Source organism: Scomber japonicus, chromosome 19 (genome assembly GCF_027409825.1).
Source record: "Scomber japonicus isolate fScoJap1 chromosome 19, fScoJap1.pri, whole genome shotgun sequence".
NCBI classification, from domain to species: Eukaryota; Metazoa; Chordata; class Actinopteri; order Scombriformes; family Scombridae; genus Scomber; species Scomber japonicus.
This window is the reverse complement of record NC_070596.1, coordinates 12,346,968-12,487,420: the sequence shown is the minus strand read 5'-3', so window position 1 is coordinate 12,487,420 and position 140,453 is coordinate 12,346,968. Positions and strand designations below refer to the sequence as shown.

At 38.5% G+C, this 140,453-nt stretch overlaps 1 protein-coding gene across 1 annotated transcript; it reads left to right on the top strand.

The window, feature by feature from the left end:
• The first annotated feature begins 54,029 nt into the window (after nt 1-54,029).
• On the top strand, nt 54,030-139,984 carry mmp17a (matrix metallopeptidase 17a). Its single transcript, XM_053339929.1, has 10 exons — nt 54,030-54,164; nt 99,947-100,079; nt 101,978-102,113; nt 117,701-117,987; nt 127,560-127,736; nt 128,266-128,368; nt 129,809-129,891; nt 132,630-132,782; nt 132,998-133,255; nt 139,659-139,984. The coding sequence occupies exons 1-10, from the start codon at nt 54,030-54,032 to the stop codon at nt 139,982-139,984; spliced, it is 1,791 nt and encodes a 596-aa protein (XP_053195904.1).
• The last annotated feature ends 469 nt before the right edge of the window (nt 139,985-140,453 follow it).

The following is a 140,453-nucleotide window of genomic DNA, read 5'->3' as shown; positions in this document are numbered from 1 at the left end:
TGCTGTGTGTGATTTTATGTGGCTTGACTCACAGACGGATAATTTTAGCACATTTGGCCAGGACCATGAACAACAAAGTTTCTTATCATTCCTCGGCATGATATACAGATAAAATTACATTAACAGCTCTATAAATGACAAAAAGGGGAATTAAGCAAGTACATAAGAAATCTACAGTATGTGCCATTATTAGATTAATTTATCTGTCAAACTTCTTCCACACTGAAGTGAGTTTTACAGCAGATGTTCAAATCAAGCCTGAGCTGCACAGCTTGGGGAGGGTGGACAGACAAATGGACAGGATGTATGCAAATTACAAGAATATTCAGAATTATTCGACATCATGGTGTAAATTTGCCTGGGAGAGGAAATGATGAAGTACTTTGCATGCAAGTTTTATTTCGACTTGACGTGGTGCTACATGGATGGCTGAGATTAATCTATACATGTTTCTCCACATAATTAAACATTTGCAACAGATAGTCAAAGCCGTTTTATAAAATAATCCATCTTTTGGTATATGAGTACACAAATTGTTAGATGAGGTACTTCCGTAGTATGTTCATGAGTTAATAAATAAAATTAACCAGATCTTTCACATTCCCTTTTTTTTATTAGCAAGTGTCTTGCTTCAATGGTGTATGACATATCTAGGCAAGACCCATGTGCACGAGACATGGGTCAAAAATTTAGTAAGCAGTTCATCTGGCTTACCCAGTGTGTATGGAATTTTTTATTATTTTTTTTTGCCCTTTATCTGCCTGTACAGCTGCACTGGCTTTGATAAGGCAGGCGAGTGATGCCTTATGCAGCATTTTTCAAATGGGTAATTGTGCGCTACCACTGAGGAATAGATAAGTATGAGTCAAACAGAGTCTAGTGAGGAAGATTTATATGCGGGATGAGCCCATATCCCTTTATTACCAAAGAGATACTCTAATACTCTCTCTAAGCATCTATGAAGTTTGTATAACATTCAGCACTTTTGGCCCATATTCCAGATGTCAAAAGGAAGCAAGAGAAAGGTCGTTAGTACAGTGGATTGGTGTATGCCCCAGCATGTCATTACCTTACTCGTTTACTCATTTGACATCTTTAGCATCACTGTTGGCAAATAACACGGTACTGATTATTCTGTTGTAGCTGTCACTACAAATCAGGGGATAATGGCCTACAAGGTTAAGGCATGCTTGAGTTAATTGCCGTATGCTGGCAAAAGGCTGTAGAAATTGAAGAGAGTAGATTTTTAGCAAGGCACAAACAAGGTCAGCCTGACCTGTTCCCACTTTTAAGACTTTTAATATAATTTTAGGTCTTTTTAGCACTTCTAATTAAAGTATTCAACAGAGAAGAATTGAATGCTTTGTTTCGGTCTAAAATGAGGTAGCTGAAGATGATTGTTTGGTTTTGTTGCTGGATGAGTTGAGCCGCACGCTGCAGATAATACAAAGTAGTGGTAAGACCAGGGGAACAGATGAACAATGGTGGTCGTTGGAAAACAGAGCAGGTCACAGCATCCCAGATGAAGCTGCCCATCATGCTAATTGGTCTGGAAGGGATGATGTAAAGTTGAATTTCTTCAGAGAATGATGTGGAAAGCTTTCTGATATAATAGCTCTTTGTAAGACAAGTGGAAGTTGATAGGCGAGGATGACGGCCGGATGAGCGAGCCTCGGCTTTCAGATAAAACTGCCTATCAAGACAGTGGGGCATACTTTAGCCTAAGCAGATACAGTGTAGACATCAGGTTGGGTCAAATATTGATTATCTGCTCTTTGCTTGAACAAGAGCGGGATTCAAAGGCAGCAAGCAGTTGATCATGCTCTAAAAACCCACTAAATGCGACATGACCAGCACCTAATGGCAGAAAGACAAATTCAGTTACTAGCTGGTGAACATATGAAGCATTTAGCCATTAAAGAGTCTGTCATGTCCCTCAGGAGGATGCGACCACCAAAATAGAACTATAAGGTGAGTGAATATTGGACTTACATTCATCAGGTAGCAAAAATATAACTCCTAACGAATGCTTAAATTGCCGGATGTGTAATAAGAAATAAGAAATATAATAAGAAACTGTTACAATGTGATGTTTTAAGTACATCTTCTTTGTTTTTCGTTTGGCAAGTGGCACAATCCTATCAGAAAAAAAGATCAGAATTAACTCCTTAACCCCTACTTTTAAAAAAACACTGAAATTATACATAAAATGATCCAAACCAATTACTGCAATCAGGTCGCTGATACCCACAGAAATTTGGGGAAACGGGGAAAGCTAAAATAAATTCTTTTTTTTTGTGCATTATCTGACAAATTTAGAAGAGAATAACAGTTCAGAAAGCTTTTAGACTATAAAGATCTTTAAAGATCTCAGACTCACAATAGTGTAAATGCTATACTCGTATTACCCTGACACATTATGGCAGTAATCCATCAAACAAACAGATAAGTCACATGAATAGGTAACCCGTCTTGCCTGTTCATTCCCCCCATGAGTGGTGACTATAACCACAAGGCCCCAGCTGAACATTAAATCAAAATTGTATATGTAATCAAATCAAGCTCATCACATCTGCACTGATTGATTTTAGACTAAATTGCTGCCTGGCATTTGCAATTTCATTAACTCATACTGGCAGAGAGAGATTGTGTGTGCGTGTGAGTAAGACAGTGAAAGCATAACGGAAGAACGGGCAGCGCACGGGAAAGTGACTCAGGAAAGTAGTTAGAGAGAAGCATGGGGGCAAGGGGGGTGATTTGTTTGTTTTACGGGACCTGAATGCATCGTAATTCAGTGCGACAGCAGAGGAGATGCAGTGGGAATAAAAGAAGTTCACGGTGAAGAAGAAAAGGTCCCATTGCAAAGTGCATTCACTGTTTATTAAATATATTAATACTCTATATTTATGACTTTATAGCCAAACATTATGATGATTCAAACCTCAGTCTAATCTTTTTTCTGGGGAACTACTGAGTTTATACTGCTGATTTAATTTTAAATGACACAACCATGATAGGATCCGACATGACGCTGATCTACCATATGATTTCCACTGCATGGCTATTTGATGTTTCATTTCAAAGACATATTGCTGTACCGTAGTGTAATCGTGGTTCACGGCTCCAACATATTTCAAGGGTTGCTGAAGTGGCTTTAACAGATGTGGTCTGACCACCGACCGGAGCAGCTACCGCACATGGAGTGAGGACTCAGGGCACCTTGGCCACAGACCCAGACAGAGACACAGTGGTCTAATTAAGACATATGGCAAGAAGAAAGAGAGGAGACTGGCAAAAGTCCCAGTAGTAAACAGAGTCTAGGGTGATTATATCTATCTATCTATCCATCTATCTACCTATCTATCTATCTATCTATCTATCTATCTATCTATCTATCTATCTATCTATCTATCTATCTATCTATCTATCTATCTCATAAACACTGCTCTGCGTGATCCTACGCTCTGTTTACTACAGTCTCACCCATACAACTTATTTTAGATTCCCCTCTGCCTTATTGCCACTGGTCTTAATTAAACCACCATCTCTTTGTCTGGGACAAAGGTGCCCTCAGTCTTCACTTCATGTAGCTGCTATAGTTGGTAGCTGCTTAGTCTGTCCAACTCACTCTGAAAGGAGGAGACGATCTGCTTCATGGCCCCCGTCAGACCCAGTTAATGTGATTACTGCCCTTAATGCTTTCCCTGCATTCAGCGCTGCGCCCTGGATAGTCTTCTGCATGATAGGTTGAGCTGAAAGGGCCGCTTTATTTTAATATGCATTGACCTGCTGTGTGGTGTCAATGTTCTGTCATCATAAAGGTTTATTAAAACTCCACCCGACCTTTGCTTAAATCACATTGGCCATTTGAAAAAAAAAAAGTGTTAGGAGGTTAGAGGTGTCTGGAACACTTCAGAGAGTCTGGATTTTGATTCATTTCTTCATAATTTGTCTTTTGATACCAAGAAGTTCATTTTTAATTTTTGTCTGTTTTTTGTTTTTTGTTGCTTGCACAAGGTCATAGAAGCAGAGAACATACTGGTCTTTTCTCTCTCTCTCTCTCTCTCTCTCTCTCTCTCTCTCTCTCTCTCTCTCTCTCTCTCTCTCTCTCTCTCTCTCTCTTTCTCTCTCTTTCTCTCTCTCACTCTGTATTTTTCCTTTTTTTTTCAGCTTTGCAGTCTCCAACCTACATGGTTTAAGATTGATGGAGTGGCACAGCTGACAGCATGTCAAAGCACACGCGGTGAGGCAGAGCAATTTTGGCATCTGTTTTGGCAAGAAATTTCATGTTTCACACCATATTCTTTATGCTTGCATAGCATGTATTGCTTCACTTTGGCATCAGTGTCACCAATGATATTTGTCACTCTTTGCTAGAGATTTGGTGGCTGGCATTCCTCAGCTTTTGTTTGTTTGCTCACCTTTTTATTCTTTCTAGCTCTCTATTTTTCTTCTCTTCATTTTTCAACTTGTTATCAGTTCCAAAACAAGCACGTTTTTTAACAAGCGTGTGGAGCTGAAAATGAACTGCATCTACCCAAGGATTTCAGTCATTCCTGTCTGCTGTTTGTCACCTGTCTGATTTTTTTTTTCCAGTGTTGATTTTGATGCCTAGCTTACCTGCTGATACTCTGAGTTTGACAAAGATTCTACGTTTAAATCTCAATTCAAAACATGTCCTGCAAGACGTCAGCTCATCATTCAATATTATACCTTCACAACACATGACTGCTGCCAGGACTACACCTCTGTGGGAGCTATTGAAAGAGAAGGGCTCAGGAGTAAATGGTGTATTGTTGTGATGGATAGGGTGTGCATTTTGCTTTCCCCAGTCAGATTTTCTGGCCCACTGCTACTACTAGAGTTTAGCTTTGCTTTGGGACTTTAAAGAAAATAGGCCTATCTTCAGTCTGAACGGTAGATTGTGGCACTTGTAGGCTATTTCTGTTTCTGTGAAAGGTATTGGACAAAAAAATATATAAATGTAAATTTCTGATAATCATATCTGCAGGAAATTTATCAAATACACTTTAAATTTGGATGATCAAGCTAACATGCAAAACTCTCATTGACCACTTTGTACTGTATTTGTCGGAAATACTGTATTTTAAACTGAAATATTTTAAACATTTGTTAGAAATCAAAGATGTGTACAGACACTGACCTTTGTGCAGAATATGTATTTCACACATCGGCATAGTGACAGACAGTGGAACACATCCACCTACACACACACACCTGTTGTTATTCCATGTATATTTAGTCACATCACATCCCTGTCTCCCGGGATAATAGCCTATGGGATCTAAAAGTCAACAGATATTTTCCTTTTTTTCAGAGCCTGAAAAATATAGAGGAAACCACAATGTAGAAAAAAAGAGTGTGTGCCAAGAATCTCAGTCAAAACTATTCTTATCTTTGAATAGGGGATTTGGAGGACTGTCATCACTGACATACTTGATTGTGCATGGTAATTACTTTAACTTGAGTCGTGTCGTGAATCTTGTGATCTAATCTTGGCTCCATTGATGCTGTACAGTTAGCAGCTATTGTCAGCTGTGACAACTGTTATCATTACAACTCACTTGTCTGTTTTGTCAATGGACTGAATGCAAACTGGAACTGTACCCAAAAACAAGTCATCAACCAGTTTTATGCTAGTAGCTCAAATGATTATTTACTGGTTTGATATCATCTGTGTCATGGTAAATAGGTCTGTAGTATTGAGCTAGATGTTACAGATCGATACTGTATACAACGTAAATGAAGATAAATCCTCTTCATCCTCTATTTTCTTTATTTGTCCAATTTATTTACCTGATGATATCCAAAATTAAAACTGCAAGCAGCAATGAATGGGTTTCAGGCACCAATCACACACCTGTTTCATCATAATAAAGCCTGCAACATTTCAATAACTGTTCACTCAAAGTTTTGCTGTTTATAAATTCTTTTAGTTGGCCTTCTCCCAAACAAGGACTAAAGATATGTACCAAGATTAATGCTGATTGGACAAATAGTTAATGAGTTAACTAGTAAATGGACTGTACTTATATGGCGCTTTTCTAGTCTTTTTGACCACTCAAAGCATTTTTACACTACATGTCACACACACATTCATACACTGATGAGAGGAGCTACAACACAGGGTGCCAACCTGCTCAAGCTAACCATTCACACACATTCACCGTTGGCGCAGCCGTTGGAAGCAATTTGGCTGTCCTTGGGCAAGTATCCTTATCAAGGACACATCACCATGTGGACTGGAGGAGCTGGGAATGGAATCTTCCAATTGGTGGATGACCACTCTACCTCCCGAGCCAAAGCCACCCCTATGGCCAATATTCCCTAAACCCCCTTTGCAAAGATATTTTGGTTGATAGCAGCCATGTTTTTCGGTGGATCTTGCTCATTTATAGTAGAATTGTGTATCAGTGCCCGGAGGCTGTATACCAAACTTGGTGTTTTATGTAAATTATGGTAAAAGAGGCTTTTTTGTAGAGCACAATGACCTGGACTTGTGTGTGAAGTTTCAGGTCATTCAGGCTTAGGGGTGTGAGGGGTGTGGCCTTTCCAAAACTGAATATTTAGGCCTTAATTACAATACCACAATCTGGCCGATTGGGCTTGTATGTCTTGGGAAGCACATGATTGCATCATTCCCAATTAATAGGCCAAGTTTCATGATTTTAGCTCATTAAAGCTGAAGGCAATTTGAGCCATGGTAAAATAAAACAAATAATATTCACTTCAAACTTTTATTAGGGTTAAAACCCTAAAGGAAAACATTTAAATCAAAAGCCAGTTTAGTCAGTTTATGTTCAAAGAAAATACAAAACATTTTTTTGCAAACATTTCTCATATAGTGACATATTTCTTTTTATACCAGTGTTCTGATATTAATTGAATTCATTTCAACATTCATCCCGTGTTTGACCTATTCACACCAGACTGCTGTAGCAGGCTGATTAACAGAGGCCAACATTAAAGGAACAACTTGACATTTCAAGACATTGATTGTTTTGTCTCATACTGTGTCCAAGGTCAAAAATGAACTTTCAATCTGTCTCTGAAAAATGAAAACTGAAACTTGTCTGACAACTGTAAAAAATTCAATTTGCTGAGGAAGATTGTGTGTTACAAATGATATTGCCAGAACAGTTTCTATTGAGTTTTTAGTTACCCAAAAAATCCCCAGTCTTCATCTGCAGTTATAAGAGAAACATCTGTTGTACATTTCAAACCAAAGTAGAGTAGATCTGTATAAAATCACAGCTTTTAGGAGCATGAAAAGAACTGTGGTCTGGGTCATTCTGTGAGTCCTAATGACAGAAGAGAGTAATGAAAAATGTGACTTTTAGTCAACTGAATTTTCGAAATGACCTAGACGGTCAACAGCTTTTGTTTTCAGGGCCTAATTTACATCTCAATGGGTTTGGCAGAGGTCCTAGTTTCAGAAAGGTGAGACACTGTTCAGAGTTGATGAGCAGAAGGCACACTGGAGATTAGCTTCTTCTGGTTTTTGCCTACATTTTATTGACAGTGAGCAAGAAACCCATTTCAGGATTTATTTTGTTACCACTGTTTGACCTTTTTGTGATTTTATTGAAGTTGGCAATGAAGTATCCTCGTCAGATACAATTGCCTGTCTAGGTATCTATATGTGAGACAATTCAAATATACAAAGCAAACAGTTTCTCTCTGCTGACTGACACTCACGCCCCACCTGCCACAGACAAATCTTTTTTTTTAAAAATACCATGGAACTGGAAGAGAGATAGTAAAGAGAATTTCAGTCCCACTTATTGCTGAAAGACGCTGGCATAGAAGTCAAAGAGAATAGTACTGTAGTGTTTACCATGGAGAATTTTTGATGTTTGTAATATTGCTTGTAGCAAGAAGATGAAGGGAATTCTTGTCTATCCTTCATTGCTGAGAGCTGCTGTTGTTTAAAGCTGTCAATGAATATATAGTAGCCTCATATTTGGAAGCTGAGGATAGCACAATAAAGGAACGTTTGAAGTTGGCCGGTTTCTTATTTTCTTGCTGTTACTTGCTGGAATTACTATATGGATTTTTGTCATGAAATACCATCATTTTTTGTCAGTGCTTTCTTTGAAAGTCAGTGCAAGTATTGACAATAAGATTACCATCAAATAGACTCACATTCTTCCCTTCCTTTTGAACTGTCCTCTGATTTAGGTCATGTCCACACTGTGGATAGAGTTCAAAACACCATTGTCAAAGGTTTTCCAGCCCACCAGATATTTCAGACTGTTTTTTGAAACTCTGTCTACTAATACTAAACTAATACCACCCAGCACCGTCTGTTATGGAGTTGATTGACAGACCCTTTTGAAAACAATGCTGATTACTGTAGAGTATGTACTTGGTCTGTGTATGACAGCATTTTCAAAAAAGGTTAATTTTCCACATCAGTGTTGCTGGGAGTTTGCACACTTGAGGCTCAGTTTTCTACTGCATTGTGATATCAAAAATATGTAGGAATAATGCTATACAATTTTCTGTAATATATATAATTACAGAAGGTAGAAATATCTAATATAATCTGTACATCCCATCTTTCTCAGTCCCTCATGCAGACACATACACACATTCCGATGCATACTATGTGCAGAAAACAATCATTTTAAACAACATTGAGTAGGCATTTGAGCAAGCAGCATCCCCTTGCCAATTTTAGCCCTGATTTCAGAAAGGTCCACTGAGAATGCATACTGTAGCATTGTGTTTTGGTCTTGATTTTCCTCATCAGCAAAGACAGAGAAATGCAATAGAAAGAATAGGAGAAGGTATACAAGTAATAAGGGGGGCGGGGGTGGGGGGGGGGGTGTTACATTTTCAAGATATGGGAGGGAGAAAGACATAAAGACAATATATATCTCACCAATGCTACATTAACCTTATACGCATTAGTCAGAATCAGTGTAATGCCCAGCAGGTATAATAGGAATAGGAGTTTTTCATTTTGATGTCACCAGTGCCGTTATACCAACCATAATGCCAGTGCTGCAATAGGCTGTCTGGGAGAAAAATCAAGGCCATATAGTATATAGCCTACAGAAATAACATGAACACCTTACAATATAATGTAATCCCAAACAGCAACACTACAAATACAGCCTCAAAAATGACCAGAATAGACTTCTCTCTGACAAGCAAATACTGTGAGTTTACATTTTTATTGCATTACATGGACATATAATCTACAGTACTTACATAAATATTTAAACTCCAATTGAAACCACATTCAATCATCCCATTTTGCAGTAACAAAATTATGTCAACATGCTTTAAAAATGTATTGTTAACAGTTTTATTTTATAGAATGAAGAAAAACGTCTTTAGAAAAATATCTGAAATGCTCCTTTTTGTCTCCACAGTTGTCGTAGGTTTGTTTAACTGGCATTTGCTGGCAGGCTACTGGTGTTACATCATATGGAAAACAGACACAGTAACCTGTTGTTGCCACAGTACAAGTAGCAGGACAGCCTATGTGGGTTGTAGTTCAGACCTTGTGTAGCAGGATGCTATCAGGCTCAGTGTGACCATCTGCTCTGCTTAATCAAACACCGTTATGGCTGTATTCAAAATTGTATTTGCTGCAATGAGGAAGGACCCACAGCTGGATTAACAAGATCACAAAATCACGAGATCACACGAGACTCCATCTTTTCAGGATTCAAGTGATGTGCTTGTCCAATGAGGATTCTCATGACGTCATGATAACATGATGTCACAAATCAGCTGCCTTGCAAGATAAGACAGTGATAGGTATTGATAGACAGATGGTTTAACTGGTATTTTTTGAAAGTGCCTGCCTTTTTCAAAAAGTTTCCGAGTGTGACTTCTGAGATGGTTCTGTTTAACAAACCATCTGGCTTGCTGGCTGTAGCTTCATGTACAGCATACAGATATGACAGTGGTGTTGATCTATCCAATGCTTGACAAGAGAGCAAATTAGCACATTTTCCATTACTTTAAAAAATCACCAATGTTTTACCCTTTCTTTACACGTCAGTTTTGGCAGCTGTGAAAATACTGACTGTCAATTTCTAGCTGTAAAGTTGTAAAGGAGGAAGTAGCTTCAGGTTGTTCTACCGCTTAAACCCCCTTTTGGGCAGCAACAGCTGGGCTTACAAAGTGTGACTTACAGAAGTGTGAAACACAATAGATTACAGTTTGTGTTCTGTTTTCTATCTATAGCCCATATGGGTATCTTTTAACCATGAAGGTAATCTTTTCCTGTCATTATTCAAATGTAATTTACATGCTCTTTCCAATGACTCATTTTTGGAAAGGTCACCAGATTTGATTTTTTTTTCATAAGGCAACAACAAAGAACTATTTCATGTGTTGGTTGATATTTCAGATCTATCCTATTTCAAACTGTCTCTAGCAGTTTTAAGCTAAGGAGACGTGTACAGCTGCCAGGACATCTGCCTCACCTGCTTTTCTCTTTGACTACACTTTTGCCAAGGCTTGACATCTTTACCTGCCCCCCGTCTGAAACACCTCGGCTCACTTCCCACTCTTGGACACTTAGTCAAATATTTACCACTGAGAAATCCCAGCTAACATATTGACGTCAGAAAAGTGTTGACACAGCTGCCAGCAGAAAAAACTAGACTTCTGTGTAAATATACTGTTAAAATCAGTTTTAAATCAGTTTTAGAGTTTTGTGTCTACTCCAAATATTTATCCCAATTTATTTTAATATGACTTTGTAATCTGTGTAATCATGTCTTGAAACATTGTTCAGGCCTTGTCTGGATATCATATAAACCTACACTGTTGGGCTTTTGGCTGATTCGTGCTGTTCACTGCGTATCAAATCTTCGTGGGTAAAATGCACTGCCAACACTCACACACTGAGATGCTGTCATCAAATGTACTAAACATAGATACACACACTCACTCTGCTGCACATGTGGACCCTGATACACGTATTCATGTAAGCACAGCTAGTGCTGAGCTTTATTGTCTTTTTTTTTTTAACTTTGCCTTTCTATTTCTTCAGTATCTATTTTACAGCCAGCCTGAACATGTCTGAGTGCCTTTAAGTGCATGCTTCAATTGTTTGATTCCTCTTAGTGGTGCAACACAGCAGAGAGATGTCTTTGCTGATGCTTTTAAAACCTCTTACCAACTCGTGCACTCTACACATGAGTGTAGAACTTTGATAGCCATTAGTTTTAGTCAGCATTTAGTTCGTACAGCTCTCATTATGAATGAACGTCTCTGTCTTATCATCTTTTGTCTTCTTTTATTGGTTTCTTTTTGTCTTTCTCATTATTTGTTCCTCTGTGGCACTTCCTTATTTTCTCTTGTCACTCACTCTATGTGTCTGCCTGTCTCTCTTTACTCCTTTTGTATTCCAAAGGAAGATGCAGCCCAATCCATCTATGTGATTCTCTTTAGCTGCAGTGTTTGTTTGTTCGCTGACAGCAGTCTCAGCTAGATGTAATCCTGCTATGTATCCCCTTTTTGGAGGATTGTTGTTCCCCATCTCTTTTTTCCCTTTCCATGGTGCAAATGAGACGGCCATTCAGACTATGGGAGATCACAAGGGGAACACTTTGGCTTTTGCCTGAGTGACAGAACAACAGCAGCAGCAGCAACAACAACAGCGGTGTTGTTCCTGTTTTTAGCCCACTTCTATCCTCTCCTAGTGTCTGTTGCTGTCTCTTGGCCTGTTCTCACAGACAAACAGCCCTGATTCTCTGGACCCCACTCAGTGTAGGACAGCCATTGTTACTATAAAAACATAAACTCCTTCATATCCATTCTCTCAGGCACCAAACTCTGGAACATGGGCAGAGCTCTTTAAACAATAGCCCCTGAATAACTGTGACGCTGGAAATGCAGACGGCTTGACTGTAATTGAAAAAGACCTCTAATGAGTGAGGCTGAATGCTTGACTGTGGGCCACCAAGCCTGAAGCCTGGGAGTTTGCATTGTCTTTGGGTGGGACCATTTTGGCATTGACTGTGCATGCCTGCTTGCATGTGAGGATTTTCAGTGAGAATATTCATTTGGGAGAGCAGGTCATTCCCACACTGCACATCCTATCCTTTGGTCTTGCCTGATTTGCATTCACACTAAAGGCTCTACTCCTATTCAATGATCTGATCACTAGTCTCTATGTGAATCCTAACTACCTTTCTGGGATTTCACATGCTAATCCTTTTTTTAAAAAACATTTTATCAAAGACTTTTTATTTTCCCCCTTCGCGAATAGATGTGGTTAAGGACAGCTTGCTGAGGTAATGCAGTTTTTTTGATAATGAGCTTCCAGTCAGCTGAACAGGCCAGTCACATCTAATATCTCCTCGGGAAAGGTGAGTAGTTGCTTCCCTCTGCAGCGAGTGCTATTCAGCTCAAACTTGTTGGAGTGGTGGGAGAGGAATGCCTGTTAATTAGGGGCATTATTGCTCCAGGGGGAACATTAATGAGCCTATGGGTGCCATATTGTATGTCCATGTTTCCTGTTGACCTCTGACCCTTAATATTGTATTATACCATAGACTTTTGATTGGCTGCCAAAGGATTACGGTGAAACACCAACCTGTTCTCCTCCTTGAAACAGAATTTCATCGTCTGTCCAAGCTTCTTTCTTTCACAGCAGAGTAGTAGTGGTGTCCTGCTTGCGCCAATATTACACGCCAGCCTCTCCACATTCAACAAAGAGTGAGGTCACAACCTGTCTGAGCCTCATTCTGACTGGCAGGCATGATGGCCCCACTGGGCTTTGTCTTAATAGTAGTAGCATGCATTTGATCTGGCTTTTGACCAACCAGCCATGTGTGTATCTATAACAACATAACCCCTACCACCTACATAGCAGCAAAGCAATAACAGAGCTGTGACACTGAACCCCTGGGTGCTTTCTACAGAGAGTAAGTATTTTGTGTTTTTCTTGTCAATGTGATGACAGCAGTATTGACCTGTTCTTTCACTGCACTACCCTTATATTATTATTGTATAAATATCTCATGTTTTCCACTGTTTGACAATTATGGTTGTAATAACTTGTTTTGTTACAAATCCTCAGCAAGTGAAATTAACTAAAATCAGAGCAAGAGAAATCTTTCTGCGACCAGCTGTGGTCTCCGGCAGGCAGGACCACTGAGAGTTTAACAGCCGTGTCAGTGCTTAATTAGAGAGCCAGACCAAAGGAAACAGCTCATGTTCCTTGTTAAACATGCTGGAGGCCATAAGCTCAGTGCTCAGACTGTCTGGGGGTCAGTGGGTCAGACTGGGATGATGAAGTTTCCTGTACGTCTTTCCTGAGTTGGACTGAGGTAAGAGTCTGTAGAATGTGTTATCATTCACTCAGTGAGATTACTGTATGTCTGCATAAACTGTGTTGAGGATCAGTGAGACAAAATCATCATGGCCACTTGAGTTGTACCTTTGGCGGGTCAGTTGACCACTTTGGTCCAGGCTGGAATAATTACAATACAATATAAATATCCTTTGGTTTGAAATTAAATGTACTGACATTACCGACTTCAGCTATCACATCAAAGTTTTCACATATCCTGAGACTTATTGTAACATCTCTCAGATAGATTGATACAAAACTGGTACAGATATTCATGTCCCCCTCAGGATGAACTGTGATCACTGTAGTTATCTCTTTATTTTCCTCTTTGGCCCCCATCAGCCCAAAATCTCAATTTGTGCAATACTTTGGTTCATGACCAACTACCTGTTTACTGCTAATCATCTAATGTACTTACTAAATGTAAGAATGTGAGCATTGTTACTGCAAGAATGTTGCCATGGTAGCATTAGCATTTAGCTCAAAGTAGACAGACACTTTTTAAATTCAATATACAGTATATGTTGTTTTTTTTAAAAATCTGATGAAACAAGTCTGACATAGTCCTAATTTTGTTAATTTATGAATTAAACTTTGAAACATGTTTGTGCCGAAATCAAATTTGTATGGATAGATGGATATATGAATAATTACAGAAAATTCATATAAATATGTGCAAGTCATTAAAAGTAAAACCAATTCAAAGTTAAAAAGCTTTATTTTTATTGCCTAATTTCGCCCCCATATTTATTTTTCGGCTTTTGGCAAGGTGCTTGTTATTTAAATATTATTATACTTGAGGTGAAAGTACAAAACTCATGGTTTCAATTTAACTTTGTATACAATCTGGAATACATGGAAACACAGCAAATTTATTTATACGTTTTTTTACCTTCATATACGCTTAATATAAGTGCTCACACTCAATGATATATTTTTAACTTCAAATCAAAAATATCAGACAGGTTTAAACTTAAACTTTTCATATGTATCTCATGTTGGATTTTGAACTATACATGCCAATGTTATCTGCATAAAGCATTTGCAGTAACTTTGGTTGAAGTTTCATTATTTATTCAAAGCCACAGGATTAAGTTTAGCAAGACATCAGGGTTATAAATAATACAAGTGTCTGTATTGACTATGTAGTGACTATAAGACTGTCATGGTTAGTGTCAAAGGCAAAGTGCTTGTATCCAGTGTGCCGACTTCCATGCACTTACTTTTCACTGTGTTATATGAACATCAAACTACTTTTTATGGTGCCAAAAAACAAGGATAAATTAGCTCACAAAGTGTGTTTACAGTGGCCATTTATTCAGGAGAGACATTCATATTTCAGTTTCAACTGCATTTAGTTAGCAGCACAGTTTGAACCAATAGTAGAGTTCATGCAGAGTTCATTAAGTTTGGGAAATGACAAAGAAACATGTGCCAACAGGCGATTATGATGCACATATTTTGCTAAAAAAGTAACCACGCTTCATACACTGCCACGCACTCATTTACCTTTTCAATAACACTCCCCCATTGCAGCTCCATGGCCCACGAGACAATTGTTGTGTGTAATGACCCGCTGTTCTGTTACTCTTGGCTGATCCCTTTCTACCATCCCTGGGGTGTTTTATTTTGCCAGCCTGATCAAGCCTGTGCAGTCACTTGGATCCACCAGACAAACCCAGACAAAGAATCATGAAACTTGGATGAACTGCCATCTTGATTCTTTTCCAAAACCAGTTTTAAAGTTGGTATTGATAAATGATATTCACCTGCTAAACAAAGAAAGGTTTTTAAATTATGTCACCTATCTATCTATCTATCTATCTATCTATCTATCTATCTATCTATCTATCTATCTATCTATCTATCTATCTATCTATCTATCTATCTATATATCTATCTATCTATCTATCTATCTAGATTGTCTTTTAGTATAATCAGTGTCAGTTCTGCCCTAAAATCTGATGTTCCTAATTTGTTTCGAACTCCTAAGGGACATTTTGTCTGCTAAACATTCCCTTAATTATTTAATTCCCAAATGACAAATTACCTAAATCACATTCCTCATAGGATTTAGCACAAATACCCTCCAAACAGTAATGATGGATGGCTCTTAGCTGTTTTAATTCATTTTGGGTTCTTGATGGACAGGTGGGCATTTCAAAATGTAATTGCTGTGCAGCTGTGCTGCAGACTACACATGCACTACATACTCGTAAAGTACACATTTGCAAATCTTTAGCATCCAGGAGATTCTCTTTGCTAAAGCAAATTTAAATGAAACAATAGAATAGGCTAAAACTGATAGAATACCAGTTTCAGTTCACAATCATAGAATGATCATCTTCAGTGTAAATCAATTATAGAGCGATGTTGAGGGAAGTTTTACAGCAATTAGATTTAAATTGATTCTGTAGCTAAAGAGGTATGCATTGACTCTAATGAAAAATGTTTTCAGTTTATCAAAAAACATGAGGAGTGTAATGTGTTGTGAATAGAGTGAAAAGGTCACTTTTCTAGTGGCGAGTCAGGAGGGAGAACAACCACGGTCAAATGATCAGTTCATCGCAGGGAAAGAACAGTCAAGAGACTGAAAACAGCACAGTGTTGCTTTTTGAAGACTCGGCAGTAGCTTGGAGTTTTGGGAATGAACTTGACACACAGGCAGCCATTGGGGAGGGGGTGTAGTCATAATACATATGAGAGGGTACAAGAGGCTGACACGCTACAGTGTTTGTGAGGAATGGAAGGGGCTGATAGGAGTTCAAGAAGTCAGTTAGGAGAGGGTTTTCAGTACAAATGGGAGATTACTCAATGAGGCATCACCCCCCCTGAGTAAGGATGTTATTTAATCTGTGTCACAGAGTGCAAATTCACAGTAATGGATCAGATTGTAGCTGAAATATGGGGCTGACATTATGCTTCAACTTCTAGAATCATACTGAGAGGATATTTAGGGTGTTTTCAGATTGAATATGAGATCTTTACATTTGTTATTGTCAACAAATCCCATGAATGTACCAAAACCAACAATGCATTAGTCCATCTTTTAAAACTTCCCTGTCTATGGCACTCAGCCCTAAGCCCATTTGTTCTACTGAAATCTCTAAATCTTTAAAATGGGTTGCAAACGTATAACTCCAACTAAAACAGCTTATCACCAGCACATAATATCACCAGCCTTATCTTTTACAGTAATATACCACTGACATAATGAAAGCACAAAGTTTAGATGAGAATGGTTAGTGTAGTTACCTAACTCAAGGTGTACATACAGCAGTAAAGAAAAGGCTTGACATATACACACAAATGTACATGAAAGCACAGGTATCTACTGTACAACATTTTGGGAAATCTGCTCGATTGGCTTTGCAACAACTGCAGCATATTTAAAATAGGAAGTTGTAAAACCTGGAATAAATCTGAGTAACTGAACTGAATGTATACCATAGTTTTTATATTTTGAACAGGTTTTCTAACTTGATTTTCACAGAACTTTATTCCAGTGCCGAGTTGAGGGTGAGGTAAAACCAAGTAATAGACATTTGAGAGATGATACATATTTATAGTAAGCTGAATGTTGGATTTACAAAACTTCCACACAATAAATGGTTCTTTTTTTGTGGTTTGTGAGGTAGAGGAGGGGAGAGTTCAGCATGGAGGAGTTGTGTCTTAAAAGACAAAGTCACTTGACTTTTTTCATCAAGTCAAGTGAGGTCAAGTTTCTGGCACAAAGATGCCTGAATCAAAATGTTATGTCCATAAAACCGTACTACTGCTCACCATAACTTTACTCAACCTGTGTGAAAAGGATAAAGAAAACATAATTTATTGTAACTTGGTGTATTAGAAATACATAAATTAAGATAATACATTTGAGACATCAAGTTATTGGATTTTTATCATGAACTGACAGGATGAGAAGATTGTCATTATCAGTTGGTTGCAACCTGCAATCTCACCACTAGACTGCCACTAAATCTTATATACTGGACATTTAAAAACTTGTCAAAGATTTCAAGCAATAATCTTTTCACTTCATAAAATGTGGGGTTAATCCTTTTACATATCAGCCATACATACTTACATATCAAATCTCCCATTTTCCACTCTTTATTATGTCTCTATGTCTTCTTTTCATGCCCCTTTTCTTTTATCCTTGCCCTCCTCCCCACTCTTGTTCTCCTTGTGCAGGAGCCTAAGGCGACCCTGTTGGAGTTTTAAGACTCAAAAGATGGTGTTCCCCTTGGGATCCTTGATCCTTTTTTCAATGGTTCAAGCCACTGACTTCCATACTCCACAGCCATCTCAGTAAATAACTGAGCAAGCATTTCCTATCTGAATAGTGGTCTTTGTAATTTTCCAGCCAAGCTAGTGACTCTGTACTGCTGTATTAGCTGTGTTTTGAGCTAAATGCTAATGTTAGCATGACATTGTTTTACCATCATATTATAGCATGTTAGCATGCTAATATTTGTTAGCACTAGCTGAGGATGAAAATGTGATTCATCTATTTCATAAGTTTTGAACAAATTATGATGATGACGCCAATTAAGTGAGTGGCTAATATTACTAATTTTAAATCTCTAAAGTCAAGGGCTCACTGAAGTAATAAGACACATACATTGTCAGTGAAACATGAATATCTCCATAAAATGTGGTGCCAATCCATTATATGTAGAGATATTTCACTTGATATATGAAAATGTTAGATGAAAAGTAAAGGGATCAAAGTAATCCGGATTCATCCTCTGTGGATCAGGAGTGGCTGTACAAAATGTCATCAATCCCAGGGTTATTGAGATATTTTAGTTTTTACAGTTAGGGAAACACTTACATTTGTCCCACTTAGCCATCCTGTAACCAAACGTGTACTGTCTATCTCATTTGATGTCCTCATTCAAACACAAAGAACAAAATGTTTGGTACAGAAACTGAAAGTGCATTACCAGTATCCAAGGAACAGTCTGCATTATGTTGCTTGGCTTGAGGGAACTACCCCAGATCTGGCTTTTGTTGTGGCTGCTGGCAGGCAGGAGGGTATAATCATTTTTAACTCTAAATGGAAATGTAATCAAAAGATAATGAAAGCATCACAAGTCTTTGTATGAATCAATCTGCATTTCAATCCTGCATTCATGGTGCAGTGGTTTAACAGCACGCTGAGAATAAAAAAATGTTGTTTTTGTAATTCAACTTGACTTATAAACAGGTTTTTATGAGAACAGGAAGCTATTTGCCCTAAGAACTGTGCCTCAATTAAAGCATTCTCAGTCTATTAAATAGTTGTTTCAGAATGTTAAGTGCAAAGCCTAGGGCAGAGATGAATACCTTGGTTTTAATGCTGACAGATAAGTGCATCTTTACACAGGATAGCCCTTGAAATGTCCTTGCAGATGCATGAGACCAAGGAATAGCCTTTACCACAATGGCTCTTATCTGCTATGTGAAACAGAGCTGCATGCAGAAGTTGGCTGCTTCAAGAACATCCCAAATGAACGGAGGGAAGGGAGAAGAGCCGTCAAATCCTCTCCTCTGATCCCATTGATGTCTGAGCTTAACTCTAATTGAAGAGGTGCTCACTTGACAGAGCATGAGTCCCTCCTAAATTACTCACTTAAGCAGTTCTCCTTGAGCTGAAAAAGATGTCCTTTACTCCCTGGTGTCTCGCAGTTAACTTTTAAAAGATCAATTGTAATTTGGGCTGAATAACCTCAATGATTTCTGATGGATTGCTCACATAGGCTCATGGGGATCAAGGAATCAATACATTTTACAAAATGAAATAGGTGAATGAGTGTTCTATGTTTATTGGGCTACTATCAGAATGAAACACATACTCTATTTAGCTAGATCCCTACTGAGGCTGGCTTTCAGTTACAGACGAATGAGTTCACTAATAACATGTTGGTGTAGCAGCACGACTGTCTGATGTGGGGCAGTGGGAGTTTGTGGTGCTATTTTTTGATTTGGAGGAGCTGTTTGTTGACATTCATGGTGATTTGGTTCAATCGGTAGCAGAGGAGCAGAGTGTGTGGAGATTGACAGTGTTTTGTTGCTGTTTTGAGTTTTCTAATGCTTGTACGTTTAAATTTATGATGGATTGATGCCGAGCTGAATAGAGCAAGAAAGATGTTTTTCCATGTAAAAGGCTTGTGAGACAGAATAAAATGATTGGTTAAACAGATGGGCTGAGTCATAGCAAAAGATTCAAGACTGTGTACGTGAAGGTTCTGTTAATAATTCTCCATTGGCCTATACCATGAGTTATACCACCAACAACAACCAACACTGGTTTTGTTTGACAATGACAACAATAATTCATTTAAACCTGCAATATATTTGGAGACCTTGCAACAAGCCTCTGTCTGGTACAACCATACAGTTGTAAACACCAATGGTAAAGGCATACTATGCAGGATTATTCAGTTGGTGTTTCTACACAATAGCACACAGCATTCAAAGTTTCCCCCTCCTCCCAAGCTCAATGAGATAAAGAGAGAGAGAGAGACCAGCAGTAGTTGAGCGAGTGAATGAAGGGAGCAGCGCTGGCAAGAACAAAGCCAATCAGAGAAGTAAAGTTATTTTCTTATTGTTTCATGGTGGTTATGCTCTAAAGCACAAATAAACATGCCCACACCTCTGCAAAACCCTGCAGGAAGGTTCCGCTTTGTCGTATTCTGTGTGAATATAATCGAAGCGCAGCTTCATCCTGTAAGCTGTGGTGTCTGCTCTGTGAGTGTGTGTGTGTGTGTGTGTGTGTGTGTGTGTGTGTGTGTAGCTCAACCCCACTCTCGGCCAAACAGACATTTGCAGGTCTTTATACATCCATGACACAGAGACAGAGGGCAGAGTAGAGCAGAGGAGAAACATAGTGACAGTGATGTAACCTGGTCACTACACGTCCTGACCTACGAGCCCTGACCTCACAACCTGTACGCTGCTGTTGACTCGGGGCTATAGAACCACAGCCCACCGCTCAGAAGCATCCCAAACCAGCAAACTAATATAAGAGAGTAAGAAAATACAGGCAGAGTCTGGCTTGGCTGGTATGACATGGATTGAGAGATCCTTTTCAGTGTAGCCAGGTTCCTCCTGATGTTCCTGGGCTTCTAGGTTTGAGATGGTACACTGCCTCATTTCTCTCAGTAGAATAAACACACACACACACACACACACACACACACACACACACACACACAAGAGAGAGACAGAGGGGGAGAGTAGGAGAGAATACATATGTTTAATACCTTTAATTAATAATCCATCATATATTGTGTCTCTTTTGTAAAGCCAGAGTGTGGTAGCTAAATAATATTTTTGTTAATTTGTCTTTAAGTTTTAATTAAATCTTTACCACTATGATTACAATATTAGTAGAGCAGTCACATTTCTTAAGTAGGTTAGAATACATTCCACCATTATTATTTACATTTTTGTTTACCTGAAAGATTCTAACCTCAGCAACCACTCTGGCATAAGTTTTACTGTCTCTCCTCTGTGGACAGAAACAGCAGGGTTTTAAATCTGGGTTCAATGGTTGATGATGTGTAGAGGTTGTTCTTTTCTACTGCACAGAAAAGAATATATCTTCTTAAGATTTGGACTGATGCTTTGTCTGATGTCTCTGAGCAGCACTGTATCACCAGTGTTGTCTTCTGTGTTGTGCGACAGCTGTGCGAGCACCGGTGCTATGAGTGAAAGAGTGGTATTCTTTTCCTCAGACATCACAATGGTTGCCACCATAGGCTGTAAAAAAAGAAGGAAAAAAAAGATGACGTCACCTAATGCTTTGTGGACTCCCATTTTGAAGGCTCCAGTTTGCATTTTGGCTCTCGCTGTCTTGGATTTTTGGAGCCAGTAGTATTTGGATGATAGTCACTAGTACTTTATAACATTGCTTTGAACAGTGTTATATTACGGAAGCATATTACAACCACGCCACAAATAGAAAAAATAAATTAGCATCAGTTATAATATGAAAAGTTTCATGTTATAAAAACAGGCTTAAAACCATTAAAACAAAATATAATTACAGGAAAAACTGAACATAGAAGGTCTTTTAGTAAAACCAAATGCTGAACAAGACCTTTTTAGGAGACCAAAATGTTACAATTAACTTTGATGAACTGAAAACATTCTGGAAAAGCGAAAGCTATGGCTATGTCTATACTCTGAGTCAACATAGACAACAGCGCTGGTGTTCAAAGACCTGCTGGTTTATTTCTTAAGCACTGTTCCATCTCGTGCCGATATCAGTCTCCAGCTGTAACCTTTTTCTGTTTCTCCTCACACATTTCCACACTCTCCCCATGAGCCTGGCTACTGCTGGCAGATTTAGCCCCCGTTGTGAGGCTGGATTTAACTTGTGAGCAAAACACTTCACACACAGGTAGCTCACTAACTGACCAGTTTGTGGTCATATGGGTCATTAAGGAATGAGGACCTGTTCCCACGTACATATTTTATTTAGAGACCCATTCTGGTTCAAATAATATTATAAAGCCAGGCCCAATCAAAATGATCTGAACTTGTAATTATTTCTTGTCATTTCATTAACTTTATACTACTCAACATGACACCAATTGCCTGGAAAATAGATACAAACAAAATAAAAAATAAAAATTGTCTAGCCAAATCAGTGTGACAGCTCAAAACAGGAGAACATTTCAACAACTTTTTCACACATACTTTGAAAAATGACACATTGACAAAACAACCGACAGTTGGAGTATCCCTCTGTTCACTCATTTGAACGTGAATGTGTGCAACACAAGAACACTTAATTCTCCCCACATGAGCCAGTTATTTCAAAGAAATATATTTTGCTCCACAGGTACATAATAGAGTGAGCTTCATTTAACAACATCTTACCGGTAAGAGATTTTCATTGTTACCTTCAGCTGGAAAAAGAACTCTTGTACACAGTGTACAAAAAGACACTTAATCACAGGGACTAGATTAGTGGATATGAAGTGACTGTGTGTGCTGCCAGTAGAGCCAGCAATGGGAAAATGGGATAAAGGATGATGTATTCCTCTTACACCCTGTAAGCAAGTGATCTTTCCACGAGGAAAGTACAGATGCAATCATGAGTTTGCTTATTTCCAGATAAAGTCACAGTTATAGGCTACACATGCACTCAAACACAACATGACACACGCTACAAATGAAGGAGCTTGTACAGTGAACCAGACTACAACTCATCTCAGGATTAAAGGATTAAGGGATCAAAAGTTGTGTGTGCACATGTGAGATAGCATGATCTCTGTATGTCTCTACACACTATGTGTATGTGGAAGCGTCACACTTCTCAAACCTGACTTAATATTTCACCACCACAGAATAAGAGCAAATAGGAGTGGACTCTTCCTCTCTAGTTTAACTCTCTGAACCTGCACCATGTAGTTATTATTGTATATCTGATCTATTCAATACATGGCCACTGATGCTAGACTAGTGGTGGAGCCACCAGCCCATCACATCTATTATTCAAAAAACCATGTGTTAGCAGCTGTTTCCAGCCTCATTAGACAGAGATCATACCGAGACTGATGATACAATTTTAGTTGTGATCTGACTTTTGCTTTCTGTCAGGCTGTAAGCATTTCACAGAGCTCATCAATGACACCATAAAACAGGGACTGAGAGGAAAGGATATAAACAGATGTAGCCATTTGCAGACATTGTCACATGCCAGAATAATCATATTCAATTGTTCATGAAACTCCTTTGTTGTTTTTTCATCAGAGAAACGTTTTAATTTAAAATCATCTCACGAATGAAGGATGATCAGCATCTGCAGTATTTGCACAATGAAAGTTTTATTTGTTACATTCTGGCTTATGATTCAATCCAGAGGTGAGCTAGTACTACAGGAGTATAAGACTTTTGTTGCAAGTTATTTTGTTAATTTGGAGTGCAGTGCCTGAGAACCGCTGCTAAAATTTCACACCATCATTAATATCAATGGGCTTCTAATGATTTTCACTCACACACTGTGTAAGCACAATAACATCTGAGTCAAAGGTACTGTTAAAAGAGTAGCCTTGCTCCATTAAGGAACTAGGCTGTGCATAATGTGTGTACGTAGCAAGTGTTTGGTTAAGCAAGCATGAAAGGGTGAAAGACTGAAATTTGACAGAGGAAAAGGTAGGCAGTAAGTTATTAATCTAGCAGTAAATGTACATTACAGACTACAGTGTGTCAATTAATAAATGCTGCAACCCCCAACTGCTGGAAAAATGAAGGGGGGTTGGCCCCAAATTTAGTGACAACGGGTTAGACTAACCTGCAGGCTCACTTAAAGTACTCTGACCTTTAAGGTGGACTAGCTACTGTCATTTTAGTGTCAATCTCAGCTGTCAAACAGAGAAGTATTGAACTTTTGAGTCTCTCCTGAGTTTTGCTCAGCCCCCCGCCTTGGCCCAAAGCAGTCAAACTTGGCGATAAACGGGAGTGGGTTATGATAAATAAGATTATCCTTTGTTTTTCTGCATGCATGATCTTACATGAGGATGTTAGAGGATATTCAGATTTAAATCTACCACAAATATTTATTATTGTCATGTAAGTATATACAGTAAATGTTTGCAGGCCTTAGTTTGCATATCTGCCGTTTTATTAATGCTTACCTAAGCTTAAACTCTGCTGGCTGGATTATGCTGTATACAGTTAATGGGGAAGTATCCTGCACATTTCCAGGTCTATGTTTATATTCAGGGGCGCTACAGGAATATCTTTGCAGGATCTACAGTTCTCAATATTAAAAGCTCAATATTTGTCTTATACTTCCTCTTTATGCAAAACCCTCAGTTCAGCCTCTGTCTGAAACTGGCCGTTTTATCATCCATCTCCTTAAAGGATAAGTTCACAGTTTTTCAATCCTGTCTTCTAACAAAAGTCACATGCCCATGTTAACACCGTAAGAGGTTTTCTTTGCTAGAATAATGTTTCCTATTCATACTGACTATTATAAGATCCACTTCAAATCTAGATTGGAACCAGATGGCTAATGAAGTCTGAACAGTCATAAATCACATGAAATCCGATATTTGCAAACCAGATCGAAACCACCTTTGGGAGGTAGTTTCAAATCACATTTGGACAGATGTGTCTGAGTCTGAACAGCTCCAAAGCTCGAGGGTTTGTTGTTGCTGTCGCTGTCGCAATTATATGACATCACACAATACACACAAGATTACGCCTCCGCTCTGACGACGTTGCCACAGCAACCTGTCAGATTGGTTATTAATGTGGCTCAGTTTAAAAGAGCCAAATCCGATTTGGACTCTTGCTAAAAACAGCTAAAAATTGGATTTGCCTGCAGTGTGAACGCAGCCTTAGAGTGTAAGTGCTTATGAAGGGATCTTGTAACAGTCAGTATCATAAGGATGTATACTATTGTTCATTTTTTATTTATATTTTGTGATAATTTAATTACTTTGTGGCACATCATGCATCACAAGGTAGATAAATATCTCACTGGTAGACCGTCTAAAAATCCTACAACTATTGTTTATTTATTCCTTTTTCCTCCTGTTCATACAAAAAGATTGTGAACAAGTTGTCAACAAAAAGTTGGTTGACATCCTGGGTGAGAATCCCCTTTGGGTAGTTTCAGCATAAAGTTTGAGGATTTAAATTCTATAAGGGTATAGCGTGGCATGGTGCTAATTTTTCATGTTTGTTTTACTTTCTGTGACTGTGGACAGGGTTATGAAGGGGATTCCCACGCATCACACTCAGGTTCTTTTATTGATTTGAATAACAAACAACATCCAAATGTCAAAGTTGAAGCCTCTGGATGTTTGGCTGTGAATATTCAACACATCTAGGTTGCATATTTAATGTTGTTTCAACAGAATTCTGCTAAAATGATTGAGTTAATAATATAATGTATGAAACCTTGCCCCTATCCTGTATGAAGTTATTTTATGCATACATATTTTACTGAAAAACCTACTGCTCATAAAATTGAATGCATTGAATAGAACACTATTTTCTTGCACAAAGTCATTTAGTTTTCATACTGAATAATACTTAACTAATAATACTTGTGTACTTTTACTTAGAATAACATTTTGAATTCAGAATTTTTGCAATTTATTTCAAAAAGTGGCTTTATTACTTTCACTCACCCACTTCTAGTTAAATAAGGCAAAAATGTGGCCCACTTCCATATGTCGAAATAACATGTGTAAGCTAGACTTTCACTCTTCTGCCAAATATAGTTTTAACGAAAATCAATAAGAGAATGCTTTCATGTTAGAAAATCCATGCTCACTGTGTGTTGAGCTTTTCTGGGGCATCCTCCAGTACATTCAATCCAGCATTCTGGCAGACACAGCGTCTTCCCTGGAGGTATCCCCAGCTTCTCAGGGCCTCTGCTAACTGTGGGTGGTTGGACAGTGGGGAAGACTCAGTCCCAAACTAAAACGAGAAGGTCGATGGTGCTGCTTCAGTAGCTGCTGATGGCTGAGTGTGATGCTGACAAGCCAGTCTCTGTGCTTCTAGGAAGCAAACTCACCTGCTCCACTTCTTCTCTGCATATTTGAAAAGCCTTATTTGTGTTTTTAAAAGTTCAATAATCACAATTGAGTCCATTTGCAAATTGAAAGTCTCAAATAAAATCCTAAATGGGTCTTACTGTATAGTTTTAAATAATTAATGATGGTACTTAATCATGATTCTCCATGATTTTGGACAGGTCTGAGTCTACGCTTTTACCGGAGTTCTAAGCAGAAGGAAACACAAGTGACCATAACCTATGGAAAACATGTAGGCTGCTTCTGCCTCTGCAACCTGTGCTGAAGGGTCAGTATTGTTTGGTTTTATCATTTATTTCCCCAGACATTATATACACCTGTACTCCTTGATTACAGGTCAGGTCAGGTCTTAATACAACACATTATTACTGTAATGGGTCAAATCAGGTTCATACTAGAGTTCTTGACGTGTATGGGTGGGAGAACAGGCTGAAGTTAGTAAACTGGACCTGTGCAGAGGTCTGGTCAGATGAAAATAACACATGCTTGAACTCTGAAAGTGTTATATGACATATGTGATGGATAATAGTGTGTTAGAGTCTTGAAGTGTATGGTTGATGTAAGTACAGTATATATAGGTTGAAAGTACCATACACGGCACAGGAGAGCACACACAGTAAACATCATGCCATCAAGTGACTTTCCTTCTATCTATCTATTGGCAGGGTTGGGAAGGTTACTTTGAAAATGTAACAGGTTACAGAGTTACCCTATTTAAAATGTTATGAGTAATGTGACTTACTTTTTGATTACTTTTTTAAATTTCAAATGAATGTTTTAGATGTTAAGGTAAGTGTACACATTAAGCATTAAGATACTGACATGATGAGATTTCTTATAAAGCAAGATTTTTCTCTAATTTGAAAATGTATTCATTAGTTCATGTAGATTTTGGAATATAAAATAAAGATATTTGATGAAAAAAGTCGAAAGTCTGGCATGAGCTTAATTGGTACTGTGACATCATTTAAGCTCATATATACTTCATATATATATACTACTTCATTTATATGCTCAAATGAACGTATGTTTATATATATGTAAAAAAAAATATTGATTTCAAAGAATTTATAACAGAAATATATGTATTCAATAACATGTTAAATATTAATAAATGAGGAAAAAACCCTCCTGAGCAAAATCTTAAAGATCTGACTTCAGATGTAACCCCTCATCAACACTTTCATAACTGACATTTTTTCCTCAGTAACTGTAACGGATTACAGTTACATTTATTTTGTAATTAAATTATGTAATGCCTTTACATGTAACTATAGTTACTCCCCAACAATGTCTATTGGTAGGGAGGGGATGTCTCTTCCCTACTTTTTTTTCTCTCTTCTTTCGCTCTGAGCAGTCCTGTAGGACCTTGGTTTTTTCCTCATTTACCCAAAAATGATTGCTGTAGGCACATTCATTGCAAGTGTGTAGTGGCTCACATTGAATGAAAAACAGGAGAAATAAAATGAAAGACTCAAAAAGGCTTAGGCACATAATAAAATAAATTATTTTCATTTTGGACTGTGTTAAGGCACAGAAGCATTTGTTACACAGCTGAGAGATACAAAAGCTGCAGAAGAGATACAAATGATGAATAAATCCTTTTTATGGACTTTATTACACATGCATGCTCTTTGATGCATCTCCTGTCTCCTCAGACACCATAGTTTGTGGGATAATTAAGGGAAAAGCCCTAAACCCCCCACTAGTCCTGGTACGCTCCGCCCTGCCACTTACTTGTATCCAACTACTAATTAATGAAGTGCTATGAAAGGGTTACCCAATCAAATCAGTAGACAAATAAATCAAGGACTTTTTCTTCTCCAGCAGTATCATCAGAGCTACTATTTAGTGAAGAGATAAATCATGTTGAATACATGTTCTCATGGGTTTGAATGTTTCTGGAAGTATGCATTCATACAAGAATATTTTGATTTGCTGAGCATGCATGCATATGGTAGTGCAAAGGTGTAGGTTTGTGCATGTTTTTGTTTGCAGGGCGGTACATACACATCTTTGTTGCAATTGCTCTGCTCTGTTGCACAAAGTCTGGGTCCATTAACCAGATTAATTTGAGAAATTGGATGAACGTGAAAGGATGGATGAAGGGAGAGGGGACAGAAACAATGACAGCAAAGAGGGAGAGGGAGGATGAGACAGGAAAGCGAGAATGATAGACAGCTGTGTGGGACAGCAAAGAGGCCCAAGAGGAAGAGACAATCAGAAAAAGAGAAAAATAAAGAGATGGAGAGGAACAGCAAGAGAAGAGGGCATGTTTGATGGGAGAAGGAAACAGGAAAGAGAGAACAAAATCGAGTAGGTGGCAGAGTGAGATTAAAAAGTGAGACAAAAGGAAGGAAGCAGATATGGATGTGGGATCTTCTTGTGGAGGATAATGGCTCCCCTCTCCTCTCTCCTCTATTGCTCACTGAAGGGCACATAAGTGTCTGTGGGCAAATGTGTATCAGAGTCTGGGTAGCTTAGGCAATTTCATGGAGCTAAAGAAGATGATGATAATCCAGTTAAATTGAAAAATGAGAATGTCTATGGATCCTCGTTCATCCTGTAATTAATCCTTTCTTACATTCATACACCCTGATAGTTTATATGATTAGGATTGACTGGAGATAATACCTCCCTTAGTGCTGCCCTGCTCAAATACTCCTCACTGCCCTGCCGTGATGTACAAGTGAACATTTAGTTCAAACTGTACATTTAACAACATAAACCTGTATTTGTATAGCAGGGTTTTAAGTGTGCTTCAATGATGCTTGTCCATAAATAAATCACTACATTTTGTGGGCCCTCTAGTGTTTAATGGAATAGTTAAATGGAGTGTCACTGGGTCTGACAGGAGAGTACTGAAGTTTCACCCTGTGTGTGTGTGTGTGTGTGTGTGTGTGTGCATGTGTGTGTGTGTGTGTGTGTGTGTGTGTGTGTGTGTGTATTTTGTCTGTTCTGGGTCATATTTAGGAACCAATTTTGCACCTGTTCTGGCAATATTTATTATCAAGAAGCACAAAATCGTTCCTTGTCTTAGTTTATTCAGTCATCTGCAGACGGACTCCTTGCTGTCTTAAGCGTGAGTTGGCACAGCGAGCCCAGAGCAGAGGAAATAGTCAGATTATATACAATACAGTATCTTGTGAAAGGATGACCTTGTTCTACCATCAGAACAATGTAAGCACAATAGTCACGTCATAATGTGTGTACAATCAGAACAATGGTTAGTCAGTAGATTATAACATACATGATGTTCACTCAATGTTCGATGATGTTCACTCAATCAGCATTTCATGTAACATAAGTGGTGTCGTGGTCAGCAGATTGTGACACACACATACACCTAATCATATGACATAGTTGCTCATTTGTATCAGAGAAGATGAATAATAAGAATTCCCATTACACACCCTAAACCAGTTGACAGGGGAAAGTATAATTAGGGAGTAAAACCATTTCGCTTCCATTCACTTGTATTCAGCATACAGTCAGCTAAAATGCTTTGTGTCTTCACTGAGGTAAAGATAAGGTAAAGAGAAATGCAAAAGTAGCCAAAGTAAAAGTGCTTGTAGTTAATATGTTGTTATCCGAGCTTAACGGAGTTGCTTTTGTAAACAAATGTACCACGCTTCATTTGTAACCTTGTGGGAATTGATTATCAGCAATTTTACCTTTTTGCTTGTTGACTTCTCCCTTTGTCTCACACACACACACACACACACACACACACACACACACACACACACACACACACACACACTAACATTAGCATTGCGCTCTCGTGTAGTCAACCATTATTTTGAAATGCCTGTGATAATAACAAATAAAGTACTACTACTACATAATTATCTACAGACCTTCAACCCTGTCAAATAAGGAAGTCGATTTAAAGAAACATGTTGAGAAATATGCTTAAAAGCCTCTCTAAATTTCCAGCACTTAACACTTTCACGATTCCTGTTGTTTGCAGTTTCTACCCTGTAAAGCACCTTGTAAACCATGTATTGGAAAGGTCTTTATAACTATTTCAATCAGGAGAGACAAGCAAATGGAGCAAAAACAAAGGAAAAAGTTGAATATACAGATGATATTGATGATTAAGTGTTGTCACATGTGTTCGGGGTGCGTAGACTCCACAGGGAGATTTTGTAATTGAGGGATATCAGTCCTGAGCACCAGCATGATAAATCCCCCCATGGAGTCTAGACACTGGTAGTGGTGGCTGATGACTTCTGCTGAGGGTGATGAGGCTGATGTGGTTGATGAAGTGATGCACTGATGAATCTGCAAAGACCGGGTAGTAATGGGGAGGTGGTGGGGCGCACAAAATGAATGCACCATGAAAGGCAGAGAGGGAGAAAACATATTTAACAGTAGTGAACAGCTGATGTCTTAATTGATGCCCAGGGGAATGACAGCAAGGAAATTATGAGTGAGCATGCGTGAAGGATGGGAACGACAGATGGTTTGAGAAATAAAACTACAAACCTGAGCATGCAAAAGATGGTCTTCCTGACTGCACTTTCACTAAAGAGCCACTCATTTATTATTATTTTACAAGACAGTGATTTGGAAAGTCTATTCTCATGTGCCTTTGAGATGAGTTTTCTGATTGAAGCATTCAGGTTTGTGGTTTATGCGATTTGGTTTGCTAGTTTCTATTGTAAGCTTGTGTTCAGGATGAATGTGAAGCAAAGTTTAGCGGTGGTGGTGCTAGCAAAAGGAAAACTTTGGATCTCAAAAGCTGCTAGTTTACAAGACAAATTTGGGCCAATCCCAAACCTGTAGGACTCAAATTTATTAAAACCCACACAAAAGAGAATAACAGAGCACATCTGGAGGAAATAATTCAGGATGGGAGTCTCTACAGAGATACGTCTGTCAGTATTATGCTAACTAGGGCCTAGCTACATATTAGCTGTAATTAGCTAAGGCCAGGGTCTTTGGCTTTTTATGGCGTATAAACATGAACCATGAAAGCTCTCCAAGGTTCAAATTCCCAACGATAAATTCTACTTTTAATAGACTTTTAATTACCATATATAATATGCATTTTTCAACTGATTAAATGTACATATCTTCTTTCCTGGCAATGCTGGCATAGAGACCTTGGCAGCATAATGGATATACCAAACAAACAAACAAACACAAAAAAGGCTGATAAGCATTATATAAAGTCCTTATGGATTATCTTCATGAATGAGTTGATTCATCATCTCAAGAGGGAAAATACTATTTAATGCCCAGTTCCTCTAAATGATGTATTGATGCACCATTAAGACAGCTCCCTTTCACTGGTGTTTCAGCAAAAGTACCTGAAGGTGATGAGCTGAACAGAAACTTTTGCCTTAGTCTGGCTACACTCATTTGTGCCTCAAAGAAAGGACAGAGGACATTTTCTAGATTTATGAGGAACAACGACTTCTTAGAGAAGCAACTTAAAGATTGCTAGTGGGTTATGCTTTACTAAATCTAACTGACATTTTGAAGGTCTGACCCTTTTGAAGGGTACATTTATCTTTACAAGAACATCAGATACTGTTGTGGGGTCACTCTGCCTTCAAACAATAATAATTGGACTCCCTTGAAACTGTATGTGTTTCAGACCCCAAAAAAAGGCCACTCAATTTGAGTGATTTATAATTTATACTGTATATAGTGACTCCAGATACCACCCAGAATTTACTGTAATTTGTACATAATTTGATATGTTTTAGACTTGATCAAAATTTGCTCCTCTAAAGCACAGGGAGTAAGTAAATTCATTAAACAGTAAAAGTTCTCAGGAGCAAAGCAGACTTGATTATTGTAATTGTATTAATCATGGAAAAAGTATGAAACCAACAAAACTCTTTGCCAGAGCTGGCTGTGTATCTCCAACAAGAAGAGTGCTGGTCAGAGAAGAGCTCAGCAGTCTAACAGGGCATCAGGGCCCCTCGGAAACACTGCAACAATCAAGAAATTGTGCTAGAGTGGCAAGGTTTTGACTTTAAATGGCAACTGAGAGCACAACTGGGATTTGTAAGGCACTTCAGGATTTGAAGCATGAGCAAAATGATTTCTGGCTTGAATGCAAGGTTCTACGTGTGGGGAATGTCACGGACCATGCATCATTGAATTTTACAATCCCTATGGTGGCTGTACTGTAACATCATGTAACAGAAGTGGGCGATTACATGTTATGGATGATCCAGAGTCTGCTGGTTTGAGTTCATTTGAGCAAAATCAACAGAAATGAGTACCTTCACAGTTAATCAGCACATGGAGTACCTTTTATTGCTACAACAACAGCACTGGAGTGGCTCAGGGACAGGTCTGTGATAGTCGTTGAGTGAGACTGTTAAAGTCTGGACTACCACATAGTTATAAAGTTGTTTGAGGCAGACTGGTGGAGTGTTTCAGTTGCTGAAACATTGTTGCTGATTGTACTTACTGAATTATCAAAATATCCAAATATTATAAAAACAACATTTCATTATTGAAGGTTTCTTTTAAAGGCGCAAAAAGCACAACATCGCTATTTTAGTTTCTTTCCTGTTTTCTAAGAACATTGTGTTGTTTGAAGGATTTTAAAAACATCTGTGTAAACACAACATGATACAGAAAAAGGTAAAAGGATCGGAATTTTTTCAGAAGCAGCTGTGAATGTGCTTGATGCACAAAGCAGTTTTTTCTAGGCTCCAGGATAATTTCTCTCTTGCGAAAATTGACTGAAACAGCTAAAATATTACTTTTTTACCCATCTCATTTATTCCCCTGAGCAGCCTGAAACAAACACTTGCATCTATTGAACATGCATACAAACACATAAACAAGCAGAATTTATAAGGTAGACTGGAGAGAGATGAGGATGGGGGTGAGGAATAACATTATTTATTTATCAATCCGAATGGAAATTCAAAATGAGGAGCTGATGACTGGTCAGTACTCCCCATGTCGAAAAATCTAATGAAATCATAAACTCACATCAAATAAAGTTAGTTCTTTAGCTTAAAAACACCCTGGACAGTAAGATGATGGATAAACAGCAGAAAGAATGGGAACAGAGCCATGTTCACTTGAGCATCACAGAAACGCTGCACTCTGTTTATTTGCACTCTGATGATTCCATTAATGTTAATTTAAGGGAGGAATCAAAAGAGGAAATGGAATATTTTAGAAAGCCCAGAGCTGGGCACATTTATCCGAACTGTGTTCATATGAATACATAATCAGGGAAAAGGTTAAGACAGGTTATTATTGTTTGCATGGTATGAATGTCTAACAACAGAATGACAGAGTTTGAAACTATCATATCAATGACAGGAACCACTGTTGTTGGGAGAGTGTCTTGGATGTCCAATGAGCACACCTTTTTATAAATATCTGTAACTTTACTTTTTCTTATAAACAAGCAAGAAGAAACAAGGTTAAAACAAGATTTTAATTCATTCATGGGCTGCCTCTTAAACTCCAGATTGACATACTGAATAATGATCATTGTGCAGATTCTGACAACTTATCTAAATCCCACTGCTGCCAGACAAATCTATAAAGGATGTTATTATGCAGAATGATGTTCAACTTACTTTTTATGAACCAGTAATTATTAATACAATTGTTAAATAATAAAGGAAATATTGTTTAAGTACAGCTACCAGTGAGCAAGGAACTGCACCATTTTCTGACTCAAATGAGCTTCTAAATCAAAAGCAGGGTGTAATTACGTGCATAATGAATTCATTTTCTGGAGTTCGAATGTTTCTTCTCACGCCTGCATGGGTTCTCTCCGGGGGCTCTGGCTTCCTCTTACAGATCAACAACATACGTATGATTGTGAATGGTTGTCTGTCTCTATGCGTCAGCCCTGTGGATGACTGGTAACCTGTCAAGAGTCCACCTCTCGCCCCAATGTCAACTGAGATCGGCTCCAGCTCCCCCTTTAGGGCAGTGATTCTAAACTAGGAGGTAGATCCCCCCCCCCCAGCAGTGGGTGCTTGCCAGCAGTGGGTGTTGGCAAGCGTAGGTGTTTTGTTAAGCTGTTTCATTCCTGTGAATGCCCACTTACTGTGCCTAAGAAAATAATGGCACAGTTTAAGAAAAAGTGATGCCAGTACAATGTGGATTATTTTCGCTTCGCTAATCTGAAGTTAACATCCCTCTGTCCATCCATAAAGAAATTAGCAGCAAATCAGGCACATGGCTCCCAGTGTGTAGTAAGCCTACACACTGAATGCTCTCCTCTGGATAATATTAATCCTGGCAGGCATTGATTTGCCCTTTTTTTTAAAGTATTCATTTTGAGTGTTATATTTGTCCAAAATGATGATTTTCATTTCATGTATGTATGTTTTTTTCTGAAATAAAGTTATTTATTAATTGATGTTTAAGGTTGAAAAAATATATTTCAAAGCAACGCTTCACAGTTGTCTATAGTGCAGGTTTTTGATGTAGTAACATGTACATTATTTGGCAATGATTGCTCCACATAACAAATGTTAATCCGATTAAATGACGGCCTTAGTGGCAGAAAACATATAGCTTGTGTGAGTAGAAGTGGGGGTTGAGATGGCAAGAAGGGGCTTTCACCCAAAATAGGCTGATCACTGCTATACAGGATAAGAAGTATAGAAAATTGAAGGATTAATTCATTTTCTTATTTTCAAAGTGGAAAAGATAGCTAACTAAAACAGTGTCCAAATAGAATATTGTGTAGATAATATATCACATTGTTGCTGACCAGTGGCTCCAGCATTTCAGACCATGCTTCATTACAGGGATTTTGCGCCACATTGTCTAGAAGTTAATGGAGAATGTTGTACAAAAATACTAACAATACAATGAGAAATACTGTAAATGCACTAATGTTCATTTACATACCGTAAAGGAATACTAATTCTGTTTCCTGTCTGGATTATGGTCACTGAACATTTTGTAGGAAGCTAAAACATTTTGTAGCACTTGCAAAGTCGGGGTGGAGGATGGACATAGAAAGCTCAGGACTTTAAAACCAGACTGGGGTTTGAATCCTGAATCCTGCTTTTGGTTAGGTAACAAAACCACTTTGGTTATGATTTGGAATTAATTGTGGTTTTAGTTAAATGTTAGTAAAGTAATATTCAGCATCAACATTTTTTCAGTTTGACAGATACCATTAAGAATGTTTAATGAATGTATTGACTCAGTTATCAATTTCAGCCTCACTCAGTCTGTCAGCATGGTCTTTACCTTGAATGATGCATCATCGACCTACTCTTATCAACAGAGTTATGTAACTGACTTTAGGAGACTCGGCTAAATGCCCAAAAGAGCACCCAGGTGAGCATGTCTCCTCTCTATTTAACTTGCCTCAGGTAAGCACCTTTAGGTAAAATGTGTATGTGTGGGACTCCACTATCAACAATCTGCCACTGTGTCGCAGGTGCCTTGTGTCCCTGAGGATCGTTTTGTTCCCCTTTCTATGTTCCATTATTATTAATAACAATTCATTAGTGAGCCTTTAGCGGTTTTCACTGCTTGTGTTAACCTCTTCTTTTCATTTCAGGCAGCTTAATTTGTTGCACATGTTGCTAAGCAATTAGCTTGTAGATTGCAGCTTTGGGTAAGTGCTGTTTGTCTTATACTGATTGTTGCATACAGTTTTTCCCTCATAAGTAAGTGAAAAAAAAGTTTGGGCATGATCACAAAGTAATCTCTTAATATATTTGTTGGAGCTAGCATTCAGACACAGTAAGTGAGGAATGGGAGTTTTGATAAACTGTTCTTTTATATTTGATTCGCTCTTCCAAATTTCCCTTATTACCTCTGTGAACAGTGGGTGGGATTGGTTACTTTCTTCTCCCTGTATATAAAACATATTTGGATGTAAATTGGTTATTATTATTTTTGTTGCCCCTGTACACAGTAGGTGGGCTTATGATTGCTTCCCTCTATACCATTGCATATTACATTTATTTCACCTTTTATTTTATTGTAAGTGATTGTGGCCAGCTGTGTAAGTGGGCTGATTATTGGTTCCCCTTTTCAGCTATAGCATAGCTGTTGGGCACTGCTGTTTATTTTCAGTTCACATAAAAATGTTTTTGTAAAAATTACAAACACAAAAAAAGGCCTCACAGTGGTGTCATTTTGATGCAGTGTCTTGTACCTCCATAATAGCCACAGTGTACGCCCTTCTTGTTTGGACTTGGCACATTTATTGGAGGATACTGAGTACCCATGTGGTGCAGCATTTGAACTGCCTGTGACCAAGCACATTTGAAGACCCAGGTGGGTGGATCAGTCTATTTGTGCTGGGACAGTACAGCCTCCAGCCAACCAGCTAAGCAAAGGGGGACACATTTCTAAGAAACATTCACAAAAATCTAGACTTGAATACACTCCTGATCATAAGCAAGGGTGGGGACCAGGAAAAAAAAGTAAAAAAAAAAACATGTTACCCAGTCTTGGCATAGCTGGTGGTCTGGTAGACCAGGGTCAGCAAGATGAATCTCAACTACAAATCCTAGCTGCCATAAGTGGTCTTTCAGAGAGATTTGGTAGAGTTGAGGCCTAGTGTCCTGCTACAAGAAAACCAGGTCAGATCCTAAAATACTTGGAGGGATCCTCCTCTGACAGGTTACCCTCTTATCAGGAAGGGAATATTGATCAAACAGATGTTCTCTACCCTCTGATGGACTGGGATCAAACAAAGGCCCTATCATTTACAACAGACAGGTCCTATTTTCAAACCCAACACCAACACCACCCAAATGGTAACATAAAAACCTTGAGATACTACCATAAAGATTGACTAGCATACAGAAATTCACAACACATAAAACACACTCCAAATGACATACACCGCTATAATCACTGCACTCGTTGAGGTATTCCAACAACGATTTAACACAACCTGAGAGCGGCAGAGTGCTAAGTGTCACAACATGATGCTCCACTAAAGGCACATTCACCACAAATATATAGTAGGTGTGACATAAAAATACAAAAGCTCCAACAAAACATGAAAAGAGCAATAAAAAGCCACACAATATATAATTGTGTCTCACTTTCATAAATGAAGAAATTTGCTTTTGTCTACAACCTTATCAATCATATTGTCAGGCCTGCAACGTGTCCTGTGACATTTTGCTCCTGAGGCGATGCTTGATAAAATTGAATGTGGAGAAACTTCTTTCACATGCCACTTGTGTGCAGGAGAGAGTAAACAAGAATTTGTTGGGCAAGCCTATTATGTGATACGCATGAGTGAACAAGTTCAGCTGCTACAGGAGCAAATAGCAGCACAGTGTAGTACTTGTACATTGCACATCTTTTGCTCACCAGATCAATTTCGTCTTGATCTATCTCCATCTGACTGTCCTCATCATCCATTTCTGAGGCAGCAAGCTGTGACAACCCAACTGTGTTGTATTCAATCAGTAGAGACTTTTTCAGAGAGTCCTGCTGTGTGGCGAAATTTGAGATCTCGGACTGTAAGTTCTGAAGTGTGGGTGAAACTTAAAAAACAATTCCAGTGTATTGGAATTTGGGCCCCTGAAAAAATTGTATTGAGCATCCTTGAAGCCATGCTTGGACCTGCAACTCCACATCTCCCTCCACCCTATTTGATTGTTTGGTAAATTTCATACCCGCTCATATTCCAGTTTCTGCTCTCACATGATATTTGCACTTGCTACATTGAGAGAACCAAAATTATTATTATTATTTTTGTTTTTTATTAATATTATTTTATCAATGACCAATTCTGAGTGGCCTATGTGACCAATAGGTCGCCCTTCTGGAACTTGCCCAATTTCCAAATGGCCAATCCATCACTGTCTCTCTCTCTATGTAAAAATTCCCCTCTTGGAAAAGATTAGCAATCTGATGGCGCTGCTGGGTCAGAACAGCTCAAATCCTTGCAATTTCAATGGGCGCCCAACCTTAGCCACACAGGTGACAGTGAGCCTTCACCCATGGACATCATGTCAAATGTTATAAGTGCAGCAAAAATGTGGGGCTCAATGTTCCAATTGAGGCTCCTGTCCCAGCGGATGGAGTTTGCGCAGGCAATCAAGTTCTGTTCCTGTGACTGGAGATTATTTGCTGATGCTCAAGAAGGTGTGGAATGTCACTACAGGGGTGCCTCAATTCAATGCAGGCTGCTGGAGACTGACCAAGGTCCAGTATGCTGCTGCTACTGGAGTGACGAATATGCCTCCAGTTGAGCGGGAGATGGCAACCTTAACATCTCAGAGCGTCCAATGGTTAATCTTTGCTGTCCTCTGAAAGTGTGATAAGACGGGCTGACTGGTATGTTGGACTCACAATTCAGCCACATGAGCAGCCTGGTCAGGCAATGCACTTGCCATTTTATTGGCAGCTCTCAGAAGAATGGCCGATCCAGAGGACCAGGACACCATGACCCTAATAGAGCCCTTGTCACTTGTGTCCAGTTTACAAGGGACAATGATGCAGCTATGTCATCTGCCATGATGTCACGAAGGCTGATTTGGTAAGCTGAGACATCTTTGCCCAAAAATATTAAGAAAAAGCTTAACCACATGCTGATTGTGCCAGCACAAGTGTGTCTCTCTGACTCCAAGGGTGTGTTGGATAAGGCTGAACAGTCTCAGCATAGAAGAGATTCTGTTCAGTGCACATTCAGCAGGGCCACGGTTGCTGGGTATACCTTCTCTGGACCTTATCTCCCAAGAAGAGGGTCAGATAATATGGCACCAGCCGTTCTGCAGCTCTAGGCTTGGCCCCTTCTCAGTCCCTCTCTCAAGGGTCAGATAAGGCTGTGGTGAGCTATGCCAGGGCTTCCTCCACTCGTGCTTAGTAAGATCACAAGGGGAGGGTGTTCTCTGCGAGGTGTCACAATAGGCAAGAAGATCCAGTCACTTGCCCCATCTGGAGCTCCACTTTCTTTAGTCACTCTTGGACTCAGACTCAGGTGACTACCACTTAGGTGTACACTACCTCTATATCTCTATTCCCCCCATGAGTGGGGTTTGTTACAGCGGGAAGACATCTCTTCGTGTCTCAGTTCATTAAAGGAGCATACCATCTTTCTCCATTGTGGGTGCTAAGATCCCTGACCCAAGTTCCTTATGAACCTACACAAGACTCCAATCTTGTGTTTCTGTCTCACAAAACAGTTTTCCATGAGGCTGTTTGTTCTACCAAGAGAGTGAGTGAGTTATATGCTCTGTCTGTCAGTGAGGAATGTTAAAGATGAAAGGCTGAAAACACAGGCATGTTTCTCTGGATGAATCCCTCATTTTTGCCTCAAGGGGTAAATCCTCAAAAAGTAAACTAAGTGGTTGAAATCAGTGCATTTCAACCCAATCCTGCTCTTTCACAGGGGGAAGTAGGCATGCTTATATTTTTGGTCAGTGAGGACACTGAGGGCTTATATTGAATACACAAGTTCACACTCTCATCTACTTGTTTCAATGGAAAAACTATCTCAGAGGCCTATTCTGGGCACAACCTCCCAGTCCCAGGTAATCTGGTAGGTCACTCCACCAGAAGTGTGGCCACTTCCTATTGCAGTTTTTAGTATGTCGCCATATTCAGTGTTTAACAGTTTTATTACTCAAGTGTTTAACATTTCAGTACTTTCTGGCTTCATTATAACTCACATAGTTTTTCTTCACTTCTTTTTATGCCCTGAAGATAACATCACACGCTCTACAGTTTCATCCAAATTATCCATATTAAAGTTGACTCTGAGACCATGTTAAACTGAAATGTACTTTCAAACAGCACATCTATCGCTGAAAATAGTTGATGCCATATTGCGTCACCTGGCCTGAATACTGTGTGCTGATTCGCTTAATGGATTTATCAGGATCTGTTCAAGAAGAACACTGTATTTAACATTCTCTACTCTAAAACCTGAACTTGCAATGCATTAACAATGGACAATATTATTGTTTTCTTGACAAACATATTGAGGGTTCAGTGTGTGCTATGTGTATTTTTTTAAAGGATGGCATTTGTCCATTTTTGTCAATTAACTTTTCATTCACAGTTGCAAATGACATCAAGTTCTAGGAGACAGGGTTGCTGTGCAACAGTGGTGTGTATAAAGTCATATCTGAATGCATAACTCAATGAAATTTTAAGTGGATATGCTGCATCAGGAAGAAAAACTACACCCCACTCTTGGCAGCTAAGAACCTTGCCTAAAAATGTCACATTCTGTAGGTTTAGAATATGTTGTGAACAACATGAATCCATCCAGCTTTGTGATGGTGTGGGAGGGTTTCTTGGAATAAGGGACTCTTTAACACCTGGTGAAGATCATTTGAATGCCACAGCTTACCTCAGCATTGTAGACCAGGTTTATCCCTCCATGGTCACAGTGTTTCTTTTGAATGCTTCTAGCCGAGTGATGCACCATGTCGCATTCATCATTTCAAGGTGCTGCAGCGGCATGCACAAGCTCGAGGTTTCAACTAAGACAGCAGTTTGAGATATATAGTTGGTATAAAAAGTTTGTACTGTAGCATGAGAAACATGAAATATATGCAGATACTTTATAATGCTATGAGACAGCATAGAACAAACATCAAGTACAGTAAACTGTTGTACCATTTTGAATCCAATTCTTAACAATTTTGCCTTTTTGCACATTTCATCTCAGCCCAGTATGTATGCCAGTTTGTAGGCATTACTTCATAGAATGTCTCAATCTTTTCTCCCATATTTTGTATCAAAGCCAAGAAATCTTATCATGCAAATGTTTAATTGTGATGACCGCATTGTGAATCAGTGGCTGTCTTTCAGTTAATAATTAGCTGATATTAAGGTAGGGGCATGTAACCGCACATGTAATATTTATTAGCTTTGTTTAACATTTCACTATACTCCAAATAACGTCAAATGACCTTAAAACTTAGAAGAGATACTTAAATGTGTATTCTCACTGAATGCTTGTCATCTTTATTTATTTAAATCATATAACATTACTGTAAACTAATTGGAGGGGTGTGGGCTAATCAATTATTTCCCTGTTTAATAAATACTCAGGGGTCCTGCCTGTGATTTAATTAATTAACACAAGGTGTCATGGGTGTTTAATACACTTATGATTTTTGTGGTTGATCTCTGTTTATATGCCTAAAATAATAAGCTAGTCAGGGTAATACCATGGGTTGGTTGTGTCTCAGGAGGTAGGTTAAGTAAGAGCAGGTTGTCCACTAATCAGAAAGCTGGTGGTTTGATGTCTGGTTCCTCCCATTCACATTGCTCCTGAAGGCTGAGCCATCGGTGTGTGAGTGTGTGTGTGAATGGTTGAATGAGCATTAGAAACATTATAAAAAAAATAAAAAATGCTATGATTCTCCTGATGAGCAACCTCTGCCATCAGTGTATGAATGTGTGTGTGAATGAGTGAATGTTGGTACATGTTGTAAAAGGTAAGACTAGAAAAGAGCTATATAAATGCAGATGCACTCCATGAAATCAAGAGGCTGCAACAATGACTGCAACACAAAGTACCCTTTCTTGAGAATTTTTAAAATATTCATTTCATTATTCTTGAAGGATGTCACTTCCAGATTTGGATGAAGACACATAAAATAGCAAAGCACCTGCAATGTGTTGAAGTCAGAACTTCTTGCTGTCTTTTCCCTTGTCAGCATTTGCAAAGCTGCCAAAGGACATATCAAGCCTTTAATGCAACTTGCAAAATTGTCAAATCCAAAACATTTGGCATTGTAAACTCCTTCAAGTAAATAATGGGAAATGCCTTATGGGCACTCTTTAAAACTTTCTCTCTCCCTCTCCATTCAGTATTTCACTCCCTTTTCCTATTGTGTCATATTGTCTCCCTTCTATTCTCCATAACAATAAAGTAGTTATTAAACTGTTTTGAGAGGATATTTTTAAATATTAGATCAAATGTATCTCCTGTGCTCTTTGCCAAGAGATAATATTTAATAGAATGGAAGGTCTTTCAGCTCACTACAGTGCAAACTTGGGCTCTGTAGGACTCTTGCAGGAGACTGCAGGCTGGTAATTAAGCTGGATAACTAAATAGCTATTAACCCCACTGTTTTACTGTTACATGCTAATATTAGAGCCTTTAATTGGACTCCTAAGGGTGTTTCCATGCCCTAATTCCGTCTGTTCCATAGAAAGTGAGAGGGCACTTTATTGTAGGGAGCCATGTACCAAGCTAACATAATAAATTATAAGCAAGCTTTTTAGGGGATCATATATTTAGTTCTCTGCTTATCATCATAATAATAATAATAATCTCATTAAAACTATGTTTTGTATTCCTTTTGATATATTTTTTTCTGTGGCTTAGAGATTCTTTTAAGTGGTTACTCCTGTACCAATGTCACCTAGAGAAATACCCAATAATTATTTTTGTTTCTTAGTCCCTGTACTTTTCAGGGCAGCAGAACTTCTATGGTTGTAGAATAGCGTGTAACCTTGTAGCACTTAGGCACTGCCTCACATACAAAGGCTATGCAAATGACTTAGGATTGATCTTTTCTTTGAACTGCTCTACTCACTAAATACTAGTTGTTTTTTTATTGTCTGGCAGGCGAGACGCAGCGGGCCCTCAAAGGCAAGCTGCTCACACAGACAAATACAAATTATGGGAATGACATGGGCGATGGAAGAGCGGGATGTGTGAGGCGCAGATGAAAGGGGAATATAGAGAAGAGGAAGGAGGGCAGGGTGACTAGACCGTTGCCTCCATGATGCATTGCTTTGGTGCATCCCCTATGGTGCGGCTGTTTGTTATCTGTCAGAGTCGCAGCACTGCTGAACTGAGGGAGCACAAGCAATGCTAACTAGCCCTCCATGTCTTGACACTTATTAACACTGAAGAAAAGAAACTAAATAGACCACCTAACACATCAATATATTCAAGACAATCGATATTAACTGCTACAGTATATAGGCCTTAAAGATAGTTTCCTTGCCCTCCACACAATTTGGGAGGCGGTCCTGGAAAACATTCAAACTGCTTGTGAAATAAATTTGAAACACTAAGAAAAACCTAGTGCCAAAGCCTCATAAGTCTTTAAAAGTTATGGAAACTCTCCAGCCTCAAGTTGCTTACTGTAATGGAAAACCAAACAAGGATCTCCTGAGTGGGCCAAACATATTGATTTGTAGCCAAATACTAACTAGAATCACTTACAGTACACTATGGTAGTGTGTCAACTTGAAAATAACTATCACAGAGCCTCTAGTCATGAGTACCCATTGGGACTATACTTGAGTCTGATTAACATGGAAAGATAAGTGATGACTATCTACAGCTTGTAGGTCTACAACCTCTGGTAGATGGAAATGGTAGATGTAAAACGATGGATATTCATATTTTCTTTTTTACAGCGCCAGTGTCTGCGTGCAGGCCTCTGTCAGCCAGAATGTCCCATTCCATTAGGGTGTGACTGGGTTTTAGCCACAGATTTAATCAAGCGTGTAATCATACTATTGCCACTAATGACAAATGGAATTACGTTCTGTGATCATGTGATCATGAAAGCAAAAATAATGTTGGCACGTTGTCACACTGGTTTTATAATCTAACCAGCCCTCTTTTAAGGCTTGGCCATTCACCTCTTTATCTCTGCACTGTGGAAATGTGTATGCAGATGCTTTGAGTTTGACCAAATTGAAATCTCTCTTAGCAAGTTGAACAGCAGAGAACTTAAATAGAGGGGTCCGGAGAGGTCCAGATGTTCAGAGAACTAGAGTTTCACTATATGACTTGTGTGCTTTTTAGGCTTGGAGGGGAAACACTGGTAACTGTCTCCTCTGCAGCCAAACTAAATCCCATCATTTAATCCCATCACTACTGTATGTGACCTGAACCGTCACATCCCAGTTATCCTTGCTGTCACACAAAAACTGGTGGAGCTCACTTAGAGCTGTTGGTCTGTGTACATTAGATCTACCTCAAATCCTATCTTTAAGCGGAAATAGGAAAGCAGATGATTAAAAAGGTATGGTTATTTAAAAACATTGTGCTTTCCAGAACAATGCAGATAGTACATGTGCATCACACACCCTGGGGGAGCTGGATATATTCACAGATTCAAACTTCCTGAGTCAATAACGAATAACTGAAATGATGCCTCTTTCATACCGTAGACAATGAGCTGCAATCTAATTTTCACCTAATCAAGCCATCCTCCAAGATGGACTAATAAAATGGGTCTCTATGTACTGTGAGACCAGTGCACAGGGATGTGTTTTCCTCTTGTATAGCTCAGTAGTTTGATATATAGGCGGCTGTCTTTGTAGAGTTCATAAACTTTTATAACCCTTTCCTCCTGTTATATGTGACTAATTGTACAGCTCAGCTTTTCTTATTTGTATTTATTTATTTTAACAATAATGGTAACATTGGTAATGAAAATATAATTCTGTCAGTTAACTTTATTATTATAATTATTTTTTATTCATTTTATTGTTATTATTATTAGTTGTTTTTTTCCCACTGATTCTACGGTTAGTTCTATAGTATAATATATACTTTGATTTTATAGTTCTGGTTTTCTTATTTGTTACAATGATAATGAAAATAAAAAGAAGACTTCCAAATATTTCTAGTCTCTGGTGCTGAACACACACCACAAAGCAATTACACTCTTAGGGCACCCAAATGGCCAGCAGCGACTCTGCTCTTGGAAACATCCCAAACCTTTACATGGCTCACAGCGAAAGCACTTCTTGCTGTCTTCAGCAATTCTCTCTCTCTTTTCATGAAATACAAACAGGAACAGGACATTCTTCTATGGAGATCTCAGGTCATGGAAGAGGATGAATTTTGACATTTAATGAAGCTAGCATACTCCCACTCCTTTATAACTGGTCTGCATTTCCTCTGTAGTGTAACTTTAAAATATATTACAGTTTTTATAAAATGTCAACTATTAAATAGACATAAATTGCCCATAGGTGCCCAGTAGTCTGTGGAATCTGACAAGAATCTAACCTTGTTATCAAAAGAAAATTCCTTTTAATTATCAGCTCATTAAATCCAATTCTCTCAACACAATAGTTTGTCAAGCAGAGAGTATGATTAATACAATGATGTTCCACATTGTTAGGGAAGCAGAGAGAGTGTGAAGGACTGTTGCCTAGAGTGCCACTGTATGGAAAAAAGGAGGCGAACTGATCGTGTTTCAGTGATGAATGATTGTGCCAGCACACCTGCGGATCCTGCTGAGGAGCGAGGAGAGTGCTGTTGATCTAAATCATTGATGGCTCTCGCTGATGGCTCACGCTGAGGTCCTACCGATGAGACGAACAAGTTCTTAACACAGAGCACGTTTTCTATTAGAGCAGTCACTGTAGCAAGGTGGGAGCAGGTGCAGGGCTCTTTTTGTTGCTTTGCCTGGCTGTAACACTGACAGTTACAGACACCATCTTTAGAGGACAAGGAGAGAAACATATTCCGAGGACACAAGAGTTGTTTCTCACACCTCCCATATTTCCTCTTCCCTCGCTAAACATCATGCTTGCACGTCAAATTATTATTTATTTATTTTGTACTGTAATCTAACACGTGTGACATGCCTTGAAGTTCTCCCTTTGCAGTGATGTCTGGATTCTAATTGAAGTATAAACTGGTAAGCTGTAAACACTACACCATTCACCTATATCACCTTTTCTGTTGGTATGGTGAACTTTGTAAGATATGAAGCAACACTAACATTCATTCGGTTTTGTGTTTTTGTCCACCCGATTAATGTAAGTCCAATATTCACTCCCAATTTAGCTTTAATTTTGCTTTCCACTAACCCCTGAGGAAAATATCTGCCTATTTAGCTTTTAAATACTCCACAATATTCACCAGCTAGTCGTTAACTTTATTAGTGTGCTGTTTGGTTCCGAGCTCAGAAATTAGCTCCCTGCTGCAAACAAAAATTACGCTGATGAAAGCCGTGAGAGTGAGCCAAAACAGAAAGTTGTGTGCCAGAAAAGCAAAATAATGAGTTGAGAGATGTCATAAAGCACTTTAGAGATGAACTGCACAGTCTGTAAGTTCAGTGTGATTCATTCTTGATATAAAAATATTGGTAACAGCCGCTTTAAACAAATAGTTTGATAGGAAATGCATTTGCTTTCTTGTTGAGAGATAGACGACAGGATCGATACTACTCTTATGTGAACATTAAATATCAAGCTACTGCCAGCAGCCAGTAAGCTACTATTAAGAGTGGAAACAGGGGGAAACAGCTAAAGGTGACAAGATCCCAGCATGTCACAAATACCTCTTTCAGACAGCAGATGCACATATGATGAAAGACACATCGACAGTACCTCCATACAATCCATTGATAAACAACACACCTGCACTGAAGTACTGTACATTGAATAATTGCCAGATAAAAGGCACATCTGCACATTCTCTCTTTCTGATTGCCCTCACAGATATGCATTATCCTTCTCTCTGGGTCGTTAAGATTATGTTTAAACGTCGGCATTATTGAATTCATTTCCATTTCTGAAAGCAGCATTAGTTCATCAAAGCTGGACAGCATCCAACCAGTGTCCAACCCTGTTCATGAGCAGGCCAGCTAACTGTCTACTGTCTGTAGCTTCATATTTAAATTACAGACATGACAGGGGTATTGAATTGAGTGAGTGAGTGAGTGAGTGAGTGAGTGATTGAGTGTATTTCCTATGATGACAAATTATTCCTTGAATTTAACTAAGCTCCAACATATTTATTTGATAATGGGAATCTATAGAAAAGCAAAACAGAGTCTTTCCTTGGTCTTAGGAAAAGGAGCAGGTATTAATGAAAGCATCTTTATTTTACTATTGTTTTTCCTCCTTTTAATGTTAAGTTTATTGACCCCACAAGGGACCATTATGAAAATGATTCTCATGTAGGCCTTAAATGGATCTTAATATTTGCAGGGCACAATGATATAGAAGTAGAGATAACTATTTGTCTTTTATATAAAAGCCATTTATATTGGCGCAGAATAAGGATGACGTTTCATCATTGTGGTAATGGTTATACAGCAGCTACAGAAGTTAAATGTAGCTTGAATGTTATTGTTGGAAACTACACAAACACACTCTCTCTGTGTAAAACAATATTGTGGTGGAGCACTAGAGCGGCTATTAAAATGAGGCCCCAGTGGTAAGAGCAGTACAGTACTCCACATACTGAAGAGGCACTTCTCGAGCCCTGCATAATTTCAGCTTTTCTGTCTCAAAAGAGCATTTTTTTTTTATTTTTTTTCCCTGAATACCAACAACAAGCACTGACCATTGAAGTTGTACAATCAAAGATTCTTTTAGCCACTAGATGCTGATTTCCTGTCTGGTTTTGTACCATGTAACATTTATCACTTATCTATTGCTACCATTGATTCTGAAGCACTTTAAAGTGAGGGTAAAAAGTAAAATCCACCATTTCTTACAGAATGCATTTACAGAATGGCAGACTTCGAAAAAAATTCTTTCACATTCAAACTTCCCCCAGGGTGATAGATGTTGGATTTGCATTTATCAAAACTGAATTCCTCTCGACCCACAATAGACTGGTGACCTCTCAGTAGTGTTCACTTGAATTCTGCCAAATACATGCTGGGAAGAATAGATGGAATTATTTTTTTTCTAATGCCCTGTGCTCTCTCTGTAGAGGACAGAAGAAAAAAATGTATTTTGAATAACTCAAGACTCTTTTGTATAAGGACAACCTGTATAATTCCTTGCTGCCGCTGCTGCTGCACCTAAATGACTGAGAATGGAGCAGTAGAGTCAGTGTGGAAGACGCCTTTTAACATATTCAAATCTGGTTGATTGTGGATTGCCATGGGAATTTCCTGAATCACATTTTCACAACATACCCTAGCAGTATGTGTACACACTGTGTTGAATTGTAGTGTATTGCACTATATTCTTTCTTCATACAGGATCTTTATTTACAGTTGGATGATGGCTTTGAATCAGTTGTATGTTTATTTGAAAAAATATTTCTACAGTGAACTACTTTACAATCACTGGTGATGTCTGATCACATCACCCCTATTCTCATACAACTTCACTGACTCCCGGTACAATACCACATCCACTACAAAAACCTCCTCCTCACATACAAAGCTCTCCACCATCTAGCCCCTTCTTACCTCTGCAACCTCCTCCAGGACTACAGCCCCTCCCGCACCCTCCGCTCAACCTCTGCTGGTCTATTAACCATCCCCACATCACGCCTCAGCACCATGGGTGCCCGAGCCTTCAGCTGCTCGGCACCCAGACTATGGATCTCCCTCCCCCCACACATAAAACAGTCAGACTCCATCACAACATTAAAAACCAAACTCAAAACACACCTGTTCAAACTGTCATACTCACTTTAACACTGTGCATTACACCTCTTTTTAGGTTAGGTTAGGTTTAGTCTGATGTCTGGTTTTAATAATGTTTGTTGTTTTATTCTCTGTTATTGGGTGACCTTGGGTGACTTGAAAGGCGCCATCAAATAAAATGTATTATTATTATCATTATTATTATTATTATTGTTAGATATTCAAAGCTCATGACACTCACTGAGACACACAATGTATGTTTTTCAAGAGCCAATACACTCTTCCAGGAAAACTTGTTTTAGGTATTCAAAGATGAAGTCTTATAAATGTCCTTTTGTACCAACAAAAGACTAAAGAAAATGTCACATGTTTTTTTGTTTGTTTTAATGACCACCGTTAACAATGGTACTGTTATCATTTTACATCTGCCAATAATGTTTGTCCTCTCATTTAAAAAAAAAATACAGGGTAGTTAGAGCCCCTAATCCTTGGAACAGTCTGCATTTCTTAGAGCCAAATCTAAGATCTTAGAACCAAATCAGCTTTTACTCATAAATCCCATTTAGAAAGCATCCTTTGGGAGCACAGGTGGCACAGGGGTAAAGTTCTCATCCATCACCACAGAGACTTTGGGTATAAATCCTGGTACCTTCAACTGTGGCTGTGCAAAAACAAGTTCTTATAGACACAAATATCCTTCCACCTTTTTACTGCTTACTGAATTATTTTGTGTATTTTCTTTTGTTTTATCGTGATTAAAACTATCAGGATTATTAATATTAGAAACTCACCTAACACGCCAGATGGTTTGTTACACTGAACCATCTGAGAAGTTGTTTGGAAAACTGCAGGCACCTTTAAAATATACTTGGCAGGTGATTGGATGAACCATCTGCCCGTCACCGTCTATTGCCGTCTTACTTTGTGAGACAGCTGGAACATCTGACAAGATGGATTCCTGTGTGATCTCGTGATATTGAGGTAAATTTGAAAAACCACAGACACAACTTACAGATGCTATTTGATTAAAAGAAACATGATTTGCATATTTTCAGGGATTGTTTCATCATTCTAATTATTGATTATGTTGATCAGGCAAGTTTTTTTTATTTATGTTCGGTTACAACCATTAACACAATGCAGTCAGATGAGACATCATCAAAGTCATTATATTGGATGTTTTGCCATCTAGAGTGAACATCACCTCACCATTAACTTCTACCTCTAATAAAACGAGGAAGTTATGGATTACAACTTTGATAATTCCATTTTTGAAAAATGTTTCTCCTCTTTTAGACTCATTGCAAAAATTCAATAAATCTGTTTAAAATTAAGATTATATATCAACAATAAAATAAATCTAAAACCAAAAAGAAACCACACACACACACACACACACACACACACACATACACACAACACACAACACACACACACACACACACACACACACAGATAAGACAAAGAGATTAATGAATGCCATAGTGTTTTTAACATTTTAATGTTAACGTGACTAATGGGAAAGCCCATTAAGTAGAGCTGACAGTGTGAATTATGAATACATTAGGTATGAATTATGTTATTAACAAATACGATCAAACACTCTCTCCACAATCAAACATCCCAATAAGCTGCATAAAATACATTTGCATCACTCATCTTTGACAGTACATGACACCATGTGACAGATGTATCTGATATCGATTCATTTTAAACTCTCGTGCTCAGCAGCATGAGAGGTCTGCAGCCAAACTTGATGCAACGAGCTACAACAAATATTACATGTATTTATTACAGAAGCAATCATGGGTGATGGCTTTTCCCATAATTATACATTCTGACCAAAGACAATAAGCTACAATTCTCTGCCAAATAGTCTGAAGATGGTGAAAAAGTTGTTGAAGTTGAAGTTGAAATGTTCATAGCAGACTGAGAAGAGAAATGGGCATGTTAACTTTCTGTTAATATGAATCTCAACGACTAAAGCTTCTTCATGCCTGGAGATATGCTGTGAGACACAATATTCAGATGCTTCAATTATCATAGTGTTGTGGCGACAACATATCTGACTGGGACTGGGAGCTGTGAAGTTGAGAAGTTTTAAGCCTTCAGCACTAAGACAGCAGAGCCTCATACTACTTCAGTCTGGAGGAAAAAACACATTTTATTATATTAATGCCTTTTTCATGTGGACCAGTGGGGAGCGACTGCTGTAATGGACCTGAAAAAGAAATAGGACATACAGAGACAGTATGCATGTATGTATGTATGGCCTTTTTGTAGACTGACTGTGTGAATAGTTCATTGTTTGTCAAATGTTCCAGGATCAGCCGGTGACTGTAGTAGGTAATTATTAACATAGAATATATAAATAATTACATTTATCTCTTGTCAGCGGAAGCAAAGGGAGGGCTTAAGGAGTTTGTATGAACTGCCAGTGTGTTCTTCATAGCAGTGTTTTCAAGTAGATTATCTCTGCAGTTCAGCAAATGTTGTGCATTCGTGTGATGTTTTCTCAGAAATGGTGAAAATAGAAGTGTAATGAGGGGTACAAAATATATAATTTCAGAGGTATACTGTAAGCACTTTTTTCACGTGAAGACGCAAGCTTCTGTTGATATGTGTATTTAATTGGGTGTCAATTCATCCCCTACTGTAAGTGTTTCCCAGTACATTTTGGGACTCCTGGACTTTAATGGCACAAACAACCATATCATGTAGTGCCAGTTGTCAAGACCTGCTGGTGGGGAAATAATGATAAAACTATTAGATATCAGATAGAAAAGTATTTGAAATGGAAATGTAATAGTCACAGCAGTATATCAACTGGATAACCCTAATTTGTGTATGTGGGGGCTCGTGTCCATGCACTCATTACGCATTTCTTTGCAGTCGAGTCATGAGGCTGTGGTACAATAAAGAAGAGCTGTGAATCATTAGTGACAGTGCAGTGAGGTTAAGGAGACTGTCTATCAAAGTAGACGTAGAATAACTAAGATGCCTGTATGTGTGTGCCTGCATGTGGGTGGGCACTGAGGTGTGTGCGTGCATCTGCATTATGATTCAAGCTTTAAATGGATAATTCACCTTGATGTTGTGGAGGCGGTAAACGGTGATTCTCCACGTCACGAACACAGTTTAAAATTCCTACTGGAAAATGTTCTTTTTACTTGCACCCTCCAGACAGAGAGGTCTGAGTGCAGTGGTGCAAGGTCATCTTCAGGTCGGCACAGCTAGAATTAATAAGGATTCAGAGACTGGCTCGGGGACATTTGAGGAGGGTGGATAATTGCCATATTGGGGGCTTGAACTTGGTTCCTCCAGTTGAAGGAACATGCTTGTCATTAAGCTACCATGGTGTCCTAAATTTTAAATTGAGAGAATGAATTGTAATTGCTTGTTGTTCAAGTACTTCCAGCTATAGACGTTTAATTGGCATCAGGCTTGCTTTGACTTTATTTATTTTAAATGAGGATTTTATGATGTTAACCTTGGGCGTGGCAATCATCTTTGTCATTGAGTCATAACCATGGAACAAAACTCCACTAAAACTACTTTGCCAAACTATTTGGCTCTGGAGGAAGTGGTAATAGTTGTAATTAATATAATATGCCTAACAACCTATTATTATTCAGCACTGTCATCTATTTTCTAGCATCATCTTATATTAAATTATTAATGTAACAACATGACCATCTTATTTACTTTAGGAAATTAACTGTTTTATCTTTTTGATGAATCATGATTAAAGGCCAAAGAGATTCAATCAAAGGCAACTCAAGCCTAATTCAAATTCTCTCACAGCTGTTTAAATAAAGTCAGCAAAAGAAACTCAATACCTTACCGGATGTTGTAAAACTACACTTCAAAATAAGAGCACACGCATCATATGCAGCTGGAGTGGAGTGTGATATATATATTTTGTGTAACAATATAAAAATTTGGCTGACTGTCACTTTTCTTCTTTATTTTATGTCATGTAGTAAAACATGGGCCATATATTAAACCGCAGCCTTAAAGCACCAACATGTATAATTTAGTGGCATCCAGGAGAAGATGCCAGATGTTACAGAATTGGAATACAATATTCATAAGGATGTTTTAATTCATGTATTATCACCTGAAAATAAGAATTGTTGAATTGCTCCTTCCTCGGAGCCTGTTGTACCGCCATGTTTCTACAGTAGCCCAGAATGGACACACCAAACACTCACTCAAGAGAGGGTCTTTCCTGAGTTTCTTGGCCATTGTAGGCTTTCCCACATGCTTGGAAGTGGAGGATGAGAGGAAGGTTATTAGGTTATATAGGTTAGGTTATAAGGTTATATATCTCATTGCTAAATGCTACTAAAACATACACACTAATCCTTTGAAGTCCAATTGCAACAACTTATTATTTTCATTATCTCATTAATATATCTATTTTTTTAATTAAATGTATCTTTTAAACAGTTCAATTTATCTGATATAACTTAACTGATTTATTACAGTGATCACATAACAGCAGTATTGGCGTCTCTCCACTGGCTTCTTGCTCGTTTCAAGATTGATTTTATGATTTTATTGCTGCTTTTTTATAAGGTTTTTAAATGGGCTGGCCGCCACCTTATCTATCAGAGCCCCTGCATCATCATAGTCTAGTTAAAGCATTGAGGTCGACCAACCAGATGCCAACTAGATCTTGGATGTTCCAAGATCCAGGTACAAAAATAGTGGCGACTGAGCCTTTGTGGTGGCTGCCCCCAAATCTCTGGAACAGCTTACCTATATGAACTGTTCAGAACTGCTGAAGACCCACCCCTCCTAACTGAGATTAAATCAGAGTTGAGTTTGACACCTTGACTTCTTCTTCTATTGTGCCACAATTCTAATTTTATAGGGTTTTTATTTATTTTTAATTTTTTTATTTGTTATTTACTTTTATAATTATTTATTGTGGTATTTGTCTGTCCAGCACTTTGGTAAAAATGTGCCATACAAATACATTTTGACTTAGCTTGACTTGATTAATATAATCAATAAGTCTATCAAATGTCAAAATCTGCCTTATGCCCTTTGAAGTTATTACAAATTGTGATCCAACTGTTCATACTGTGACTCATGAAAACCTGCAGTAGGCCTATTTAGCTTACAATGATATGAAATGAAGAAAGCCATAAAGCCACCATTGTATTCTCCCCACTGTAATCTAAATATTTTTGCTATAAATATAATTTTCATAGATTCAACAGGTTGTTTTTCATCAATCATTTCAGCGCTGTAATATTATTATGGTTAAAACATGTCATAGTCTGAGCATCCCACGCCATATAATCATACTTGGAAGATGTATCCTTATATTTTTGGACGTAGGAATGTAAACTGTAAAAGGTGAAGTGAAATTACAGACATTGTGTCATTACAACGAGGAATTTACTTTGAGGATTTTGTCCGGAAGTGAAATAGGTGATTGCGTCTGGCTTGAAGCTGATCTCTGCTCCTCGCGACACAGCCGCACGCAGCTGGTTTCATCTTCCAGTGCTCGAGACGCAACGACCGAGAGGGGAGCTCGCGCCTCTTGCTCTAGGGATATTACCTCTGACGGACTTGATACAACATTAGAATATGCAGTTTATCTCTTACTATGAGCACTTGGGTGTTAGTTGCAAGTGCATTTTTGTTAGAGAAAAACTGCTCTGATGCTGTTAAATGTTTTCAGCAGTGTCGGTTTTAATGTGTTTTATGTGTTTGCGCTCAACAGTGAGGTAGACTTATCTGGGTACATTTTACAGGAGGGTCGGTGTGTGAATTACCCCGTGGATGCGGCTGTCGGGGTCGGTGTCTGAGCCCTGCAGGATCAGCCTTGCATAGGGCATCATGCTTTTCCCGGTTCTTCACAAGTGGATGAGGAATATTTCTCCGGTGATGCTGCTGCTGGTGCCGGTATTGTGGTTTTTACCTCTGACAGGAGCGGCTCCTTCCCTGACTACCGAGCAGCTGGATATGGGGGTGGTAAGTTTTCTACCTTTTCTACCTACTTAGGGGTCGAGGGGTGATCGTAAGTTTTCCCACCTGCTGGCACCAGTTTTGGGGGGTAGGGGGGGGGGTGTTTCTGGCATGCCCTACCACACTGTGGGACACTGTCATGGCATGCTGCCTATCCTTTCCCACTTGGGCTACTCTTGAACGTCCAGGGAAGAGCAAGTGCTGTCTTGTCCTACTTGATCTGAATTTTAACAGAGCTCTGCAGTCCAGTGGTCGGGTCAGAGTGGCTGCACAGGCTGTGTGATAATAATAAATAAAAACATGTAATGGAGCTTATTCTCCAGAGCAGGAGTCAGGAGTCATTCAGAGGGAGAGGGAAAAAGTCCTCAAGTTCTAAAAGACAAATATCTGAAGGGTGCCTTGGGTTAATATCAACCTCTTCTACAGTAGCCAATGTATGCTGACATTGATTGTACACATCCTGTGCTAACAAGAAGACTGGAACTCACTAAACCCATGAGGCATTATAGGTTGTTTTATCAAGGCTTTACCTCTGAAAGAGCCAATGACAAGTCAGACAATTGCTTTTTTTCCAACTAGAGGACAGGGAACTTCACCATTTGAAGGATATAAACGAATCGATTTGAACTGTGACAGCTTATGAAAAGAAATGTCTTTTCTTTTCTTATGTGGCAAGTCTAATCCATTACTGATAGCCTTGGGATTTTTAAAAAATGAGGTTTTAGGAGGCTTTCAGCTTATTAATTGCCACAGTTACCACAAAACATTTTACAAACAGCTTGCTGAGATATATTTCCTCACGTCTGCTGTGCACATGAGTGATGAAGGAAGCCTTTTTAAACCTGCGCAGACTGTAAAGTAGGTAGTGTCTGTACATCATCATCACAGACCTCACAGCATTTGTGGCATAAAGTACAGTCAAAACTGAGGTTAAAGGAGCAAAACACCTGCAAAAACCCAAGAGCTGTCGTGCATAAACATGTCCTGTATGTGTGTTCATAATTTATCCATTTGTCCAGATAAATGGATAATACACTCTACTGTACGTATTGAGTGTGAGGTTATTATAGCCTTTGTATTTTTATCCCTATTAAAGCTGCATTTTCCTACAGTACAATGCTCAGGGCAATATTAGTTCATATGGCAGCTCTGTCTTTTTTCTTTCAGCACTCAAAGTCCTCTTTCTGAAACCTACACTTGGGGATTAAGTTATTAAGAGTAGAACAAAAGCTCTAAAATAGATCACTTTATGTTTGTTTACTTATTCTTTGATTTAAGTCATTCTTTTTTGCCTCGCTATGTTCTGACACGTCTACCACTTTGTTTGTGAGGTCATCATTTTTAACTTTTCCAAGGCAGTGTGTGTGCAAGACAAAGATGATTTAATTTCAAACCATAAAAAAGTATGTAGACTACCTAAATTTCAATTGAAGTTCTAAGAAATTGTTCTAAAGAGATGGTAGCACACACACATAGCGCTCAGTAATCATACGTTATCCACATTTTTCATCTGTGTGAATCAGTGCTGAGGTAGATACCAACAGCCCTGACATCAAGACACGGTCTGTTGGACCTCAGCTTCGCATCAATGTTTTTCTGGTTTTCCAAAAGGTCAGTTCAGCCACATCTGACAGGGTGTTCATCAGGTCCTGTAGAGGCTTATTCTGGGCTGTGTAGCTCTGGCGGCCAAAAACAACCAAAGCATTGAAACAGGCTATTACATTAGTAGAATAGCCCCTGCTAACCTCAGACTTCAACTTCTAGTCTTGTTTCATTTTCTGAGTTACGACATAAAAAGCTGCTGTTTCTTCTGAGCATTAGCCCAGTTTTCCAGGTTCATCTGACCATTTGGGAATGAATAAGAGAAAAATATTGATTTTCAGCCCATGGAAATACTTTTTCATCTTTGGTATACTATCTCTGACTTCTTTTTCTTTCCTAGCTTACACATACATTTAAAACAGTCAGTGAGATGTTCAGTGGAAAAAATAGCAAAACAGAAGTGATGGTGCTCCAGTTGCAAGGCAGATGGGAAACACTCAGGAATCTCATTATGTGAAAATGAGAAAATCTGTCTGTTTTTCTTGTGCTCTGCACAGTCAGACTTGTGGCTGACAATCAGTGTGTCAGTGCCTTACCCTTCCTAAACATTTATATATATATTTTTCATTAATTGACTTTTACTAAAACAACAAATTGTAGTTACTGCACTTTTACTGACTTACTGTTTACACATAATAATAGGTATTTTACTGATTTTGGACTACACATATGACTTTTTCCACAAAGAATGGACTGCATCTGCTATTAGCACTGAGAATTGTGCAGCATTTACATCTGCAATGTGCCCCGTTCTAAGGGCCTATTCACAAAAGCTTTTGTGCTATTGATATGCGGGCACAAACATGCCCATAAAGTTTTGCAACTGAGAGCAATTTGGCAATTTGGCTTGTTTACAGTATATATTCGTTTACTCTATTAGTGGTGCTTTTCCATTTTAAAATTACAATAACTTTTTTTTTCATTTACTTTCAACAAAATTCCCAATTTGACCTGTACAATGCAATCCAATTGCACTACAGCCCTGTAAACCATAATTTGTGTGCATTTTTGGCAACATACTATCTAGTAAAAGTGAATGAGTCATCTTTACTTTACAGAATATAAAGTAGAAAAAAAAATAGTAAGTGACAGACTTGCTGCAGTAAAAGCTTTACTGTATTAGCAACATGAAATTGGTGCCACTTCAACGAAAAGCATATATAGCCTTTGGTTTTAAATGTGTAAAAATAAATAAAAAATTACAGTAAAAACATGCACAGTACTGTTCTAATGTATGCAGTCTTCAGCATATGCCCACATCTTCTCATCCAGATCACATCTTATGTCATCTCCGGCTCCGGCTATGCACTTTGAATAGAAACACTTGGCATGCATACCCCTGGCAGTCTTCAGCTGAGACATCTCTGCAGCCAGCTCCATTGCATCCAGGAGGGACATTTGGTCATGTAGCTGATCATCATACTCTTTCCACCTCCAGGCAGAAAAAAAAACTCTCACCCATATCCAGACATTATTTCTCTCTCTTTGTCCCTCTGTGTTGTTCTGTATCCACACTGAACAAAATCCATTTTAAAAAAACAAAACCTTTTTTTTCTCTAAATGGTGTTTGTCCATGTAATTGACAAAACTTCAACACCTAGTTATGTCTCTGACTGAGATTGGAATGAGCTCTTGTTGGTCTGTTTTACACAATTTAAACCAGCAGTTTCTCAATGTTTCAATGATTTGTTCATTCAAAAAGTTTATATTGAGCCAATGTTGTTGCAGAAGTAGAGGCTTATACTATATTTAAGGATAGAACATTTTCATTTTTGGCATGCTGTGTGCAAGCATTTGTAAAGAAGACAAGGACAAATCCATCATTTTGGTTTTGGTTAAGCTTGTATGTAAATAAAGTTTAAGCATCTTTTTTAGAAACATGTTAATTGACTACATATTGGACAAAAGGATGTTAGCAACTGTAAAAAACAACAACCCAAAAAACCCAGAACTGAAACAAACAAACAAACAAACAAAAAACAGATGTGTGCACACTAGAGCTCTCCACTATCATCATCAAACCAATTTTCATGTATTTGCACTTCTCCAGTTATTTACAGATCACAAAACGTATTGAGATTTCCATCAAAATACATCTATTAACATGACTCAGGCCAGTCTGAATAATGCTTCACACACATACACATAATCAGATTAACCACTCTGATCCAACACTAAAATTCACACACAACAGGTCAGCCTATTCACACATAAACATACAAAGGCAACAATAAACATCCACTCAATGACCAAAACACATTTGAGTCAAAATCAACATTGTAAATTATAATCACAGCGAGTCAGGAGATAAATACCTCCAACACACACTTGAGAGTGCACTGAAATAAATGAAAAGTAACACAATAGCTATACAATTGAAAATGACTATAACAGTAATATGTTGGTTATAAATATATTGTAGGAGCTAAAATATGTTTTTTTATGTTTATATTTGCTTCAGCTGCACGTATTGCGTCACATGCATTGATTGACACATGGGTGTGGTTTCCCCTTATTTTACCGCCACCTGTTCACTTGGGTGGAGGTGGGAGTTTTGGACAAAGGGAGTTAGTAGAGCTCCGATATTTTCTGTTGATCATCACCATCGTCATCGTCATCATCATCACCATCACCATCATCTTTCATCACTTTATTCTTACAGTCGGATCACATCAGGGTTGTTATATGTTTGTAGAACAGCTGTTTGTCAGTCCTTTTTGATTTTTTCATTCAAATCAACTGCAGTAAAAACGTCATCTGGACTTCAATATGATTTTGTGGACGTGTCACACATAAGAGCCTACTAAGTCTCTCAGCAACCTTTCAGAAAAGTAGTCGCTACATATATATTAAAAAAGTGTTTTGTGTTTTGCTACAGACTTACAGGTCACCTCTTTTCAGGTTTATATGGTGGAATCGTTTAAAATAATTGTAATAAAGCGGCCTCCCTTTACTGTATGGATGAACTCTGAGCTCAATCAGTGCTGCTATTTTCATTTTTAAATCTGAGATAAGCCCACAACCCCATTTGACCCCCATGTCTGACTGTAGATTTGGCAATTCAATATTATTCAAGCCTCACAAGATTTAAGATTTGAAGAGAGAGAGAGAGAGAGAGAGAGAGAGAGAGAGAGAGAGCGAGAGAGAGAGAGAGTGCACGCAGTTAACACCAGCTATCTGAAGAAACTAATGACTCCACCCTAATTGTGTGTGGCAATTAGCGCTGGTCTTTGTGAATTGGACTGTTTTTCCATGGAGGCTCATTTGCATAGAAACATGAATGCAAATAGCACAGGCACACCATGACGCTATTTGCTTGGCAGCACAGTTTGCGTTGCCTTTTTACCCTTAGTGAATCACACGCTGGTTTTTTTGTCTTATTTGTACAGGTTTAACGTTCACAGAATCTCCCCAATCCTTTTGTGTATTTGGCCTTTTTTTTTTTTTTTGTTCTTTCTTTTTCTTCTCATTAGGTGAACCATGACACTACAAACACTGCAATGTCACCAGATAAAAAGCTGTGGTAATAGCAGTGATTTTCCTTCATTTACCGTGGTAAAGAAAATACTACTCAGAATAGAAGCTTTCTGCATTTCTAGATAGAGCTGTGTGATACGCTCAGCCAGAGGCAGTACAGCATTGCAGCCTCTGTACACCCTGTATCTGAGGGGCCATTACTCTTTTTTTGATACCTGAGATACCTTGCCCCACTTCATTTGCCAGTAAATGCAAACAATCTGCCAGTCCACTGATACAGTAGGTACCGACCTGAATGTGTCCACATTGGTTGCTTGGACTTCTTGGTGGAGGTGAAGACAGTTCCTGCAATGAAAGTTACCATTGCTTCAATTTTTTACTATTTTTCTTGCTTGTTTTTGATGAGAAACTCTTCTAAGTGATAGTTTCACTTGACACTTTGGCTGTAAAACCTCTAAATACAAGTCTAAGAATTACTTGCTAGAAGCATCAATGCAAATTATTTTAGAATCTGTGCCAATGCATAAAAAATATTGAATCTTTAGTACATCTATATTTGTGTTTTTCCAGTTTAGGACTCCCTTGTCTTCAAGAGTCTAATAGTATTTTAAATATTCCAATCAGATTCCATAATCTTGAAGTAATACCAAAACCAAAATCTATCTTTTTTTATATCTTTTGAGTATAAAGCACACTATAGGCAGACATGGTGAGTGTATTCTCTTTGAAGCAGCTACAATGACACATTTTCACTATATAAAAAATGATAAAAGGATCAATAGAAATGTTTCAAACCTCCCTCATAGCATATTCCATTCCTCTGCTGTCCCTTGGTATATTAAGTAAGATACAGTCTTTGTTTCACAGAAATATGGCTTAATGCACTGCTTCTGTCAGGGTTTGTAGGACAAAAATTGCATGCATTCCCACCACAGCGTGTATATATATCAGTTTGTCTACACACTTTGAGAAAGGAGTAACTGAAAAGAAACTTGCTGTACTCTTAGGGTCCACCCTAAAAGGCAAAAAAGTAGGATCTTCCTGTGCCAAGAAACCACAAAGACATGAAAGTGCCTTTCAAGTTTATCGGTTTGAACCAGTCACACAGCTTGACCAGTTCTTATGAGTAAGCATGTGGATGGATCTTTGGACAGTGCCTGCAGGACAGGATAGGTCTCATGCTTTCATTTTTTTGTGGGGGTCGGATACAGATTCTTTTCTCCGTCCCCTAAAGATGGCACAGAAATAAATGTGTTTTGTTGAAGTTATTGAACTTCCGAGGGCCTGCTTCAGAAGCAACGAGCAACTCTCACAGCAAGTTGCAAAAAGTAGGTACATAGTTTGAACTATTTCACTACAGTAAGTCAGCGTACCACTGCAAGAAATATCCTTGAGGCATTTTGACCAGAAGATGATTGGTAACCCTGTATCATTGATGTGTTGATTTTGAAGAGGATACACCTTATTAAGTTGAAAAAAGTAAAAGTATACTATTTTTGTGCTTGCAAAAACAGATATTCTCATGTTTCCAACTCCAGCTTCTAGTTTATAGCGAAAGACACAGAGAGAGCAATGATGAGCAGTTGGCCAATGACTGCTTGTTACTGAGGGACAGCAGGGTGCCAGAGGACACACAGAGACCGTCATTCTAAGAACTAAGATCTAAGAACAGATGATCAGATCACTGTGAATAATATGATTTTTCTACAGTATGTGTGTGTGTGTGTGTGTGTAGGTATGTGTGGGTGGTGTGTTTGCCAATGTGAGTCAAATCATAACTGCTATTCAGTAAGGATTTTGAACACAAAGGCTGCCATTTAACTACAAAACAATCCTCTGATCTGTATTATTGATCCCATCCCATCCCATCCTATCTTATCCCATACATTACTATCCTATCTTATCCTATCCTATCCTAGCCTATCCTATCCCATTCTATCTTATCCCATACATTACTATCCTATCCTATCCTATCCTATCCTATCTTATCCTAGCCCATCCTATCCTATCCTATCCCATCCCATCCTATCCTATCTTATCCTATCCTATCCTATCTTATCCTAGCCCATCCTATCCTATCCTATCCCATCCCATCCTATCCTATCTTATCCTATCCTATCCTATCTTATCCTAGCCTATCCTATCCTATCCTATCCCATCCCATCCTATCCTATCTTATCCTATCCTATCCTATCTTATCCTAGCCTATCCTAGCCTATCCTATCCTATCCCATCCCATCCCATCCTATCCCATCCCATCCCATCCCATCCTATCCTATCCTATCCTATCCCATCCCATCCTATCCTATCCTATCTTATCCCATCCTATCCTATCCTATCTTATCCTAGCCTATCCTATCCTATCCCATCCTATCCTATCCTATCCTATCCAGTCCCATTACACTTCACCTCTGTGATGCTCAATCACTTGGCATTTAGTTGAGGTTGTGAATCTTACATATGGCGTTTGTCCTCATAACAACCACACAGTCCTTAAGTAACCGGACCGTACACTCAAGCACAGATCAGAAGTATTCATTTTATAGCCATGCCGCTATCGTGCTTGATGTATCACTGCATAGCACCGATTTGCAATTTCAGCACTTGAGGGAACTGAGTCATAACAACTGAGATGTAATATGCTCCATGTTTTCTGCTCATCATATAATGTTCCTCGTGAGGGGTATTTTCTCCACTGAAACAAATCTTCCAGGCTTCCCGAAGGAGTCGTTTACCTGAGCACACGGGGCTTTCCCTTTTGATCAGCAAGAGTGAGCTGACCAGATTAGCAGTTGATAAATTAGATAAATGACTGTATATTCAGCCACCTGTTGAGTTTTAATCATTAAAGCAACACAGACATTACGTATTTGAGTTATGACTCTAAAATCTTACGACTACGTAAGTATGTGTGCCTCGGAGAAAAAAAAACCCATACACCCCGCCAGCCCATTTCTTACTCTCATTTTTGCTGTTTAATTTCTTCAGTTAGATCACGATCTGACCTCAATTCTTCTGGAGCGGTACGGGCCCCCATCTGCTCATAAACCTCCACCACTCCCCCCCACCGCTCCCTCCCAGCTAGTAATCATAATGATGAATTCTTATCAGGTCTTAAAAAGGAGCAACAACACACAAACAATATTTGTTTGTAATATTAAGTCCCACCAGGACAACCTAAAATACCTTAACTTCAGAAGCACTTTGCAAATTTTGGGGTTATTTTGCAATGAATTGTATTCATAGGTGATCATTTCTATGTTACTTTTGAAAAAATTGGCCTCACTAATACTTATAATAGTAAGTAATCAGGTGAAAAATGTAACCAGCAGATGTTCCTTAGAGAAGCATAACGATTTGAAAGAAAGTCTCAGAAAAACAAATATGTAAATAGCACTGGTTTAATTTTTAAACTCAGAGCTTTCAGCACCAAATTTAAAGCTGAGCTTCAAACTTTGAATCCTAACTAATTTTCCTCAAGCACCATTAGTCTAACAATGGTTGAATAGTTAAGTAACTTTTAGTATGGAGCTGGAGGGCAAGATGGAAAATGTTCATTTTAATGATTCGGTTTTTGTTCAGAGGAGAATAATAGGGAAATCATTTCATTCCCGAGCTGTGTTTCTCACACAGCCAGCTTGGCTTACCACCACTCTCATTAGAAGCATTTTTCCCTGGAATTTGTGTACATTTCACCAGCATTATATACAGCATTATAGTCCTGTCACTCTCTCAGTCTCTCTCCCTCCATTATCCTCCTGCTCCTCACATAGGTGGCTTTCTTCTACCAGCACATCTGATTACACCCAGAGGCCTATAGGGAGAGAGGAGACTCAAAGAGAAAAATGGATATGGTGACAGTGAAAGGGGTGGGGCTGCACTGAAATACAAAGGTTTAAGAGAAGAAGGTATATGCCAAAAAAAGAGGAAACTTCTGCCAAGAAATGGCAAATATGAAATAAGAAATATTTCTGTTTAGATAGATATTCTACATATATTTATTGATTAGTTGATGACATGGATGATGATGTGTTAAACAAAGAATTTCAACTGTTACCATCAAACTATAGATTCAGAGTACCCTCATTCAATAAGATCAGGCTTAAGCATTCCTTTGTACATCATCCTTATGCTAAACACTGAATCTAAGTCAAGATCAAGGACTAGGTGAAGGGACACTAATGTGCTGTGTGTGTTGTTTGTAGAGTTTGATGTGTCACTGCTTTGTCTGTTGTCATTGTTTCTGTGTATTAGTGTTGCATGTTTTTTGTTTGCAGACCTCTCTGACAATAAAGTATCATCATCATCATCATCATGAGGTTTGTAGGAATATTAAACCGAACAATAAAATCTCCGGATGCTAGTTCCATGTGAATTTGTTATCACACTCTCAACCTGGATCATTAGGATACTTTTAGCACCGCTGTCCCACTTCCATCAAGCTGTGTGACCTTCTGTCTTTAGAAATACACCATGGGACTCATATTCAGGGCGAGGAGATTATTTCAGGAACAATGTCATGTGGGATAGAACTCAAATGTTGGAGAGAGTATATTTCTCCATAAAGATTGTATGTCCAGCATGTAATTTATAGCACATGCTCAGTTCCTCAGGAAGAGGGAAACCAGTCCTTCAATCTGCTCCCTATCCAATCTTTTACCTCAGCCTCAGTAAGTGTATAAGTCCTCCAGAGACTTGCCAGATTTTTTAGGAGGTTGTCAGCGTTAATGAGGAGTTTATGATTTTGTCGGAAACCAGTTTAACATGGGTCTCAAGACATCCAATTTCTTTCACTGTAGCATGGCAGTGTGGAAGCTGCAAGACTTTTGTCTGATGCTTCCTGTCAGTGCCAATATGTGTTCTCCAGATAAAGTTTGACAGCATGAATCCAGAACTTGATTTACTGGAGCTGATCCTCATGTTGATTTGTGAGCTGGAAAGAACTGTGAAATGGCCACACACACTACTTTAAGATACTTTACTTACTAACTTTAAAGCATAATAGCATGAGTAGAAGAGATGTTGCCTGAAAGATCCATTTGCAGTCATGGAATAAAGATAATATTTTTGGTAAAGAACAGAAACCAGATGTAGTCAGTGCATATCCACACATAAAATAATATTGACAGAAGAAGAGCATGGCATCAGAATTTGTGGAGGCATACTTCAGGTCATGGTTATGCACAGTTGCAAATTATTTTGAAAGACAGTGAGTGTCTAATATTCAAAGTAATTCTCTGAGGCTGTCCATTAGTCAGTTCCCCTGACTGTTTAGGCCTATGACTATTCACCTAGTCATTTGACATCTATGCTAGTTAAAGACAAATTATAACATTTATTCTTAGGGACGTGGTACACTCACATCATTACCTTTTCAATGTTGGATGACCTTGACAACAGTTGATGATGTTGATAATGATATAGTATTTCCAGCAGTAATGGCATGGCATGGCTTGTCAGGAGAATTTATGGCTCTATAGGTGCCAGTGATGTACTGGCATGGTGCACATGGCCCCGTTTCACCATGAGTGAGATTTATAAAACAGAACAATGCATACACACATTTTAATATGCATGTACTGTACAGTTATCTTCTGCACATATTTTTGGCTTAACCAAATGCACGATCAGGTGAGTATTTAGTAGTTATGGATAAAACTTTGTTCTGCTGCAAATGATCATCCTAGCCTCCCATTGACTCATACTTGTTTCATGACTTACTGTATATGTGGGTTGGAGGCAAACTGCTTCATTCTCAGGCTCCCCACGCAGCAAACCTCAAATCAACTCCATGTGGTTGGCCTATTTTAACCAAGGCATCCTATCCCTTCCAGTCATATACCAGGTCAAGGTTTTGGTTGCCAATGCTATTCAAAGGATTGACTTCATCTTGTAATTATGGTGGTTTCTGGAGTTATGTCGCTTGCATGTTAATGTTTAAATAAACCAAAGACTCACCAACTGAACTAGAGGAAACCCCAAAGTATCGACTAAGCTCCTCTGAAGTTTTCCCTTTGAAACTGTCAGGATTGTAATAAATACAGTATGTATGCATGTTTGTGTGTGTGCAAGGATAAGGAAAAGGGCTCTATGGAGCAAGATGCATACTGATTTTCATCTCTGACATTGGCACAGGATTGATGGGCAGGTCTGGCTTTTAGTTTATGTCTTGCCAAATTGAAGGATAGTCGCCTCCCCACCACCCCACAGACACACTCACACACACACACACACCCTTGCCAAAAAAAGGGGGTAAGGGAAGGAAACAGTTTCTGAGGGAGCATTTGATGCTTGTTTTGTACTTAACTTTCAGTGTATGCTCTCAAAGTGAGGGCACATTTGTACTATCTTAAGTGAAATGAAGAAAGAGAGAGACAGAGAGACAGACAGAGACAGATTGCACATTTGGGAAACACTGAATGTTTGCCTATTAGTTCAGCAATTATTCACTGGCGAATTAGGTATTTGCAGTTCTTTTTTTTTTCTCTTCAGCCCATGGCAGACAAACAAAAAGAGTTATTTCTCAGTCGGCCTTTCCCTAAGTGACAATTAAACTAATTACATTTCCTCCACAAAAGAAGCAAGTAATTTAATGATCAGACTTTTTCCTAATACTGTAGACTCTACTTGAATTACATAGAAATGACATCAAAGTTCAGGATCATGACTGAAGAACAGAAGTTGCTTGGTGCAGGTAGCCGGTATATACACAACTCTTGCATATAAAGATATTGCATTTGAATAAATAAGGCAAAAGAGGAAAGGGATCTAACAGTCTCTGTATGAGATCAAGCCTGGACGAGAGGTCTTCAAGGGTCCTGGATTTCTGACCCAGTCTGAATCTGATAGGTAGAAATGTGATACTCCACCAATTAAGCAACACTGGTGGTTGAACAGAAAAGCAGTGCAGGTCATTTTCCCTTCAATTTACTGTTAACACTCCATCTCACATCAAAAAACTAACTTTATCTCTGTTGCTGATTATTACACACCATATGATCAGAGCTGATAGTATCCATTCAGGTATTGTATGAGACCCCACTGCAATATAACACTGTGGATCCGGCCAACCTTGGGGTCTAGGTCAGATCTCGAACACTGGGAACGCACCAGCACTGCTCAAAGTTGCATATTTTTAATGGCAAAAAATGGATTCCTGAATCATTGTGATTCTATCTTGATCGATTGGTGCATCGATGCAGAAAACTGTTCAATCTGAATTCAAAGAGCTCCCCAAGTACTTCCTGCCAGCTAAACGGCCAACCACTCACCTCAACCTGTTTGTTTATTATAATACACCATGATAAAGTCATGTTTTGAGGGAGGAGAAGAGATTCTAATAAGGTTATTAACTGATGGTGATGAATATAATATTAATAAGCGACATCCATTCTGCTTCTTGATCTTGTTTAACCAAGTTTAATTAAGTCATCCCGATAAGCACCTCTTCGAAAGACTTTACCCTCACTGAAAAAAACTTCACACATTACACAAAAGGAAGTGAATACCTATTATGAATGTGGTCTGATTCAGCTAACGGTATTAACGATCTAGATAATTTAACACTTAATTGTTCATTCTTTTGCTGTCATTTTGACAAAACCTATTGAGTCTCACAAAGACTGTCGCTGCAGCTCCTTTTTTTTTTCTTACACTGATGAGATTTGAATGAATGAATGTTTTTTAAATGAAAGCCAACTCTGGAAAGGAGTCTACAGCTGTTTCTTTCTGGCTGAGACTGATCTGTCCTTTTGGATTTTTCATCAGTTCAAATGGGCACATTTCAGATTTTTACAAATTGGAGGGAGAAAGAGAGCTGGATAAGAGCCATACTGTAGGAAACTGGGTCATGGAAGGATCAAATATTTCAGCAATACAACTAACATTGACATTACACATTTCCACCTGGAGTTGGAGGAGTTGTCGATGCCAAGCAGAGAGGTTTTGAGCAACTGTCAAAGCAACACACATGTTATTTCCTTAAATACGCTACATTGTCAATGGATATGTTGACTTTCTCACTCATGTAACCTTATCCACAAAATACAAGCAGGCATATTGCATGCAGAAATAAACAGTGTTGTTCACAGTCTGAACATTTAACACACACACACACTGCGACTGTGTATTGATTTTATTTCAGATGCTGGCATTTATTTAACTTAGAGGTGCAAAACAAATCCTCAGTTCTGACAACGTGCCTTCAAATCCACGGTGGCTTTGAGGCTCATGTTTAATAATGTGGGAGCAGAATTGAAACTATGCTCGGTGAATAAACGGCAAGCGCATGTACAGGTCTGTGTCATGCCTCAGCAGTGATGTAGGCATATGTAGGAGCATTGTTTCTTGAGAAGGCAATCACCCTTAAGGCCTAACGTACACACACACTCGCACACACATTCTTTTTGAGTGAAGCCTGACAGAAAGTGTTTGTGATTTTACAGATTTTTACATTTTTTCATATTCATCAGTAACAAATACATGTGTTGATTTTGGTAGACTTTGCAGGCAGCTCTGCAAGATCATGAAGGGTTAGGGTACGCTAAGCAAGGAGCTGTTTGATCACACTGACTGACCAGATCTAATTCAGTTAAAGCCAACTAGGGCTGCAAACTAATGATTGTCTCATTCATCAATTAGAGTTATTAATTTTTCATCTATCTTAAATGATTAATTATTCATTCTATGATTTGTCAAGGACAAGGACAAATCATCATTGTGGGTTCCTGAAGCCTGAGGTGTTTTACTTCTTTTGTTTGAACACAATTTTAAAAAGTTTTTTCTAAGATAAAGAAAAGATGGAAATACATTAATTGGAGAGAATCTGGAATCTATACAAGTTTTTTATGATAATCTCTTTAAAGTGATTGATTATTAAAACAGTTAATTTTGCTTCAGTCCACTAATTGCTTAATCAGCCAATGATTTGAACATGAAAGGCACCATTATGCACCTTGTGTTTCAGTGCATGCTGGAAGCTCTTGTCTGTATCAAAGAGATTTTTTGGAGTGCCTCGTGAGTTTTAATGCTTTTGTATCGAATATGAAATGCATTTTTACATCACTTTGCAGAACTAACTGTGTACTCATTATAGCTGTGCTCACTTAAAGCTCCTCCATTGTTTGAAGTAGTGCTGAGGTACATGAAAACACAGGAGCTGTACATACTAAGCTTTAGTTCTTAGACTTCTGCATTTCTCCAAACTCTTATCTAGAGGTCTTATCAGATTTTGTCAGCATGATACAAAACATATTCATTATTTTTCCAGGACTGTAGGGCTTTCTCTATTCTTTATCTGGCTTTCTCTATTTTTATTCCTTGAACACAAGCTTAAATCTTCTACTTTTTCCCCCCTGAGCAGATGTCAAGCAGATTTGGATAGATAAGGAGTTTCTGCCTGAGGTGACAATAGCAAACTCTTCTGTAGTTTCTACACATACAGTAAAATGTTTATGTACTTGCTTAAACATTCATTTAAATACAATGTGTGCTCTCTTGTGATTGAAGATTGGATGTTTAGTCGTTTTTGTTGTCGCTCATTTGCTTTGGTTCATTTGGCATTTGTGGATTATTGTATTGTGGCAGCCTTTTACTATGGCAACCAGTTTTATTGTGCCATCTTTAGCATCCTCCATTGTCCTATCAATTAGTGGCCTTCCCGCAACTCACAAGAATCAGCAGGGATCCTACAAGTTAATGGATTATGAATGTGCCAATATTAATATGTATTATTGTATGAATAAGTAATACAGTTCCATTTTTTTGCAGTACTATATTAGGATTGTCTTTAATACTGGACTCAATCAATACAGACAATAAGTTGGATGCTTTGTATCTAGTTTTGTATTTGTGTTTTTTATCTTTTAAAGTTTGTGTATATTGTGCTTATAGTTAAAGTTTTCATAGTTTCATATTTAATTGGTGCCTGGAAGGGAGCATAAAGTAAGAATATCATTGTACAGTGCAACCGACTGTTCTCTGAGCATATGGTGATAAAGATTTGATTTGATTGATTTGATGTTTAGCGCTTGCATGTTGGTTACTGATGTAGTGATTTTGCAGTGACTGTGAAATATGAAATAGTGGCAGAACTTTAACCAGGACAGGTGCTGCATAAAGTTAGATCTATGTTGTTGTATCATATCCTCTATTATTATTTTCTGTTTGCATCCTGTGCACCACCCGGGTAAACAACATTATGAAAACAGAATAGACCCCCCCCCCCCCCCCCCCCCTCAAATCTCTATTTCCTACTATACTCTGGCTGTCACAAGTGTAACATGAGCTCCACTTGGATCTCACTCTCACTCCTGACTAAAATTCTGCGGGTATACAGTTTCACTCTTAGCTATGCAGGCCGGCTGTGCAATGTTAGACAAGCATCCTATTACCATATAGCATCACAGCTTTATCCACAGGAGGTGAGTTGAAAACACACACACACACCACTCCCATGACATTCAGCAATGGAGAGAGCAATGCACCGGAATGAAGATGTAAAAGGGTACCAGATAGGCCACAATATAAACTGGTTCATACTCATGCCTGCGCACACACACATGGACAAGCTGCCCGTGTCAGTCTAGAGGTGTGACTATGTGAGACTCACAACACCCTTTTCATTCCCAGACCAGATGTACTGCTGAAGTTTGAACTTTGACCCCATTTCCCAGACTACAGCAGTGTCAGATTGCAAAGCAAGAACACTCCCTCTGCACCTCATTTTGTCCAATTCAACTGTCCACCTTAGTTAGACTTTCTTGTTATATGAACTCACTGCAGCAACTTTCTGTGTCTGGTTGTGAAGGAATCAGCTGATTCACGGCAGAGCTGTTGTTTCTTTGTGGTTTTATTGCTGAAGGTCCAGTACAGCTCCTCTCAGCTTCTCTTACTAATGAAACAGCACATATCCAGACAGCTCGTGTCTTACTGCAGGTGCAGCACACATACACACCAGCATCCCACCTGTTCTTCCCTTCTGGTACGGCTCCTCTTTTCTCAGATAACCCCTCAGTGGTGTCACAATAATTGCTCATCACCTAGTGCTTTGTGTTGTACTTTTCACAGCTGAGAGCTGTGGGGGTTTCTAAATAAAACCTTGACTTCTTTTCTTTGTTTGATGGCATTTTTTGGGAACACCATAGCAGGTGATGAAGTTTTTGTGTGCTGGAGGGTGAAACAGTTTGTGTGTGAAAATGAACTAACTAAAGTTTGAAGCCTTGAAGGGATGGGAAGCTTGTCTGACAGGTAAGGAGGTGTTTTGCTTTTGTTGTCAGACTAGTACGCATGAGGTATCACACATGCACGTAGACAGGCATCACACACACATATGTAGCCTGTAAAGCTGCATTCATAGTGACAAACACATAAAAATAAAAAATCCCCAAAAAACCTCAATATCATCTGGTTAAAAATGTAACTTTTGTCTGTTCGCCATCACTGGGCAGCATGCAGTATTTGCAATTCAAATACATGCAAGAGCACATTTCAGGTAGTTTACTTAGTGGCATGTACCAGGATTGTGCTAATTCTATTGTTTGCAATGCAAGCTTTGGGACGGATCAGCAAATTATTGCTGCCATTGTAACTTTCCAGAATGGCAAAATCTCGCCTCATGGGAATGTATCCCTGCATTCACACCAAAGGAAAAAAGTGAGATATTGCACAAAACAAGGTCAACAGTCCCAATGAAAAGGGGGGGATACGCTCTCCTGAGCTGCTGTGTGAACATACTGTAGATGCATACTCACCTAGTTTTGACTTGGCTTTGTGGCCAAAGTTGAACCAAACAGAGCAAAGTTCAACAAAATGTCATAGATTTATGGTGCAGAAGTTAGTTGTGTGTTTGATCCTACCAGCACTTCAGAGTAGAGCTACAATGATTCATTCATTAATCAATGGGCTAACTATTTTTCATAACTCTGATTCCAGCTTTTCAAATGTGAGTATTTTGTGGTTTATTTTGTCCATAGTAAACTAAATATCTTTGTGTTATGGACTACTGGATGGGACAAAACAAGATTTTGGAGGACATCACCTTGAAGTTTTGGACACAATGATCATCATTGTTTATAATTTCCATACATTTTATAGAGAAAATCTTGATTATTAGAGAAAATAAAGTAATAAATTCATAGAAGAGAATCATAAGTGTATTGTTTTGCAGAATTGAAGTTATTCTAAGTACTACCTCACATAAACTACATCTAAACCAGTGTTCACTGTCTTGGTTCACTGACGTTTGGGTTCATATTATAACTTCTCATCAGTACCCATTGCAAGATTTACTTTCAGTAATTTGGTGCCTGTCACATTTGGTCTGAACGCTTTATGGTAATGTAAATCCAGCATCAGAAGAGGTGTGTGTTTGTGTGTGTCTGAGACCAGTTGCCGTCAGTTCTCAGTGTGTGTTGTCATTCACTGGAGGCATGGCTAAACCCCCTGGCCTATAAATTACATACAAGATCCATAAATACACCCATATTCTTACATCTTGTTTGAAGTTGAGGCAGACAGACATAGCGTCTCTCATAACTTCACACAAACACAAAACGAGCCAATAAACTTCTAAACTAGATAGAAAAGAACCACATCTGTCTTAATTCAAAGGATCTATTTTGGCTGATGTATTAAACTTTGTGCATACCAAAATCAGAGTTAAGGATTATTTCTGAGAGAGGATTGCATATGGGACCACCGAGTAGATCTGTCACGCAATCAAGAACACGTGTGCAAGTATGCATGCATACGTGCATTTGCATGCATATCTATAGGTGTGCGTGTGTGTGACTTTGCATATTTCTTCTTTATTGTGGCATATGGGATGAATACCACAGCAGGGACACTGGGCAGGCGTTATTCAGTCCTTGTGTTTGTGGGCTTTGGCTGGATGCCATGCCACATTACCGCCCACGGAGAGAGGAACTTCAAAGACGGTTTGGGGGCTTTTTCCCCCTAAGTGGAGCCACTGAATCTTCTGCCTGTTAAAATAAACTCCAGTTACAGGGACATGTCCTAATTGGCTCCAATAGCCATCAGTTTGTTTATCTTTAAACCTAGGCTGACTTATTTTTACTGTGTGCAATCTGTGTGAATCCCCTCTGGAGCTAACATAAAATATGCCATTTGGTGGATAATTTTGTCCAATATTCCTCAGAAGTCCACACTCTGACAGCTGTGGAAAAACACCTTTGTAGTGTTTCGTGCAGGTCTCTACACTTTGACTAGAACAATTCGTGAACTCACACATAGCAGCTGACACACATGAAGCAATGAATTTTAGTTTGCTGGTTTCTAGGTTGCATTAAAGTGATATACTGTACATGAAGAGTTTAATTTTGCAAGTAGTAAAGAAATATATTCTTTTCATTATGGTAACAGCACATTTTATTTTTAAATTACTTCACAGTAACGTGTCCAGATCTAAAGAGCAAGTGACATCACACAGGGAAAAGAGGGACTTCCTATTTTGCCACATGAACAAACTGAATTCATGGAAATGCGGTTTTGAATGTTAGAAATAGAAATCTACATGTACCACATTTTAGGGTTTGTTTTACTGAATGTTCATTGTTAAAGTGGCATCAGTCCAGACCTCAAGTTTTCCAATAAAATCAGACTTTAAACTTTAAACTACTGCCTCGCGGAAACATGTGGCTACGGTCTTGGCCTGCAGCGGGAAGTGCTTTATGGCAGTTTACAGAACAGTTGTCTACAGTACACATTTGGTAGCATTTACAACTGGCATCAACACATTGAATGTAATTCAGTGGTGCTTTTTATAACCTAGATTGCATTTATGCTTGATTATGTTAATAGCGCTGCCACATGGCACTGCCTAGCCAAGCTTCTCTTTCTCTTTGTTGCATTTCATCACTGGATTTGAGCTCTTTTTTCATTTCTATATATATATATGTACATTTTTTTTCACAACTCAGAAAGACTAATGCTTTAAGTTTAGCTGGAGTAACAACCTTAGACACAGAGGGGTCAACCGCTCTCACCCTTCTGTTCACATCAGAAACACCAGTGAAGGGTGGATATAAACTCCATAAAGCTGGTGACAGGGGTGGCTGTAGGCAGCTGTTGCTCAGGTGGAAGGTCAGAATGTCCTTGAGCAAAACGCTTAGTGCTAGATTGCAGAACGGGTTAGCGCCTTGCAAGGCAGCTCCGCCACCATTAGTGTGTGTGAGAGTGTGTGTAAAAGGTGTTGAGAAGTGGCTTATCCTGCTCACCTTGAAAAAAAGCTATTTCTGTGCAGACCATTTACATGAGTATGATATGAGTATCATTACAGTACCATATGGAAGTTGGGCTTAAAACCAGTAAAATGTGCAACAGAACCAATATGCGTCAATGGATATGTGCAGCATTGTGCACCTCTTTTAGTCACAGGAGCTTGTCTGTAGCCACTAGGTCACTCTGCCCTGCGTGCAGAGCTTGAGAGTCATTACATGTATTACATTACATCGGTGTCTCTCTCAGTTACGTCCAGCACTGCAGCCTTTCAGATCAATTTCCCCCATTACCAACTCCCCCTCAATCCCTCCATCCTTCCCTCTTCCACTGCTCCATATTTAACAGGATTGAACAAATGGCAGCCTCCATTAACCGAATGTGTCTAGGTCACTTAACGTTGAGGATCAAGGAGAACAGAGGTACCTTTTCTTTTTTTTTTTTTTTTAAATCTCCTTCTCCTTCACTATCTGTCTCTCTCTCTTCTCTCTTGTTCTCTCCTCCACTGCTTCAGTCAACAGACAGGAGTTGCGTCCCAGCTCTGTGTAGAACCAGCTGTCTCTAAGCCAGGGATTAAATGATTCACTTACCAGCCGCATTTTAATCCTTGCTGTCACACTCTTGCTCTCACACAGACATACACACACACACTTTGTTGCTTCACGCGGGTCCACTAAATTGAATTATATTTGAATTATATTCGAGAGTTAGATATATGTAATTAAACATTGACATTCGGCCCCGAGTGGAAACTGGGTGTTAAAACAAGCACATCCAGCAGAATGTATCCTTACAACAAATCAGCCATGTGTTCCATTATAAGCACATTAGATGGAAGTAGTTGTCTAATGAGGTGATTGAGTGCTTCGGCAGGCTGGGGTGTGTGCCATCTGCTTGCAGCATAGTGGCTTTCAATCCAGTAGATGACTATTATTGTACATCGCTCCTTGTCTGTCTTTATCACTTCAGTCCATGGCCTGCACAGAAGTGAAGTGCAAAAATGATTATCTATATCTTTGGGAGAAGTTTGAAGGGTCTGGGAAAGTGTGACATTGTACAGACCAAATGCTAATCTGATTTATCTAATAATTGATAGATCACTTATGAAATGAGACATACTATCCTTATTCCCAGGTCTACATTTAAATCTGGAGCTCTACTAGAATATTGTTGCATGATTTACGACTCAAAACTTTCTCATTTGTTTTTATACTGTCCCTATATACAGCCCCTCAGTTCAGTCTCTGTCTGAAACACTCCATTTTAGCACCTGTGTCTTTGAGTCCTTCATCCCAATGAGTCTGCTCTGCTCAGAGAAAGTTTTGACTTGTAGGGAGTATTTCCATATATGTTAACATCAAATGGAACTTTAACAATATTTAACATCACATATAAAGAGTATATACTGGATTTAACAGAAACCCAGAAAAAGCATACTGTCCCCTTAAAAATAATTGTTAGTTGCAGCCTTAAAGCCAAACAGTAAAATAATAGGAACGCAGCATAGAGTTTTCACTTGGCTTCTCTGAAAAAAATATATTCTTGGTGTAGAGGAAGATAAACCTTCAATCATTGATGCACAGTGATTCTGGTGCCAGCCTTGGCTCCCAGTGTTTTGGTGCTCCTGCTTATTCATCGTTTCCTTCTATGTGTTTTAACTCTCTGCCATGTGCTTTATGCTCATTCAATATGAGCTTCTGAATGTGCCAGCTTGCATGGCTCTTGATTCTCTCTGTTCTATCCCAAGGATATTATATGACTAAACCCATCATTTGGTGAGGTGGAATATAAGGCAGGAAAAAAGAGAAGAAAGAATGCTCTTCACCGCTGGAGGAAAGACAGATTTCATGTGGTCTTTTATGTGGCATCAGAACAAGATGCCACATAAAGCAGCAGCCAGCGCTGATACACCACAGGGTACTCTACTGATTGTACTGTACATCAAGTCTGGTACAGTTTGTAAGATGACACAACCCTATTGGCCCTCCAGATGTGGGTTTGCCCACTTGGTGATGCAGTGCTCTTAAAAAAAAATAAAAAAGCAGTACAGCTCAGCGTAGTTATAACACTTGAGCTGAGGATTGACTTATGTAAAAACCTCTCACCTCTTCCCCTGTTAATCAACATCACAGCTGTGAATGTGGTGGATTCCTTCTTATCCCTGGATACCAACATTTCCAGCTAACATGCACAGGAGGAAACCAAGCTGTCATTGTAAGAAAAGCCACTCAGGACACACTCCAACATGTACTGGTACATGAGATAAAGAGGCTAACCGGCCACCAGTTTCTCTCCACTGAGAATCTGCATGAGAACCTAGCCAAGAAATAAGCAAGAAAACACTTTCCTGATCCTTCCCACCCAGGAAACCATCTGTTTTTAAGCCCCCCCTTAAGAACATGATAGTAACATCAATATCTACCACATCAACAGCTCCTTGTCCAATTTAGTCTCTCAGCTGAGAAAGCCAAGCAAGATGAAATGAAATCATATCAACTGAAATGCAGTCATGTTAACTATTATAGCCTATTAGATGCAACACTTAGAATAAAACAGAGCACTTGAAACTGCAACAGTATTACTATGAGCTGTTTAATCCTGCATGAATTGCATATTTGTAACATTATCTGGTTATAAAACTTTCAAAATGTGTCCAGTTTACTTCAATATACTCAGTGTAGGATACGTGAAAGAACCATAGTTACCAAAATTGTAGATGATGTAGTCTCATATCACATTATCAATAATTGATATACAGTGTAAGTTATATAGAATCTCTTTTTCAGTGGAATAGTAGATGGTCTTCTCATGACGCTGTTCCTCCACACACACACACACACACACACACACACACACACACACACACACACACACACACACACACACACACACAGATGAATGCATCCCTCCTCCATTCTCCATATTGTTCACTGGAAGGCACAGGAGGCGCAGTTTCCTGCAGTGCTGTCAGTGATTATTTGCTCTCTGGTGTCCACTTGTAAAGGGGGCATAAGAGCTTATATGTATCATCTCTGATGCCTACATTTTATTAGATAATCATGGCAATATATCACATTTGGACTGTGAGAGCATTATGGCCAGTGAAAGCACGAACTGTAAAGTGTATGTGTGTGTGTGTGTGTGTGTGTGTGTGTGTGTGTGTGTGTGTGTGTGTGTGTGTGTGTGTGTGGGTGTCTGCTTACAATGAGCACATTCACCCCAATGGACTGGTTGCTTCATGTGGGAAAGTGCACTTAGTGACAATATCCTCTGACCATGCATCGCTTTTACAGTATGCTTTGCGTTCCAGCAAACACATCACTGGTATTGCTATGAATTAAGAAAATACTCTGCTGAAAGTATTGTAGTACACCCGGACGAGAGGGTTTGTTTGTTTATTTGTTAGTTTTTTTCACAATGATGCACATTTTACTGATATGAGCAGTATCAAAATGGCAGAAAAACAGATTTGGTCCTCATGCATTCACATGACACCAAAACATGTGCAAGTCCCCCTCAAGGACCAAAGCTCTGTACTTCATCTGCAATTCATCATCATCTGCAAGTGTGCTGAATAACTTGCAATTAGCCCTAGTAATCACACTGGTTAACCCAAATAATAGCAGCAGATGTTAGTGTCATTGTGAAGAGCAACAAACCTGAGGAGCAAGAGAGAGACAAAAAGCAGACCACTGTTTCTGCAACAGGGTGTGAATAAGTAAAAACATTGCTTCATCAGAGACGGTGATTAAATCATTGTAAGGGTAGGGGGCAGTTGAAACAGTAGCATTAAAGCTGCAGATAAGCACAAACCATGGAAAGACATCCCCTCGCACTTAATGCTGCATCAGCTGGAAACTACACAAAGAAATGAACTGATGAATAAAGAAACAGTTTGATTTAAAATTTTATACGTCTCATAACCAAGAGGACAAGAGAAGGTCAAGACAGTGGAAATTCGTACGATGCGTATTCAGAGCGGTTGCATTGATGGGCATGCACTCCAGTTGCCCTCTTGAATTTATCGCATCGCACAGTAAATAGACTACGCAATGCTGAAAAAATTATGAGGCACTTGAAATGATAGCAAGAAGCAGCCTAAACTTTGAAGCCTAAGAGTGGAATTTGGCTCACTTGCCCACTTGTTTTACACTTTAAATGCCCTCTTTCACATGAGTTTATTATATCATAGTGGGAGAAGATGAGCATTGTTGATAAAGTTCAGGGAGTCAAACTTCTGCCTCCAATTTGGCATCTATATTAAAAACTATCTTGATCTTTTGTAATGTAAAACAGGGTTTAAACAACTTTGCTTACATATACCATGGCATGGATTGCACTATGGGTTATGCTTATTGAAACAAGCGCACTCTTAAATCTTCTTTAAGTTCTTACCTATGAACAAATGAAAAAAAAGATAATGTTGATAAATGTTATTTGTTCTCTTACTACACAGCATGAATAGAATCCAAACTGAATCAAATATCTGAGTCTAGGGAAGATTGTTGAGCTCTGCATGGGTGCTGATATGCCTCCTATACAAACCATTATTCTTACCACATCTCCACCCGATTTCATCTCCATATAAAAACTCTAAAAAATGTGTGAAGTCTCTATTGTATTCAAGTGTTTTGGTCTCTAAGGACGATTATTATCACACACATTATAAATGGATTTAAAGTTTATGTGAAATGAAGATGGTATTGAAATCAGGCCAGATTTAAATCCATTTCTGAATGAGTGCCTGACACTGCAGTCAGTTACTCATAATTCCTCCATTGTGTTTGTCCCTTTTAGAGGCAGAAGTGGCTGCCCTGTCCTCAATCTGTGTCCCACAGACTGAGTCACTTCTTTGTATTCCTTTTCTGTCCTTGTACACCATATAAAACTATTTCTTATTTTGTTTTATCTACTTGCAAATGGTTTTGCCAATACTGCATTTCCTGCATTTCAAATTACCCTCTGTGCCTTCCTTTCTTTCTTTCTTTCTTTCTTATTTTTCTTTTTTTGTTGAAAATAGACTCAAGAAGTAACTTTGGTTATTTGTAATACTACATCAGATGTGGAAGTCAGCACAACTTTTCAAGAGCTTCCTTTACTCCGGTGACACTGTTCTTGGAAATAAAAGTAAAAAGTTTGGTGCATCAGAACCAGTGTGTGAAATCATGTCAATTGGAAATCCATCAGAGGTGCGTGTGGGCTTTGCATCTGTCTGTTCTTACTGACAGAAATCGTGAAGTGAAAGACCTTTAACAAAACGTGTCGCAAAAGAAATGCTTTTAGGTTCTAATGTTTCCCATTATACTGTACTGTATGTAGGTCTGTGAGTGTGTGAGCTGTAAAATGTTTCCTTTGAGGACAACTTGATAACACCCCTGTATGATAGAATGGCTTTGTGATAAAAATACAATCAAGTGCTCAACGATTGGCAAGGACAAAATGCATCACTATGATTCCTGTGATGATAGTAACTTTAGAGATGGATGGATGGATGGATGGATGAATAGATGGCTGGCTGGATGGATGCATAGATGGCTGGCTGGATGGATGGATGGATGGATGCATAGGTAGATGGATGGATGTCAGACTACTCCCTTGTCATCAGTAACTATCAGTGCTTTGTTAAAAGTGTTCCTTATTCTATTTTAATCTAGCACATCAGTCACACCTTCTTCAAATGGATCTGTGAGACATCAAGGGAGAGAAACTCAAATCATCTGACAGAGGAATGATGGAAAGGTGCAAGAAAGACAGATTGTGTCTAGACGGGCATTAACACTTTTTGTTGCCTGTTCCAATTTTATGTGGAGTTTGAACGTGTAACCAAGGCAACAATCACATGACCTTTTTAGGCATGAGAAATTGACAATTCCCCAGTACTATTCCAATAAGATCAATGTGTCGATGGGTGACATGGATTGACAGAAATAATGCGTCATACTCTTTATATTCATACCAGTACAATTTATGCTTCAAAACATTTCAGCACCACAATTTAAAGTACATAGCCACAACACTTCAAATGCTTTCAGCTAAGGTTTCAATAATGTGTCAATCTGCCTGTTTACATGGCATATAGAGATAGAAGTATACTCACCTCACATAACAGAGGTCTAAAGTGTATGTGTACTTTGCTAACCTGTGAGTAGCACCAAGTGATTCTTATATATTATATTAAACCAAATAGATACAGCAGCCTTTTGTTCAAAGTGTATTTTTAAACATAAAATTTTAATAAACATTAAACAGTGAAAAGTGCAGGCTTGCACAGCTCCAACTCTTGAGCAAAGTTTGTAGTGAAGATCAAAAACAGATCAGTCTTCTTATGTATTGTGTTTATTTTACTGATCTGTGGGTGCCGGTATTTTTTTTTGTTTTTTTAACACATTAAATTATGCCCATGCATGTTTTTCTCCCAGCAATTCATGTCCAAAATACATGAGGATTTGGTTTTAAAAGTTGAATTGTAAGCTGCAGCGATACAATGTGTGACAGATGCAGATACAGATGTGTTTTTCTAGGAATACAACCATATTTCCTCTAGCTACTTTAAACCTGCAGTGCACACATTTTGTCTCCCTCTTCTGGCAGTGTAAGTAAAAGGTACAGTAGTTACCAGTCCAGGCATTGATTGACCAGGCATTAGGTTTTTATGGGCAGGCTCAACCCCCCTACAGTCCAGCTGTTTAAACCTGCACACCAAACATCTTAATTTGCATATAAAGCATCAACAATCACTCATGACTGCAGTTTATTTTGTAACTGCCGCTGCACCAAATAATGTATAAGCGCATAGGGAAGCACACATACAGAAATTGTGTCACCAAACTACCAAAGTCCGTTCATACCTTACTTACTTAAAAAGTCTTCCTCCTGGTTTACTTCTGGAAAAGTCCAGGGCTCTAACAATGTCACTTTTTAATACCATCAACCTTAAGTCAAACCGTATTAGCTGGCAGCTTGCACCAACTGGCGACTTAAAAATCTGGTATACTGTGAAATACAGAGAGATTTACCTGGCAGTGAAAAGCTTAATCAGCATTATGTGAACTTGTTTGTCAAGGCCTTGAATGTAACTTTCATTTATATGTAAAAGTCCCGCACGCATTAATACCTGGCTTCAGTCGATATTACATCTGTAACTGTATTGATTTGTGCTACAGTAAATTAAATGAGGGCTAATGTTATTTTTTACCGTGAGACAAAATGTTAGAAGATCAACTGACTATCAAAATAAAGTAAAAGTGGCAAGATCTATTTATTGTATAAATGAAGCAATGTAATAGTAAACAATTAGCAGTATTATATACAGTCTATCTTTGCTACCGCAATCTGTGAAGAAAATGTTCAAATAAAAGAAATAAATTGGATAGTTTAACTTTTATCTGAGAGAGAGAAAGTATTCATATAACTGCATGTCATCACTTTTGGTTTTCAGACTGTTTGTAGACTTGGAAACCTTTGATCATGGCCAGAGAGAAGAAGAAGTAGCTTGTTCGGTCTGTGACCTACAGAAACTAGGTGGATTTTTTTTTTAAAGAGGATGAAACAGAATGCTAAGGATAAAACTGGGGTATTTTATTCATAGCCCTCTATTCTTCTGTCTTCTAACACCTGTTGAAAATGGCCATTTCAGGAGTGGAGTCTGTTATATCCACTTGGAGTCTTTTTTTCTGAAGCAAATAAAACCATATAGCCGATATTCCCCATCGTGTCCTGATCAAGGCAGAGAGCCCATCCATCTTGCTTCAGTGTTTGTCCCTGTGTATTTTCCCCAAGACAATAGATGGAGGGTGAGGTTTAAATCATCTGTCGCTCCTTCTTACCTTCACGTGTCCTACTCCATCTCACTGTTCACTCATTTTGAGCCCCGAGACAGAGGGGAAGTGGAGGGGGGGGGGGGGTGTGAGGGTGAGGGTGCAGTGTGAGTACAACAGGTAGAAAGACAGCAAAATAAGTGCAGTGGAAGTATTAAAAAGAAATAGAAATGCTGAATGTACACAATGGTTCAAGTTGTAGTAATTGATTTTTTGATTTTATTTTTTTTTGGCAGAAGAAACTAACCCTCCACAAAGATCTGGAAAACACACAGCCCTAACATATTAGCAAATAGAACAAACAGTTACCTGTTTACACATCCAGCAGACACAGAGCTACATTCTAGCATTCATTTGAAGTTGTGATTTCTGGCCAGAGAGTTGTTGTGTTAGTTCACTAGGTGCTTCACAGTGATTATTAGCTTGTTGCAAACATTATTTTAGGGCCTTGTGAGTTTCATGTTGAGGAAAACACAAATAGAATTGAAATATGGTAATACAAATTGAATAAACTGTAAAATGTGGAATATAGTAGAATTTGCCAAAATGTGGATGCAATTTATAAAATCACATTTTTTCCTACCATTATAAGACCTACAACTTGGTTCTTCCAACAGGCATGACTTTACCATGTTCTGGCTGAAGGTTTGTTTCGTCCTCTCCAAAGATAGACATATAGTAGATAAAATCGCATCCTAATCGCAAACATCCCTATAGCTGGTTAGTGACTTCATCCTGTCTTTGGGATGATGAGCAAATTGCAAAGTTTTGTTTTACCATTGCTATTTTGTGATAGCACTCACAAAAATGTGAAGGTGTATGTCAGGCAACAGTGCTTAAATATCTGCTTCACTTCTTCATGCTAATGTCTGAGTGTAGTGTGTACTGAAGCACTTTCTTTGATTAAAAAAATAATGCAGTGTCATGTTGCATCATTGCAAATTCATTGATATATATTCATTCTATTCAATGTATGATTAAACTGAATTAAGAAAAAAATATACCAAAAATGCAGAATTTGGGGGTGGAGGGGGGCAGATTACATAGGTCCCTGCATCATTCTTATGTTGTTGAGTGCCAGACATAGTTCTAGTTTTTATTTTCTGGAAACAGTTCACTGCTGCTGCCAGAAACATGGCTGATGAACAGTGAGATTGAGGACTATAAAATGTGAACAATACACTAGAAGATGCTGAAACACTGTTTAGAGCTTGGGGGGGAACTGCAGAGTTGGATGAAAGGTTCTTGGAGGGTTTTAACATTACGTCCAGTGGTAATGTAGAAATAAATGAATCAAAATAATAGTTGATGTGGAAAGAAATACAGGGGAATAGTTATTTATATTACGAATTAATACAAGAGCCTCAGTATTATACATGTAGAAGTTCAAAGATATGAGCTACACGTACAATCTATGCAATGCAGTCCCTTCAACCATCCTCACTTATTCTCTTTGTGCAGGACCCCTAACCTCTAAAGCACACATATCATTTGATTAGAAACGATACTCCTCTCTCCAAGGTTCCATTCAAATATGTCCTTCTTACCCTCTCTGACATCATACTTTCAAGTGTGAATGTTGCATACACACACACACACACACACACACACACACACACACACACAGAGGCGCACAGTGCAGGAACATCTCGGATTAAGCATGACCTAGGGGGTCAACATATGCTGTGAGTGTAGTGCACACATGGCACTACTGTTTCAGCTTCTCACTCAACACACTAACCAGCCACGCACAAGGCATCCAGGAACCTGTCTTGTTTCTATTTTGTTTTATTTTACTATGATATTAAAGATGTTGACACTATAGATGGATCAGATGACATATGATAAATATATGTATTTTAATGGATAAAGACACAGTATGGACCTTTGATGTACAGTACAGTTAAAGACATAAAGGCCTTTGTGAGTTGTTGACCTTTACTTGCTCCAGACTTGGCAAAAAAGATCTCAATTTTAAACAAAGAAAGACGGGCTCTTAAGTTCAAGCACTTTATTACCATTTGTACTGCAAGTATTACTGTGATTTTCAACCCAGTTAAAAAACATGATAGTCTCAAGGACAACATATATAATGCAAGAAGAGTTTTGCACAGTCTCCAGACTATGCACAGCAATATTAAATGGAGTCACTATACAGTATGCAGTAGGCTACACCATGTACATCAGTCTATCTCATGTCTAAGTGCTGGAAGTAATACCATACATAAAGTGGTGGTTAAAAATAAACAACATATAGTAGACAAAAATAGTACTGTAGTAGACCACAGCAGACAGAGGAGAGTCACAAGGTCACAAATATGAGTCACTACTAGAGTGACTCAGATCTGTGTGACCCTGTTGCTATTATCACATCATACTGCCTATGAATGGATGCTAAAAGCTGAAATGTGTGTATTTTGCCCTAAACTATCATTTTGGCAATGTAAATAAAGGATGGCCTATGTTAATGTGATTTCTACAACCTCTTGATGCAGCAGAAAACATACATACATGGAAGCTATCAAGTATTCTGACAGTCAGGGCAATAGTTTTGGTGAGATACTTCATTTATTCATTATTTAAACATATGGATGAATGTTTCCAGGTTTTTGCTTTGATGTAAAACAAAGTAACTGGATTCATTCTGAGTACAACATGGATGTGTGTACCACATTTCATGGCAATTCATCATGGTGGCACTACAGGAGAAGTCAGAGCATCACAAAAGCCACTGGCATCATCCTCTGGGAACCACAAATGTCTCTACAAAGTTCGGTGGCAATCCATCTACTATAGTACATGTTGAGCTATTTCTCAGGATAGATGATAATGTGACATTGTGGTGGCACTACAAAAGAAGTCAGGGGATCACCTGAGTCATTATGATTCATGTGGGTACAATTAATATCTGCACTGCATTTCATGGCAATAGTTCTTTAGATATTTCAGTCAGGATGAAAGTGGTGGAGTGACTGAGAGACTGACATTGACACATCCTTAGAGCCATACAGCCAGTATGACTTTAAACAACTCATATTGGGGTGTTATTAATATCAAAATTAGGGCTAAATCAAATATCTCAATATTTTTGACCAAATGCTTTTATATTGATATTGCAATAATATTGAAGGGATGACTATTGTTTCACATATTTACCCAATGAGACTTTAAATAAAAAATCAACAGTAATGTGGATATAAGTACAAGGCAAATAATAGGACAGATAGTCAACTCCAGAATATTACATCACTTTACTGTAATATCATGATATGTCATATAATATAAAATATAATATCAACATATTGCCCAGTTCTAATCAAAGTATTTCCTCTCTCTAATTTTCCAGACTCATCCCGCATTTGGATAGCCTGACATTTGCACTGTCATTGTCTGACAGTGCAAATTAGTCTTGAACCTCTTAGATCATTTTCCATTTTCAAGGAGTGTTATCAACAGGCGGATACCAAAATGCCTCTGGATGTAATAAGCTATACCTACAACCAATCAGAGCAACAAAATGTGGGATGTAGCAATCAGTGATGGAGAAATTTAAATAGACTACATTGTGCAAAGATGAGCTGTGATGGTGTAGCATTGATATGTCTGTTAAGGAGTGTTGAATTTAATATTTGTTATGAGTTACTTCATAAGACTGTTCCACATCAGCAGCAGCCATCATGGTTGAAAATACCTCAATAGTCATTTTATCAAACCGGCCCTATAAAGGGGTGTGATTGGCCCAACCTGGACTAGGTCATCTGGAAATCTGCCTTAACAGGAAGTAGACCAGATGCATCTGCCTGAGCAAATCTAACATGAGATGAGCCCGCAGATTCATCTGGTTTCCTGGCTAGCACCTGGGGGGCATATACACATAAATCCATCCAAACAAAGATGATTTGGGGCGACCAGCTAACCCTTCCTAGCATAGAAAACTGCACTTGACTTTCTTTTTTTTTACTTAGTTCCTGATACACCCCTGTGCAACACTGCTTTTGTAATCCCTCCCCACTGGACTTCTGACCATTATGGGATTAGTATCCTGCGGGACTCCAATCCCAATGCACTCCTCTAGTTCATAGCTAGTAGAACAGTATGGGTGGCTCTAACTGCTATCGTCACTTTAAGATAATGAATGACATGTCATATCATTCTTTAATAAAATGATATATTTCTTATTTGCAGTTAGGCAAATAAAATGTAGGAGGTAATCTCAGCTGCACATAGCAAATTACTACAATTCAGGTGACCTTCTTGTAATGATCTTTAAGTTTTGCAGACACTGAGAAAGAGTTTATTTTAACACCACATAGATAAGTCACTTCACTCTGCCATGTAAGCATTCTCATCTTTGTTGTAGATCAGACCAATCACCTGGAGGCTCTAAAGCTCTCTCAATCACTGGCTCTTAAATTGGCAGTCAGTCTAGTTAATCTTTCTTCAACTAGGCAGTCTGGCTCCCGAGTCAGAAAAAATGAAGTCCTTTTTGTTTGTGAGAAGTGATGCAACAGGTGAGAGACATGCATCACAGAAAGAGGATAATATCAAGGCTCAGTTTAATTCTCACTTTTGTTGCCTGGCAATCTGGCAGCAATCTTTTGTTTTTGTGTGTGATCAAACATGTTTCTAAGGCTGTGCAACCATCCCTGCACGTCACCCACAACTTCTCCAATTTCTCTCTCCCGCTATTTCTTATATCCTGTGTCTTTACCCACATGTTTGCACAGGTGAGACTAAATCCTTTATTTCTTCAGGAAATAGTATTTGCTTTAAAAACCGTTGGTTTCGGTTTACGAGCTCCTTACTCAAACACGCAAGCTGTCATTGCTTACCTGTTATATCATCCCAGTGTAATGCTTTAAGTAAACGATTTTGCCGAATGAGCTGGTGATATGAAATGGAATGCTGCTCCAACTGCTTCGGAGAATGATAGCATCACTGCTTCTATTGCATATATTCTCTGGGTGTTACGGAGAGAAACGGTTTAGAGAAATTCCTTGGCTGAGAGCAGAGACTGCATCAAAGTCTATCTTTTATGGCTGAGACTCTATACATACATTGTTTAGAGTCCACATTTTCAAACTGTCATAAGAAACTTTTTTTTTAATAGTATTTTTTTAATTATACATACATACATACATACATCTCTATACATACATACATACTTAAACATACATTATTTCCACATATACCAAGTGTGCAATCTCCTGAAAAAAACAGAAGACAGGAAAAACAAAACAAAACAGCAACAACACAACCAATCTATCTCTCAGCATAAGATAACATTTTTCATACAACTGACCAGAAATCACAAACATAGCTCCTTAAGGCAGGAAAATAAAGGTCCCCACATCTCAACAAAAAACACTTTGCAGCCATATTTCTTATATGTGAGTCTCTCTAAAAGAAAACATTTTGTAAGGTGGTTTAAATGAAGGAGGTGATTCATCTTTCCACAAAGTAAGTATACATTTTTTAGCATAGTATGATATAATTATTAGAAATCTGCATTTTTGTATTATCTATATGAAATCCAGGCATATCATGGAGTAAATAGAAGCAAGGATTTGGTAAAAGGATGAACTGAAAATCCAAAACTGTTTTAATGATTCACAATACCAAAATAAATGCATAAATGTTCCTTGTTCTGTTTTACCTCTAAGACAAGTGATTCATTGTTTTTGGAGATTTTATGCATTTTTAATGGAGATAGAATTTGTGGATAAATTTAAAATGTGTTTCTTTGATCTTGTTAGTTGTAAATGGTAAATGTATTCTATAACAAATATTTTCCCAGGTGTTTTCATCTGTCTCTATGTTTGGGTCATGTTCCCAAATCCTTAAAAGCTTTGAGAAAGATGAATGACCTCCTTTAGACAGCACCTCATAGAATTCACTTTTTTTTTCTTTATCGTGATTGAAGAAACTTTTAACTAATGTGTATGTAACTAATAGATATATCTAAATATGATAAGAACAAAAGGTATTTATCAGCAACAGATTTGTGTCCAAACAGGCAGTGGTTACATACACCTCCAGAGACATTATACAGTGACTGGAATATTGACATTCATTGCAATGAACAAAACATCATCTGAACAGTGCAGTCTTACCGGTTGCAGCTGCTGCTTTCTCGTATGCTGTTAGCTCCAGATACTCTTTGAATAGGATGTTACACCTCTATCTTTCTCAAGGGCGGAAATAGCAAGAATAAAGCTGGCTTTGATTTCATTTGTAATCTCTCTCCACACGTCCTTTTATTCTACACTTGTCACCATGGCAGTACATTCTCATTATAATACATCTCCTCACTCAGGAGCAAACCTTTCCTCCAGTTCGTCCTCCAGTGTACTTTAGTGTATATTGTGTATTGTATATGTTTGTGTGTATGTGTGTGTGTGTGGGGTGAACTATTACACTGATTGACAATTGATAACCATAACATGCAATAAAATGCAGCAATGCACCAACAGTGAAGAAGATGAGGAAGAAGAATACAGAGCTTGTACTGTAGGTGTTATATATGTTAGTATTAAAAAGGCCATTAAACAAACGTGCAATGAATTCTGCACTTGTCCAGCACATGTAACATAAAGCAGTTTCTGTCAAGTGCTCCTCAACATGAACCCTTTTCTGTCTGCTTTATATTAGCACCGTACTGCGTCTAACCTTTTAACAGCCAGGATGTAAAGCGCTGCCCTTATCCCTGAGGCATTAAAGAACAATGTAAACACCGAAGTGGCTACTGCTGCTTCATTGAACTCTGAAAGACAATGAGGTCGAAGGGGTTAAACATCTCCCGGTAACTCATTTCTTGTCAATAAGGCCGAGGGTGAAAGGACCCAGCAGCTGTTCATCAGGGGAAAACAGAGGGAGGTTTTGTTAGATGGAGGAGCTCACAAGCAGGATTTGAGCTTTATATAGAGGCTGAGGGAATGGCAGGGTGAACTTTGACCTGTAGGGGAACTGGGAAGAGAATTTGTTCTGTCTGACAGGATGTGTTGTATGATGTTGGAATGACTTTAATCTGTAACAGGAGGACGGAGGAATGTAGCTGAGTTAAATACAGAATGGTCTGTTGAAGAGCTGTATATAGGCTGTGCTTAGTAGTTCTGTCTTTCTGTCTCACTATCCACACTCTTTCTATTTTTTTTTTCATTTTTAGAGGGTGTATCGCTCTTATTTCTCATCAGCACATGCCAGTATACATAAAGCATTGCTCAAACACGCAGGGAGAAATGGTGTGAGTCCACAGAGAGAAACAGAAGTGAAAATTAGAAAACAGGCCAAGAAAGAAAGAAGAAGTAAAAGAAGAGAAGAGAAAGATCAAACAGAACAAGAAATATGTATTGTCAGTGTTTACATGCTGTAGTCCTTACTGTATAATAGGATTACAGTGACCAGGGTGAGGGATATCACAGAAAACTATTTTTATTCACAGATAATGTAGCACAAAATAGAGCAAACAAAATCTTGGGTGATTCAATACCTACACTAATACCCATTGACAATTTGTATGATTATTGTGAGAGAGGCTGAGAAGCATAGAGAGTGTGAGTAAGTGTATTTGTGAACTATCCCATTATAACCGGACAAACCTGAGAAATACTGTATGGATGTTTTTTTTTTCATTTCCTATTATAAAGAACTGTGCATAAACCTGGATTTGTTGTTTGTTGGAACAGAGAGCATTGGCATTGTATCAACGACTTCAGAATTGTTTGTTGGCCTTTTCTGGGGATGTTCAAATGGATGCGACCTGGACTGATGATTAGATTTGTTTCAATAATGTTTTTAAGTGGATAGCTAAAGTGGTAATATCCTGTAACGCTAACGTTTCTCGACCTTTTTGAATGTTCACACTAAAGCAACACTCTACTTGCAGCCCTAAATTCATACCTTTATGAATGAGTTAGGGTTAGGGTTAGGATTTTTCGGCTGATTATCATCCTTGCAACTTTGAGAGAGAATTCCTGAATAGTCTAAATAGTTGAAGTAATGAGTATTGCAAAAAACATTTATTATTGCATGGATGAGACTGAGGTGTTCAAGTGCAAACATTCCTTAAAGCAAATTTACACTAATGCATTGAGTACACTACATTATGGCTGCAGCTAACAATAATTTTCATGGTCAATTCAAGCCTTTTAAATGTCAGAAAAGGGTAAAAGAAAATGTCAATTGCCACTTCTAAAACCCAAGATGAAACATAAAATGTCTTGTTTTGTCTTGACCAACAGTCCATAATGGAAATATATACTCCATTCATATCATAGAGAACTAAAGAAACCAGACAATATTAACATTTTAGAAGCTTTAACAAGAGAATTGTATTATTTTAAAAGAATGATTAAAACAATATATCAGTTAACTAAATAGTTGGCAATTAATAACAGTCTGATTAATAACTGATTCATTATTGCAGCTCTACACTGTATGTATGGTAGCGATTTGTAGCTCCAGGGTTTCCTGAATGTGATTTCAGTTCCTTGAGTGTTAAGTATGTGAAGCTCACTGTCACTCTGTATCACAAATATAATTAAAGTGCAGTGCAATTTAATACAATACATGTATTTAGTGACATAAGTTGAAAGAAATCTGATGCTCAAGTATAAATCATAACCTACACCATAGGTACAGTATCTATGGCGACACTTCATACACAGCTCAAGGAATAAGGCATGATGCAAATGAGTCACAGGATAAAGTGAGACCCCTTGGGCATCCAGACACTTTTCTTTCATTTCTAAATGTGTGATTGTGTACAGAATAAATATGGTCTATTAGACATACCATGTACACTGTGTGCAATATTTTCTACTATTGGCAATAGCTGCGAGATAAGTGTACTACACACATCTCATCCAAATGAAACACATGTCAAAGTCACTCTTCTTCTCCACAAAGTCCCCTTAAACCTTTCAGTAAAATGAAGGTTTCGACAGATACAAACAGGTTTCTTGTGGACTGGTCCTTGACTGGTATAGTCTTGTATATGTTTACAGGTGTAAGTATTAGTAAGTGTAATTTCCTATTTTCGTGGAAGATGTGCCCAAAGACAGAAGTACTAAAAATGCAGTCAACCATCCTCTCAAAAACACATTTCTTCAGAGCGTGATAAATAAGCAATTACATGCTGTACAGCCATGACTCCAGTAGTCTGGGCTTTTGCATTTGTGCAGTATGTTTGCTCAGTGAGCCTGTGCTGTCTACAGTATAACGTATACAGTCTAGCCCTCTGCTGCAAAACATCGCACAACACAGAGTGCACCTCCTCGCAATGTGGAAGCAAAATGTTTTACAGCCACTCAGTGAAAAGCAACATATAATTAAAAGTATACCATCTTGGTGGTGCAGTGAACTGTTTACTTAGAGATGGGAAATATAATAATGTTACCTAATCACTATTATTATCAGTGGACACTTTGCTACTTGCAGTCAGGACCACTTTATTCAAAAGAAAACTTTAATTGCCATTTGAAGCAGTTATATTTGGCAGCATGGCTCAGTTGTTGGAGCTCCATGCCCTTCCATGTGCTTCCATGGAAAGCTTAAGGCAGAGAGAGAGCAGCTGCAAAGACCCCAGGTACAGAACAGAGCAGGCAGCAATGACGATAGCAATGACATTGTTTAAGTCAGATACAGCATGCCCAAATGAATATGTAGAAGTGGATCAGCTGAGCCGACAGCTAATTTGGACTTTGAGATCAGCTGACGAAGGCTGGGTTTGTGAACTGAGTTTAACGTTAAGGGGAATTAAGGGGTATCCTCTTTTTCTTTTTTTGTTGTCACAAATCATGCTTGTATATGTGCACAGCTGTGACTGAGATTTAAAGTGAGCTTAGTTCAATAGATATATATAAAAACATCAACTGGACATACATCATTCTGTACAGTGAAGCTCAACCATTCAAGTAAGAATAGGCAAAACAATTTTTTGAGTTGAGGGGATATGTGTGTGTGTGTGTGTGTGTGGGGGGGGGGGGGGGGCGCTTTAAAACATTTTTTTTAATACATTGATTCTGTGTGCATTTATGCTCTGCACATTCTTTCATCTTTACCCTGCTGTTGCATAAGTTCTCAGTTCTTCAGTGCTTCATTTCTAAATTAAAACAACAGCGGGAGATCAAAGTGTCTCGTTAAGAGGCAAATACCACGAAGAAGAAGAAATGTCAGATAACCACACATTCACACAATGCACAATGAATGCAGAGTGATTTGCACAACAATTCCAAAGGTAAATATTAAGTGGCTGATTCGACAAATAAATAACATTTAAAATATTTTTTTTAATGATTACTTTGGTTGCAATTGTCATTCAACCTTTGCTGTTATTCCAATTCAGTCAACTTCCACATACTCTCACTGACGGGAATGCTCCTCTCCAGTCTAATGTATGTAATGGGTCCCTGTGTCTGCTATCTATACATCACACTCTTTGTTCTGACACTCATTTGCTGTCTTTGTTCATCTCTAAGATCTACTCTCCCTTATGTCCATCTGACTCCATGACCTGGGCGTGATAAGAGGAACCAGCTGACAAGATCAGCTTTGTGATTCCATCTCTCTCCATCACCGCTCTTGCTAACTTGCCGCTCTAATCTATTTAATCTACCCTTTTTTACACCCCGTTTCATTTCCCTTTCCCCTGTGCCTCTGTTTTGTTGGAGAGCAATTCAAATCATGTTCACTGACTGACCTCATGTCAAGATGTGCTGGAGCAACACTGAGTCTGTGTTGGAGATAGAGAGATGGGATGTGAGAAGGAGCTGAGGTTGAAACACACTGATGGCTGAGGTAAAATTAGAGAGATGCATTATCTCTGTCATTCATATTTGAGCAATATAGTACATTATGTTATTCAGCCCAGCAATAATAAGCATAACAGAAGAAGAAAAGTAAACTAAATGCAGCAGAATCAAATTATATGACTAAATGATAAAACTACCAATAAATTCAATTATATGAACAGGTGTTTGTTGTACAGGTAGAAACCTATGCCAGAGAAGACCTGTTCCCCTTAAAAGAAAATGTACTGAGGAGGTTTCCTCTTTTCCCTCGTTGTGCCTTCCTGATTGTATAGAGACTACATTCATTTTTATTCTTATATGACTTTAGGATTTTGTCCACATTGACTATTTTTCTTAAACCACCTAATATGCTATTTATAAAATATAATCATACATTGATTAAATGTTTATTTTCCATATGATTTTCTATTGTTGAAATGCATTTAAAGTCACTAACTTTTGTTTGCATAAAGCAATAATACATTTACAGTCCTGCACAGTCAGCAGTTTTATTTTTCTTAAATGGATTTGCTACTACTACTACTGCTACCACTACTACTAATAATAATAATAATAATAACTTTATTTGTATAGCATCTTTCATACAAATAACGAAGTGCTTCACATGAAAAATAAAAAATAAAAAAATGCAAACAAAAAAACCCCAAAATCATTAATGAAACATAAGATGGAAAATAAAACCCACTTAATAGCATAAATAGAAATAACATTTTCTTTAAAAAGTGAGAGTGCAGTATATAGAAGGTGTCCTTCAGCGGTTGTAATTTGAGACTTAATAAGTGAAAAAGGATTTTGCCCTGTGTACACAATTTGTCTCTGAAGCCATAAGCAAACAGAACCTCCTGTTTCCCAACAGACACAGACTCCCCACCTGTCTTGACTAACCAAAAGAAGCATCTTTTAGCTTACTTCAGGTCATCTCTCCATGGGTTTAACCTCACTGTAGGTTCTATCTTTGTCGGATGATCTCAACATAGGAATTACTTTCACTCACGTTCTCAGCCAGCAGGTGGGCTGTCATGCTTTCCTTTTGCATGACGACAATCTCTGTCATTTGTCAAGGTCTCCATCCATCACTCGAAATCTTGTTAAAATGATTTTGTCCCTGCATGCTACCCAAGACTCTTTTTCCTCACATGTAATGAGGTCAATGTTAATTGGCACACTCGCATTAAAAGGGACAGCTTAAAATTATTGATCAATACCCATTATTCTGCCAGCACCTCATTCAACTCTCTGAGATCAATCTTAAATACTTTTAGTGTTTATCAAAAATCAGAATTAACTGGTAATAGATTTTTTACCAAATCACCTTATCATGAATCTAAATATTCCAGTTTTTACTCCTTATTCCACATTGTTCTCATTAAATTTAGGATATAATTAATCTATATTTTTAGTAAAGTACTCATCTGTTGAAGTCATAAAAGTGGCTCTTGTGAAGTTGGTGGTTTTGTCCTTCAGAGAGAACAGCCTAAATTCATGTCAGTTAAACTGCACTCCAATGTTTTTACAATGGAAAAAAGTAATGAAATACCCACAGAAACTTATATAACCAGGCGGCTGCTAAACAGACTCTACCCACACCACTCCACATTTTTTAATTAAGTTAAAAAGGAGATGTGGCTGCTTGCCACTTACTGACCTGCTGTCCATCCTTGTTCTGAAAGACCACACGTCCATCTTTAGGAAAGTAAGCTGCAGTAGAGCTTTTATGTGTGTTTACTGTATGTGTTTTTTTTCCCCTTTTTTTTGTGGTCGATGTTATTCATGCAGCTCATGTGTGACTCACATTTACACACAGTCTCTCTCTTGTGGCGTGTGAAATCATAGTCAGTGGTTTGGTTTGATGTTTACAAGGCTGTACAACAGAAGGCTCTCTTGAGAATGAGTAGATCTTAAGACTCAAGAAGTCCTTCTCATCAGAGGTCTCTCTCTGTCTCTCCCTTAGCCTTTCCTTGAACTACTTGTTTCCCCCCTGTTTTTCTCTCTCCTATCTTCTCTCACCTGTCTAGTGTCTATCCTGAGTGAGGTAGTTCGTAGGGTTAAGTTCTGACTTTATTTTGCTTTCACGCACATTTACTCACAGTCACCTTCCCCAACAGTAGGCAGTCCTGACAGTTAGATAGATGACGGAGCGTGGGATTCTTGACAGCGCAGAACAACAACCTTGCTCTGTGGTCACAAACACACAACACACTGACTTTCTAATATACAAACCCAGGGCCAGATAGAAAGTTGACATTGGAAGATCCTGAAAAAGTCCAGATTATGTTCAATGACAAAGTACTTTAACATTACGTGCCAACATGTTTTATTCCCTTCACTTCATTCAACCTCCACACTCTTACTTCCTGGCCTTAAAGGTTACTATATTGGCACTAAACGCTGGCAATGGACTGAAAGACTGCAATATCTCAACAACTATTAGATGAATTGCCATGAAATTTTGCTCCCTAGAAGATGAGGCCTACTGACTTTGATGATCCCCAGACTTTTCCTCTAGCGCCACCATGAGGCTGACATTTGTAGTTTTGGGTGAAATGTCTTAGAAACTGTTGAACTACCCAACAGCCTCAGCAGTACGCTTTGGGCCTGATTTACTAAGATCTCAAATAGTGGGTACTAAATTGCGTGCACAGTGCAATAGATTGCGTGTTTCGTTTGCGTGTGTTTTGCAGGTGATCTACTAAGAATAACTGTGTAAATGAAAACAGGTGCAACAGGGTGGAGACAGCAGTATTTAAATGAGGGTTTTGTGTGTCTGAATGGAGAGTTTGGACGAGCAGAAACCTCAATGCGCTGCGTTAGTAGATCAGCTTGCACATTTTTTGCAGGCCCTTTGTATAGTGATAATTAACAAATGGCTAACATGCTATACTAAGAGGATGATTACAGTAAACCTGCTACACATCAACATAACAGCATGTTAGCATGCTGACATTAGCATTTGACTCAAAGGACTCAGACAGGTGCTAGCATAGCTGTTGTCTCTTAGTCTTTAACCCATTCATCCAATGAACTGCAGGGCATCAGGGCCAAAATAAGTTTATTAATCTTAACTTGGGATATAAAGATATAGAGATAATTTTATCCAAACATACTGAATGCACACCTGCTAGTCTGAAAGGCAGCTGGAGGATAAGATCAATAACCAAGTGAGGCATTACTTTTTTAAAGAATTTTATTGCCTTAATTTAACTGGAAATAGTGTAGAACATTAATAAACTTCTTGCTTTCTTTCTTGCTTAATTTAGGAGAAAAGAAGAAGAGATAGTTTTTGAAAATTGTTTGCACCAAAGATAATGTGTCAAGGACATGGTTTACATTTCTCCAATAAATGTGACACAAAACCTCTAAGTTAGTGAGCGAGCTGTTGTTTACTTGCTCATCGACTCATTTCTTTTTTGGTTCTGCTCTACAACTCTTGGAAAAGAAATGTAAAGTATCTACACATTTTTATGCCAACACACAGCACAGCAAGTAAAACTCAACAGCGCACTACAAAGAGATTTGATTGTTCAGACAACGCGTTCAGTTGCAGTAGAGTCTTTATGTGTCTGTACTGTATGCGATTTTCCCCTCTTTTTTTAATTTTTTTTTCTCACTGCTGTTTTTGAGGTACAAGAATATGGGAATAGTGGAGTGTTAGACATAATTTTGTGCCCTCATGTCTGTGTCTGTGTGTCTTAATAATGCATGATTAAAGAAGACTGGGAGTAGCAGCCATCTGCGTCAGCCTCCTCATGCTGCAGTTAATCACAGATTTAGAGAGAGTAAACTCATACAGGCAGCTCCACTTCTTTCATTATACACTGCCATTTCTGCAGGAGAGCGAGGCGTTCGCCATCTCTTTACACTTCCTTTCTCTTTTATTCTTTTTTCTTTTCGAATTTATGTAATCTAATGTGGCCTTCAGTGTCATTCATTTTACTGTTCATTTGTTCCAAGGCACTGTGAGCTGTACCTGACAGAGCCTAACACTTAATCTGTGACTTAACAGATTCAGTGGTTTACACAAGCTGCCAATTGTTCTAATATAGTTTCTTAATATATATTGCACATACCTTTGCATTTTTTGGTGTGTGTCTACCAATACATATACGCTACAAGTTACCATCATAAAAACTGCCTTTTATTAGTCTTTCATTTTGAATTTCTGTTTGCGATCATCTTTAGTTTAATAGCTGCTGTAGAATATCTGCATTGAGTTCCTTATCTGTTATTGTTTGTCTGTTTCTATTTTATTTGATTTAATCTTTACTTACTTAAGCTGATTATTTTCCTCCCATGTCTGAAAATGCTCTAATGCATGTATTGTATGTGATTTATGTAAAGCACTGAATTGACTCAGTGTTTAATAGGTGCACAACACATTGCTTTGCCTTTTGCTGCTTTATACTGAAACATGATGGTGATCTCTCTCAAGATTTCTGCAACAACTTTTCTTTGCATTTTTGTGAAGCACATAGTCAGTATTAGTCTGTTATTAGCTAATGCAACATCCTTTTTGTTTTTGGTGGACCATATTCATAAAAAATGTGTCTGTAGCAGCAGCAGAGCGGCAAAGTGACATCGTCCATCTACCAAAGGGACTCAGTTCAAGTGTTAGCAAACTGGTCCTTGAGCATGAATCTATAGCAGCTTCAGATATGTTATTCTGTAGCTGACCCTGTGTTCTGACTTCCCTGTGGACAAGGAGAAACTGACATGGAAATTTTACAACAGGGATCAATATTGCTTTATGTCATTATATTTTTTCTGTATATCTTGCCAAAACGTTCAGTATGCTGACATATCATTCAGTTACTGGAAAGTGGACCGGGTGACTTTTGAACCTTAAAGTGCTTAGCTAGCTCAGCAATACCAGCCCAAGAATCCCAATGGACTACTGTACATGCCAACTGTATAAGACAGTGTTAGACTTCTAAATCCGCTGAATTAGCTCAGTTTTCATCAGCTTCTTTTTTTCGATCATATTTTTTTATATTCCATATGATTATTTATTTGACTATCCTGAAACCCTTTTTAAGCCAGGTTATGACCATCTGGCTTGGACATTGAAACTAAAGGCACATCACTGATAGATAGTTTTATTAGTAAATGAAAAGTGGCCTGTCTTCCTCGCGTTTATTAGGACATTAAAATATAAGGCAGTATAAGGCAGTGTGTATAAACATAGGGAGTCTGTCTTAATGCAATAATGATATGTCATGATGTGCGTGTCTTGTATGTGGGTCTTGCTCACTGCAAAAATTCCTACCCTCCCTGGAACAAGACTACGCTGTACAAAATCCATAGCCTTTGTGCCCTTTGCACAAAATTAATTTCAGTATAAGCTGACAATAAAGTTGCATAGTAACGTACATAAGATGTATTCATTTACACTAACCCCATGTCAAGTGTTGTCAGCTCAACTGATGATGACATAACCAGACATTTTATCACAGCCCCTCTTCAGTCAAAGATGAAACCGATTCTTAGAAAAATATGTACGTATAAAACAAGACAAACAACAAAAATAATCCAGCTATCAAATCTGCAAAGAGCAAGAAAATCTCAAAGCAAAAATCACTTTGGGTAATGTCAACATACTAACACACGGCAACCAGAATGTAGGGAACTTATCATTTAAATCTTCTCTTAAACACTTTGGGATTTAAACCCAGATTTAAACAAATCTGTCTATGTCTATGTCTATGAGTGGAGCAAACATATTAACACAAAGCAAAAACTCATACGGATTACAGATGCAGTGCTGTAACTTTCAAAATCTGTTTCATTACTCATGGAAACAGCTTGACCAATTTTTGACTTGGGTTTCATTTTTATACATAGTCTGCAGTCATAGCTTGTCTCCTGCTGTAAGAAGACACTTTTCAACATAGTTTTCAACACAAATGGGATTTTATTGATTTTATTGACTTTTCATCATATATTCAGCCATTCTGTGCCATTTTATTACTGTTATTTATTATTTAGAATTTTCTTCAACTGGAAATGATAAACCTCATTCAGCGAAGTTGTTATTCAGACAAGTTGCCCTCTGTGTCTCATACATTCTCTAACTCCAATAATTGTTGTTCTTTGAGTTCATCTGTATTCTGTGAACTTTTTGTTAAGCAAAAGCAATGACAAGGGGGCAAATATCAGTCAAGAGTCAATTCTGTTCAAGCTAAAGTCAATTATTTAGTTAATGGTATTTTCCCAGTGTTGTCAATAGAGAATGGTTGCCTTGCTATCGATCTGTGTCCGTCATCTTTGATGAGTGCTGATCAAAAACCCATTAAAAGTCAGTGTTGTCTGGATGGCTATCAGATCATGGAGGGGTGTAGCAGAGATAGATTGAGGACAGAGGCCACAAATGACAGAAAAAGCAGCAAGAGAAAAAGAGAGATACAAAGAGAAACAGCTAGAATCAATTAGAGCAAAGAAGAGGGCATAGTTGGCTGTAATTAAGGCTGATGATAATTGACTCAAAATGAAAACACATTTCCAGGAAACTAATGGATTTCATTATCAAATTGACACCACCAAATACCCCATACAGTTGCTATCTTTAGTATTATACCAACAGAATAAATTATAGTATTTACACGAGTTGCACAACCTTTTTTTTTTAAATATTGAACTTAATATTGTTTATATTGAACCGCCATTCAAAATGCAAAATCCTATTGATTGCAATTTAACCAAGACAAAGTATGCAAGTCAATCCAGCAGTAATTACAATATGGAGATGAAACAGATGAGTATGCCCCTTTGACAGAACACATTTTAAAATGTCACAGTAGGAAAAATACAAGTGTAAATAATAGAATGAATGATGGTTGAGTGGAGACGTTGATGTAATTCATAACACCAGTGCTTTCCCTACTATGACAGGTCAAAATGTGTGCTATAAAAAAGCCCTATGGAGAGACAATATTTTAGATTCCTGTGTGCAGTCACACTGACCATGGGCTCTCTTTTTTCTTGACAAAAGAATTCAAGCATTGACACAAATCGGCCACAGTTTGGTGTAACATGGAGGAGGGACTGAATACTTTGTTAGTAGAATGAATACAGAATCAGCCGGGCTTCAGTAATGACCAATCACACAATCTCTTCTGATGCTCTTTAAAAGCTGCTTCAGGTAGAGAGGCTGAGGTATCTGAGAGAGAGAGAGAGAGAGAGAGAGAGAGAGAGAGAGAGAGAGAGAGAGAGAGAGAGAGAGAGAGAGAGATAAAGAGAGAGAGAGAGAGAAAAGCTCACCACTGAGAGGCACCTGACACACAGCACCCCAAATATTAATCAAAACTTGCTCTCAATGCTTGACTGAACAGGCGGCATGCAGATAATGTTTTGATACATACCTGCAGTAGATGAAAAAAAAAATTGCAGCAAATTGAAACAGGCAAAACTTAATATGTATGAAAGTTGATTTGTAATTTTGCTTTGCTTTGGATTGGTTTAAGTTTGTTTGTGTGCACCTCTCTCAACGAAAACCACAAAATTACCCCGCGCTTGTGATAAGAGGTGGTCTGAGCAGGGTTTTAAGGCAAACCCAATTTCATGCCAAAATGAGCACCAAAATAGCACTGCACAGACTAATCTAATTGAGTTTTTTGTTGTGTGTACAGTAATAGTGCCAGTTTAGAAAGTATGTGTACAAACTGTTGCATATAGACACAAAGATTTCATAGAACCTAAATACACAAACTACACAAATGTGTTCAACTACACAGTATCCACAGACAGCAAACATGAAACAGGTGGCAGACCATCTCAACAGCGCTGGGATACTTGGAGTGATGAAATGCCTGGAATGACTCTTGAACTCTTGTGTCTACTCTCTCCCTTCCAGGACTGGCTGAGCAAGTTTGGCTACCTCCCACCCCCTGACCCGGTGACTGGGCAGCTTCAGACCAAGGAGGCCCTGACCAAGGCCATCAAAGCCATGCAGAAGTTCGGAGGTCTGAAGGAGACCGGAGTGTTAGGTATGTGGCTGTGTGAGATTGTGTTGAAAAGAAGGGATTATATGTGAGAGTTAGTGCTTTAAACTGATGGATGGATGAATGAATGTGTGTGTGTGTGCATAAGTACAGAATGTGAGAGATGGAGCAGTATTTTAATGTATCTAATGATTGAAGTCTGTGAAATTTTCTGAGTTTGTCACACCATAGAAAAATCTATAATTTCAATGATTAAAGTAAATTGCGTACTATATATGATTAGGTTTCAAAATTGTGAAAAAAAGGGTTAGAGTTAGTATTCACAGTATTCTCTGCTCTGAAATGCCGAGCTCATGTCTGCTGAAGGTACTGAAAACACAGCTCAACTGAACACCCTCTGAGTTAACAACACTTATACCAAACCACAACTAAAAACATGGACTATATTTTAAAAATAAAGTTAGGAGCCACTGTGTAATTCGGCATATATTTTGCACGCAAATGTGGCCTTGTAAATTTAACTTAAATGACTAGTTAACAAGCAATCCATCACCAATCATGTTACGCAGACAGTGGTCGGTGTCAGCCAGTGTCGGCCACTGTCAGCACCATATCCGTTGACTCTCCTTCCAGTCAAACAGCTGGTGCTGAAGCCGAAGCCGCTGGCAGCTCCACCCGTCAACAGATGCTTCAGCTAGGTTTAAAATAACTCCTTGAGTGCTAATGTTGACTGAAAACAGACCCATTCACCAGTAATAGAAGATTATCCAAAGTGAATCCCAGTTGTCTCTGATAAAAGTTTCTAAAACTACCCAGTGTAAAAATAGCAAGTATGAGTACATGCACTCTAGTGTTTATATAGTGGGAAAGGGGTCATGCTAGTGACCCCTCTAACTCATCGAACCACCATTTCAGATCTGCCCTCCTGAACACAGCAATGGTGAAAAAAGCTCCACACTCCAGTACAAACTCCAAAATTCAGTACTATGTAGTTCACAGTCTTACTACATGTTTTCAGCAATTATTTTCTAACATGTATAATGTGTTCAAACAGACACAGGTTTACATGTATTTTTTGAGTGGCCCTGAGGGACAAAATGTTATTAAACCTTACAATATAATGCAACATAATGTAATCCAAAACAACAAAAACACAAGCTATGGCATTAGAATGTGTCCATTGAGTGTAATGGAACATAATTCTGAGTCTCAAGTCCAACCATTGACCATTTGAAAGAGAGCACTTATTTTGTATTTAATTGCCTTCAATTGCACAGATTACACATATCTATACACACCATGAGATGCTTTGTGAGGATGAATCACTGCTCTAGCACTCTATATGTGAGTGACAATAGTGGAATGTGTATTGAATAGTATACATTCTACTTTCTCTCTCATATACAGTATTACTCACACTCTCTCACACATGCACTCTGCGATGCTCTTCTTCAAATAATCTTATTTTTCATCATACTCACCACTTTTCCATCTCACATGACTATAGAGGTTAGAAAGTGTGCTTCTATGATTGTAAGAGAATACAGTAATGCATGTGAGCAAGTTTAATGTATGTCCTGAAGGCTAGTCTGTGCAAGAGTGTGATTGTGCATATAAGATGATATCTTAGAGAGCATGTATGATTAATGGCCTGTATGCCCTCCCATAATCTGCTGTATGCACATATCCATGCATATATGAGTAGTACAGTATGAGTTACCGACACTACTATTTTCACACAAATGTTGAACCATGGTGAGGTTGGATCAGCTGCCATATATACTTTATCCGGTGTGTTTTATGTTGAACAAAATCATTATCAATTCATTGTTAACTTACTTTGTTTTCCAGATGTCAAACAAATAAAGCATTAAAGTCATAATAATGTTGTTTATTGTGAAAACTCCCTGTTCTCCTCTTCTCTTCTCTACTTTCCTCTGCAGACCAAGCCACGCTCAGCCTAATGAAAACACCCAGATGTTCTCTGCCAGATGTGTCTGAGGCTGAGGTAACAATGGGCCGCAGAAAACGAGGCCTGACTCCTCCGAACAAATGGAATAAGAGGCATCTGTCCTGGAGGTAAGGAACAATGAAATAAACAAATAACTAAAGACTGTATTGAAAATGAAATGATCATTAGTTCAGATATGATCGGGGTTCCTGCATGCTACGGTGCTTGGCAATGTTTATAGACAATGTGAAAATTACACACTGAATTTTTGATCAGTCATCCATCACATCTGTAATAATGCTGAATGCTGTGACACACAGATTGTGGACAATGGACTGGGAATGCGTTCTGATCCTGATTACATTGGTGTGTTTTTGGCAGTGAGAGTCGTCTTGCTGTTGTTTGGCAACCACATAATGAGCTATGATTGTATGTACTAACAGCTGCTGACACTGACACAAATACACTCCAGCAGCACTTTTAGTATAAAGAACAACATTATTGTGAGACCAACACTTTACTGCTTGTGGCCTTCATCAAGGTCAGAAGCATACTGGCTTCACTTTGAAGTAGTTCTTTAATATACCTATACTCACATATATTCTTTAAGTGTTGCTGGAGTTTTGTCTTTGCTTAATATATATTTATATTGCAGTATAGTATATTACAGTTTTACCCATGTATTTTAACCCCCAACACTGAAAAATCTGAAATCAATAAATTGATTCCCCAAGTCATCAAAAAGTAATCTTTCCTTTCCTTTAGACTTAACTTTTCTTGAAAGTTTTTTTAGCTTTGATTTTAACATTTTTCAACTTTTTTGTTGCCCAAAAAACCCCAAAAAACAATTTAAACTAGATCCTGATATGTCAATATATCAGGCAGCAGATATTATCCCCCAATACTGGCCTATCAGAGATATATCAGTTTCAGCATATAAATTGTCCAATATACCAATTGTTTTTACAGATGTATATATATATATATATATATATATATATATATATATATATATATATATATATATATGTGTGTGTAGGTGTGTGTGTGTGTGTGTGTTTATATTTATAGATATTTATAATTATTACATTCCCAGTTAAGTTTACCATGTCAGTGCACTGATGTCATCTGCAACTACAAAATATATTACATATCTCAATATATCAATATATAGACACAAAAAATCTATTATCAGTCAGGCTCTAATTCAAATCCATAAAAACCTTCCTACCACTATGCTACAAACCACTACAATTCATAATACAATAAAGGCCTAATTCAGTCCAATACAGCCTGACTCAGCTCAGTTTGACTCAGTACATTACATCAGTGCAATATAATAAGTAAGAAGTCATAAATAGTCACATTTTTACAGTTTTTTTCCCCTCCATCTCTGCATTCTTTGATAGATTAAATTAGATGGCTCTTCCTCAAAGTGGAAATCTTCTGGTTTCTAGATCAATTTTTTGCTCAGAGGAAGAGCATTTTTTAAAAGTGGCATGCTGATTAGAGTAACCTTCAATAAACAACAAGCACTTCCCTCCTCTCAAATGAAATGCTGCACAAAAAAAACAGCACATTTGGTGATTGTTTATAAAAAGTGGTATAAATTAAAATACTTTGGGACATTCAGAGTAATGTATGGAAGAGGGAGGATCGTCCACATGTAAAGATCACCAGGTCTATGTAATTCTACTCAGAGTTATTTGTATTATTCCTAAAAAGCAAACAGTAATTCTGCAGTTTATACATGATAAAATAATATGGTCGCATTAAGTGCAGCTGGTCCATCTGTCAAGGATACAGCTTAGTGTGAGACAGCAGAGGAGGAGGCAGTAAAACATATGGTTGGCCTTTGCTGATTCACACACACTACCAGGGGTGATTCAACAAGGAGATGATCTAAGCTAGTGTGTCGGACAGAGTGTGTATATGTACATAACAACCTACACATTATTAAAGTAGAAACACAGGCATGCACAAGCGCATGTTAACCCACAGAAAAACATACATGAACAGTGCATGCAGTATGCACACATGCACACACAGTAACAGTGGTTTTCTCTCTCTCTCTCTCTCTCTCTCTCTCTCTCTCTCTCTCTCTCTCTCTCTCTCTCTCTCTCTCTCTCTCTCTGTTGGTAAGAGGTGTTTGTAAGGGTCAGTGCTTCTCAGTCAGCCAACTATCAGACACAAGTCATGACAGGCCTACCATAACTTTTGATAAAACTTCTCTGTTTGATGGGTGATCTCTCCCAAATTTCAGCCAGCAGTCCTGATGCTGATAAGAGGAGTTTTGAACTGCTCAATGGCGTGCCTAACCATTTATTGGATTATTCATCGTGGCTTGAATGGACCCGTTGTCTTTTTAATTTGTGTCTATTGCATTGTGGTGATGCAACTGACCAATCACAGCTTGACTTTAAGCAAAACCTTGTGTTGCTATTAGCCAAACTAGTGGCCTGATATATGTTGACAACTATTAGATGGATTTAAATCAGTTCAATTCAATTTTATACAGACAGTCACACGGACTCATCTTATTGACATCTGTGATCCCCTGACTTTTCCTCTTGTGCCACAGTGAGGTTGACATGCATAGTTCTTAGTGAAATGTCTTTTGTTGAAATTTAGTGACAGTTAACTTGTGATTTTCAGTGCAGTTCAGTCACAAACATCTTCACAATCACCTGCTCCTTGATAATTTATTCCAGCACCACGTGCAGCTCTTTCAGCTTGTAGTGAGTGTTGATTGCTCTGCTGGTGTTACAGTGTTTCATATAAGTTCTGGAGTTTATTTATGCATGAAAAACTGCTAAATATTGTTATAAAACATAAGACAGCAAACAGCTACAGAATCATTTAAAATTAGGCATGCTAATGAGACATTTCGGCATATCAAAAAAGGCCATGAAAAGACAAGAAATACAGTAGAGTTGATCTGTGTGTCTCGATAGGCCAGATTTTTGAACTTTCATATAGATATTGTGTATTATCTGTTTAGTTTCCTTTATTAATCTTCTTTCATTGTGCACTGTAGTGATTAAATTAATTGCGATGAGGGACAGGGTGTCAGCTCCGCATCAGAGTTTAGCAGGGTGTTGCTTTGTTATGGGCTGCAGTGTGTACCTGACAGCAGGAACATGCTGCAGTAGACAGGTAAGTTGTGAAAAGCTTGGCTATGCTCTCTGAATGTGTGACGCTGAGATGGTGTTTATAAAGAAAGTAAGCTTAGTTTGTGAAGCTTACACACAGCACTTCTGCTGCTGCTGCTGCTGTAAAGTAACAACATGACAAGCTGCTTTTGTGGGTAAGGGTTGCTTTTGTCTGGTTCTCTAAGATGAGTGACCAACTAGAGGTGGGTTTGCCATTTTTGTTGCTAAAAGGTGTTGCCAACTTGCTTTAGAGGACTCACACCCTCTTTTAACTGAAGGTGCCTTCTGTCACATTTGTGGTAATGCGACATGACAGCAGGCCATTCAATAATACAGCATTTTGGAGATGAGAGCAAGATTTTTAGCCTGTCTTAGCAGCTGTCAGATAGAAAACTGAGGAGAAGAATTACTTTTCCGCCTCCGCCTCCTCCTATGCAATATGCATAGTCAGAGCCATCAGTAAGTTGCAGTATGTACTTTGAAGTATCTTAATGCATCTTAGAAAAATCAAAGGTGGCAGTTATCCGTTTAGTGGACGAACGCTGATTAAACAATCTTAAGTCAGTCTTAGGTCTCAGTTGAGGACAGTTGTGCACACAGGCCAGATGGGAACAAGCAACCAGCAGAAGAATAATAAACCAAGCGGGCAAATAGATCTAAGATAGACCAGAGGGAGAGCAAAATGAAACAAGGTGTGATGGGAAAACAGGACATCAGGGCATTGGAGCATTGGAGAAACAGGTCGATAAGCAGGAACTCTCAGCTGATGTAAAGACCTGCAGGGGCTGTGGTAGTTAAAAGAAGAACAGAAAATAAAATAAAACATAGACTGAGAGAAGATGGTAAAGATGGTGAAGCAGTGGGATGAAGGTGAGTAGTGTCATGAGTCTGCTCTTGTTAAGGTCCTCAGTGACATCCACTTAAACACAGACAGTGGCAGAATTTCAGTCTCAAAATTATTGATCTCAGTGCTGCATTCAACACAGCCGACCACAACATATTACTAGACTGACTGGAAAACTGGATGGGAATTTCTGGCAGAGTAGTAAACTGGTTTGAATCCTACCTAAAGAACTCAATCGGAGGTCCCAGGGCTCCATTCTAGGGTCTCTTCTCTTCTTTTCCTCTACATGCTCCCACTGGCTCAGATTATGGAAAACAACAAAATGTGTTACTATAATTACGCAGACAATACACACCAATTTAGAATTTAGAAAAAACTAATTTAATTGTTTTTGGTGTCAAGGGAGAATGATTAAGGATCAGGACTCAGCTTCAATTGGTAATGTTAAAAACCACAAACCAAGCCAGAAGTCTTGGTGTAGTCATAGACTCAGACCTGAATTTCAACAGCCACATTAAGACGATTAAAAAAGTCAGCCTACTGTCACTTTAATAATATATCAAGAGTTAAAGGACTTCTTTATCTCAGCAGGATTTGGAAAAACTTGCCAATGTGTTTATTTTCAGTAGACTCAACCACTGTAACGGTGTCTTTACAGTTCTTCCTAGAAAATCAATCAGACAGCTACAGCTCAGAACTCTGCTGCTCGAGTCCTCACTAAGACCAAGAAAGTGCATCATATAACTCCAGTTCTCAGATATTTACACTGGCTTCCTGTCTGTCAAATAATTGATTTCACAATACTACTACTGGTATATAAACCTGAATGATTTAGGGCCAAAATACATTTCTGAACTGCTGCTTAGTTGTGAACCAACCTCTCAGGTCATCTGGGATAGGTCTGCTTTCTGTTTCAAACTAAAGCTATATGGAGAAGCAGCATTCAGTTTGAAAAGCACAGTGCCTTATTATTTACACTCACTGGCCACTGTGTTAGGTAGACCTGTACAATCTAATGCAATCCAATACAACAGCTTTGTCATAAATTCTACTTTTATGAGGCTTATACATTTGCTGTCTGTTTTTTTCTTTGTGATACAGTTAGTAAGTGATCATTTTGACTTTATATTATTGATGGTGGTAGTGAATATTGGTGTTGTACTGGACATATCTTCACCTTTTAAGTGGATGTGGGGAACATCCAGCAGGTATAGAGCAACATTTGCATTGATTTGGAGTTGTTTTTCTGGAACACCTGGAAAATGGAAGTCTATTATTCACTCTGTTTTGGCTCTGTTTTTCATTTCTTTCAACTCCTTAGGGAAATATCTGACTCTTTACTGGCTTGATGCTCCACTGTTCATCTGCTAGTTGGTAACTGTGTCTGTTTGCCATTTGGTGCTGAGCAGGTACTGTTTGATTTGTAGAGCTTTTCTCTGAAAACAACGTTGTGACGGTAGTAAGAATGAAAGAAAACAGTGCAGTTGCATGCCAGATAGCTAAAAAGCTAATTTGTCTGTGCACAGTCAGATGATAATTCATGGCTATGATTAACACCTCTCACATCACATATTGTTATTTGACTCATTGTTATTATACATATATCAATAACAGCTGCTTTAAGGTAGGGAAAAGATATGGCAAAAGAAGCCTAATTAAGCTATGGTCTAGCCTCCAGTGGTGGGATGAACCAGAATACTTGGTTATGCTTCAACATTACCCTAACTTTCCACCTCACCACATAAAAAGCACACTACTTCCTTCATTGGCACTGAGTGTTGGCACTGTACATTAGATGCAGATTTTTTAATGTAATCATATTTCAGGACTGTTCACACAGCCAGGATCAACTGTGGAGAGGAAGCTTCTTCATCACCGGGATTTGAGATTCTGCTCCACACTGGTTTGTGGCCACATAGGTAACTGCTCAGTCTGCAAGAAGGATAACAAGTTACCTGGTGACTTTTGTCCGTGTAGTATAAACCCCTTCATCCCACCACTGGAGATTTTCAGTGAGAAATACAGATGATTTCTTGGTGTTGGTGAGGGGTGGGGGGGTCAGGATATTATTGCCAGGGGCTCTCTCAGCTAGAATTGCAGTGAGGTCTCAACTGACCTGGAAAACCAGGTGGCAGCAATCCAGCATCACACTGCACAGAAAGTGTTGTGCGGAATCAACATCTGCTTCAGGGAACCAGCATGTACACCTCTGTGAAAACCTGCTGTTTTATGACTCGAACATTTTGCTTTTTCTCATCACTCGCTCTCTCTTTCTCCCTCCTTCTCTCCATCCCACCACTGCCAACCTACTACTGCCAATCATATGCCTTACAGTGCCTTCAGCTTGGCCCCACTCGGCTCTGCATGTCTTTTCAGTCCAGTGGAGCCACCTCTCTACTCTCAGAATTCACATTTGTATAAGAAGCCAAGTTTTAAATTGAGATATACGGACCTCATGGGTTTTTTTTGGGTTGTTTTTTTTTTAGATTTTTTTTTGCCTGGAGTTCATGTAAAGAAGCAGATGAGAAATTCATTGTACTTTTATTATATATACTTGTGGATGATTCAGTTTCTATATGTGGTTTGTCAATAAAGCAGTATAGGAAAGCATTAATATTCTATACAGAACCACCTTCTCTTTATTAAATTTAAATGTTTTGCTTAATATATTTCTGACATGTACCCTGTACACACACACACACAGCCTTACACCTTTGGTTTATTTCTATTGATTCCTGCACAGTTATTCAGCTACAAGGTTCCCATATTGTTGATGCCAGGCAGAGAACATTTATATTCATCTACAGTAAATGAAGTGGAGAGATACTGAATTGTGAATACTTTTGCGTCAGTTAAACGTTACTCTGGAGAAACAACTCAAAGAATGAAATCTGTAAAAGAGAAATATATTAGAATTAAACTGCTGTTTTGGCAATATGGCATTCCTCATTACATATTTATAACTTTGTTTGACTAAAGACATGGCAAGGGATTTTTTACACATGTTCAGTGAAATATCTCTCAGATGTAAAACTTCCCTGAAAGCATGGCCACTCCACAGCTGTGATAAAGATACCAGATCCCTTCCACAGCCATTTTATTATCAGGATAACTAGAGGGTTGTGTTAACTTCCAATAATAGAGTTATACTTGCTATGCTCCTGTCATTATATTCATTATCTTGACGGTGGGAAATCTGTCTCAATTTATGGTATCTGTTACATAGCCATACAAATGCAGCTTACTGAATAGATATATTGTGTTATTATACATGTGTATTTCAGGCTTGATTTGCCTGCTTCACCATGAACCATGAACTATTGCCTATGTATCATTACTTTTTATAGGAGTTGTGTGTAGATTGTGTTAGGGTTAACTTGCCCATAATACATTGCATATTAAGTGCATTGTAAAACCACACTTCCTCTTATTGATTTGAAGGAAAAAGATTTGAGATGTCTCCGAATCCCACATCTTTCCTTCGAACTAGGTGAATTAAAGATTTCTCTTTTAGACAAGGGAAATTAAGAGAGACTCACTAATTCACAAATCCAATTCCTCAGAAATAAGCATACACTGCTTTAAGACAAGTCTAGTAGTGTGTTACTTTCTCATTAAATGTGGGATATTATCCACATTCTGCACCATTGGCATGGTAATTGTGCTAAAAAAAGATTTTTAGTATCAGTCGAAAATGGGTTATTTTACGTGTATTAAGACATTTATGATTTATATTTGATTAACCCAACATTATTTTACTAATGTTTTTTTAATCACCTCTCTAGTATGTTACTCTTTTTTAGGTATAGAAACATTAGCTTCACTCAAATGCTAACTAGAATAGTTAATAGTTGCATTAATTAAAACAAATGACATATAATTACATTATTGCATTGCATTGCATGGCATGATTACAAATATTAATTTCAGTGGATTTTGACTATCATTGACATAGTTGGGTTTAAATTGACTGCGACAAATTTTAATGAATATCTGAAGACGTGTAGAATCATCATGAATACTGTGACTTTTCATCTCTTTGCTTGTTTACTCACTCTCATCCCTCCCTCATTCCCGTCAGCCTGTAAAAGTTGCCTCCCTCTCTTTCCTGCCTTTTTTATTCATGCCGTTTTCTCCTCTCCCATCCTCTGTTAAGCACCATAGCAAAAAGATTCATATTCTGTCCAGGATTGCCTGCTCAGTAGTGTCGGGGTGTTCTTTGATGTAAGCAGTTCTTTATGTAGGTATTATATTTGATTGATGTGGAAAGGTCTGACAGTACACTCTGTTCTCAGATATTTATTCGTGAGTCAATGATGCACACTCAGGAGCTCTGTTGCTGCTAAACAGCCCTTCAGCCACTGAGCTGCTGATGATTCCTGCTTTATACTGCAGCTCAAAACACTTACATCTGCACTTTTTTTTGCTACAAACTCTGCTGGCTCATGCTCTTATCACTTGCTAAGTGCTTGTCAGTCATGGTCGTGATATTTTCAGAAAATAAACATAATTTTGTGATCATGCAGCTTGATCACCCAGTAAGTTCACTGTTTTAGAGCTGAGCTTAGAAAAGACATCCAGTGTTACAAATATGACTAAAACTTTTGACTATCAGGGTTTTTTTTGTTTTTAATTTGCTCCAACAGTAGTGACAAAAGATCCATTAATAAATGTTCCACTTGTAGTAGCCAAAAAAGTTACTTGTGTAAAAATATATAAGCATAGTTCAGTCAGCAAGTGGAATGCATTAATGTTTAACATCTACTGTAGGTGTTGATCTTGTCACTCCCCAGTGGGAAACGACAAGCTCAGCTAATCACTTCCCTCAGGAAAGCACAGACTCTAAGCCTCCAGGTAGATGCCAGGATGGAGGTGGAGCTTATGAAATAAATAGACAGCAAAAGCGGTAGCAGCACTAAATTCACAATCAGATTTATTGCTAATTCTAATGTAAGTTTTCACATACATGGAATTTGTGTTGGTGCAGTAGTGCATAAATATCAAGAAATAGAAGGTAAGAGAAAAAACAAATATCCAAGTGAGAAAGGCAGACAGTATGAATATATAAATACATTTTATGATAAAGAATAAGTAAAAAAAAAATAAGTTCCAAGTGAAGCGAGCTGCAACGTTTAAAAAATATAAAGTACAAGATGTTGACTGGGAATGTGCAATGTTCACAGTATAAACAATACAAAGATGTGTTAGATGTGATGACTTCACAGATTTGCAATGTAAGATCACAAGAGTTCACATTACTATGACTTGTTTTGATTATGAGTGAGATAGAGTCCTTGTCAGTGGGGCTCCGGGGCCTTGTTGTTGCGGCTAGCTGAAGAAACTCCTTTTGTGGCATAAGGTTTTGGTCAAGATAGCCCCATTCTTGCCAGAGGGTAGTATTTGAAAATGATCTTTCCTACTCACCTTAGTGTCTTGGAGGCGTGCAGGTCCTGGAGGGACAGCAGATTGCAGCCAATCACCCTCTCAGCAGAGCGAATAATACACTGCACTCTGCCCTTGTCTTTGGCAGTGGCAGCAGTGTACCAGATGGTGATGAAGCGGGTGAGGATCGACTTAATGATGGCAGTGTAGAAGTGCACCATCACTGTCTTTGGAAGATTGAAATTCTTCAGCTGCTGCAGGAAGTACATCCTCTGCTGTGCCTTCTTGGTTAGGGAGCTGATGTTCTGCTACCATTTAAGGTCCTGAGTGATGATAGTTCCCAGGCAGCAGAAGGATTGACTGGGAAGTCACACAGTGACTGGTGCAGGTCAGGCTGGGTTCTTTCTGAATTCCACAGCCATCTCCACTGTCTTCAGAGCAAGTCCTTCTGGCCGCTCCAGGATACCCGATGGTCAATCTCTCACCTGTAGAAGGACTCATCAGAAATAAACTCAAGACTGACTGGTGACTGTGGCTGCAGCTGTATATATACATGGAGAAGAGTAGAGAGGAAAGGGTATTTTTGCTGAGGTGGGGGAGCTGGAGATGATAGCTTGAGTCACTACGATGTGTTGTTCTTGTTGCACAGAGGACAACCAAGGTACTGTCATGCATTTGATACTTATCAATTTGGTTCGGTTTGCTTTCCCACCCTAAAACCCATTTCTGTCTCAAACACATTTACACAAACAATGTCATTGTGCACAATACGCTGCTGTTATGATACCTGGCAGAGGCCATGCAATCCTGCACCTGCAGTGAAGTTGGCTGCTGCAATGGACTGGTACCTCATTAAAAAAAACTCCAACTGTTATCCAAGAAAGCAACACAAATCCTGGGCTGTGACCAACACCAGCCCCAGCAAATAAGACTGAAAAAATGGAAAATAGACTAGATTACCGTTGAAGTGCATAAGATGACACTCCTCTTCTGTAAAGCGTAAAACAGCTTAAAGTTAATCACAATTTTGTTAAAGGTAGCGAACAGGTTAAAAAGTATTCTGCCTGCTTATGATAAGTAACATTAATGCTAACACTAGACTAGTCTGGTGCATTAGCGTAGTGTTAGCAAGTTGGCTAGATCACATTAACATTTACATTAAAAACAGACAGAGGCTAATCTGTTTTCTGATAATTGCTGTTTAAGTTTCTCAGAGTACAGTCACTTAGCATCTCTCACCACCTCGGTAAATTTGTGTTTAGACTCTTTTAACTTGTCCTAACCCTAACCCTTCCTCCTTTTCCAACCTAATCTGAGTGAGTTTAGCTGTAATTCAGGGTTTGTCATTTTTGTAACCATGGCGTGTGATAGGACTTGGTTAAAAAAAACAATAACTTTGTTACAATTCAATTTAGTCTTCATTTGAATGATCCAATCGATTTGTAAAATCCCAAAGGCTATCTCTTCAAGTGCATCTTTTCCCATGGATGTGTGAAGTTTCAATCCTGTTAGCAACAAGATCTCGTTTCAAGATCTGCCCATGTGAGATCTCATTAAATCTCAGTTTGATCAGAAATCATGGTGGGAGGTGCTCTCGCTGAAGGCACTGCATAGCCTCAAAATATTTGCTGCATTTCAGATTTAAAAATGTACGCTATACAAAGTGGAAGTGAAATATTGAGTCAATACGTACCGCATAGGCTGTACTACACTAGCTTGCACTATTTTATGTGGACTGTTGACATTAATATTTTAATAATGCACCAGATTAGATGGTTCCTTGTACAATTTACAGTATTATGTGTTTGAGAATCTCTTTAATATCCAAACAAAATTGGTATTGTGACTGAAATATAGTGTATCTATGCATTTTATGACATTAATTCAATTTAGGCAATAACTCACTAACCAAATTAGTTAATGATTTCGTATATGTCAAGTGAAAAATACATAACACACTGGGTTGACACAGGGAAATACAGTATTATGCTCACATAGAGAAAAACAGTTTTACAGTGTCAGAAAGACTGAATGAAACATTCCACCAGTTCCTGGCATGGACAGTAAATACCTGTGATAAATGAGATGTAACAAAGAGGTTTGTTGCAGAACAATTTTTTTATTTAATTTTCAGAAGTGGAAAAATGAATGACAAAGTCTTGTGGAGACATGAGGAACACTACAACATAAAAACTATACTGGTGTAGATTTAATGAGGACAAGCTGATTAAAAAATGCATCAAATCTGACAGCAGTTGGGGGGCTTGATTAAAAAATAATCAATATGGTTGTTAAAATTAAGGTGCAAGATTGACAAACTGACAAGATCCCTTCCATGGTGGGTAATGTTAATGAAATTTAAAGGAGGCACCACAGGGAAATAGCACCTGGTTCATTCTTCATGCATGTATAGTCTCCTTATGTAAATACAAGCAGGTCGCTGGGACTCCTCAGTTCATCTGGGATGCGGGGCAGGACTGCTCTGACCTTGGTGGACTTACCTACAATTATGTACACACACACACACACACACACACACACAAGCCAACACTCGCAATTTGGATGCACATTCGTATTTGCACACTGACAAAACTATGCACTCTGCCTCTCAATCTTTCTCTATCATCAACATTCTCTCGCTCTCGCTCTCTCTCTCTCTCTCTCTCTCTCTCTCTCTCTCTCTCTCTCTCTCTCTCTCTCTCTCTCTCTCTCTCTCTCTCTCTCTCACACACACACACACACTCACACACAATCACCCGCCCTCGTTTGTCTGAGTTAGGACTAATAAGCAGGTGAATTGTCTGTGGAGGTTGAGCCATTTGCAGTGACCTTGGCTAACTGTGATTAGCAGTCAGGGTCACACACTCAGGCAGAATGTGGACTGTGTAGACACATGTTTGTGAGAAAATCAATGCAAGAAAATATTAGGCTTACTGTACAGCTACAGTATAGATGACCTGATTGCCTTGTGAAGTGAGTTGCTGCACACATTTGCATATTAATGAGGTAAAAAGCAATTTTCAAACTACCTCCTTATTGCTTTAAATTAGATTTGCTAACACCACCCATGTGCTTTGTGACAACATGTTGATGTAGATCTGCTAATTATATACATTCATTACTTACACTAGTGAATGTATTCCCAGAGCTGGGTGTTTTAAAGACAGTGTGATAATAGCAGAACAACAAACAGCTCAAGTCTAGAGCAGGAGAAAACAATATTAGCTAATGTAAACCAAGCTTTAATAGATATTAACCAGCTACCAATATGACCTTGAGAAAACTTTATTGGAAAGACAGGATGTTAGAGATGGTGGTTTAAACAAAAAGGTCATCTCCAATACTGTTTTTTTAATACCTTTTTATATGTTGACCACTTTGACACACTGACATATAAGCAGCTTTTAAGTTGACACAGCAATCTTGTTAGCCAGCAGTTCCTTATTTCAATTCAGTCTCATTTTCATTAACACTCAGCATGACTTTCAAACTAATGTGTTTGAATTGAAAGTATATTTCTTACCTGCACCACGTTTGAGTGACAGACGCAATCTATGATGTATCTATAAGGTACAAATTTCCATGTTTGGAGATGGCGGGTTGGGTGGAGGGCTAGATAGACAGGTAGCAAAATGTGGACTTTGTTGCAGAAGACTGTTGTTTGCTTCCCATTATCAGCCACAAGTGTTGTGTTTCAAACTGAAAGTCGAGAGATTTTTTTGTCATGGTTTTTATGTTGCCTTGACGATGAAGGTTGCCTTACTTTGAGGAAGTAACGTTTATAACTTTATAATTTAAGTGATCATTTTAACCCAAACTATAACTCTAATTGAAATACATTAATTTGAAAGTTATGCTGAGTGTCATTAAAAAAAGGATTTGTGTCCATGTATCTATAGAATACATTGTGTGACACCCATCAGTCCTGATTCAGCAGTGTTAATTTTCACCTTATTTTGATTTTGTTTTAGTTTTTTGATGAAAATATATATTAATTGTATGTAATATTTAATATATTATAGTCAAATTTTTGTCATACGTTTAAAATGTTGATGCTGCAACTATCACTGTCTTTGCTGTGCACATTTACCATGGTTACATGTGTTGTGTATAAGGACGTGTATAAGAAAATGCTTTGCAGAACAAATAAAACAAAAGAATGAAACCAAATACAAAGAAGAATGGACACACATATGCAGTTTTGAATGAGAATATAACTAAAACTGAGATTTAAAAAAATAAAGACAAATCAGAACTTGCTCACTACAAGTGTTCTTTGAGAAGTGATTTAACAGATTAAAGAGATCACGCCTGTGTGAGCCCCTCTGGCAGGTGTTCCCAAGTTTGACTTCTGAACACAGTAAAGGTCTGGTCACCCTCAATTACAGGCTGAGACGTCGGAGCAGCTGCTCCTCTGGCTCATGTGGGGATGAAAGGTCTTGTGAAATGTATTGTGGCGAAAGTTGTGGCTCAGAAGCTACCTTTTATATCCTGTGCTGTAGAAGACATCAGCAGGTCAACAGGATAACAAAGGCTGTAAGGATGGATGATCGAGGACTGAAACAAGTTGAAACATTGTTGGACAGGTTTAAAATACTTTCTTTTTCTTGTCAGTTGAGCTAAATTGTTTTTTTCTTCATTAATTTCAAGTGAAGTTAATTTCCGCTCAATATAATTTCCGACCTGGAGATGTTTCATCAAAAGCAGGTGGCTTGTCTGCTTAACAGGGCATGCTAGCAAAAAGTGATTTGTTGTTCAGGTTGGCAGCTATTAACTGTGATATGTTAGAGTGGAATGGCAGTTGTCTGGGTGGGATGCGCAACAAAAAAATCAGTCTGTAAAACTACTGAACTTGGGGGTCATGGTTTCATTATTGGATGCTACTGTACCAATGGTGTGTCATAGGAAGATCTGCAAAAGCAATAGTTATTTAACCCAAAAGAAAAGAAATACTGTGGTAAAATGCCAATATGCAAGTGGTATTCAAGAATCTCCATTGCTATGGCAACAAATGACATATATTGCAATGCTGTTTGTCATAAAGACACTGGAAATCCAGAGAGGTCCTTGAGTTTCTTCCTGACTCTGACACAGATTATCCATGATATTAGGTGTGTAATGTTCTCAGCTGTGTTTCATTGTGTAATGTGTTATTATAATAATAATAAATACAAAATAATAATACAATTATAAGTAAGTAACAGATGAATCTCTCCTGTATTGTTCCCCTTTAGATGATAAAGCAAAGAGCAAAATAGCTGTAGGTGTTCAATTGATTTTCATTTTCAGCTGAAGAATTTCTTTGAAACACGTACTGAAGGAAAAACTGAAGGAAACTGAAACTTTTCTTCCCAAGCACCAAAGACAAAGTTGTTCAACTTGGAAGGTGCAGTTTTTCTTCAGTTAAAAGCTGCGTCGGTGAGCCTGAGTCAGTGCTCTAGGCTCTAATCACCTACATCAAATGCTGCACTTACATCAAGAAAAGAAAAAGAGTCACTTTTATCAGTTATAATTCATGAAAGATATTTTTTGAAACTATTTTGGTGGCTTGGCTAATAATGGCAGTTCAAAGATCAATTGGTAGGATTCTGGTTGCTTTTATTCATTTGTTACATTTTATTTTTCCAGTAAAGTTTGAACAATGTCAGCTCATCCTCACAAGAAAAAAAAAGACAGTGCAAATCTAAAATTCAGGCCAGCAAAGATGATCTATAGTTAAGTTTATGCCATCTAGCAGCCATAGTAAATATGACCAAAGGAAGTGATGCAGTTCAGGTTATATAAAAATTAACTAAAACATGTTAGAAAAAATGCAATACAATCATCTCTCCTCACAAACTTTTATGAATTTGGTACTATGTTGAAACTATGACCTGATGTACAGTATAAGTGAAGCAAACCCTGTAGACATGGCACACTGCCCGCTTCATTTGCATACAATCTGAAGAAAAAGAGAAAGGTTACAAATACTGTGAAATGATTTGGTACATCTTATTTTCCTACTCATTGACTGGGGGGTACATTTTTAACAAGACTTTTCACTTTTTCACCTTTTTACTGCCTGTTTTCTGCAGTATGGGTAAAGTCTCCAGGAGGATAAAAACTTTGTACAGCTTACTGATAGGATTTTTCATAATTTGACCACACATACAAATACATAGACACACACATATACAGTTTTTTATATTTTGTGCCCGTTGCGCCAAAAATACAACTTTAACACAAATCATTTATTTTTTACAATCACGTTAAAATTGTCTAAGGAAGGAAAACATATTCACTACTACTTTTCTTTATTTCTTCTATATATTCTCTTTCTACCTTTCTTTTCTCTCAGAGTGAGGACATTTCCTAAGGATTCAGCCTTACTGGGCAGGGACACTGTTCGAGCCCTGATGTACTACGCCTTGAAGGTCTGGAGTGACATTGCACCACTTAATTTCCATGAGGTGGCAGGGAGTGATGCAGACATCCAGATCGACTTCACTAAGGCTGACCACAATGATGGATATCCCTTTGATGGACCAGGGGGCACCGTGGCACATGCTTTTTTTCCTGGCGAGAGGTTCACAGCTGGGGATACACACTTTGATGATGATGAGGCCTGGACCTTCAGGTCGCCAGGTGGGAAACATTTCTTGTGTTAGTGCTGTACATTGGTGGTTTGTGTACACATGCACTTGAATATAAATGTATTTTTTATAGGTGTCCTACATTAACTACTGAAAGATAGTGTGTCTAAATCAAATGAAGAGTAGAAGACGGGAGGATGATGAGGGAGCATGGAGAGGGATTGATGTTCTGGGAAACTTTTCACCAATGTATTTCTTGGAGACACGCAGAGTACTGTAAAATGAGTAGACTGAAACAATCTGTGACAAGAAAGCATAAAGAAAATGAAAAAGAGGCATGAAAACTGTCCTGAACTTGCATGCATGTCAAGGCGTGTATATCCAAAACTGGAACGCTGACTGTATTTTGGATCCAAGCTGTTCTTCTATTCTTTGTTCACGTTCCAGATTCTATAATTAATATTTAATTTGTTAGAAGTATGAATATAATATACAATGGGCTCAGATACAGGACTCAGGAGAAGATACTAAAGCAGTGGTGATTGTTATCACAAGCTCATTAAAGGCATCCTTTCATTTCCTCCAATTGTCATAAACAAACAATCCACTGTAATACACCAATGATATGTAATTAGTTATTTTTGAAATACTAAAAATCATTTTATGTTTACTGTTGACTTATTGATCTCATTTGATTGTTAAATGAAGTCACAATGTTTAAACAATAACTGAGTCTTTTAGAGTTGTGAATATAAGAATGACAGAGAAAGGAAAAAAGAGACAAGCACTGTGTTTAGAATGATTACAGCAGCAAAATAGTTTCTTCAAGCTAAAAGGATATGTCTCTACAAGACCCCATAGCAGCACTAGGATCTGTGATGTCAACTGACAGCTGCCCCAGTGATAATCGATAAAAGAGTCATTTGCTCACAATGACACAGTGATGAGATTTCCAGGGTTATGAACACTGTGTTGTGCAGAAATACCAGTCTGTCTTTGTAGTGAGGGACTATGGTGCAAAGTTCATTTACTTCAAGGGGACCTGTAATGCTATTCCTTATTTTCCCTCATATATAATGTTACAATGTCGGATTTTCATAATAAATGTGAGGTAAACGTATGTAGAAGTAATCCCTTGATACTTAAACTCTGCTACATTTTAAAAGGAAATATTGTACTTTTACTCCACTACTGTTACTTACTTAAATATGATGTATTTTCAATTTTAACAACCCAACATCATCTATAATAATTAAAGCTGATGCCACTTCAAGCAGATAGAAGTACATGTTTAAATGCATATACTCTTACTTGTAATGGAATAAGTTATGCTGTAATGTTCTTTTAGATGCATACGGAAGTAAATAATATTTATTCCACCTCTAGTGATATGTCACTGTGTAGTGGGTCAGGTAGCATACTTATTTCTGTGGTATCAGTAATATTGTGGTCATGTGCTAATACTGTAATAATCACTTGATTTTAGACAGATTAAGACACATATGCATGGCACCTATTGAGGCTCACAGGCTCACTATGCCATCATGCTCAGCTTGTACTGTAGATGTAAATGAGGTTGACTGTCCCATCTGGTTAGTCCATTATGCATCCAGGACTTGTGTTCATCTCCATCTTTTGCTTTTTCCCTGTTAAAGCTGTGAACCATATGTTATAGGACAGCATCTCACAGTGCTCCAATTAGACTTCCCAGCAGGCCAGAGCAGTAGCAGGGCAGGCAGAGGATGCTGTAGTAGTTGACAGGATCATCTGCATAGACAAAGCTTTGGATTTAGGGAACCTGGCAATGAAGAAAGGAAAGAGACAAAGGTGTGATCTTGTCTTTTATGACCAAAATCTGTTCCTCTCTTAAATTCAGGAATCAATTAGCAGGGGTAGTTATTTAACCCCAAGAGAAAAAAGGTAGATGCATTAAACCCATGTCTGTGTTAAATTGCCTATATGCAACTGATTAGAGAGACTCTGTTGCTATGGCAACTTACAACAAGCTTACAACACTTTTTGTCATAGAGAAACTAGGAGTTCAAAGAGGTCCTTGAGTTTCTGCCTTGACTCCGATGCAAATGATCTATCAATATTAAGTCTCTAATGTTCTCAGCTTTGTTTGTATTGTATAATGTGAATAATAATTAGTCAGTATGTAACATATGAGACTCTTCTGTGAAAGTAAACAAATAAGATATATTACCTAGATCATACTTTTTGAGGTGGAGGGAACATGTTGTCCCTGATAAATACATTACTAAAGTAAATGTGTGCCCCTTTAGATGAAGCAGAGAGTAAAATAACTGTCATGCAATTTTAAACTGAATGAATTCCTTTCAAACATGTACTATAAAAGCTGAGAACTTTTTCTTCCTAAACACAAAAGAGATTTCAGTTAAAAGTGCGTCAGTGAGCCTGAGTCAGTGCTGCAGGCAATATGTTGTCATCACCTGCAACAAAAGCTGCACTTACATCAAGTCAAATCACTCTTAAAGACTCATCTTTCATCAGTTATAAATAATGGAAGATATTATTTAAAAGTATTGTGGTGGCTTGGCTGAAAATGACAGGCAGGACAGGCTGTGGATGATACACTATATTGCCAAAGGTATTGGCTCCCCCGCCTTGACGCGCATATGAACTTAAGTGACATCCCATTCTTAATCCATAGGGTTTAATATGACATCGGCAGGGGTGCAATAATGAATGGGCTAACTTGGGCTACAGCCCCAGGCTACAGCCCCAGGGCCTCCACCACTGGGGGGCCTCTAAAAGTTGAGAATAACTACATGTATGTAGGCTAATGAACACTTGACTGTAACGCACATGACGCTGCACTACAGTGACATCTGGTGGTAAAAGTGATGGGGATGATGCGACACCGAGAGCCCCCCCAATATCTTTCATTTTGATACAATGTAACAAAATCACACCATATATATCCAACACGCAGCTTAGTAGACGGCACACAAAGCAACAGGCAAGACGACACATAGCCTAATAGTTAGCAACAATGAAGCGTTCACACCCAAGTGGCGTTGTAATTGTTGTGATGAAATTGTGCGTGTGTGTGTGTGTGCATGTGTGTGTGAGTGCATGTTGGCTCATTTGCAAAAATGAAATGCACATAGTTAATGTTAGGCCTACATACATTAAATAAATAAATGGCACAGAGATGAATCAGTTGTTTGCTTGCAATATGTTTGATTTGTTGCATAGCCTATGGAACAGTTATTACTAGCCTAAGTGAAGTATTACTAGCCTAAGTGATGTAATTGTTTGTGTGGGTGTTGGCTCATTTGCAAAAGTGATATGCACATAGTTAATGGTAAATACATTGGTACATACAATGGTACAAATAAATGGCACAGAGCCAAAGATGACCTTGTATTGAGTTTTTATAGGCAAAATATAATGTGTCAACCACTTAGTGATGGGGGGCTCATAAAGTTCTGTAGCCCAGGGGCCTCCAGTGATATTAATGCGCCCCTGGACGTCAGCCCACCCTTTGCAGCTATAACAGCTTCAACTCTTCTGGGAAGGCTTTCCACAAGGTTTAGTGTGTTTATGGGAATTTTTGACCATTCTTCCAGAAGTGCATTTGTGAGGTCACACACTGATGTTGAACGAGAAGGCCTGGCTCTCAGTCTCCGCTCTAATTCATCCCAAAGGTGTTCTATCGGGTTGAGGTCAGGACTCTGTGCAGGCCAGTTCATCCACACCAAATTCTCTCATCCATGTCTTTATGGACCTTGCTTTGTCCACTGGTGTACAGTCATGTTGGAACAGGAAGAGACCATCCCCAAACTGTTCCCACAAAGTTGGGAGCATGGAATTGTCTAAAATCTCTTGGTATGCTGAAGCATTTAGAGTTCCTTTCACTGGAACTAAGGGGCCAATCCCAGCCCCTGAAAAACAACCACACACCATAATCCCCCCTCCACAAAACTTTACACTTGGCACAATGCTGTTGCAATTGACTCTGCAGAAAGTTGGTGACCTCTGCGCACTATGCGCCTCAGCATCCGCTGATCCCCCTGCGTCATTTTACGTGGCCTACCACTTCATGGCTGAGTAGCTGTCGTTCCCAATCGCTTCAATTTTGTCATAATACCACTGACAGTTAACTGTGGAATATTTAGGAGCAAGAAAATTTCATGACTGGACAGAGATTTGATCTTGTCTTGACCCCAATCTGTTCCTCTCTTAAACTCAGAAATTAAACAAATATGTCTGTGCAAAGAATTGTTTCCAACTAATAAATTAGTTGTCAGTGATGTTGACATAGCCTTCACTGTGAGAAGATTGTGTGGAAAGATAAATTGTACTTGCTGTGAATCATCTTACCTAGGTGTTCTTGCTTTCAAAGTTATTTTGTTCACTCACAGCACAACACAAGACTTTTCTGTTTGTGAATCAGGCTTCTTCCCTTGACTGTGAAAGCACTAAAGCCTGGCCAATCAATGCCAGTAAAAAACAATCTGGTGCTGTTTACTGCTGCCTTGCATCATTCTTTTATCACAGAATTAAGGTTTGTGTGATTTTAGTTATAAACAGTATACTACAGACAACATTATTTCTATATTATAGAAATATATTGATCTTGCCCCTAAACGCTTTACCTCTGTCTTTTCATAGGCAAAATACCCTTGAATTTTGAGACTGTCTACTAAAATGCCTTTAGCAATTTGGGACTTACCTCAAAGCCAATATTCTTGCTCATTATAGAATTTAAAATATTCTCTTTCGCTAAATGCCCTAATAGGATAAGGAGGATCAGGATAGTAGCTACCCAATTAACTATGTATCTCTAAAGCAATGTGATATTCAAATGTTTCAGCCTGACATTTAGGTGATTGCACAGTACTAAGAATACACTTGTAAAAGTAATAAAGAACTTACTGAACACAGGACAGACAATTCTGCCTCTTAGTTTTAGTCATATTCAGTTTAGCCGCAGCCTTTGACACTGTCATAATATAATTCTATTTAGCATTTTTGTTTTTTAAAAGAGAAATATGTAACACTGACAGCAAACATTTACAATGGATACTGCAATCTAAATTCAAAATATTGGAGAGCGTTGTGTCTCCTCATCTCCTCCCTAGACTCAAAGCTCAGGGGTTTTTAGGTCAGGTGGAATCTGCCTCAGTTGATCCAGTTTGTTTGCTTGCTGTTTGTGTTCCAGTGTTTCATATCTGGCAACCTTGGGTGTCGAAATGGGCGTCAACCTGATCTCACAGAAATATGTGAAATGATGACAACCCCTTAACACTCCATTATGTTTTGGTAACAGTCACTTACACCAGAATGGAAATTTCAAGGAGAACATACTTACTGTAGTATTGTAGTTGGAGAAGCCAGTATTTCAACTTTGCATGTTTCCTTAATCATTTATACTGTAACATGTCATGGTCATTTTATGAGTTCATCCAGTAAATATATTACATAATCAGTCCTTTAAACCTGCATTAAATTACTTTTTGACCACTTGGGGGCAGCACAGAAGTATAATGTAAACACAATGTTGATATATTCTATATATACTACATATTCATATATCTTATAAAGTTGATTCTTATTTACACATCCAGTAGAGACATTAATTATCACTTGCATTCATCTGGAGTTGTGTTCACTAGTCACTAACTTTTATTTGTTTGACGCTGATCAGGTAGTAAACAGTGGATTTTTAGATATTTTTTGATGTAAGCAGCTGCCTGCTGCAACTGAAAATGATACTCATGAGTATCGTTTCTCTCAGTGAGAGGGAACCAAAACAGTAAAGTTGCAGATAGAACATCCAAAACAATCAGCTGAAGTACGCTTAAAAGCCCTTTAGAGCTAAGATGAACTGCAGGTTGGGTGATACATTTCTGTTGGTTCATCATTACGAGTAATCCCTTTAAAATAGAAACAGTCATGGGGCCCGTTGTTAATATCAAAATATTGATTATAGTAGCTTTAAAGAGATAGTTTAACTTGTTACATTTCCGGAATTTTTCAGTTTTGGGTATTTTAGTCACTTTTATTTTGTTTCATCATGAAACACAATTAATACTCAATTCTAAACAATGCTAGAAACAAAAGCAACATTTTTCTCTTAGCATTGTGCCTTCCTTTGTAATGTGTTGGTTGTAGCTTTGCTGTGAATCAGAATGTACTTAACATTACAAGCAGGTGTTCTGTTTGTCAGGAAAAGCAACACATTGCAGCCTTTCTTTTTCCTCCATTACCACTGATGGCGCTGAGCCAGCTGCGCTTAAATGTTCTTTCTTGCTCACTGAAAATGTCTTGATTAAATTTGGACCACTGATGTGACAGTCCCACATCTCCTGATTTGTACAGCAGCCATCTAGTCTGTCTAGTAGCTCAAAGGATCATTTTTCTAAAGCTGCCTAATTTAACACGCTATATATTCACAAAAGGAGACGATGCAGATTTCCATTCCTCTCAATTAATTTTTGACATGACACAATAGCTTTTTGTATCCACTGTGCCTAAAAATCACAGAGGGGAGTTGTCTCTAAATACATAGAAACTAGCTAAACAAAAAGGAAAAGTTACATTTAATAACTTTAAATAACATCTATTGGAGTACAATTAGTTGGGCGATATTTGAAGCTAATTTAGTTTATTTAGTTTAAGGTATTGGTATCAGCATGTATGCCTCTGGAAAAGTCATAAGAAATTGCAGAGCAGAAAGGCCAACGATATTTAATTCATGAGCAGTGTTGACCTTAGATTGTTTATCCAGCAGAGAGCACTGACAAATGTCCCACTGAGTAGATATTTTGGTCAAAATTCTTTGATTTCCAAATGTTCCAAATTTGAGGTACCACTCCACTTGTGCATATGATGTGAGCTCATCTGATGGATTTTCACTTCTTGGAGCCTATAAACTCTGATAAATATTTCAAAGTACACAAGCCTTATTTTAATTTCTCTAGACACCCTTTTCATATATTCCTAAGGATTCAAGACTGTCTTTCCACAGGAACATTAATATCGTGATCAGCCTTCCCATTTGAGTTTTAGTGAGTAGGGGTTAGACTCTGAGCTGCACCGGAACATGGAATAAAATCATGGCTTCACTGTACTTTCCAATAATGTAGTATATATGAGTAATGGCACCTTCACTCTGAGTTTAAAAATGCAGAAACCAGATATGTGGGTCAGCTGTGGCTGCAGATATGGCCATAGTGTATTTTTAGGGACCTCATTAAATTATTTCAGTCTCGCAAGAAAAAAGATCAACTCATACAGCAATTGTTCTACATGAATTTCCATAAAAATTGAGGCTCCTCAATGTTTATTCTTGTTCATTCCCACTACACTAAAGAATTAGTGTTTTCTTAGATTGAATTCATTATATTGACTGTCTGAGCTCCTGTTTGAGCTGCCACCTCATATCATTGCGAAATGGGAAGTGCACAATACTTGACTTCTCCATGATTGTGTTTGCAAACAGCTTTACTCATATTAGGCTTTGCTTCATCTCTTAAATTATGAAATCCAACATATTTCCAGACCTTTGATTTAAACTGAACGGGGGTTGCTGGAATTGCTGTGTCATCATCCTCTGTGTTTGCTTTTCATCTTCTAATTTCACCCACATGCTCACGAACAAAAGAAGTAAATGTGTTGTTTCAGCCCAGCGTTTTTAACATGATTTTACCTCCTTTAGACATAATAATAAACAATGTTACACCTCAAATATCCTGATACAAATACAGATGCTAGAGTCATTGGCACAAGGTATTGCAAGGTGACAATGTTACAATGATTCACATCAAATAAAAAGGATAGCCCTCGGCTAGTTGGGCTCCTGCTCCTTTCTATCCAATATATGATACACCAACCTTATTAAACTTTTAACCAAACGCTGCAGGCTATCTTTTGTAGCATTCTGGATACATAATGCTGCATCTAAGGTAGAAGCACCCCTTAATATATTGTATTTATTTTGCATCAGAGTAATGAGGTTTTTTTAATATAATGTCTTTCGATACCCCGAAAACAGTTCCATTAGTTTGGCGTATGTTACTGATCCTGCCCTCTATGATGCAGTAATATCATTCTGCTTGTCACTGTTTACTCAAAACCATTCTTTCTTCCTTCCTCTCTCTATTCTCTGCTCCATTTCTCTCTTCTGTGGGTTTCTTTCTCAATGACTCTTGCTCATCCATCCAAATCTCTCCACTCTGACTTTGTCCGCAGGTATATGGTATTTTCTGTCAACCTCAGATGTACTGTAAATACGATGACATGGTACCTACTTTGTTCTGAATGCCTGTTCTCTCCTCCTCGATCCCTCCTTTTATTCCACCTTCCCCTCTGCACCGTGTGCTGTTGTAGATTAGAGTTGGCATTTGGTTTCTGAGTATCCCAGGTGTTGTAAGCACAAGTGCATGTCTCCAATTGTCCTTTGTCTTTTGACAGAGTGCAGCACTGAGTTGTTCCCAAGTCGAGACCAATATAAGGTTCACAGAATGAGCCTATGCGAGCCACCAAGGAACTCTAAGCTAGCTTGGCTCGACACGCTGGCACTCACATTTTTGCAAATCTAAATCTCTAAACCCCTGGTTTTGTCTTGCTTAGCAGAGCCAGACAAGGAGTTTTTGGAGGCTTTGCCTTTTCTTTTTAGTTGAACATCGAGGGAAATGTGCTTTAATAGCCTGCAGCCTCTTTAGGTGTCTTTCCGCACTCAGGTTTTGATTGGCAGCCCAGGGGCTCAGGCAGTATTACCATAGTTATCTCACTACACCACACGCCTAACAGCACTCACGGCCACCAGAGCTGCATGTCAAGCCTCTTAACTGACAACCTATAGAGTTCACTCATAAAAGGGTTAAACATGTAAACATGGGTTGTGTTGATTCTACAAAAGTGACACACTTTAAGCAGCAAGATGATCTCTGTGAAAACTGACGGAGAGATTGTAGAAGTAAATCTAAAAATAATTCATGATTTATAAAACATAATAAATGCTTTATTATTATATCTTATTATGGCCTTTAAAAGTATCTGCATCTCTTGCATCTCTGACCGTTGTGCCTGTTTCCTCTTACTGTCATTATAGGATGCAGGTTTGCTTCAAAATGTTGAGAGCAGGGAAGAGTAGCCGTGTCGAAGATTTTAAATGTGCAATTTCCCTGTCAAGTAATTTACTATGATGCTGGACAGCAACGACTGTAGAGAAGATATATATGCTGTGTGCAGCATTCTGTAGCTGCTTGTTTGATTGGATTGACTGCTCATCTAAATAACTACAGTTTAAAAGATGAAAGAGTGCAAATTTTGCATTTTTTTAAAATTGCAGGGTATGTGCCGATCTGTTTCACTCCAGTTTCAAGTCCAAGTTCAAGCACTTTGTCATAAAATACATAACACAACATATTTTGATTAATGTTCATTTTATTAAAGGTTATTACAAGTCATGTCACATTTACATTTACTCATATATGAACAGGAAAACACATACAAAACAGAAACCATGATAGAATAAAGAAAATACAATAAATGTCTGATTAAGGGCACACAATTACAAATCAATAGAAGATGAATAAAAACATGTTAAAAAGCATCATGCTAAATTCTTTCTCCTTCTATCTTCTTCAGACTCTCATGGGATGGACCTGTTTGCGGTTGCAGTTCATGAGTTTGGTCACGCTATCGGCCTGGGCCATACCTCAGCCATAGAGTCCATCATGAGACCATACTACCAGGGTCCTGTAGGAGACCCTTTGAAATACGACTTACCCTATGAAGATAAGGTTCGCGTCTGGCAGCTTTACGGTGAGGAAACAACCACCCCCTGCTTTTTGTGTGGCTGTGTTTGTGTGGAACAGAGAGGGAGAGAGGAATTGATGAGCTCTGTAGAGCAAGGTTATTGATTAATGAAAACATGGATAGAGTTAATTGGACCTCTTTATGGCATATGACCTTATCACACCATTTGCTGATATAAAGATTAGCAGTGCATGGGGGGGAGAATAATGATCATGAAGGCGAAGATGAAGTGCAGGGAAGAATAGTGAAGGACAGGACACTTAGACAGCAGGTGTGCCCAGGAGATTAAAAAAGGAAAAAAAGAGAAACTGAGGTAACAATTCAAAATTAGTTCACAATCAATTAGTTTTTCTATTAATTAAATAAAATGTTATAGAATGGCAAAAAATTGTATTAGGTCTCCAGTCGACAATTATATAATAAACTATATAAAACAAAAGCAGAAAACCTTCGTAGTTGAGAGGGAATCATCAATCACAGATTCAGAACTTTAATATGTTCATTTGATTCACTGTGACTTAAACATCCTTTCCAGGTGTCAGAGACTCAGTGTCTCACACCATTCGACCAGGCAACCCCTCACAGACGGCTGAACCTCCTGTCCTGCTGGACCTTCCTGAAAACAGATCCACTGTCCTGTAAGTAGATGATCCAGCTCCTCAACCCTTTTATCAATAATGCTTCTTCCTCTTTTTTTTTCTTTCTTGGATTTTCTTGCCCTCTAAAACACACCACCTACTTCTGGCTTATTCTTTTCTAAGTTCCCTCAGGCCCTTGTTGTCTCTGTCTACTGCCTTAGTAAAGATGTTGGAGCAGAGGCTGAGATAAATGCCCCCTGTAGATAAACACTGAAAGGCAAAGTTTAAAGTCCCACTAAATGTTGCAGCGTGGAGATCTAAAATGGAAAGATTGCCTTAAGGGTGGTATACATAGCACTAGTTTAAGGGCTCTTCATCTCAAAAGCATGATGTGGTCAGTGTCATGGAAATGTGCTACTGCTAAAGACCAGCGCAGTAGATGTTATCCTCTGGCCATGTTGACTACAAATTTCATGCATTATCTGATCATTTGGCATTAAAAGAGACATAATGCAATAGTCAATGAGCAGAGCAAAATAGAATAATCAAATCCCATCCAGCACAGTCCACTATCAAAGTGGTATCATTTATGCACTAAACAACAACCCTTTTGTATTTTTCTTTACTTGCCATAGTTCTAAGAGTATAGATGTTGATATGTAAATTATTAACTAATATAAGCAGAGACTGTTGCTTGAATTACCTCTACTCTGATGTCTCTTGAATTAATGGGATCAATAGAGGGCATCTTACTTGGGGAGTAATCAAACTGTAGCTGTTCATTGCCAACAACACCCGATGCGTCCTAACCTCCATACACACACACAAACATAAATATACCAAACACCCACTTTTCCTCATCACTATTCGCCTTTCACTGCTGTCATTACTCATTTTTCACCTCCTCCATCAGGACATGATGTGTGCAAACAGTGGATTATGCTTGATAAGGGTCACAAATGCTGACCACTATGCAGCAGTCCTGTGTTACTAGAGCTCTGAATGGAGATCTTTGTTGATAATATGAGGGCTGGTGGCCTCCCACTCACAGTGGCAGCCCTGTGGGGCTAATGGCTTCATCATTGACAGGCCAACCACGTCAGTGCTTTAAATCACTTATTAGCCCCTGGGATAAATGCACTGGGGGACCTCAGCATGGCAGCGTGATAGCATTTCACCTAATGTTTAGCCTATTTAATTGAAGGAACACATGCACTTGCGTGCACTCATTCAGACTCTCTCAGTGGGTGACTGCAATTATCAGGGTTGTTTTTTGGGTATGCAAATTGGATTTACTGGGTTGGACCAAATTTAGTTCAGTTGATATACCTTGCAGTAAGTGATGCATTATTTTATGTCAGAACTTTTTACACCCTAACTTTTCTTGGGTTTTTGATGGAAGAAATTTTTTTTTTCTCCTGTCTACATTGTCCTGATCTTTTATAAAATCTTCTGTCCTCCTTCCTCCAACTTTCCCCTCGGCTCATCTATCTCTTTCAGGCTGGCGCGAGATGCTCCAGACAGATGCACCAGCCACTTTGATGCAGTGGCCCAAATACGAGGGGAGGCCTTCTTTTTCAAAGGTATTCAAGCCTAAAAGGAGAAAGTGAACAAGAGAGACAGACGGATAGACAGATGGATAGAGGGTGATAGTGAGAGAGAAGAGAGAAAAAGAGGTGAATGGAGAAGAGATAAATTGAAAGAGTAAGGGACAGGGTGGCTGGGCATGGGGAGGACAGGTGGATCCAGCAATCAATGGAAAGCCAAGTCATGTGTGGCTCCCAGGGCTCTACTCCCAGGCTTACACACACATCACATCACATAATCTGCAGTCTAAACGAAATGTTCCTATAGGGCTCAGACTATCTTGCTGTTATATGGTAACTTGAAATAGATCTTTTTGGCTCATTAATCATTTCTGACTTATACATTTGCAAAGTAAGATAACTTTGTTGTTTAATAAAGTCATATGGACAATTATTTTTTTAAACCTTATAATGTATCATATGTATTGACTTCTTGATAATCATTTACATCTGTGCTCCTAACCACAAGTCAACTTGCCATTCATCTGATGTCTCATTAAACATTCCTGGTTCATAAATTCAGACATCTGTTGTCAAGTTCTTACAGGACACCCTACAGCAGGTCAGTTTCCATTTAACCAGTTGCAAGTGGTTTTTACATGGTCCTTCGAGCTAGTGCCTACTGCAGTGCAAGATGTCAAACCCTGAGGAAAGAGAACCAGAACTCAACATGCGAGTCAAGAGGCAGACAGCACTCCCTGCACACCTTCAGGACTACGACCTCAACTTGAGATTGTCACCACTAACAGCAGCATGTGTTACAGATGAGAAACAGGACTACTGTCAAGGCCAGCACTCACTTCCCTCGCCTTGTCAGGAGGTGCAACTGCATCACAAAGCAGAGAAGCCATGACAGCAGAACAAGGACCTGATGCAAAAACACAATTTCCTCTTACCGGCTCACTACCCCCACCTTATCACCCTGGTGGAACCTGTGCGGCTTGGTGTGCCTAGTGGGCCTGGGTCCTGCCCAAGAACTGAAGCATTGGTCCATTGCACCACAATGCTATTTCACCTCCACATGGGCTCCTCCAGAAGAATTGTCATGCTGAATGGCTTTGGCAGATGAATGTCTTACCATGGTGCAACGCAAAGGCCAGTACAAGATCATATCAGGACAAGCAGGCAATCGACCTAACAGAGGCTAAGACAGTGAGACCAAGGGTGGGCAAAATATCATATCACAATTTTTTTCAGGCAGGATCATGATCCACGATCTAATCACGATTCTTTTTCATGTTGGTTTTTAAGACTATTTTGCAAGTTACTGAACAATACTCAAGATTCAAGATTCAAAAAACTTTATTGTCAATCAAATTATAGAAATTTGTCTTAGATTTGGGGCTCACAAACAACATAAAAACATATACTCATGAATGACACGAAGACATAGAATTACAAACTATTCCATAAATATATAGTAAGAGCATGTACGCAAAGCTGTTTATTTATTTAGCTATTTAGCTTTAAAATGAATATTGCTGTGGGAAACCAAACTAACAGAACAACCTGACTAATTCAACACCTGAAAAGCAAACCTTTGATGTCATGTGTTAGTGTGTCTTTTCGGATAATTAGCAGAATACACACCAAATAAAAAAACTAAAAAAAACCCCGCCAAAGCAGTACACCAGAGCCGACATCACGCTAGCTTGTTACAAGTTGCTACCAGTTGGCATGCAAGCTAACCTGCTAAATGGTGGTGTTTACCTGCAGCCCAGTTGACAGTTTAACATTATGTACATCAGGTAAGCTCCCTAGCAAGATATTCAAACTGCTGTACATTTCACCAGCAGTTCAGCAGAGTTGTGGAAGGGCACTTGCCATGGTGTTGTCATCACACATTACCCTCTTGCTAGCAGACTGCACTCTGTCATGGGGCTGAATTGATACTACGTAGCACAATACTAACAATGTCAAAGGCATATTGTGGATTAATTTTAATCATAAACAATCTATTATTTTCATATTGCACATTTAACAGAATTAACATCAAAGGAGTCAACCACTACACAAGCCTGCTGGTGTGGATCCCCACCACGCCCCAGATCTGTGAACCCAAAGACTCAGTACTTCCACAGCTGCAGAGCACTTCTAAAAGGCTAGCCAATTCATTGCAGGAGACTGCTATATACATAGCCAAGATGAAGAGACTTGAGACATCAGGTTATGTTGTCAAACTGGAACCCGGAGCAGAGTCCACACCTACTAGTTACATACCGCACCAAACTCAACAGCAAGAACAGAGTTGTGTTCAACTGCTCTTTTCAGTTTCAAGGTCATAATCTCAATGAGCAATGATTGGACCTACTGTGGGGCCCTCACATCTTGCTGTGATGGTGCACAGCCTGTGCCTTGACACACCTGACCTATCAGTACATTAGGCCCTCTCGCTTGTCACTTGTGTTAAGGCAGCTGAAATGGTGAATGAATGAATGGACCTTTGCCGTCTTTTACCGTCTTATCGGCTCTTTCTTGAAGTTATCTGTGTAACCCAATCAACCACCTATAACTTCCTATTCAACTTCACACTGATCTGGTATCTAATTGAACATTCCTGGATTGTAAAGTCAGGCATGTCTTGTTGAGTTCTTACCAGACCCCCTCCAGCGCACCAGTTTCAGTTATAGGTACTTTTTTTACACACAAAAGAAGTAAACATGGCTGTTATTGTAATAGACACCTAAAATATATTGTGAAAACTTCCATGTCAATCATATTCCTCTTTTTCATAGGAAAGTATTTTTGGCGACTAACAAGAGAAAAGCACTTGGTGTCTCTGCGTCCGGCTGAGATCCATCGCTTCTGGAGGGGCCTTCCACCCAATCTGGACAGCGTGGATGCTGTGTATGAGAGGCCTGGGGACCACAAAATAGTCTTTTTCAAAGGTGAAGCGATTTCAAGATTCTATAGCATCTACCTTTCATTTGTATATGTGGATTTAGTTGACTGTCTTTTGGTATATCTTTGCTGCCTTGCTTCTCCATATCAGACATAGTTGACATTAATATGGTTTATGTGTTTCTTTTATAACTGGATACATTCCAGTTATAAAACGTTTATTTCTCCTTGCAATTACTACCTCTTTGTCCTCCCTCTTCAGGCCTAAAGTACTGGATATTTAAAGACAATAACGTGGAAGAGGGTTATCCACGTCCCATCAGTGACTTTGGCCTACCCTTGGATGGCGTGGATGCAGCCTTTGTTTGGCTACACAATGACAAAACCTACTTCTTCAAGGACAGCCACTACTGGCGCTATGATGACCACCTGAGACGTATGGATCAGGGCTACCCTAAAGACAGTACACTTTGGAAGGGGTTGCCAACACAACTGGACGACGCCATGAGGTGGTCTGATGGTGTGTAGTTACTTCAACTAACTATTAAATTGCTATGAACCTGATATCTCTGAATATCACAACGAAATTAAAAAAAATGTAATCTTAATGTTCTTTAGCAATACAGGGATATTGGTAATAAAATAAATACCATAGTCTAAACAGAGCCGGAGATTGACTCATCACTGGAATACTACTCAAAATATGATGTTTATGAAACCTTATGTGGCCCTAAAGGGAACTATGAAAAGTCAGGGGAAATTGCATTACTTGATAAACCTGACTTGAAATTGGAGGCCAAAAACTTAATATGTGAAAATGTAACCACAACATACTCACACACAGAAATCCATACAGATGTGTAGGCTTATTGTAAATAATAACAAATAATCAGTGACCCATAAAAATTGAGGTGTGGTTATGTAAAATGAACTGTTTGCCTGGGGACCTTTTACATGCAAGCCGCTCAAGTTTTACAGACAACAAACTTTTTAGATTACAGACGCTGTCAGTCTACCAAAAAGTGGTTGTAAGACTGGCATCTTGGCTCGCCAACAACAGCCCTGACCTTTAAACTGAAAGCACAGAGCTGTGTTGGGTGTTATAAATCCACAAGCCGATCTCCCCTTATTAATCTACGCTGCCACTGTGAGCTCAGTGGAGTCAGTCAGGTTCATGGGGAGCACTGTTTGAAAAACACTAAGATGAGATGACACCTAACCTAACATAATCAAGAAGGTCCAACAGAGAATGTTCCTCGTGCATTAATGTTAGCAGAATCAATGTCTCACAATCAGTCCTGGTCTGGTTCTACAGAGCCATCATATGATACGAGCTGATGTTTTTTTATGTGAAAATGACACATTAGCATTTCTATGTTCTTTTTGTAGACCTTTGCCCAAACATCTAAATCTGTTCTTCTTCTCTTTTTCTGTTGGCAAACTGCATCGTAACCAAGATTTAAGAGTACAACAGTACTCTCCATTGTATCAATATTTCAAAATAATGATCACAGAGAAAGTTAGAGATGACATAAAGTCCTTTTCAACCTTAATGCCAAACAGTCTTTACTGGGTAGCTTGTGTCATCGTTTTGCAAAACCTCAGTTTTCCCCTTACACACTGAAACACCAAGCTGGCGTTTCAGTGTGAGCTTTACACACTCTGGAGACTGTTTTTGAAAAGCTTAGTTTTTGGGAAGGAGAAACACAGTTTTAGTTTGGATAGAGGGTTAAAATGGAGAGAAAAAACGGCTTAGTGTGGATGTACTCTCGGTTTTATCTCAGCCTCCCACAGTAAGCTGGTTAAATTTGCTGAGTAACCGTCTGTGGCTTTAGCTGCCCAGTTACAGTCAACTGTGTAGAGGTAAAGTTATTTCCCCCAAATCTCTCATTTTCAATGTTGATATAGCCAATTATACATATTTTTTGTCATTAACCTGTATTTATGTCAATTTTGTCAGCTGGGCTGTGTGTACTAACTACTTATCAGATGTTGGCTATGAAAGACTGAGAAAAAACAAAGAAGACATTTAGCTTTTGCAGTTTGGCCAGAGGTCTTTAGGAAAACAAACTGGAAATACTGCAAAAAGCTATTTTAAAATTTGGCCTAGAGTAAATTTAATCTGAAGTTTTATATTTGAACAATTGACAAGTCAGCCAGTTTGCAATTGTCCTCCATAAAAGACCTGAATGACTCCAAAGCAAGAAAAAAGATATTGAAAGCAACTGCTGAGTTTGTCTCTTTTGGGCAACCATGCATTTTACTGAACGCTTCAGTGCATCAGACCTCACAGTATCTGTCTCAGCATCAGTTTCTTCCCTACAGCAATCAACTTCCTCAGCCAGTTCACAGTGGCTTTCTTTTATACAAACACACCAGTACACACACCATGGGCACCACAGTGCATTGACCGAACCATGCAAAATACTAATATGAGCTGTGCAGACTAGAGACAGTTTTTATGTCAGTCTCGGTTTTTATTATTAGTCTAGTTGTACTTTTAACATTTTGATTCACATATCAATCTACTTGTAGGTCGAGTCTGAACTGTAATGTAAAATGTTCAAATTAAAGGTTGCCCAAGTCTCAAATAATGAAGTAAACATATATGTAGAAGTAATCCCTGTTAGCAAAAAGCACTGAGCATCAGACCGCTCGGTCCTGGATGCTCAGTTTCCAACAGTTTTTCTGCTTTCAGCCCGAGTTGACATCAACCCATGACAGATTTCTTTACATGGTCATCTGCTCCTTGTACAGTGTAGTGTGAGTTCACTGCTCTGCCTAGCTAGCATTATGTTTTTCAGTTGTTTTGGGGGTAGTCATGTTGAGTCAAGCTTGCATGCTGGCTCAGCACGGAAAAGTAACATAAGTTGTTGATCTTTAAGGGGGGGCCTTAAAGAGATAACAGCTAAAACGCCCTGTTAATAGACAGAGGCCGAAATGAGGGGCTGCATAAAAGGCTAGTATAAGATAATTTCAACTGTGCATCATGCAAGTTACTCTAGTACAGTCCCAGAATAAAAACTATAGAGCTGGAAATGAGAATAATACTTCCTTTTTAAGTTTCATAAAATCACTGTGTTCAACTCTTTTATCTTCACTGTGCTGCTCTCAGCTTGGCCACAGCAGCCATGTTGGGAATAACGGGTAATTTATTTCACCCAAGTTGTCTTTGCTCATCTCCACTCATGACCTGACTTGTGTGTCATACTTAGATGTGAGAGTCCAGCCCACACACAGACAGCAGGCGGCATTATTTCAGATGATTGTGGCCTTCGGTGACCACTGCCAAAAGATTTTTTTGAGTGGGTCCTACTTAACTGTTAACACTGAACAAGAAAAGTGTTTCTATATGACAGCATGGGCACAACCTTCGGTTCATATACAACTGAACTGGTTCTAAAATATAATTCATGTGAAATTTCTGAACACGAGGGGGAGAAGTGTCAGTGCTAGATAGATTTAACAAGTTGCGAGTATTGTTGCTGCACATTGGCTTTTTATGTTGTATGGTCAAACACTGGCTCATCCACTGTGTGACATACACAATACAGTTATAGATCTAGATGGTTTTCCCATGTCACACACAGACTAGTATGATATTTATATCAGGTCTAAGAGCTATGACACATGCTTTACCTGCCCTTGTTGAAACTTTCTAATTAACAAGCTGATGTGGTTGGAAGGAAGCACATTAATCTAGTACTGGAAAAAGTGTGTACAATGATTGCCATATAGGTTACATGTTTACATTCACAACAGGAGATATGTGAAGTACTAAACACATTTTTTTTTCTTTTCTTTAAAAAAAAATGTACTTGACATTTAAAATATGTCTTTTGTTAATTCATCCATGTACAAATAATGCCATCAGACATTTACTAGTGTCCAACTCACTGAAATAGTTTTAAAAATATAAACTGGACCAATCATTAATGAGAGCCTGAGGTGATATTCACATGTAATGATTTTAACCAGTAAGACATCAGTTTAAATGCATATTTAATTTATATTATTCAATTAGTGTGTGTGCTGATGCGTTTTTGTGTTCCTCTCTTCTTATCTCCCACCGTCACGACCCTTATAAATTTTTTCCTACTCCTCGCTCTCTGAACTGCTCCGGGTTTATACTAGGAGTTGGTGTAATGCGATCATTATTGAAGCATGTCACGACTGAATCTGCCATGTCGGTAATCTTTACGGACTACAGCATAGTGCCTGTAAAACATTATTGTCTTTTACCTTCTATAAAGTGTCTAGTGCCTCTTATAAAACCCACATAAGTAAGCATGTACAGTATATGTGCAGATAATTCACACCTGGCCCTGTGTAATAATGTGTGGCATTAAATGGCATTAACTGTTAAAAGAGTCATTATAAGTGTGTGTGGAGATAACACAAAAAAAATCATCAAGTACCAAATAGTAATACAGTATGCTGTAATAATATGGTTTTGCTGAGGAAGTTGCATGTTTTGATGCAGTCTATGCAGTGCCAAGACTGAAATGAATGAATAGGTTGAGCTTCATTGAATAATCCTGTGGTTGAAACATTTGTGCCAGTATGATACTGTAGTTTGATGCCTCTGGTCTACTTTTGGCTTACACAACATGAATGATTTGTGGCTGCAGCATCCTTGTTATGGTGTTTCTCTCACAGTTAGTACTTGCACAAAATAAATTTGTCATGTCAATTTGACGTGTTGGAGGCTGTAAGAATTGTGGCCAGTCATATTGGGTAATTTCATCCCTGCTCTCCCCGACAGTTTGTGAATCCTGTTGAGAGTTTTCCTCACAGAAAACCTGAAAAGTTTTGAAGCGTAAAAAGTTTAAAATATGAATATAGTAGTTTAAATATGCTGCCAAGTGCAGATGATGTCTATTTTAAATTGAATTCACTTTTTCTGGAGGTGCACTCATGAATAAAGATTGCAGTACAACTTTGGACTGAGCTTGCCACACCCTCAACTGCACCTCCCTTTCCCCTGTGGCACACAGCAAGTCACCAAGATACCAAACTGGCTGTGGCCTTTGCACTGGCATGGAAATAGAGCCCAGAGGCTTCAGATGCTGAGTCAGTGCTCTGAATTAGCTCCTTATCTTGTACTTGTCCTGAAAGCAGCAGGGTCTATAGTCATGTTGCACGAAAATCTGGCATGATTGCAACCAGTCAGGTCAACTGGCATATCACTGGCCTGCTGTGACACAGTTGGATCTGACAGAGGGTCAATGATACAAACGTGAACTGGTTTGATCAGGAGGAAATTCATAAATTCTGACCTGCGACTCAGTTTAATTGGACATTGGGGCTTTAAGTTTGACTTATGGCCAATATTTGCCTAAGTGGCAGGTCTGTTGGCCTCAAACTTTGCAGTATTACAGCTTTAAAGCAGTACTGAAAAGTACAACATAAAAAAAACTGCAGCTTCAAAGCAATGCTGCTTTTAGTCACGCCAGCCGGTAAGTCTTCCTCTTGACAGCAATTTGGATTGTGGTGCCACGACAAAATATTTCTAAGCAAACTTCATTTTTACATTCTACCCGGTAGAATAATTACTTTAATTTATGGTGGATTACGTAGAAATTCTACGTAATCCACCATAAATTAGATCTTCATTTTCATATTGTCCTGGTTATTCTGAGGAAGGAAGTGTTTAAAACTAATAAGAGACTTTGAGAGGCACATGGAAATATGACAAAAGTAGGGTTTTTGGCCTGGGATTGAAGAGATTCAAAAGACATTACATAAATCTTAGTATAAAAATGTTGATATCCTATATTGTGATACTTTAAGAAAATCACACTGTAGAACCATTATATTTTGTGCCTGTTTCTGACATTTCCTTTGACTAGACAACAGCCTCAGATCTGGAGTTGGTCCCCCTTGTCCTGGACAAAGGTTGCCTGCTGTTCCCTAAGTCAAACACTGAGGACATACTTCATATCATAGTGATTAATCATGTTTATTTGAAATTACATTGTTTTGGTAGCCTTTGCCAAGCCAATGCCCTTTACATCCCCTTTATATGAATGCTTCTCCAGTTGGCTGTCCGGATTAGGCTTTGATAAAGCACTTGTAGATATTCAAAACTGGCACAGAAACAACTAATTAACAGGAGGTACTCAGTCTTTATTTCAGGGCATTCTCATTGAGAGCAAGCAACATCACTTCTCTCCCCACCAGAAAGCCCCAGCTGAATGTATGGAAGCTCTTACCCCAGATGTCAGGTGTTTAGAGGTCTGTGTTGTGTCTGAGCTTTGGCCAGCTTTGGAGGTCTTTCTTCAAGCCCTTTGATGTGTTTGTGTGGGAACAGGCCAAGTGCAAAAGAGTGGAGGGATATTCCTAGAAAAAAAACACCTAATTCCATCGAAAGACGCATAGAAATACATAAATTTATATAAACCAAAACACACATATACAGAGACCTTGGGGCCAAGGAACTGGAGGCACATCAAAGAATTTACTGCCTTTAGTCTGCTTCCACAAGCCCAGGATGAAGAGAGAGCAGTGAGATAGAGAGATGAGAGAGAAAGGAAGAAAATGTGATGACCTCATATGATGAACAGTGAGTGAGAGAGGTGCAGAAATAAGACATGGAGAAATCACAGGTCTAAGAGATAAATAAAAAAGGTGATGAGAAAATATGAACAGCGTGATGCCAACATGCTGGAAGAAAAAGCAAAAAAAAGTTTTATGAAGTAGCATAAAAGCATTTTTAGTAATACATCTGTCTTTCCCAGTAATCCTGATAATATATTTGTGTTTGCTGTATTTTTGTATCCATATTGTACAATGTCTGCATTAAGCCCAACTACATCTCCACTTTATTTTAGGTTTAGTTTAGTTTCTGTTTTAGTTTATCACTGTCTCTACTTAAAACATATATTGAGACTGTACCCTCTTTTTTCCCTCTCCCTGTGAAGGCTCGTCCTATTTCTTCAAAGGGAAGGAATACTGGCGAGTGCCGGGCAGCGACATGGAGGTGGAGGCAGGATACCCCCGCCTCATTGCTAAAGACTGGCTGCTGTGCACTGAGATGCAGTCGGACTCTCCAGACACAGACCCCAAAAGCACAGAGACGAGAGTCAACGTGCACCATCACCCAGACCACGCAGAGAATGGATACGAGGTGTGCTCCTGCACCTCTGACACTGCCTCACCTTTAGGTGCCCGCCTCTCCCCATCTCCCATCTGGCTGCTGCCACCTGTCTGGACGCTCTCATTGGCCCTCCGCTCTGAACTGCTATGATGCCAAAGCATGGGACAAAGTTCTCAAGCTGGGTGCATGAAAGAGACTTACTGGTGGAGGGCCAGAGGACACTCAGTCAAAATACAAACTGGAAAATTTTGTTCATATAAATATCAATTGGTATGTTTTTGCTCTTATTTTTGTGTTATTTATTTCACATGCCATTTGACGGTCATTTAAAGAGCCTCGCAATATGGGTAGTACATACAGTTATTCATCATATTATCATACTAGGGTATGCCTAGTAGGCATCAGTCTACTGGCGATGGCAATTCCAGTAATATGCTCTACAAATTGGGTTACATAAAACCACAAGTCCTGTTTCTTAGTTTCTTCTTGAGTGGCTAAACTGTCTCATCTCTGCAAGGAATTAATGAGTGGACTGATCAGAAATATGTTCACATTAAATACAGCAGTATTCTATAACCGCTTATATTCATTACTTTTTCATATACAAGCTTACAGCAAT

Coding starts and splice junctions, on each gene's coding strand:
- mmp17a (XM_053339929.1), top strand. CDS start 54,030: ATGCTTTTCCCGGTTCTTCACAAGTGGATGAGGAATATTTCTCCGGTG. Junction 117,988..127,559: donor CTGGACCTTCAGGTCGCCAG/GTGGGAAACATT, acceptor TATCTTCTTCAG/ACTCTCATGGGATGGACCTG. Junction 127,737..128,265: donor TCGCGTCTGGCAGCTTTACG/GTGAGGAAACAA, acceptor CATCCTTTCCAG/GTGTCAGAGACTCAGTGTCT.